Source organism: Hermetia illucens, chromosome 4, assembly GCF_905115235.1.
Source record: "Hermetia illucens chromosome 4, iHerIll2.2.curated.20191125, whole genome shotgun sequence".
Classification (NCBI taxonomy): domain Eukaryota; kingdom Metazoa; phylum Arthropoda; class Insecta; order Diptera; family Stratiomyidae; genus Hermetia; species Hermetia illucens.
In genome coordinates, this window is record NC_051852.1 from 63,361,479 (window position 1) to 63,505,657 (window position 144,179).

The window sequence follows — 144,179 nt, forward strand, 5'->3', positions numbered from 1 at the left end:
ATGGAATTTGTGTTTACACAAAACTTTAAGAGGGGCTGGGGAGAACTAGATTCTTCATGAATGGAATTTTAATATTTCATTCGAATGTTAAATATTATCGCCAATTATGACGTCAGCATCTTATTTGCATGGAATTAGAAGCAGTAAATTCGCGCGAAATTGTTAAATTTGAACTGCTGTAACTATTAGGTTAATGGCCAGATTTCCGTGAAATTTAGCATGTATATGCGGAATATGGTCCCCTATGCAGTAAATTTCTAAAAGTTGATAATATACTATTAGTAAGTTTATTTGAGCAGATATCGGAATGGGACATATTTTGAGGCCTAAATTTCATCTAAGGGTACTTTCCTGGTTTATTTCGGATTTTTGGGTTGGGTAGTTTCCGAAAATGAGTCCTGTCTCATTTTATGTGCCTACATTTCAACTCCTTAGTCGCGCATAATTCACGCCAAAACTAATATCAGATTCGGAAAGTACTAATCGAGACCTTTCATTTGATATCCTACACGACTATATCCGGTGAATTTTTTTTTAAATCCGCCCTTTGCATGTATGGAGAGCCCCTTTTAAACTCCTCCTAAATTTATATCACTCGCTGTATGCGTGGGATTTCATAGTTCCCATCTGTCCACCAAATTTCGTTCGGATCGGTTTAGCCGTTTTGGAGGAAAGTGCGCGTGACAGACAGACAGATAGTCGAAATGTGCGGAAATTGTGGAAACGATTTTTCCAATACGAAAAACTGTAATGTGTTCAGCTTGTAACAATTTATATCATACAGCGTGTTTAACCATTAAAAATATGGATAATTTACGTAAACTGGATGAAAGACGGGACCAGTGGACGTGTGATATGTGTAAAAGTGACAAAAAAACGAGTGTGGGTGATACTGAACAGACTTTCAATAGACTATTTCAACAATTCACCACCAAAATTGAAAATGTGGTTGCAGAAAAATGTGAGGTAATGAAAGAAATTGCCCATTCACTGCAGTTTATGTCAGACAAGTCAGGTGGAGGATCTAGTTAAAAAATGAGATGTTACTCCGTGAAATCATGAAAAGAAATATCCTTATAAACGGTGTTAAGGTTAGTGACTCTAATAGTATTGAACCTACCATCCAGGGGCTTTGCGAACAGCTGGGAGTCCCGTTGCAGCCATATGATTTATGCAGCGCGTGTGGTATCACTACCTTCATCCAGATCGAACAGGCGGCGCGGGATCTTGGGCGGCACATTAATGAAGGCAAGACGAAGTACATAGTGGCAACGTCAGCGCCAAAAAGAACGAACAACATCAACACAACAACACTGGTCAAACGAAAACAATGAAGATAGGAGACTACAACTTTGAGACCGTTGGAAATTTCTCCTATCTAGAGCCGAAAATCACAACCGATAACAGCTATGACGATGAAATCCACGCACAAGACTATGATCTTACCAGTCCTTATGTATTCCTTGGAGACTTGGGTTCTTAGCAAAAAAACTGCTAACTCTTGGCAGCCTTCGAGAGAAGAATCCTCCGAAGCATTTTTGGCCCCCCACATAAGGATGGACGATTCGGCAGCCTACATAACGACGAAATTTATGAGCGATATCATGACCGTCTGGTTGTGGATAAAATCCGGTTTAATAGGTTGCGGTAGGTGGATCACTTAATCCGTATGGATGAGGATGATCCAACCCGGAAAGTCTATAAGGGCAATATCTATGGTAGAAAAAAAAACGAGACAGATCCTACCTGAGATGGCGTAGGTCGGGACGCCAAACAGCTTTTAGTGTTGATGATGATGGTATAGTATCAATAAGAATAGCGCATGATCTGACTCACTCATAGTAATTTCATTTTCTCGAATTCAATTAAGGTTCGAGTGATCAAGGCTTAAAAGCATTTGAAACAACAGAATAATGGATCCGGTTTGCAAATTAAAAATTTGTTACCTGTCACTGAGTGCTCACGTTTGTTTATTGGAGACCATCTAGCGATAGCGATAGCGATTGACACTAAATTTGGTGGATAGGTAGGAACTATGAACGCTCACGTATACAGTGAGTTACATCCTTTTACGTCGGATTCAAGGGGAGGTCCCCATACAGGTAAGAGGTTGGTGTAAATTTTTTTCACCAAATATAGTCATGTGGGGTATCAAATGAAAGGTCTCGACTAGTACTTTCCGAAGCTGGTCTTTTGACATTTGTTGGAAAGGCGGCGAGTTCGAGGGGTCGAAAGTGGTAATTTATTTTACAGGGTTATTCTCAGAAGCTGCCCAACTGAAAAATGTCAAAAAATCAGCTTCACTATATGGTGGTTAGGCTCCGAAATACCTTCCATACCGATATCCCTCCAAATCAAGTTAATATGATGAAGTTAATAATAGAATAATGGAAACTCCCCCTCCTCCATAAGTTCATATTAGCACCACGAAAGCAATGCAGGCTGTAGTATAGAGCAATGTAGACTATAATATTGAGCTTGACCCTACTCAGTTTGGTGGAAATGGCACTAATACTAACAAAGTTATATTAGATCAAAGTTGTCACTTCTTTGGAAAGTGCGTATATTACGTCGTCGTCGAATAATGATCCGTGATGTAGGTTTTAAAAATGAATCGATGATTATATTGTATTTCGAAAGACATAATCAATGCAAGTATGGTAGTACAAGTAGTACAAGACAATGATCTTGCCAGTCCTCATGTATTCCTCGGAAACTTGGGTTCTTAGCAAGAAAAATTGCGAACTCTTGGCCGCGTTCGAGAGAAGAATCCTCCGAAGAATTTTTGGCCCACTACGTCAGGATGGACGATTCCGTAGCCTACACAATGACGAAATCTATGAGCGATACCATGACCGTCTGGTTGTGGATAAAATCCGGCTCAATAGGTTACGGTGGGTGGGTCACTTAATCCGTATGGATGAGGCTGATCCCACCCGGAAAGTCTATAAGGGCAATATCTATGATAGAAAAAGAAGACGAGGCAGACCCTGCCTAAGATGGAGCGATGGCGTAGATCAGGACGCCAGACAGCTTTTAGGGATATCGAATTGGTGGACCTCGGCGCAAAACCGGGATGTCTGGAGTTCTTTATTAAGGCAGGCCTAGACCGGATACCGGTTGTTGCGCCGTTGATGATGATGAAGTATGGTAGTTCTATTGTTGCCAACTCTTGTTCCCCTAATCAGATGTTCAGAGAACTTAAACTTAAACGAGTCGCTGGAAGTTACTTCTAAATCAAGAGCGATCCCGTTTTCGATTTCGAAATTTGTTAGATTTGCACTTTACTTACCCTTATTCCTGCATTGCACATTGTCTAATTTTCGATATTAAAGCGTTATGTGTCATCGGTCCAGATTTGTGTTAGAACTAATATATCAAAAGGAAAATTTAGGTCATAAGAAGTAGGAAATCATTATTTTTTTTCTTTTATATCCTGCGTACGTTCATATGAAAATATTTTGTTCAATATAACTGTTCAGTAAGAAATTTCGACAGGTCTGCTACAGACAAGACATCCATTTTCACGTTTTTATGTTCCTCAAGATTATTTACAAGATCAGTCATTAAGTGTATTACAAAACTTATATTTAATATATGAAAGGTAAACTAATTTTCTTTAATTGTATTTGAATTGTCTATGAGTTTTCTGAGATTCTATTATTTTAAAGTCTAAACCCATATAGATTTGATTTTTTTCCAATTCAGAGCAGTATCGGCTTCTTTAGTTTTCTTCGAAAGTATTCCCCCGTTCATCCTTGATTTTTTTTATAAATTTCATAAAGATCCTCAGGCATGTCAGATTATCCGTAAGAAACTTGAGCCCGGGCAATTTACACATAGCACACTACCAATTTTCCCGCTTTCCATTCCAGCCTCCTAACGACCCTCGCTACCGTTGTCGAGTAGCGTGCGCAAACCAATCATAGTTCGTTTTCAATAGCCAAAAGTCGCAGCTGTGAGCTAGCAGCAAACTTTCAAAGTTTGCTGGTTGCTAGCCTACAACTATTTCGGTCGCCTTTTAGGACAAGCATAGACTTTGAGAGTGTATTAAGCCCAACTCATAGAGCGTACAAACTCAACGGCAACGATAACCACATTACACATCCAAATCCAGCCAGATGTACAGATGTATTTAAATGGCGAACAGGTATGGAGACGAAGGAGAACTAGACCGCCAGCTCTGCTTATTAAGCCGACGGAAGGCAAGACTTTTGCGGAAGCCCTCAGTGAAATCCGTTACAAATTAAACCCGAAGATAACGCAGGACAAGTGTCTTCCATTCGTAAAACGAAGGGTGGTGGAGTCCTATTTGAACTAGGCCCGAAGACAATAAATAAAGTTACGTTCTGTGAAGCAGTCAAGGGGCTTCTGGGAGAAAAAGCTTTGGTTTCCAGCCTGGAACCCACGTGTTCTCTGGAAATCCGAGACCTTGACTACATCACAGAAAAGAAGGAGGTAGAAGATGCCATCAAACGCGAATGTCCCCAGGTAATCAATGCCGACATTGGTATCACCTCTCCGAACTCCCGGGGCCAAAAAATCGCTGTGGTGGAACTTGCCGAGCAATATGCAAGGAAGCTTCTAAACAGCGGGAAAGTAAAAATTGGTTGGGTGGTGTGTAGGATACGAAGCTGGGCCGCCTAAACCAAATGATACAGATGTTTGGATTATGGGCACATATCTGCAACTTGTCGGGGACCTGACAGAAGAGCAACATGCCGTAAATATGGTCAGGCAGGCGGTAAAGCGAACAACTGCAATGAAAAGGAAAGCGGACGAAAAGGCACAGACTCCAGAAGGAAACGAATTCTCGGAAATAGCGGCGAGAATAAGATTGGTAGTTCTAAACATCGGATCCACTCTAACGTTCTGGCGCCCTGCAGCGAGAGAAGCATTCCAGACGTAACCTTCGCGTCGGAATCACTGGTGTCGTTGGTGGATGGGTGGCGAGTTCTGGAAACCTTCTCGGCAAGCGACCATCAATACATTGCCTTCGAAGTGGTGGACACAAACTCTCGGTGTGCACTACCCCGGCACTCTTCCTGTGCATGGTACGTCGCGAAAGTAAACACCGGTTTGTCAAAATTCTTGGAACAGGTGGAACCGCATTGGAGGGTACTCCGGGGGGCGGTGGTGTTGCAGCTGATACTGTCGTAATTCAGTTATGAACCTGATAATGAGAGCCTGTGGAGCCTCCATGCGCAGGAGGGCATCGAAACGTAGCAAACCTTCTATGTATTAGTGGACAGTGGAAATCGCAGAGCTCTGAAAGGAGTGTCACAGGCTCCGCCGCTTAACACAACGTCTAAGCGACCGGGAGGAGGCATGTACCATAGTGACGGAGCACAAACCAGTCAAAAGTAAACTCCGCAGCGCAATAAACAAGAGCAAAGCTCGTTGCTGGCAGGATCTGGTCGACGAGGTGAATGGGGATCCGTGGGGACTCGGTTACAAACTGGTATCCGAAATATCGGGGCTCTGCGGAAACCCTGTTCACTGAAGGCCGAGCAGATGGACCGCATTGTAAGGGCACTATTCGCTGCGCACCTCGTTTTCTCTATAAAAGAGTTGGAACAGACAGTCCTCTCTATGAAAAGCAAGAAGACGCCAGGACCCGATAGTATTCCAGCAGAGGTATACAAACTGGTATTCCAGCATGGGCAAAACCTACTGCTCGACGCATTTCCCTGCTCGTTGGAAGGTGGCGAGGCTTGCACTGATCCACAAAGGGAAAGGCGACCCCGAGTTGCCCTCTTCATACCGCCCACTATGTATACTTGACACTGCTGGAAAAGTTCATCAAAAGTAGACTCGCTGAAGCGATACGCGCTGCCTGAGATTTATCTCCCTGGCAGTTTGGTTTTAGAGCAGGGCGATCAACAGTTGATGCTGTCATGCAAATCGTGGACGCCGTTCCACAAGCGGAGGCACATAGCCGCCGATCTGACGGGTGGTGCCCCTCGTAACGCTTGACGTCAGAAACGCCTTTAATTCCGTAAGATGGAAAGACATTCTAGGCGCACTAGACAATACTTTCCACGTCTCTTACGGATATTGAGGGACTATCTGAGGAACCACTCCCTGCTCTATGAATCCCTAGAGGGTCAGAGGAGGACGGAGGTCACTTCGGGGGTAGCAGAGCGATCTATCCTAGGTACGGACCTCTGGAACGCTACCTATGATAGTCTACTTAAACTCGAATCGCGCCTGGTCGGCTATGCAGATGATTTCGCGGCGCTTGTTGCTGAACAGGCGTAAAGCAAACTCGGCATATTGATGCAACGAGTAAGCGGATGGATGACTACTCATGGTTTCAACCTTGCACTGGAAAAAAACCGAAGTAGTCATCCTGACTAAAAAGAGAATTCCGACCGTGAGTCCCATATCGTTCGGCGATAATCGAGTCAAAACCAGCGGTAAAGTACCTCAAGCTGACTCTTGACCCAAAGATGAGCTTTTTTGAGCAGATCAAAGCAGCAGCGAACAAGGCTGGAAGTGAAGTTTCGACGTTAAGTAGGCTGATGGCAAACATTGGGGGTCTACGTCTAGCAGGCGACATCTCCTGATGAGTTCAACGCAGTTTGTCCTGCTCTACGCCGCAGAGGTATAGGCTGACGCTGTTGGCAAGGAGGTATATCGTAGACGTCTCGCGCAAGTACAGAGACGGGGAGCTTTACGGGTGGCGTCTGCGTACCGCACTGTCTTTGAACCGGCCGTGATGATGATTGCGGGAGTGATCCCCGTTGCCCTTCTTGCTAAGGAGCGTCAAGCTATATACAAGCGCAAGGGAGATGAGCCAAGGGATGTTGTTGCTGGTGAAGAATCGCAACGCACCCTAGACGAGTGGCAGCTCTCTTGGCAAAATGAAACTAGAGGTAGATGGACTGCGCGGTTCATCGGAAACTTAGGTGCGTGGCTGAATAGGAAGCATGGTGAGACTGATTATTTCCTTACCCCATTTTTGGGTTGGTGTGGAGGTTTTCAGTCTCACCTGCGCAAGATTGGAATGGCGTGATCTCCGGATTGTGTTTTGCAATTGAGTTGTGGACGACCCCATCACACTTTTTTTCTTATGGAAGGTGGGATGGGGTTCGTCAGCAGCTCTATTCAAACACAGAGGGTCTCCCCAGACAACATTGTCGAAGAGATGCTGAGGAGTGCTGACAGATGGAGCCGTGTTACCCATTTCGTTCGGGTCTTTCTCGTTGCTAATAAGATAGAGTTCGACTAGTGAGAAGCCGGATGGCAGGATGGTGAAAGGAATTCCCTGATTTGAAGGCTCCGCAAGGCGGGGTAGTTAGCCAGCCCGAAGTAATGTGGCAAACGGTTCCAGGCTAACTCTCTGACGATGGGGGAAGTGTTTAGTTGGTAGTCCGACGACGTACTGAACCGGGAAGAGCGCACTGACTAATCGGACTGAGAACCTTGTGCTGGTGTCCTTAATATTCCGCACATTAAAACGAACAGGACGAGCGCCCTTGGTTTTTTCGTATTTATCTTCAATTTGACCCTACTTGCTTCCTTCTCCAAATCCGCAGGCATTTGAATAGGGTTCATGATTCGGTGAGAAAGCAAGGAAATACCATCAGGGTAGTCACGTGGTTTCAGAAAAGATGACAGTATCCATTGAGCTCTTCAACGTTCTCCAGCTAAAGAAGCGTGAAGGACGTCACTGACAACGGCAAGAAAATATATCGGTGATAGAACGTATCCGCAGCGGACTCTATTTTGAACTTCCAAATTTCGGGGAAATACGTGCGATTTTGTAATTGGAATATTTGTTCATCATATATAATCAATATTAAAGTATCTGTCTATGCATATTATATATATTTTATTAATTGGCTCCGTTGTGATATTTCTTTTTGTAAAAAAAAAAAGAATTTTCTTTAAAAGCAAAATGCGTGCAGAATGCGGACGAAAGAAGCTACAATCCGCACGCAGCTTCAATGTTCAATGAAGATTTCAGGTCGGCAAAGTTCGCTCCACGTCGGCAAGGTTCGTTCTAATGGCAGATTACACCATTTGTGATTTGAAGGCGCTTTTCGTTATCGGCTGCTACTTTTGAATGTGTTCATTTTGAGAACAGCGGAAGGCACTATTTGCTTTGAAAGTGCTAATTATTAATCTCACTTGCATTAGTCCCGTCCATTCATAAAAATTTAATTTAAACTGAAGGTATGTGCAATCATAATGGCATTTAATTGTATGAATTTAATAAAATAAAATATGCATGTCGCTCGAAACATTTTTTTTGCGTGTGTTTAAAAATCCGAACAATTCAGAAGTCATGTTTCGATTAACAAGCCAGTGACAACTGCACTACACTCAAATTATCATCAGTGCAACCAGTCTGACAGATTTTGTTAAAAAAATTTAATTTTCAGCCCATCAATCATGATGAAATATCAACTCCGCCATGCTATTAACATAGTATGCTGGTCCCAAGCCCAGGTAAAGGAGGAGGGTTTGAGGCAACGTACTCTGTACTATCCTCAGTAAAACAAAAATAAAATGCTGAGATCAGGGAAAGAGATAAATAGAGTTTAGTTGGAGTTATTCCACTATGCTAAATCCTACCTGATCTCTCTTGGTGACAGGCCCCGCGACAGGTCGACCAAGAAAATGCATAGAATGTCGTTACAAACATGATGATCGGATTAAGTCACAGGCCTCGGAGAAATGCTAGGGCGTCCACCTCAGTCGACGCGGCAGGACGGGCCCCGGTCCTGTCGAGAAATGGGCAAGGGTTCTTGACACATGGACGGCGTCAGGACGTAAGCAAGTTAGTCCGCACACAACGAACAAAACAAATACGTGTCTGCACGCTAAATGTTGGTACCCTAACTGGAAAGACCGAGGAACTCGCAAGAGCCCTTCGGAAAAGGTGCATTGACATCTGCGCACTGCAAGAAACCCGATGGTCTGGTTCCAAAAGCTGCGACATTGAACGCGAACGCGGTAAAAATGGCTACAAACTTCTCTATTTTGGTAACCCACACACTCAATATGGTGTTGGCATTGCCATCTCAGAGGGTTTCCGTGATGCCATTAAAGAAGTCGAACGATTTGATGATCGGCTGATGAAGCTCACCATTATATCAGCTGATCGCACTATTCACTTCTTCACCGCGTATGCACCACAGACAGGCCGACCTGATGCCGAGAAAAATGCCTTCTGGCAACTTCTCGATGAAAAGACTTGTCACGTGCCTGCTGACGATTACATAATCATTGCCGGCGACCTTAACGGTCATGTGGGTGAAAAGGCAGACGGTAACAGGTGCCATGGGGGAAAGGGGTTCGGAGCGCGCAACGAAGGTGGCGAGCGTATAATCGATTTTGCGGACACCCATGACCTTGTACTTATGAATACATGGTTCATCAAACGATTGTCTCATCTTCCCACATTTTATAGTGGGAACAATAAAACGCAAATCGACTATATTCTCATAAGACGTCAACATTTTACCACTGTCACTGATTGCAAAGTCGTTCCCTATGAGACCATCGCACCTCAACATCGGCCGTTGATTGCTGTCCTGCGAATTAAGCCACCGATAAAACGGCGTGAGAAACGCACTGGCCCGCCGCGCATTAAATGGTGGCGATTTGGTGAGAAGAACGAAGAAGCGGTCTCACTCATGCGATTGCCAACCATTACGAATGTGGAAGAATCATGGAACCAAATGAAAGACACGATCCACAAAGCGGCCTCTGCAACCCTCGGGGTCACCAAGCCGGGTAAGCGGTACATCAACCGAGATACTTGGCTTTGGAATGATGATGTTGAAATGAAGGTCCGTGAAAAGAAACGCCTCTACCACAAATTTCTCGACGATAAAACGCCTGCTAATTGGCAAATTTATAAGAATGCCAACCGGGAAGCAAAGAAAGCGGTCGCTGTCACCCGAGCGAACCATTTCAAAAATCTTTACGATAAACTGGACACTCGGGATGGCGAGAGAGATCTGTACCGACTTGCTAAAAGCCGTGATAAACGCACACAGGATATCGAACACTTCTGTTGTGTTAATGACAAGAACGGTACTTTGCTTACTGATCGTCGAGCCGCGACGGATAGATGGCGAGAATACTTCGAGCAGATTTCAACTGAAGAATTTGCTCATCCTCCACTTCCACAATCATTGCCGACATTTGGAGCAGTTCCACCAGTCAGCGCAACTGAAGTCGAGGAGGCAATAAAACAAATGAAATCGGGGAAAGCAACAGGACCTGACGACATCGCATCTGAGCTCTGGAAAGCAAAGAGCTGGGACCCAACACCGTGGCTGAGTGAATTCTTTAACCGGGTTATTCAGGAAGGAAGAACACCATCTGACTGGCAAGAAAGTACCACTGTTCCAATATGGAAAAAGAAAGGTAGTCCAGCAGAATGTTCAAATTACCGTCCGATCCGGTTACTTTCCCATACCATGAAGATTTTTGAACGCATTCTTGACAACCGTATTCGCGAAATCGTTGAAATAACCGTGAATCAAGCTGGATTTGTCAAGAACTGCGGAACTACTGACGCAATACACGCTGCGCGGTTACTCATGGAGAAACACCGTGAGAAGCATCGCCCTCTTTACATTGCCTTTCTGGATCTAGAGAAAGCGTTTGACCGTGTACCACACGAACTCATCTGGTATGCTTTACGACAACACTTCGTGCCAGAAGAACTCGTGCGCTGGGTTCAATTGCTCTACCACGATCCGAAAAGTAAAGTTCGAAGTATGGCGGGTGTATCAAAACCGCTTCGTGTCTCTGTTGGAGTTCATCAAGGAAGTGCCCTCTCACCACTCCTCTTTGTCCTTGTTATGGACACCGTCACACGGGATATCCAACGTCCAGCGCCCTACACACTGCTTTATGCAGATGATGTTTTCCTAGCATCTGATAGCAAAAATGATCTCCAGCAACTTGTTCAAAAATGGAATGATCGCCTCATGCAACACGGTCTCAGATTGAATTTAAACAAAACTGAATTTTTGACGACCGATCCCCATGAAACAGGCACAATCACTGTCAGCGGCAGTGATCTGCCCAGATCTGAGCGATTTAAATACCTCGGGTCAACGCTATCAGCCAATGGAGAGCTGCGTTATGAAATTGCTTCACGCATTAACGCAACCTGGATGAAGTGGCGTTCCACAACTGGTGTCCTTTGTGATCGACGTATCAACGAACGTCTCAAATCTAAAATTTACCGCAATGTTGTCCGTCCAGTCGCTCTCTATGGTTCTGAGTGTTGGCCGACCATAAAAGACAATGAACGGCGTCTCGCGGTAATGGAGACGAAGATGCTACGTTGGACTAGTGGCGTCACACGTTTAGATCACATCCGAAACGAGGATATCCGCGATCGTTATGGGGTTGCACCGATCGTGGAAAAGTTGCGAGAGAGGCGTCTTCGATGGTATGGTCACGCAATTCGTGCAAACGAGAATTCACTTGCAAAGATTGGTCTGAACATCGAAGTCGATGGTAAACGACCAAAAGGCAGACCTAAGCAACGGTGGCTTGATACGCTGGATGGGGATTTGAAAGCCTCGAGATTACACCCAGATCAGGCATTTGATAGAGCCAAATGGCGAAGCCGATCACGACGAGCCGACCCCGCTTGTGAACGGGACAAAGGCTGAAGAAAAAGAAGAATCATGATGAAATATCGATCGTCTAAAATCAACCATACACAATGACTTTTCATGCCAGCTAGACACTTGATTTGCTGTTCCTGTCCTATTAGCCTAGCCGATTTGTAACGTCGGCGGACGGTACACATCAAAAGGTAATGCACTGTATTTGTAGCTTGTAATCGAAGTTAACGAATAAAACTCTTATTTTTAACATTTGATTCCGGCTATTTTGTGCAATCTATATATATTTAACGAAACAGTTGTAACCTCGAATGTTAAAATTATTGAAAGATAGCGCGATCTATGAATCCGCAGTGCTCAATGTTTTTTCTGGATGTGTGCGAAGTTAGATATTGATTCAACGAATTTGAACTTGGCAGATCATCCGTTTTTGATGAGGAGCGACCAGGATGCCCGACAGATGTGCTTACCAAAGAAATCATTCAAAAAGTCCACACGATTCTCGCTGATCGACGAAAGAAAGTACGCGAAGTAGCAGAGGCCGTAAGGGTGTCGACCGGAACGATTATTAATATTTTACATGATAACGTAATTTATCAACAGACCTGAATATTAAATAATAAATTCTCTTTTGTTATCTCATCAACTCTTCCTTATACTATAATAAATTTTATATCGCCATGGCAGCCAATCGGTAAGCGTTGGCGACAGAATACCGATTAATAAGCTTCCGATCGGTAAAGTGTATTAACACTATATTAATCAATGTCCGAGTTGGTTGCGATTTGTGTACAGTTAGTAGCTAATCAAAAAATTCCACGGCTACCATAATTTCCAGGGTCCAGAAAAATTAGACCGTATTCCCACCTTGCCCGGGCGATGCAACTCCCGCTAAGTAATTTTATGTTTACATCCTTGGCAGCTGTTTGTTCTACCCACTATCACAAATTCACTACACAAAATTAATTAAGATCGCCTTCAAATATTGAAAAAAAATAGTATAAATGAAAAAAAAAGAAACAAATTTTATTTTTTAATGCCAAATGGTGAGTTTTTTATATCTCATATACCGTTGTCAGACAAAAACTCACAGGAAGAGAATAACTGGTCCTCGAAATACCGGTATATGAGGAATAAACAACCCACTATTCGGCATTAAAAAATTAAATTTATTTTTTTTTCATTATAAAATAAACTCTAAAGACGACACATATAGCCGAAGAAATAACAAGAGTAAAAGCAATTTTCGTCTTCTTGACAAGGCAAATGTTCATACCCGAATAAACAAAGCTGTCTTATCAACTTTATAAACCTCAATTTCAACTTTTTTAATTACTCGATGTAAAACTGGAAAATCTTCATAAATTATTCCGGAAAATGTAATGTAAGGGGATCATCTTAGATAGATACACAACTTCTGGAAATCACTGTTATTTTACGATTTCTTGAAAAAACCGGGAATCACTCGCCCTGCATGCCTATTCTTCCAGGAAAGACAGAAAGAAGTTTGAGCCATCACAAAAGGGGCGTTCAGCTAATTCAACTTCATCCTCGGGTGATGATCAAAATAAGTGGAAAATAATTTGGGGAAGCAGAAACTTGGGATATATCGTGAATATTATATATATATTATTACAATCAATTGATCTGTTAGAACGCATAGAATTTGTTCGATGCATCGCAGGGTGCAAAAGTGTGATGTATATGTGAAGTCAAAAATCAATTTCTATGCAAAGAACTTGAATCTAGTGGTCGAAAATCCTGTGGACACCCTTGGTCTCAAAGTCGTATACCCAAATACATATGATTGCGAAACCATCCGCATGATATAGCAGTTCTTTTTATTATCCCATTCGCATATTCGTGTCAGAAAATTTTCAACGAATACCGTTTCACCACAAGTCACTTGAAATTAATTTTATTACTCTATAGCATTTTATTCTTTTAAATGGACAAGAAAAAATAATAGAATGTATTCATCATTCATATTCATAGTATTCTTAATCGCTATTACAATGCAGCAGATTGCATATTTCCAATCAGCATAGACTTTCTTGATTCCTGAATTGTGATAGGTCAATGCAGTTCTCAACAGAAGACCTATTAGCAGCGCACATCACTGAGTTTAAGTACATAATTACTTATTTCATTTTCGCTTTTTGCTGTATATTAAGTTTCTGTTTTCATGATTAGTTTTCACTTTTGACGTCACTTTTTTCGTTTGTTTTTGAATACGTATTCAGTTTGCATTGCTGAATATATTACAAAACAAAAACTATTTGCAACTTGTTTACTTTTCATCATTTTATCATTTATCATTTTAAAAGAAAAATACGTATGCAATATATACACTTTAATTATTTAAATATAAAAGAGACAACACGTCTATTTTAAATGAAAGTCGGCTATATGCGGAAACAAAACCAAATAGATATTTATGTCTACTTTCTGAAATATTGAAGGAATGCACTTAATTTGCATTTAAATGTATTTATGATCTACGATGTAAAAGCGAGTCTAACAAAATACAAGTTTCTGATTTTTATCATATTCGTCACTATATAAAAATCACAACAAAAATAAAATAATGAAATAATAGATTTACAATATTCACGACAATTGCAATGCACTTGATTCACATTAACTCAAGATATATTCATAAAAATTTCAAGAGAATAAGTGTAAGTGTATATGTGCACTGACTGGCAGTTGAAATTCGTTTCAATTTAACGTAATTTACTTTATTCTCCTCATTAAACTATTTCCGTATAATACACACTTAGGTACAATATGCAGTAAACAAATTACCATCTCCTAGCATATCTTCTTTTTGATCAGTTTTTCAATTAATATCTCTAGCAAATAACAGAAACAAAAAACAACGACAGTTTATTCTATAAAAGTATTATCCAACGAAATTTGCTCCTTCACCTGCTGTTTATAAATAATATTTCTCATTTACAATATAAAAATTCGGAATGGCAGCAAAATATTGGGAAATTTTTAAATGTATAAATCTACACCAGTGAGATTCAAAATTTCCCATCGAGTTTCAGTACGTGAGATAAATTCGAATAGCGCTTCATTACTCCGAATGTAAAAATGGACCTACAGCAGAAACAGATAACATGCAACATACATATATATTCTCACATTTCAGAATTCATAGAGGTGCCCTTTTTTCTCAATAATTTATTTAATATAAATTTTGGTTATACAATCCATAATCCCCCTCATTTCTAGGGTCCATTCCTTCAATAAGTGGATTTTGCAAATCCCAGAATAACTTCTAAAACTAAAAGAAGCAAAAAAAATATTGTCCTCCGGTGAACAAACAATAAACAGGTATACAATTCGTTATACAAAATAAAACAGAAAATAAAGACCGAACATGATGTTATTAAAAGGCAAATGAAGAATGTGTTTGATTGGATTGATTTATCACTTTTGTAATTTAAGAATTATTGTGAAGAAATTATGAATATTACGTTGATATTCGATATTCTGTTCTGGAATTGAGTGTGTGCTTAAAATTTAGTTGCAATTGTCTCTAATTTCAAATTCGAGCCCTGCTCAAGCCTTCTTGTTTTGAAGCAATTTCAATTGAGTTCACTTATCCAATATATCCATGGTTTTGGGGAGCACGTTTTTTACATCTGCTATCGGTTCATAATCTTTCCGGACTCATAGTCACATTAAATTACATTGAGATTTGCTATAGATTCTTTTCTGGCCAATGAAATACAAATAATTTATGTAATATACAACTGTTAGGGTACTGAGTGTGTTTATCTCATTTTGTTATCCTATGTATTGTTCTTTAAGTTTTTTGATGTATTTTACTTTACATGTCTGAAATTTAACCGCTCTTAAACAGTAAAATTGCCACTTGGCCTAAATAAAAATAGATAAAATGACGAGTTTCGTGTGTTACATATGAACCGAAATTTCTGCCAACGATACAGTGCCATGTTGGGTTATATTTTTTATCGAACTCCTTCTTGATGTATGCTGCAATATCCTAAAAACAAAAATAAAATGAGAAAAATTCGAATAACACTGAAATAGTAAGTTTATCTCTCAAATTTCCAAAATCTCAATAAATTTACAAGCCATGCACTGAAACATATGCTAAAATGTATATCCTCCCAGTTTTTGAAGGTTCCTTACAAGAATAACACAAATTTCTTAAAAGTATCTATTTTCTAAACAAAAACTCGGAAGATTTGGAAGACCACTATCTCTATTCTACTCAACGAAGACGTTGAACCGGCCACAACCCGGGAGGATTACGAGCACAGTTCGATGAATTAAACTTTCCGAGAATAAAGAATGTAAAAGAAGAAGACGTTAAAGCCACTCAGTTTCAAAGTGATTATCACTTCACGGCTACGAAAAACTGTATATAAAAATGTTTGCGCTCAATTCGTTGGCGATCAATTTGTCCGGTAAACGTGGTGCAAACGTTCCGAGTCCATGTCAACCCAAGGTGGTACTGCAATAAAATACCAATAACACAGCTTATTGTGTTATAATAATCGTTTGTAAGCGAAGCAGAAAATGTCCAAATAACCATGATTTCAGTTCCACCACGAAGGGTTCTGAATGCAACAATCCGGAAATTAATCAATGAATCCCATAGCAGACAAAAAACTTGTAAAATGATAACTGGGCGTTAATCCATAAACAACACACTGATTTCTGATCATAATCTTCCTCAAATAGGCTAATATCAGCATCGCTGAAAAGGAATAATTTTTTTCACTGATCCATTCTCAGAACCTATTCACCAACCGCAAAATCTGAAAAAAAAAAAGAAAAACACGAAGCTGTTCTAATAAAATTCATAGTGTATTACTATGATTTTTAGTAATTGACTGGCTATTACAACACAATTTTCCGTTATTTCGAAAAAAATATTGATTATAACGACTATTTACTGAATATGCTGATTGGCCTTAAACAGAAAGTACATTTATGCCTACATCCATACAATTGGTGAGTGCATTCTGTCAAAGTGATTCGAGTTCGTAGTATCTTGTTTTAATATAGTCCTTGTAATAGCCAGCAACAAGTAACCAGAAGATTTGGTGCGAAGAAGCCAAATTTAATAATTTGAAGGCGTGAAGCATGTGAGTCGAATTCTCAAATATTCAAAGAGTTTGGCGTTGCACATAATATAATTTCCAAGATATGGAAAAATAAAGATGCAGTCAAAGAGCAATTCCAAAAGAATAAATTAAATTTTAAGAAAAATACATGACCGAAATACCAAGATATTGAAACTGCTCTTCTAATTTGGTTTAAAAACCAAAGAGTTCATAACATTCCAATAAAAGGTCCGCTTTTAGAGTCAAAAAGGAAGAATTCGCCGTTATATTGGCAAAAAATTGATTTTGAATGCTCCCATTCGCGAGTTCAACGTTTTCGTGCGCGCAATATCATCACTCTAGGGAAGATTAGTGAAGAATCAGCAGATGTTCCAATAGTGACAAATGTGGTTTGGCCCAAGATCCGTGAAAATTACGTTGACAATGATATCTTCAACATAGATCAATTGGGATTATTTTCCAGATTTACAAATATTTTAAGATTCAAATTCAAATGTAGTGGAGATAAATTGTCAAAAGACCGGTAGGTAGTTAGGTTTTGGTAGGAGCAAATAATAGCAGGAAGGAGAAGGCAGAGATCCTAATTATGGGAGAATATAGAAAGCCACGGTGTTTTAAAAATGTTGAATTGTTTTCTGTGAAAGCAAAACAAAGATATGGATGACTACAGCCATTTTCGAGGAACATATTCGCGATTAATATAGACAGCTGGTAAATAAAAAAAGAGCAATATTGACAACAGTGCCCTGCCTACAAAAGCAATAAAAATGGTCTTTTGCCTCCCATTGACCTCATTAAAGGGTCATTACAGAAAACAGCTTATAATGAGGATCATAAAAAATATCGAAAATGATCTCGATAATATTGCAGTCAATGTCTTACCAGGTGAGCCGAAAAGTTCGTAGGCTAATACATAGATGACGTTAAAAACACCTGTACAAATTTGACATTTAACGGACTATTAGTTTGTGGGATAAACCATTTTGAGTAAAGCAACTTTTGTTATTTTGAAGAAAATCGATAAAGAGGAGTTTCGTGTATTAATAAAGCATTACTTTTTGTCGAAAAAAGTACTGTTGAAGGCAGAGCTTGATAACATTATTTGGACTTACACGAGGAAAATCAACCGTTGAGAAGTGATTTCCTAAGTTTAAACGAGGCAAAATGAGCACCGAGGATGGTGCATACAATCGGCGCCTCAAAGACGAAAACATCAAAATCTCCAAAAAATAATTCTAAATAACCGCAAAGTGATGTTGATCGAGATAGCTGAGTCTCTAAAGATATCAAAGGAACGTGTTGGACATATACTGCATGAATGTTTGGGTACGCGAAAGCTCTGTTCAAAAAGGGGACTGCGTGAGCTCATAATCGACCAAAAACAACGAGTGGATGGTTGTGAGCAGTGTTTGAAGCTCTTCCCCCATAAAAAAACCCCGTATTTATGCGTCGATAAGTGAAAACGAGTTTCGTCCATTTTCACTTATCGAAATCATCTAAGTGCACTGCACGTGGTGAACCGACTCCAAAGCGTGCAGACGCAACACTCGGCTGGCAAGGCTTGGTGGGTGGTATTTTGGGATGCGCATGGTATAATATTCATCGCCTATCTTAAGAAGGGAAAAACCTTCAACAGCGACTATTACATAGCGCTATTAGAGCGCCTGAAGGATGAAATCGTAGAAAAACTCTGTTTTAATAAAGACAATGCACCGTATCATCAATGAAAACGATGGCAAAATTGCATGGATTGGGGTTCGAATAACTTCTGCATCCACCGTATGCTCCATATCTGGCTCCAATGACTTTTACCAGTTTTCAGACCTCAAGAGAATGCTCGCTGGAAGAGAATTCAGCACCGATGAAGAGGTAATCGCTAAAACTGTATATATACTGAAGCTAAGACAAATTGTACTATAAAAAATGGTATCGAACAATTGTATGAACGCTATAATTGTTGTATGGCCCTCGAAGGAAGGTAATCATTTCAAATTCCAGTATATTCGTATTTAAAGATTTGTCGTTTGTATTTGATCGAATTTGCATTCATAACGCTTTCATTACGGGGTGCTTTGCAAGCAGTAAACACCTTAAAAGCCTTTTCAGCATTCAATGATTTGTTGGACGTCTGCTTTAAATAATATTGAACTGAGAATTGAAAAAGAATAAATTGTTAAGACAGCAAAGTATCAACAAATTTCTATCCAAATAAATTTCTTTCAATTATAATTTACATATCTATGCACTCATATATTGAAATTAATCAAATATAGTAAGTAAATATACGTCTCAAAGATCTTTTATTAAGCCAAGGACTTTCAGATGGGCAATATCGATTATAACAATGTATCGATTGTAGCGACCGAATTTGTCGGTCCGTTCAATGTCGCTATAAACGATGTTCGCTGTATATGCATATACATTACGTGCTAGGTACAGTGCAAGCCACTGTGCATTTATTGGAAAGGTGGCGAGTGCGGGGGTCGAAAGTAATTCTTTCCTTTAACGGATATCTGGAAAAAATCAAGAGGCTGCCACCATATGGTGCCTAGGCTCCGAAATACACTCCATACCGTTTTCCCTTCAAATAAAGGTAATAATAGTATATTACTATAATTCTTAGTAATCGGCTAACCCCCCTTAAGTTCATCCTAACACACAATGTTGGGTATAACATAGACCATGATCCTACCAAGTTTGGTGGAAATCGCACTATTACTAACGAAGTTATAATAGGTCAAAGTTCTCGCTTCGGTGAAAATTCAAGACTTCAAGTATCAATATCACCCGAAAGTGGATATTCTCACATAATACATGCATATATTGCATGCTACGTACTAATGGGACAAATATCTCTATAAAAAAATACACAAAACCTTTCATACCTGAAGCGTCTAGCTTCCGGTTTCCCGACTTCATTTTTCATTTTTATGGTTCAAAAGTGTGGAAAAATTAAATAAAACCTGCTTGAGTTTAATATTATAGATAGCAGTATGTCTATAGATAAACCAATACGGAGTTCAAAATTGGCAACATATCATACATACAATCGTCAAAAATGGTTGCGGGAATCGATTGACTTGGCACTTCAAACGGGCTAGGGTAAATATATTGGTATTTAGTGGCTAAAACATGAATCAATGTGCTGTGCGCTAATTTGTTACAAAACGCTGATTTGACATAGAACAACTCTTTGTCTTCCGGTGGGATAAAAAACCAAAGAACACTTCTTTATCGGGACGAGAATAGTTATTGTATGCCTCCCCAAAGCATTGTAGGAAGCTGGAAATGAAATTTCCTCCGACAAGATTCAATACATTTGCAATTTGATGCATAGTTATTTTACAGTTATTACTCTATTTTAGAAATTCTCCCGAAAACCCCCATTAAGTTGATTCTATATAAAATGGCAGAGTGACAATATTAGACCATAATTCTGAAAAGTTATAGAAAGTTAAAGGTTTGTATTTCACGTGAATTTATTGCACTGTGTGACATGTATGCCATAATCATCATATAAAGTGAACTCATGAACTTCTAGTTGTATACGAGTTGAAAAACGTGCATAAACACAAGGTGAACACAAACCCTTTATATCCGAGGCGTCCAGCTTCCGATATTCCAACTTGTTTTTATTGTGCCAATGATTTCCTTACACTGGATTGTTATTTTCTTTGATTTCCTTGTGTAATCTGTATTACGTAGGAATGTGTCGATTTCTTCATTGTATCGTCTCATATGTGTTTAATGCGCCTTCTTCAACGTACCCTTTCTTAGAACAATTTTTCGCAGTGCAACAACAATAGGTTGACACACGACCATATTTTGTGAAAAAAATTTTGCTCCCCCCTTTCATATATATAGGGAAGACCCTTAAAACCAACAGAAAATTATACGACTCGTTGCGGAAGCAGTTCACAGACCATATATATCATTAAATCTCATGACGATAGCTCCAGCCGTTTCGAAGCAAATCATGTTTAGCATATACACTTTTTATTTTGAAATGGCTGCTCCTCAATATGAAACTCAGTTTTCACTCAACGATAATAAATGGAAATGTATTTAGTACTATTGTAGGAGGCACGCCTCAAGTATGTGGAATAAGCAAGCCAAACCCAAAAATTATGAACGACTTAAACAAAATAGCTGAACTACAACTACAAATTGCAACGTTAATTTTTGAATGTGGTCTATCTGCATTTTGAATATTGCATATAAACTTCAAATTCAGAAATAGCAAGTTCAAGAGGTTGAGAAAACTTTATTGAAGAAAACGAATAGCCAACAAGCTTAAAGCAGAAAGATATGTTATTTGCTTGCGGATATTCCTAAGCCATAAATTGGAAGCAGTACTGCAAGAGATGCAGTACTACAAGATTCTTTTAGCAAGCGGGGTTAGCTTCAAATATAACTGGAATCATTGAGAGTCTAGTTTGGAAATTCAGTGCAGTTTTGAATACCATGTCATGTGTCATACTACACCATGAACTACAATTCATGTACACATGTAACGTACTTCAACTAGTGAAATTTTCCCCATGATCGCATGGGGATTTGAAAGCCTCGAGATTGCACCCAGATCAGGCATTCGATAGAGCCAAATGGCGAAGCCGATCACGACGAGCCGACCCCTCTTGTGAACGGGACAAAGACTGAAGAAAAAAGAAGAAAAAGAAGAAGATCGCATATTTCAGAAATCCGTACTCAGTGTTTTATTGCTTTTTTTATTATTTTATCAGACATTTCTTTCTATTCAAAATAGAGGTAATCTTAAGAGAACAAACATTTGAACAAAATGTTATCTTGATTTATTATATAGCATTTACAGCATTTACCGAGACTTCCAAAAAATTAGATAATTATCTCGTTTGCATTTGCAATATGAAGGAATAACGCAATAGTAGAGTTAAATGAACACAATTCACTTTTTTCTTTAACTGAGCAGAACACTTGGTGACAATAATATATATAGCACCTTTAATAATTCTGGAATTAATTTTAATGTCTTCCATAAATTATTTACTTTTTTTCCTACTGGATTTATTAAATTCATTTCGGTTAGTCCACTATCGATTCATTATCAATAGTTTGCATTTCAGTGGGTGGTTCTTTTATCAATCTAACAAAGTCGCCACGTAAACTTCCAATGTTAATTGTGTAATACAATGAATGTCAAAAAAAAAACAAAACCTTTATTAAAGTAGAACTACTATAGATTCAAAAAACTCATGTGACAAAAAAACAAAGGCTGTACAAGGGAAACTAACTTCCGTTATTCATGGATAATTTCTACATTAGATTTGCACATCGATAGAAAATATTGACATTCTCCATCATAAAAGAGTATATATTTATGTATACTTTGTAGGACGCATGGCAAACAGTCCCCCACCCCATTAAGCTGAGAGAAAAGTTGTTGTGATGCTATTTTCAGTTCTCATTTAAAATAGATGTTTACATCTTTTTTCCTGTACATGAGAAAGAATTTCCGCTTAAATCATACGCAGTCCTTCCCCAGTCCACCCAGTGAGTCAACCCAAAAGGGAAAAAGATATTCAAGGTGTCAAAAAACAATTACGTTTCATTTTTGTAAGATTACCGCGACGAAAAAACAAACTTTACATCCTTGAAATTTTTTCAGACATAAAACAAACATTTGGCCGCATATACATGTCAAAGGTTAATCTTTGTGGACCTTTAGAATTTCACAGGAACAAAAAATGATTATACCACAATGAAGTCTAACTTTTGAGAGCTACATGCGCTATAATATCTTTCCTCTCAAATGCTTCGGAAATCGAATCAGTTGCTATTATAATAATAATAAATTATGCAATGTTTTCTATTCTCGAGAACTCTCAATCCGTTTGATTTGATATTTGCTAACTACCGCCTAACTCAAACCATGGAACCTTTTTTCCATTCGCGTGACGTATCCGCCTCGAAAGCTACATCAATGCAAATGTGCTACATACTCCCCCCTCAACCAGATTCGGCGATAAGGTGGATGTTTAATTTTTTATTTTTGGTATATGTCGATAGAATAGTAACTCAATAATACCTGTTTGGAGTCAATAACTAAATTCGTTTCAATTCTACAGCGTTTAAATCCACATCCGTGTAAATTACCCCTTGCAGAAGCGGGGTAGATCCGTGTTGAGTGGTTTCGCCATTTTGCTCGGTCAAACGCCTGATCTAGATGGACTCACGAAACTTTCAAATCTACATCCAGAATATCCAATGAAAGAGTTTAATTTAATAAAACTGGTATAACTTTCAATATCAGCCGAGATTGTAAATGTAACAGGACTTACTACTTTATTTTAGAAATTTATCGAAAGGACACCTAAATTCATTCTAGAAGTACGATTTTATATGACATAATGATGAACAGTTTGAAGAGCTGTTACTAAAAATGTTATAGAAGGTCGAAGTTTTCTATTTCTTCTAAATTGACTGCCCTACCCTACATATAGTATATTCTATATGTATATCAATGCCCTAGTAAAGTCAACTGCCTGAAATGCGTTAATAGACAATGAGTTTATGGTGAGCATAATAATATATGATTGAATTTTTTAATTTCGAAATAGATGAAGGAATAGTTTGAAAATTTAGCTATGCATGATCGGGAACTAACATAAGAAAAATACAAAACCGTGCATGCCTGAAGCGATTCCCATTTATTCACAGTACGGAATACCGGAAGCTGGACGCTTCGAGTATAAAAGTCTTGTGTGAGAAATGTCCTATGTACGTTTTTCTGTTCATATATAACTAAAAATATTCCTTGATATATCCAACTCTGCCGCTCATATGAGTTCACTTTATATGATCATGTCATCCGTCTTAGATTGTGATAAATTCACGTAAAGTGTAAAATGTTGACTTTCTATAACTTTGTCAATAATATTTTCATTTCCTTCAAATTTTGCAAAATTATGTATTATATCACTAGCTATAGTCAATCCTAGAGGTGTCGCCCCATTACACCTCTAGGATCTACTAAAGGGGAATTTCTCAGGTAAATTTCTAAAAACTTAATATGCTATTATTAACTTTATTTGAGCAGATATTGGAATACGGTGTACTTAGAGGTTTAGATTTTGTATAAGTACACCATTGTGAACTTATTCAGATTTAATTTCGATAGGTTCTGAAAACGAGACCTGTTACACTTTTCGGGGCATATGTTTTAAGCTCTCACTCCCCTATATTTCACACAATATCAAAAAAAAATCCTTTCATTCGATACTCCCCATGAGCATATTCTGTGAAAACAAATTTACACTCCTTTCGAACGTATGAGGAGCCGTTCCGTTTCAGCAGTGCATCGCAGGCATTGATTCGGTCCAAGAGATTTTTTGGGCCAATTCGTTTGGGACGGAAACATTGTTTTTTTTGCAATCCAATCTTCTGCAAATGGTTCCAAACGATTTTATGGCCTATACCCAGCTCCTGGCCAATCGAGCGAATGCTTACACGCCGGTCTACTTCAATGATTTTGACGATTTTATCGGTTTCTACGACGATTGGCCTACCAGTACGGGGTGTATTTTCGACATCCACTACACCAGAACGAAATTGATTGAACCAACGCTGTGCTGTGCGAATCGTTACAGTATCGGACCCATAAACTTCACAAATTTTGTCGGCCGCCTTCGTGGCATTTTTACCTCTCAGATAGAAAAAAACATAAAATATGACGAATTTCTTACTTGCTGGACTCCATTTTTCACGCGCTATAACTTGAGACTGAAACGTACGGTCACAACACTGTCAAAGAGACACTTGTAGCACAGCTTCTCGTCTTCAAATCGCCGTACAGTATAACCGCATGCGATAAGTACAACACAAGATATGTTTAAGTGTCATTGTCTATTGACAAAATACGACATTTCTTTTTCCCCAACGCAATATTATTACCAAATTTCGTCATAATAGCCCTAGTCGCTTCAGAATAAATCAGGTGTGGAAGACAGACATTGAATCGATTCTAATAAGGTTTTTTTTCACACAAAACCTTAAACAAGTCGGAAAACCAGAAGCTGAGCGCTTAAGGTATGAATACAAACCAGAACAAGTTTTGAATGTAGACGAAACAAAATTCTTTTGAAAGCGAAAGCTGGAAAGTTTATTTTCAACTTTGAAAATCTGTATCTGGATATAAGGTCTCTAAAGAACGAGTAACTTTGCTTCTCAGTGCAAATGCTGCAGGCGATTTTAAGCTAAAACCCTTCTTAGTATCCAAAAAAATCCAAGGTATATTTTGTACACCTTAAATTTTCTACATGCCCTTTAGGGCTGAAAAAGAAACAATTGCCGGTCATCCGGAAATTCAATAAGAAAAGTTGGATAAATGGAAATGATCGTCTCATGCAAGGCGGTTTCAGATTGAATCTAAACAAAACTGAATTTTTGACGATCGACCCCCATGAAACACGCACAATCACTGTCAACGGCAATGATCTGCCTAGATCTGAGCAATTTATATAATACCCCGGGTCAACACCATCAGTGAGTGAAGAACTGCGTTATGATATTGCTCCACGCATTAACGCAACCTGGATGAACTGGCATTCCACAAATGCTTTGTGATCGACGTATCAACGAACGCCTCAAATCTAAAATTTACCGCAATGTCGTCCGTCTTGTCGCTCTCTATGGTTTTGAGTATTCGCCGATATCCGAAATGAGGATATCCTGGATCGTTATGGGGTTGCGATGGTATGGTCACGAAGTCGATGGGAAATGACCAAAAGGCAAGCCGGAGCAACGGTGGCTTGATACGCTGAATGGGGATTTAAAAGCTTGGAAATTGGACCCAGATCAGGCAATTGATAGAGCCAAATGGCGAAACCGATCACGACGAGTCGACCCTGCTTGTGAACGGGATAAAAGCTGAAGAAAAAGAAGAACTTGAGTAACAGGGCATTATTCATTTTGGATAATGCTCCAGGGCACCCTGTTAATTTAATCAGGGGACTATAGCAGCTTTTAAGGGTTATTATTTACTTAGAGCTTTTCGTAAACTTTTTCAGAAAACCAATGGTGAATTTTCGATAAAACAATTTTGGAAAAACTACACCACCAGAGATGCCGTTTATAACATTAGAGAATCATGGAAGGAGCTAAAATCAACCACAATGAACCATATTTGGAGATAAATTTGGCAAGCATGCATAAAAGAGTCTGAAGTTGCATCTCTTCCTGAAGTTCGTCAAAATATTGTTACGAATTTGCTTGTACGTAATGCTACCGCTGTCACCGATTGTCAGGTTTTTTACATACTCCTCACTAGTTACGTCACTTGCTTTACGTATCACTAGATTGCGTAGCATTGAACAAAAACCCGCTCTATAACTTTAAGCGTTTATTGAACACTAAATTATACAACCGTACTGTGTCCGGATAGCTGAGTGGTTAGAGCACAAGGCTGTCGTACGAAAGATCGCGGTTCAAATCTCACTGGTGGATACCAGTCGACTCAGCTGTGAATGAGTACCTGAGTCAAATCAGGGTAATAATCTCGGGCGAGTGCAATGCTGACCACATTGCCTCCTACAGTGTATTGTAGTGTACTGTTAAGGTCTTGAATGAAGTGCTCTAACACACTTCAAGGCTCTGATCAAATATGGATTGTTGCGCCAACGATTATTATTTTTATTACTGTATAATTAATTGTAGAACAATTCTTTTAACCGGTGCATTCGAGGCGTATTCATAACCGACGTGATCTGTTCTAATTCTATAACTAGACTGACTTTTTGGGCGGACTTCCGACCCTTTTATACCCCGCGGAACATTCCAGAAAGACATGCAAACACTTTACTAGAAAACTACTTTGCGCCATTGACAAGATCTTTTCGACATTAGAGTCATCTGTTAACAATTATCGCTGTCATACGGAAGCTCGCGGTTCAAATCTCACTGGTGGCAGTGGAATTTGCATCGTGATTTGATGTCGGATACCAGTTGACTCAGCTGCGAATGAGTACTTGAGTCAAATCAGGGTAATAATCTCGGGCGAGCGCAATGCTGACCACATTACCTCCTACAGGCTATTCTGTAGTGTGCCGTTACGATCTTGAATGAAGTGCTCTAACACACTTCAAGGCCCTGATCCAATATGGATTGTTGCGCCAACGATTATTATTATTAAATATTTGCCTTACTATTAAACAATTTTAGTGTCCTGGCTAATTATCATTACTACGATTTACATTGACGTCATATAATTTTCCAAAGTGATTTTCGTCACAATATATTGAGCTTAGCAAGTGACCTGAGTTTTGAAAATTTGGAAGAACGTGATTTGATTGGCTTATTCGATACTGACAGAGAACCACTTCCATACGAGGAGCTGATATAGGTAGCAACCGAACAAACACTTAAACAAAAACCAGAGCCAGGCAGCTAACAGCGAAAACCTTGACGGCTTCGCTTTCTTATTTCGAGGAGGGAATGAACATGCTTCTTCAAAATGATCCTGACAAAGAACCCAACCGTCAAGTATCAGTAGAGTTAAACTCACCCATTAGTTTCTATAAAACATTACTAAAAGAAGCAGATAAGAGGGCGCACAGACAAAATTCGAGGAATATGTCCATATTTTCAGTCAATCAACAAGGAAAATTGACGATAGCAACATTTTATCATATTAAAATACTTTCAAACCTTTTATAATTTTTGTACGTGTATGTGAATACGATTCCTTTTGTTTTTTAAGGTTTTGTGTGATTAGAATCGATTCGATGTCTGTCTGTCTATATTTATTCGGAAACATGTGTTCTGTTGTTTCCTTTACATATAGCAAGTGGCGCCATTTTGTGTTGAATTTAAGGGGGGCTCCCCATACATGTGAATGGAGGGTGCAAATTTTTTTTCGTAGTATGTGGCCATGTTCAGTATCAAATGAAAGGGCCCAAATAGGACTTCCCGAAACTAGTCCCATATTTGATATCTATCTGATGTACGGGAGTGAGGGTGCAACTCTACGAAATCTAGGGTTCAAAATACATCCGGTTCCGATATCTGTACAAATAAAGTCAATAATAGTATATTTCTACATTTTAAAAATTTACTCGGCAAACCCCCCTTATGTCCATTCCAGTGGCATGGGGATAAAGAATAGTTATCCTTCCGAAGCTTGTAGTTCTTCTAAATAAAAATAAAACTAGGCAGCTTTCTCCTACTACAATATATTTTAATAGTTACTTAAGCTTAAGTACTGAGAAAGAGTAAGTAGCCCTCGAAATACGTATTTACTAACTATTAAAATATATTGTAGTAGGAGAAAGCTGCCTAGTTTTATTCTTATATAAAGGATAACACAAGGCACAATTTGGTCTAGTTTAAAGAAAATCCAACTATTATTAACAAAGTTATAGGGGGTGCAACTTTGCCATTTGATGTAAATTTCGTGCATTCTACAACGCGTATGACGTCATGATAACATATCAATTCGTCAATACTACAATGAAGTGATTTCATATGAATGGGGTCGCAAAGCATTATTTTGTTTTAGTTTTTAGTCATTTGTATATAAATATCAATTACTCCAAACAGTGTGTATGTAGGTATATAATATATGCGTGCTCATGAAGTTTGCGGGTAGTGTCTAATTCAGCTAGATATATTTGTACATTAAATCAGCTGTATTCAATATACATACGTACTATATATGTACATATGTATGCTTTTGTGCACGAAGTAAATCGGAAATATGAGTACGACCAATTTTTATACGTGCATGTGTATGTACAGTATTGGGAAAAACTGTGGTGCAAACATTTAATTGACGCTCAATATATTGTAGAGAAAAACAATTACAAATATACTTCTTATATTAACTTTAACTTTCTACTAAAATGAGTAAAAAAAAATAAACATAAATCAAGTTGATTGTTGTAATTTCAATATTAGAACACTAAAATCCTCACCCACGTAATTGGAAAGTAAGGGCACAAGATGGAGAACCTTATAAACTTGGCTTTATCCAGGACGCAATTCAGTTTACACATTAAGCTTAATTGTTCGTTTGGAAGCAAATTATACATACACTATCACACTATCATTCTAAACAGAACTTTGTCATGGCAACATTTTGATTATTAGTGACGTGATTCACCTTAGAAGCCCATTTATTTTATTATCCCTGATTTTCGAATTCCTCTCATTAATAATCGTGGGTACTATTTACTTCAGGATAGTAGAAATTGATCATATTAGTTTATTTAACATTCTATCTACTCAACGAAATTTTCCTAGGAGAAATTTACAGCCACCATAGTACCACGGACAAGCAAAATATAGACATTGCACTAATCTGTAACACGATATGTATAATTCATCGTTATATCGATTAAACATCCCACCTTTACAACACTTCATAGTTGTTCATTCTTTGCATTCCTATATTTGGAAAATTTATCGTACGCAATATTATAAATATATATGACGAATGCCCTTGCTTGAGGGCGAAGGAAAATCAAATTTACCTAAATTTAATTACCTAACGATTCTAACAATATTAATACTTTAGAACTGCCCTAAAATTGGCATAATTAACTCAAAGAACGTTCCCGAAAACATATGACAGTTTGAAAACAAGAATGATTCCAATTCACTTTCTACATTATACTAAATATTTATAAGCATTTGTGAAAATGCATCACTCACCTTTTCTATATTATATTTTTCCAACGCTTGTGTCGCACAATCTACTGCGTCTTGTTGCATTTCCTCGCTCATATCGGCGTTCTTGATAACGGCCTTACGGTCTGACATCTTTTTGTGTGTTGTAGGTGATAACCTGAATTAAAAAAACAGATAAATCTGTCTAAAATATGAACGGCATGGTACACTTTTGTGAAAAATCAAAATGTCTAGAGATGTCCTCATACATTATAACTAATCTATTAATTTCTATAAATTTCATTCGAGCTGTAGCTGAGTAACGAACTACAAACGTCATGCACACTATAAACACTTAACATTTGAAGATGGAATTAAAATATAAAACCGTTCCGTCGCTAGCAGTGAATATTTTATTTAGCATATATCGATATTTCAGGAACAACTTGTTCCCTTCACCCGTGCACTGAAAAAAGGGAACAAGCTGTTCCCGGAATATCGGTATATACTGAATAAAATATTCACTACTAGCGTCGGAACGGTTTTACGTTTTAATTCCTTTAACCTTTCCGCTAGAAACATCGCAACCCCAGATTGATTTAAAGATGTCCAAATATTAAAATTTATAATAGATATTTTTATTCTTTTTCCTGCAAGGCAAGTTTAACTTTCAGTTTGGTAAATATTAAAATTAATTTCTTTCTATACGCAACTTACAAAAATAAATCGGGAGACCAAAAATTAACCCTCCCTCCAAATACTGAACTGTTTATATTTCTTTTATGTGAGAAATTTTAGGCGGATACGAATTCAATTAAACAGTGATTGATTCAACTTTAACCTATATAAGATCTAGGCAAAACCATATGGCGACAGCTTAGAAATATCCTCATTGTTGCTTGGTAGTTTCAAATCAAAGTCGAATGTCCATCTTTGAAAATGCACAAGCATATAAACGGACGGCACCGCATTTTGTTAAGGGATAATGGCAAGCTTTTTCGTTTCCTCATAAAAAAAAAAAGGCAAATAAATTATAGGATGGAACAACACATGAGGTTAACGCTCAGCAACTAGAACAAGCAAAAATAAATCAGATTTCGAATGTCATCATAGCGTGATCGCCACTGATCCGATGCATTATATCTTTATCTCCATTATCACGTGATGGCGTTCAGTGTTTTTTGATAAGCAGCCAGCACTTAGAACTATAGAGGGCGACATTTGGGAACTAGCCGATCCAAAACAAAAGTATCTTGGTAAAGATGACAATGCATAGGGCAGAATTCAGTCGAGAAATGGCTGTTCTCAGATAATCCGTACAGAGAGATATACATTTTCGAACGACATATTTTATAACGAATGTTAGGACCAATAATGGAGAGCTTAGAATGGAGTATAACGCTATGATATACAAAAAATCGCTTAATTCTACCTCTAACGCTCATTTTCACTATGTTTCGTTTGTCGTGTGGTAATGACTCATTTCCATTTCCCAGTTACAAGCAAATTATTAAAACGTGCATTTCTAGTTAGCTTTGATCCATGTGTTGTCTCTTTTCCCTTTCAATAATTACTAAAAAAAACCAGATAACTTCATTTTTACACGTTCTTTCCATTATACCTAGGATTTTATTTTTGCAAATACCGATATTTCGAGAACCACTTATTCCCTTCATCAGTGCTAACAAGTCTGCTCTCATCCCTGGGTTTATTAGCTATATTTCTATTTGAAATAAGGTAAATAACCAAATATCCTTAATTATCCTTTCTCTATCTCCCCGCTTGTTTAGGCTCATTCTAGCACCGCAATTCGTATAAAACATATCGATCAAGGATGTCTTCATTTTCGACTTGACCGTAGCGTGTTATGCGGAGTACAATACATTCGTCTCCATTACTGCAAGACGACCTTCATCGCCTTTGTTTTTTGTGCATTTTCCATATACTTCTACCGATCATTTTATTCTAGAAAAAGGACCAAAATAAGCACCAAATGAAAAACTCACTGCCTTTTCCCTCTTCCAGAAAGTATTCTTTTTTTCTTTGTATCTCCTATACATCCCCAGTGATATTTACATATATGTAAGAAGTATCTAAACAAATCGGGAAACCGTACGCTGCATGCTTCAGGTATGAATAGTTTCGTATATTACTTATGTAAGAATATTTGAGTGAGCATTTGTCCCATATATACCTAAGCACATAATATTCTTGCATTTAGTATGGCAGACTGTTCACTTTTATGATATTGACATTTAAAGTTTTAGATTGCAGTAAATTTGAACAAAAGCAACAAATTCTGACTTATCATAACTTTGTTAGAAATAGCGCGATAGAAATGTATGGACTAGCCTCCCACGCCCCTCGACTACGGTAGCGAGGGTCCTCAGAATATTCGCTTCCTCCAACTCGAGGCGGACCTCCCACAATATAAGTTGGAAATGGGTCTAAGCGAGGTAAGATAGTGAGACTCTGGAGAGCACTCATATCCTTCTTGCGGCAATGTACTTTTGTATTCTTGGAAAGCCGAGTAGTAGCAGACGCGAATGCACTTGACCTGTAAGCCGGTTTCTGACAGACTTCTAACTTCAAGGTCCAGGTTAAGGAGCATCCCAACCGCTTGTATGATCCTGCTGGAACTGAACAGTGAAGGAGTTATCTTGCTGGTAACCCGCACGAGAACATCGATGAGCATTGGGCCCCCATCAAAAATTCTTTTTTGGCGGGTGCTACGCAGTTCGTCCAAGAGGCGTCATAAGCGAATCGATAAACGGAATGTGTTGAAAGCTCTATTGACCGCTGCGAGTGATGGCGAACACAACACGCTCGAATTCAGCGTTCTGTGCGCCGTAACACAAGGAAATTTCTTATTACACTGGTCAGGGAAGTGGAAGATGCCGCAGAACGTAATGATTTCAAAAGGGTATAACGCATCACGAAAGAACTTGCTTGTAGTCGCAAATTCAATGGTCCTGTGGAGGATGTTAACGGTGGACTCTTCATCCACGATATCGAGCAGCTGAAGAGGTGAAAAGAACACATAACCACGGTTCTTCACCGTATCACATCCGATGAAATTCCTCCTCTTGTGGATGAAATGGCTAGTCACCGTAACGTGTAGATACCGCCCGTTCCTCTAATAAGGTAGAAATCATCTCAGCCATCAATGCACTCAAACGAAGAAAAGTCACTGTCCTCGACGGTCTTCCCGCAGTTATTTATCACTATACCTACTGTTTGATCGTTAAGATTGCAAAGAAGGACACCCGTTTTGAATGAGACAATTGGAGAGGTATCTTTGAGCTCAATGCCGTCGCAAAGATAGATAAAATAATCACCTCGAAAACTTTACCGACAGAGAGTAAGTGGTTGCCGCTCTAAATCCTCCTGCATTCACCACATCCAACACCCTACGGATCATTCTGGACTCATTGGTGCTTGTTTAAAATTTCGAGTCAATGCTAAATCAGTTTTGATTCTACAGCATTTAAGTCTCTATCCCCTATTACACTTTTCAGAACGTAAGCGATTTTGAAGCGATCGAAAATACGTTTTATGTAATGTATAATGTGTATAAGCACCAAGATATTGTATATATGTAAATAATATGTGCTCCACAATGTATTTCATGTAGTACTCATCCAAATTTCGACCAGAACCATCGTAAGTATCAGAAATGTTTAGTTATCATAAAAGTGTGACTAACGCTCGAAAACAAATAGAATGATGTACGGTCTCAGACGCAACCAGGACATTTTTTCTGGAAATTCAGATAGTGAGTTCTTTTGATCGAAAATTGAATACTAATTCAACATATACTTGCATTAATACAAATCGAATGATGTTAAATTGCATTGCATTCGTTCATATTTTAAGCCGTTACTCCCCTATGTTTCACGCAATATTAAAAATAGGACCAGTTTTTCATTTGATACGCCACGCCGCACATACCTTAATCGTTTCGTTCCTGACGACTCCCATGACCCATAATACGCTGAGGAAGGAGAAGAGGGAGGGTGATAAATAACAACACGAGACACAGCTCGTAACCGATCCAGAGACATTTGTATCGGGACTGGATATCGGATATCAATCAACTCAATTATGAATCATGAGTCGAATCAGGGCAATAATTACGAACAAGTGCAGTTGATGAAACTTTAATCTTATATATAACAAGTCGGAATACCGGAAGCTCGCGCTTCGGGTATAAAGGTTTTGTGTTCATCTTATGTAAGAAATTTCAACGCACATTTCTCTATCCATATATAGCTACAAATTCAACATAATCCTTTATATTTTTCCAAACTACGAGACATACGTACATATTACAGCCATAGATATTGCGCTCATCCTAAATAAACAAACTGCCTATTTCCGAATACTGTACACATATATGCACGTATATCAATTGATCGTACCCATATTTCCGATTTACTTCTTATATCTATCTGAATTAGGCACTACCCGCAAAGTCCATTAGCACGCATATACTATACCTACATACACACATGTCTCGTTGGAATAATTGATATTCATATACAAATGATTAAAAAACTAAAACAAAATAATTCTTTTCCACCCAATTCATACGAACTTACTTCGTTGTGGTATTGATGAATTGATATGTGATGATGACGTCATGCAGGTTGTAGAGTGTGCGAAATTCACAAAAAATTGTAAAGTTTCACCCCTATAACTTTGTTAATAATTGTTTGATTTTCTTCAAACTTGACCAATTGTGCATTATGTTCTTAATTGTACGCATGTCAAATTTTGTACTTCTGCGATGAACATAAGGGGGGTGCCGGGTAAATTTCTAAAATGTGGAAATATACTATTATTAACTTTATTTGTGCAGATATCGGAACCGGATATATTTTGAGGCCTAGATTTCGTTGAGTTGCACTACTGTGATTTTTTTCAGATTTTTCGGTTGGATAGGTTCTGAGAACGAGACCTGTTACACTTTTTGATGGTCATATTTGGAGCCCTCACTCCCCTATATTTCACCCAATATCAAATATTGAACCAGTTTCGAAAAGTACTAATTGAGACCTTTCATTTGATTCCCCACATGGCTACATTCTGTGAAAAAAAATTTTGCAGCCTCCTTTCACATGTATGGGGAGCCCCCCCTTAAACTTAACACAAAATGGCGTCAGTTGCTGCATGTAAAGGGAACGGCAGATCACATACTCCTACCAATTTTCGTGACAATCGGTCCAGCCATTTCCGAATAAATCGGGTGTGACAGACAGACAGACATCGAATCGATTCTAATAAGGTTTTGTTTCACACAAAACCTTAAAAATCAATTGCTGTTCGTTAGTCTCGCTAAAACTCGAGAACGGCTGAACGGATTTATGTTATCTTGGTTTTGAAATGTCCGTGGAGGTCTAGGGAAGGTTTAAAAGGTGAGAAAAATTCGAATAATTGCCGGTAAAACCCTAAAAACAGCACTTTTCTTCTTCCCATATAAACGTTTTTTTCTAAATAAAATTTAGAGTCAATTAAAACTTTATTGATATTCAATAAAGTTCAATCTTTGATATTCAATAAAGTTCAATCATTCACTATGTTCATCGGACCTCATATTCAACCAAGTGACAATCTTTTTTTTCTAAAAAGACAAAAGACATCAAATGTTTCACAGCTCAGAACATGTTGTATTTGAAAATAGAATTTCTGTTTTTAGTATTTTTGTTTCTCACCGTTTAAACCTTCTCTGAATTTCCATAAATATTTCAAGACCAAACTAGACTACCTAGACTAGATATTAAGCAGAGTGAAATTATGCGGTGTTTCAAACGATTAATTAATTGAAATAATAAAAACTTGTTGTTTCTTTTTCGTTGGTGTGGGTATTTGCAAGAATAAATATCGGTATTTGCAAGAATAAATACCCACACCAACGAAAAAGAAACAACAAGTTTTTATTATTTCAATTAGATATTAAGTTTTGTTACAAATTAAATTTCTGAATGCAACGATATTTGACATTAGATTTGACAACCAACTAATATGTCAATCCATCCTCTTGCACTTTAGAACACGGAAAGAAGTATTACGATATCTATGAGTGCGCGAGAACTTTCTTTACTTTGGCGATCCTTTGTGATAGTGACATTCCAGTAAATGTGCTCTTTTTTTGATATTTTGCGATTGTGACACTTTACTGCTAAGTGAGCGAAAAATTTTCTCACCTTAATTATTTACAATTTACGATGCCGAGGAGAAGACGACCTGACTTAGGTCGTCGCAGTCAATCAAATGTGCGAAGAGCTACCTCACGTGCTAACCGCACTGATGACCAGAGAGAGACAGATCAAGAAAATAGTCGTATTGCTGTGTCAGAATTGTGTTATTTAGTGAGTGATAATGAAGTAGATAGGCTTAGAATGCAATGAGTTCGTGCACATCAAACATAACAACAGCAATCACGACATAATGAAATTGATCGAATGCTCCTGTGATTCTTGAACGAGCTGCATTGCACTATGATCCGGCAATTGATTATAGTGCTGACAAATCGGTAACAATTGAGGAAATGAAAATAATTTGTAAATATTGTAAGGCGTTAAAATACACTCATGAATCTACTGGATTATGTTGTGCTGGAGGCAAAGTAAAATTGCCACAATTGCTCCCACCACCAGATCTTTTACGGTCTTTAGTTTCTGGGATTCTAAGCACTTCTCGGCAAACATTCAGAAATATGTCAGCTGTTTCCAGATGATATCATTTGGCGCTACACATATTATACAGGACAATTTCATGCCCACTTTCAAGGTATTATATACCAGAATATTTTTTTATAATATTCAATATGTACTAAAATGTATGTATCGGAAATAATTAATCGACAAATTTTTAAAAATTACAGATACAAGGACAAATTTATCACTTATTGGGGACACTGTTACCAGTAACTGATGCAGATTATCAATTTTTACAAATTTGCTCACAATCTAACAGTGAAGAGAACCATTGTCCATGAATTACAAATGTTTCTGCATCAGAATAACAATTTAGTGAACATGTTCAAAATAGCATTGGATCGGATGCCATCTGATAGCCATAATATTATCGTTCGAGCTGACAAATCGATTGAGGCAGTTCGAAGTCTGCCGGGTCAGCTAGTTTTTAAATAAAATCTATCAGCCTAGCTGAACTGACGACAGGCTGAGTGCAGTGCAGTTGTCATTCTGTTTTTATTCGAAGCATAACATCCCAATGATAGCATAGCTATGGTAAAACTGTACACGGCCATGAGAGAATTCGGTATCCCGACGAAATTGATAAGAATGATACGGCTGTACCTGACGAATGCGCAAGGCCAGATAAAAGCAGCAGGATCACTCTCGGGACCATTCGACATCAACAACGGTCTAAGGGGATGCCCTATCATGCGGCCTCTTTAACGCACTAGTCAAATGAGAGGACTAAAGATAGGAGACTACAACTTTGATACCAATAATAATTTATCCTATCTAGGGTCGAAAATCACAACCGATAACAACTACGACTTTGAAATCCGCGCACGGTTGTTAGCAGCCAACAGAGCCTATTCCAACTTACAAAAACTGTTCCGCTCGAAATGGCTCACCATAGGGTCAAAGCTCTTACTGTATAAGACAATGATTTTGCCAGTCCTCATGTATTCCTCGGAGACTTGGGCTCTTAGCAAGAAAAATTGAGAGCTCTTCGCTGCGTCGAGAAGAATCTATGAGCTATACCATAACCGGCAGGGTGTGGGTAAAATCCGGTTCAATAGGTTGCGGTGGGCGGTTCATTTAATCCGTATGGATGAGGAGGATCCAGCCCGAAAAGTATATAAAGGCAATATTGTAGAAAAATACCGAGGCAGACCCTGCCTGAGATGGAGTGATGGCGTAGGCCAGGAGCCAGACAGCTTTTAGGGATATCGAATTGGTGGACGTCGGCGCAAAGCCGGGATGTCTAGAGTTCCTTAAGCAGGCCTATACCGAATGCCGGTCGTTGCGCCGTTAATGTTGATGATAACATCACAATGGTTCGCATGTTTAATTGCACGCAACTCATTCCCTTCTTTATTGTCTTATTTATATTATACATTTGATTGATTGTGTGAGGTCACACGACCTTTTTGTGTGAGATCATACGTCAGTGCACCATTTTTTCATCAATCGTCTCATGGTCATCAAATTTTTCTACGGTATACGATGCGTTAAATTCGCATGGAATTGATAATTTTGTTATGCCAATAGTAAGATTTTCATCAAATTTTCCAACAGTATGCACCATATTATTCTTGACGCTGATGCACTGGTAAAAAATGAGTCGTTCGCTCCACGTCGGCAAGGTTCGTTGTGATGACAGATTACGCCATTGGCAAACTGGCGCTGCTTTTCGTTTTCACTTGTAACTTTTGATGTAACTAATTTGAATGAATTCGTTCTGAGAACTGCGGAAGGCGCTATTTGCTTTGCAAGTGTTAATTATTAATGTTAGTGCAGTGTATGTGATGCAATGCATTGGTGTGAGCCCACATGATTGCGACCACGTGGTAGCATCGGTCAACAACAGACATTGCACACCGATTTATGGCTTCTCACACCTCAGCGGGAAATAAGGCAGACTTAACTTAAACATTCATTTCCGATTAATTATAATGGATCCTAATGGAACCACTGAGAGATATTCCTTTATGGAAAGCTTGGTGGTAGTAAACATGCGCAACATTCTCGATAATAGATCCATGTATGCTCTCCTAGGAATGAGGAGAAAATAAGTAGATGCATCCAAGATCAATATTTTGGATGCATCCGCTTTCTGCTGAGATAAGAACACAATCCATCTAGGTGACATCGACACTCCAGCACCCCGCCGCTATCCGAAAGATGCACGATGAGATTCCACACTACTATCCCACTGAAATTGCTCCTCCTGTGTATATTCTTCTTGGGTCCACCCTTGCGAATACATTGGGGAAGCTTCTCTCTACACCATTGGGCACATATAGATACTGGTAGATGTGCTTAAATCCTGTGATGTGCATGGACAAGCCTCTCCAATACAATCGCAATCCAATCCCATTTAGTGTGGATTCTGCCTATAAAACCAAAGAAATGTGTCAACAGATGATCGAAGGAAAGAAAGCATTACCAGTAGAAAATATAATTGAGAATCAGATAAAAGAAGTGAAGCAAGAAGAGTATACACAGGAGGTGAAACTGCCTAAACAAGCCTTGAAGTTGCGGGACAGGGAGGAGGCTTTTCAGTCAGGATCGCAGTTGCGTTTTACGCATCATTAATATTGGTTCCCACTTGTATGGTGATGTTAGTGCGTCTGGCAGGGATTAATATAGAAATTTTCCAGCTTGATGCCAATCATAGAAGGCGACGATCCGAATAATATTGCAATGACGCTTTATCAATTTTCTATTGTATTTATTAATGCATGTAATCGTTGTTTACAGCTGGTTGCTTAGTTAAGCAGGAAACACAGCAACGGAATGAATGCGTGCGTGTGCAGTCAGAGCTGACAAATGAAGTTCATTACACGGACTTGTATGAAGCAATATACAAGTCTGATGCGCAATGCGGCACGTAAAAAAGTTTTGAAAATTGAACTTTCGCAGTGCGTGACAGATAACAGTTTGTTGAGACTTTACGTCATTTGCATTTTCGCGGCGCTTTTTGTTTTCGACATTTATTTTTAAATGAATTGCTTTTAGAACTGCGGAAGGCACTATTCGCGTTGCAAGTGCTAATTATTAATATGACTTGCATTAGTCCCGCCGTTTCCATTCATAAAAATTGAATTTAAGCCGGAGGTATGTGGACTCTTAGAGGCATTTAATTGCATAACATAAAATATAGTAAGAAGCATAAACTTGAAGATTATATGCAATGCCGTGATTTTGTGCGCGAACAATCGACCTGGATAGGATGCCTCCGGTTTAAATTCAATTTTTATTAATGGAATCGACGAGACCAATGGAGGTGACATTAATAATTTGTACTTGCAACGCAAATAGTGCTTTCCGCAGTTCTCAAAATGAATTCATTCAAATTAGTTACATTCAAAAGTAACAGCCGAAAACGAAAAGCGCCGCCAAATTGTAAACGGCGTAACCTGTCATCAGAACGAACCTTGTCGCCGTGGAGCGAACTTTGCCGATCTGAAATCCTCATTGTACATTGAAACTGCGTATCGGAGCTTGTCTTGTGCGCACTACGCACGCATCTTATCTATCTTGTGTTTACCGCTTTACATGGGTTCGCACACACAGAAGTGCTTTAGAAACACTCAGCCTTAGACCGGAAAATTCCCTTTTTGTCCTACTTTTTTGACAAGTTCCACCTATTGTTTTTTTTTGTGTTTGAAGTTAGATAAAATAGTGAAGCATAGGAACGTATTTGAAATCACCAAGTTTTTGTAACTTACTGCTACTTTTTTACGCTAACAATTACACCCATAATAAAAGATGCAGGTAATGTACTTCTAGGGGCAATAAAAACTTGGAAGCCGAAGGAAATATTTAGCCGCATAATTTGGGAATTGAAATCAAATTATGATGGAAAGACCATCAGAGCCTCGATCACGTTACGACCTTCCATACAACTTTGCCTTCAAAGATTTCGGACAATTCGGGTCCGTAAATACACCAAATCCATGTCTTGTGTCTTATGAACTTCACTTAGTTGATATAGGTGACAAAATGCAAGGAACGCAGGACCAAGTACTGCCGACTGTCCGCAAAACCGCGGTCTTTCTGGTCTGGTCTGCAATGATTCACGAGTGGCTGAACCTTTCGGCTAAATTCATTGAGTTGACATGTCACATACTGGAGTCTCCACCTTCCGGATAATGAACACTGAGACGATACAATTAAAATATTCCGGCAACTCCTGCTTTTTAGAAGAGCCGGCTTACCTGAAGAATTAATCGTCTTTGGCTTTAGCAAGAATAACTGACTGCATAACAGCAAGCAGCTGGCTACAGCTGTTTGTATACATTATTCATGACAGGATACGGCACCAATACTTACTTTAAAAAACACGAATTCTAGCCTTGCTCGCGGGCAACCTTCCACTCCTGCTCTTTTTCGCCCTTTATAGCCGGGCAAGATTGTTCTATATCCTTGAAGGCGAACCGCGGACTATATAAAAATAACTTTTATAACCTGACGACTCCTTCTCGAACGAAATACGAAACACTTGGCACCAAGCAGGCGTATTGCTTAAATTCTTTCAGAAACGAGTAATAGATTACGCCAGAATCCGCACGTTTCTTAGCTGTTTCAAATCTGTAGTTTCCTACGAACTTCAATTTTTCCGGAATTTCTCACCAACGTTCGAAGCTTCCAACAAATACAGTCACAATGCAACTGCTCTGCTGAGCGAAATTCAGCTCGTTTCGTGATTGGGTGGTTGCGGGTGTCTTCCTCCAGGAAACTTCTACCAGGCGACTTCTTTCAGGTGGTTTTTTACTATGGTTAGAATTGAAAACGTCTAGAAAAATGAATAATTGTGAATTGATGTCTAGAGCAGTCTCTTAACTCAGCCTGCTACGAGTTTTAATATTGGCAGATCATCTGTTTGAATATTGCCAGTGAATTTAATGTAAATATTTTTTTTATTTATCGTAGGAAAAAGGGATTGGAATGGGAGACTTATTTCTACTCCAATTATGTCAGACTGATTCCAATATAATAATAAATGCAATAGCTGATACCCGGTCAGTTTTTATCAGTTACCTTAAATCAATTTATCAAAAAAATACTGATGGGGAACTGATGGATAAAAAACTGATCGACTAACGTGTTTGGCATTGGACATGTAATAAGTAGAATCCACACTCAATGGATCAGACTTCCGAATGCTTCCGAATGACAACTGCACTATACTCAACTTATCATGACTCTAGCGAGACTGACATACTTTATTTAAAAAATTAAATTTTCATCAGTCCATCAGTCATTGCCGCCAAATTGATGAAATGGGGATGGTGTAAGGTCACTCTTAGGCAGTCAAGATGGCAAAATTATGGCAAACTGATTGGGTATTTTTAAGGCAAGGACTATTCAACTGACAAAAATTTAAATTTTTAAATGATATCTATCAGACTCACTGGAATGATGATAAGTTGAATTTAACGCAGTTATCTTAGCTGCGTGCCTTATGGCGTTCGCGAGCCTCGCAAAACTCACGACCATGAGCACGGCGATTGACGACTCACTTGCTTGTCAGCGATTAGTTGTTAAAATGGAATTTTGAGGAGGTAATTATTTAGGAAATATTTTATGTAATTGTATGTACTGTGCGCAATGTGGTTTAATGGAATATTCTATTTATTCCGCAGCTGATTTAACATTTCATTTCAAGGTTTTTAAGTCAACGCGAAGATGATCGTAAACTGATATAACGATCGCGGCTATACGCAAATCTCAAATGAAACATCTGCCTTAGACCTACTTCATGAATCAAACAAATAGAGATTGCGACACGCGTATGTGTGTTTCGTGACGTCGTGAAAGCCCTTCGCTACTTGTAACGGACAGAATTTTATAATAGAAATAAGCAGCGAGCAGCCGATTTTTAATCAATTTTGTGCGTTAATGAACTATTTCAAGTTTTTTTTTCAGTGATAAACATTCTACTGAATGCGGTGTGCAGTATACGGTCATGATAATTGTAGTGGGTAAAGAAATGAAAGTGATAGGGAAGTAAAAATAAGCTTCCATTCATTTCCGAAGTGCCGCGAAATTAGCGACAAATGGAAAGTGAAATGCTGTCGCAGGGATAAATTTAATACGGCTACTTCTAAGATTAGCAACAAACATTTCATGGCAGGTGACAAAAAAAAAGAAATTGCAACATGAACTTCTCGGTGAATTACTAAGCATTTTAGGGTGTTTATGTTGCGCAAAATAAAATTCATATTATGGATGTAAAGCAAAAATATTGACGCGAAAGTAATACAACTATTCTTTAGATTAAATATAGTGAAAAAAACTTTAATTATATTAAACTGATTTTCAAATATTTTCTAATTTGGATGGAAAAACTTGGCGTTCAAGGCGATGCTAGCGGCAACCGGAACCGGAACCGGTTCATGGGGACACCTGGCGAAATGCCAGTTTGATTAGCGATGGGTAGGTGAAGGGATTTTGAAACTGGAAGTGGTAGGTGAAAGTTCAAAAGAAGGGTTTGGTTCAATTGTTCGCGAGTGCATATACTTATATTTTAGTTGACGCGTTGTGAATTTATTAGAGTCAAAGCTGTAAAGGAATTTAGAATTCGCGATGAATAAACAAAGAGAGCTGAAAAGGAAAAGACGAGGGGATTTCTTCGTTCAGAGTTTCGCCAGCTGGCAAATTCCGAGAAAGTTGACGGACCATCTCCCATTAACTTCTGAGATCTCCCAAGGAATCATTCCCATATATATTTTTGTTTGTAAAGTCGTATATTTGTATATTTACGGCAATAGTGAAAAGTTTTACGGTATAAATTAAATTTTAAAAAAAAATGATTTGTAGGAACTGAACCTTGTCACGCATCATGCAAAGCTCTGGGTGTAACTGTGAGTCTATTTACCATTTTCACCTTATTATTGTTTTAATCCTATTATTGTCTTAATTAATTTCTTTTATTTACTTATCATTTTAAGGGAGTCATCCCGTGTGAAGGCCTTTTTTTTGGCTTTTTTTAGAAATTTTTTGTGAAGAACTGCAGAAAGATACGAATTTTTCACCATGGATTTATTAATATCTTGAGCATGCATAGTAATTTTTCCAGCCCGATTGCATAGTTCGTTATTGAAACACAGAGCAATTTATACACTCATCTCTAAAAAAAGATGTTTTTCTGCGCCACGCTAGAGGGCGCTGCGACCATCTTGGAGAAAAAAGTAAACGGCATTTTAACGTACAGACTTAACTACAGTCCGCAAATTAGGATGATTAAAAAATATTAAAAATTAAATTTTTGGTGCCTTGTTAAACTTTTTTTTTGAATTTTGGTGTTTTTTACGGCTTCTTCAATGAATAAAAAAACTACTGAATGAATCGCAATAAACCTAGTTTGCGCACCGTAGAAATATGTTGTGAATAAGTTGTGAAAATTTCAAAGAATTTTGTTGGATAGATTTTGGGCTATGGTGGCAGCCGATTTTCAACATGCGGTTTCGAGAAAAACGCATTTAAAAAGTAGAATGCGATTTTTAGCCATAAAACCTTAACTGACTATTAATCTGCTATAGCGATCGACATAAGCATAGCACTAGTATGTGACTTATCACGTGTTTATCACTATAATTTCCGAAATTATTCGTACCCATCTGTTAGAAGAAGTAAGAGATATGATTACAATCAATCAGCGGATTAAACTTTATGCCCAGCTGTCAATGTGCAACTAACAATGCTAAGAGATCTTTTCGGTGGTTAGAAGCAGCCTTTTGAGACTTTCACTTCTCGTTCGCACTGGAATCGTGCACCACTTAATTTATGATCACCTAAACTGATCGAATGTCGATACCAAGCACGTTTCGAGATGAATGCAAACTTAAAAATTTTATTTTAATTTTTTTTACTTATTGTTTCTATGATAACACAGACAAAACGTGTTCATTTCCCGGTGGTTGAGGTAGAAGAGTCCGGTTGATTTGTCTTGAGGTCCGTTTGTTCCCAACTAACGGAACTTTCACCGTTGGTTTTCCCCTCTCGTGCCGAGTTCGAATAAGCCACGGAGAGCGCCAGCAGCGTCATCTATCCGCTCGCATTAACAAATAAATTTCGAATGTTGTTAACCCTGCTGCGCCGCATCATTCCGCCCCCAGATGAAACCTAGAGGTTTCAGCGACTAAACCCGGAACTGCGTTCCCCATCATTCCGCGAAGCGAATGTGACGTTGTTTTGGGGCGCACACGAGCTTCAGCCTAGATAAGGAGCCCGCTTTTTCGTGTCCTCCGATCTCGAGCTGGAAAAAATGCTCTCCCCGCTCGAGAACACGGTGCGGGTCTTCATATGGAGGTTGCAGCGGCTTCCGGGCAGCATCCGTCCTGACCAGGACGTGCGTGCACGTGTCCAGCTCCTTGGGCGCGCAGGCAGATGCGGACGTGTGTCTAATTGAGCCCTTTAATTTGATACCCCTTTAATTTAATATGAAAAAAAAATGTTGCACTCTCCATTCACATGTATGGGGAGCCCCCCTAAAACTTAACACAAAATGGCGTCATTTGCTGCATGTAAAGGGAACAACAGATTGCATACTCTTACCAACTTTCGTGACAATCAGTCCAGTCGTTTCCGAATAAATCAGCTGTGAAAGACAGACAGACAGACGGGCCAAAATGAATGAGTTAACCAGGCTGGGTTTACTAATCATAGAGAATGATGGAATATGTCAGCCCAAGGAACAATGTACACCATGCCATTAAAAATCAAGTGCAGGTCATACGGACTTCTTATAACAAAGCCCGTGAGGAATTTGGTAATGGTTGCCTTACACTGCTAAAGGAGACGACGGCAGATAGAGCAACACAAACATCCCAAGTTACTCCACAGAAAAGATCTGGCCGAAACCCGGCTTCCAAAAATTGTTTCACAGCCAAGACACGAAACACAAAGCGTGTCAGGGAACCCGTTGACGATTCAACCACACACCAGCAGGTACAAAAGAAAATAAGTCAGGAAACCGGAAGCTGGGCGCTTCAGGTATTGTATTGTGAGTATATTTGAGCGTAGAACTATCCCATTTGTAGCCCATTAAGAATATGCATTTAGCATGTCAGATTTAGTACTTGGGTTGTAAATTTACACGATAAAGACAACCTTGAGCTACTGTAACTTTGTTACTAATAGTATGATTTTGATTGGAGATAATATGCTTCATATTTTATTTTATACTACTACCAACCTTTATAACTCTGAGATAAACTTAAGGGGGGTTTTACTCAATTTTCCGAAAAATATGGTAATATCCTATTATTAACTTAATTTGAACAGATATCGATATGGAGAGTATTTTGAGGCCTGGACACCATATAGAGGCAGCTTCATGATTTTTTTCAGATTTTTCGGTTAGGTAGTTTCTGAAAATGGGTCCGTTAAAAAAATCATCACTTTCCACCCCTCCCACTCCCCGCCTATTTAATAAATCTCCAAACTAGGACCGGCTTCGAAAAGTACTAATTAAGACCTTTCATTCGATACCCCACATAACTATATTTGGTGAAAACAATTTTTACACCCCCCTTTTACATGTATGGGGACCGCCCCTAAATCTCAACATAGAAGGATATCACTCACTGCATATCTGCGGGTCCACAGGCCCCACCTTCTCACCAAATTTCGTGTCAATCGGTATAGCCGTTTCTGAGAAAAGTGCCTGTGGCAGACACACATTGAACCGATTTTAATAAGGTTTTGTTTTACAAACGAAACCTTAAAAAGGAAGGATCCCCCACCAAAATATCGGACAATACTGGAGTAAAAGGAGCCAACAGCCAAAGGGATCCAAGCCCAAGTTGGACTTTGGTTAAACCAATTAAGGAACGGGGTGAAGCAGGAAAAATGATTACAAAACGTAATCATCAAGAAGCGCTGGTAATAACAACAAAACAGGGTACGTCCTATGCTGATATGAACACAAAAACGAAGATTGCTATCCGAACTATCGAAGGGAAAGAAGGATCACGCTAACCTTCAAAGGAATATAGAGGCTTCACTCGGCAAGCAAGCGACCGTCCGCGTAAGTCGGCCAATGGTAGCGATGGAATGTAAAGATCTTGACGAGGTCACTACCAAAGAGGAAATTTGTGCAGCGCTCAAACACCAACTGAAATTGGAGGACGTGCAGGAAACGAACATCAAGAGCCTAAGGAGAGCGTACGGTAGAATGCAGACAGCGGCGCTGACTATGTCTATGACCTCAGCTACAAAAGCACTGTCTGCGGGTAAAATCCGCATCAGTTGGGTCGTATGTAGGCTACGTGAACAAATTCCGCTAAAAAAAGTGTTTCAAATGCCTCGGATTCAGACATATGGCGAAGAATTGCACTAGCACCATTGATAGATCCAAACTCTGTCGAAGATGTGGAGAGGAAAATCATTTGGCGAAGGATTGCAGTAAAAACCCTCATTGCCTTTTATGCAGGGAAATCAAAAATCACGATTGTAACCACATAACGGCTAGCACCAGCTGTGCAGCCTACAGGATAGCTTTAAGTACACTACGTAAATGAGAGTCATTCAGCTGAATCTAAATCACTGCCAAGCCGCCCAGGACCTGTTAGCACAGAAAGTATATGAGGAGGAAATCGATGTTGCTATTGTCTGCGAGCAACACAAAAGCCTCCACCACGGCGTCTAGGAAACAGACATAGGTGGAAAGGTTGTGGTGTGGGCTTGCGGCAATCGAGCCTTACAGCAAGCAATGAAGCACCGCGAACACGATTTTGTAAGGGTTAAGATCGATGACCTCTACATATACAGCTGTTATGCCGCCCCAAGTATGACAATACCAGAGTATTACAACATGCTAGATAGACTCGCGACAGACGCCAAAGATCGCAACCCCAAAATTATTCCTGGCGACTTCAACGCTTGGGCAATGGAGTGAGGAAGACAGAAAACAAATTAAAGGGGAAGAATCCCACTGGAGGTTTTCTCCTGCCTGAACGTCACCCTGGCAAACATCGGAAGCGTAAACACCTTTAGGCGTGGAAAGCTTGGCTCCGTTGTAGATCTTACTTTTGTAAGTGATTCGTTGGTCAAGCACCTATACTGGCATGTTAGCGAAGAATACACACATAGCGACCAGCAGGCGATATATATTACTATTGAAAAGGGACCCTGAACAATAAATCCTCACCTGAAAAAACCAGAAACAGGTTGGTCATCAAGAGCACTTGATGAGGATACATTTCTTTAGATATTGCAGTGGAACACCGATTTTTCTGGAACAGTCATAGAAAAAGTATCGCAGCTGTACCAACAGATATAGCGAGCATGCAGTGGAGGTTATTTATCGAATAGGCAGTTTGGCTTCCGGAAGGTTCGGTCAACGGTTGATTCTACCAAACAGGTTTTTGAACTAGCCAGAAAAGCCTACGATGAAGGAAAATACTGCGCACTGGTGACTCTTGACATAAAGAACGTGTTCAATTCTGCCAGATGGAACCATATCATCGAAGCACTCATCGCGGCACAAACACCGAAATACATATTAAATATAATCTTCGATTACTTCCGATAGCGGAAGTTACTTTATGATACAGACGAAGCGTCGAAGATGTATGTAATAACGGCAGGAGTTCCGCAGGAGTCTGTTCTGGGCCCTCTGCTATGGAACTTAATGTATAATGGCGTTTTACGGCTTCCAGTAGCTAAACAAACCGTTGTCGTCGTATTCGCAGATGACGTTGGAGTGGTCATAACATCCAATCACCCCGACGAAGTACAGATATATGGGAACGAGGCTATACGGACGATCAAGTGCTGAATTAAAGACCACTGGCTGGAGTTGGCCGAACACAAGACGGAGTTCGTGCTCTTTACAAAGCGGCGGAAACAGACTACTGTTGAAATTTGCATCGGGGCGCATGTTGTTAGCTCTCAGCCATCGCTGAAATACCTGGGAGTAATATTCGACTCCAAGCTGAGCTTTAAACCCCACCTAAAGCTTACTGGCAGAAAGCGCCGGCAATCAGTTCAACACTGGCAAGACTGCTTTCAAATGTAGGCGGCCCGAAGCATAGTCGACGATTACTCTTATCGCGAGCGTGGTTGTGGGGATGATCCCGATTCTAACCGAAGAGGCAAGTCGTCTGTACGAAAATCAGGAAGGAAGCCTAAACAAGCAAAGTGAACGTTTGCGGTCACTGGCTGCATGGCAAACAGCATGAGACCAGGCGGAGAATAGCCGGTGGACACACAAGCTTATCCCAAACATAAGCATGTGGATTATGCGAAACCACGGTGAGACGAGTTACGATCTGACTCAGTTCTTAACCGGACACGGTGAATACAGGAGTTACCTTTATAGGTTCGGTCTAGATAAATCGCCCGATTGTCCTACGTGTGAAGGTACAGCCGAAAATGCAGAACGCGTTTTCTTCGCCTGCCCCAGATTTAAAAGCTCAAGGAGAAAGCTTGAAACAGAACTAAATACCCGGTTAACGGTGGAAAATCTGATAAGGTACATGGTGCAATCAAATACAAAATGGGACGCGGTAGTTGCAATTGTGAAACGGATCCACAAGCAACTAAAATCAGCAGAAGTACAGCGGAGACATAGAAGGGAAGCTACTGCAATTAACGCCACACAAAGCAGTAGCAGCTCGTTCAGAGTGAACAGCTAAGAACTGAACAGCCCCGCGAAGCAATACCGAAACGATGGTCCCGCGGGGAGAGTGTGGAGAAAATATGGGAGGTTATAATCGGTAATAGTCCGGCATCTGTGTCCTAGATTCCAGATGAGTATCCATGATGGATTTCCCCCAGCCAAAAAAAAGACAGATAGACGGACAGACATCGACTCGATTCTAATAAGGTTTTGTTTCACACAAAACCTTCAAAATCAAACAACATGTTGACAGGTATCAGCATTTGTCCAGCTATTAAACTCTTTGTAGCAGAATTACGACACGAAGTATATTCATACCTACGGTTAAATCAGGATGTTTCGGAAAACTTCTATAATATAAGAAGTAAAGACAGTCTTAACTATCATCCTGATCAGTTGCAATTCAAGTACAGACTGCAAGTCTATGTTATGGGCCATCACGAAGAAGCTGTGTCCAATTTGGTAAACACCGACATAGACGATACTCCTGACTTGGATTCTGTAGTTACGGGTAAGATCTAAATCTTCCTTATAATTTCCGACAGATATTTACTTATCTTATATATCTTTTCAGGTAACGTCCTTCGCTCTTTAACAGAGCTTCTACCGCTGGAGAAAATTTGCCATAAAATGAAGATCTTACATTCAGAGATTCCATCTTCCGAGTGAGAATTATCTAAGCCCACACACATAGAAACCATCCAAAAGTTAGAGGTAATTTTTGAAAATTATAATTCTCTTTCTGTTGACTTGTTTACACTGACACGTTAGTTCTCAGTTTCTCATCAGCCCATTTTTGATGGATTGATACATGGCAGACTTAGGAAGTATGCAAATATGTCTGTGTCATCTCTCACCAATAGGTTAATTGGAATTTAGCGGATCACTATTTTTTATGTCTATACAACTTTCCCTGTGATCAACACAACTGTAATACTAAAGTTGTAAATTCTTAAATCTACGTTCATTGATTAATATAACTAATCAGCACAAAACAGCTTTATTTACAACAAAAAATTACTACATTAATATATTACTAACATCATAATGTTGATCATTCACTTCTAATTGTTGTCTACTGAGCATGCTTATTTGTTTATGTATTGTTGGATTTGTAATGGGTTATATGACTTCTAAGCATATATTAATGTAGTAGATTTTTTTCGGTGTAAATAAAATATTGCTTTTTTTTGCGGAATTGCCCTGCAGAATAATTATATTAATCAAAGAACATTTATGTAAACTTAGGAATTCTCCACTTTAGTATAACAGATGTCTTGATCACAAAGAAAATCGCGTAGATATAAAAACATAATAAAATGTGCATTGAAGTTTCTTACATAAGATGAACACAAAACCTTTATACCCGAAGCACGAGCTTCCGGTATTCCGGCTTGTTTGACTATAGATGAGCAGTTGGTGGGCACACGGGCAATATATAATCTGATCCATATATTTAATCTGATCCGATAAATTCCAACTAACCTATTGGTGAGCAATGAGGCAGACATATTTGCACGTTTATCTATCACGGCTTATGGTTCTAATTGGTTTATAAACACCCAGTAATATATTGTCGTATGCTAAATATACTAATAATAATCGTTGGCACAATAATCCAACTGGATCAGGGCCTTGAAGTGTGTTAGAGCACTTCATTGAAGACCGTAATGGTACACTATACGCTCGCTAGAGATTATTAAAACAATGAACATAATTAGTACTTGTTAGCAGGCAATCAGATGTCCCGCCCACAAAGCATAAACATTTTTAAGGTAAGGTAAAACAAAACCTTACTAAAACCGGTATCCGCGCAACAACCAGTATCCGGTCTAGGCCTGCCTTAATAAGGAACTCCAGACATCTTGGTTTTGCGTCGAGGTCCACCAATTCGATATCGCTAAAAGCTGTCTGGCGTCCTGACCTACGCCATCGCTCCATCTCAGGCAGGGTCTGCCTCGTCTTCTTTTTCTACAATAGGCATTGCCCTTATAGACTTTGCAGGTTGGATCATCCTCATCCATACGGATTAAGACGCGCCCACCGTAACCTATTGAGCCGGATTTTATCCACAACCTGACGGTCATGGTATCGCTCATAGATTTCTATGCAGGCTACGGAATCATTACTGTCTGTCGCACGCACTTTTCTCCAAGACGGATAAACCGATCCGAAAGAAATTTGGAGGACAGATGGCAATTATGAAATCCTACGCATACAATGGGTGGGGGAATTAAAAAGGGGACTTACAAAGGGGGGGTTTACATTTTTTTCGCGGATATAGTCATATGGGGTATCAAAGGTCTCGACCAACACTTTCCGAAACTGCTATTAGTTTTACCAATTTCGCGCGAATTTACTGCATATAAGCCATGCAAATAACATACTGACTTCATAATTAACGAGAATAATTGACATTCAAGTGAAATATTAAAATTCCATTCATGAAGAATCTACTCAACAAAACCTTATTCAAATCGATTTACTATTTGCCTGTCCGTCTATCACATGCACTTTTATCCAAAATAGCTACCCCGATTCAAACGAAATTTCGTGAAATTTCGATTAGCACTTTCAAAAACAGCGTTCAGTTTTAACGTAAATTGCAAAGTATGCGAATAACGAGGCAAAATGTGCACATTTAAAGTGAGACGTGACTCATTTTCAGAAAGTATCTAACCCAAAAATCTTAAAAAATTCTGAGCCATGCGCTTGTATGAAATCTCTAGTGTGTAGCGTATGGAATTAACTATAATTAATAGAGCAATTTGCAGAGCAAATTATTTGTGTAAATGGTTGCTGAAAACTGTTACGCAATTGAATTTTAAATTATTGCAACTGCTATGCACTCAAAGTTCTTCACATAGGGAAACACAAAACCTTTTACAACTGAAGGGTCCAGCTTCCGGTTTCCCGACAGCGTCTTTGAGCGTACAAGAATCCGTTTACACTTTTTCTTTTGCTCACCTAAGAGCGTAAAACATAATTTGTAGTCAAGATTGTAGGTTTGTGGGTAGGTTGCGGTTACTAGTTTAAGTTACAGAAATGTTGCCAGAAAGTGACATCATTTGATATTTCTTAGTGCAGCCTTAGGTCTCCTCCTCGGGCACCACTTCGTCGTGGTGGGGGAGTTTTAGTGGTTTACTACTATACTAAGGGTGTCCAAACATGAATATGGAAGCTAAGGATTTCAAATTTCGAAGTGGTAAGAAGTCACAGACTCCGAAGAAGAGAAGCACCTTGGACGTCGCCGCACCACTAGGTGCGGTAATGTACAGAGAAATCGGACGCAAAGAAGCGGAATCTTCGGCGGCAGGCGGAGACAAACTGGTAATCCCGGTGTGAACCACACTGGACTCACTAGCCTTTTCTGTCAGCGATAATGCGCGCAAGAAGTATAAGACCAACATATCTGTGGTGGACTACGCTTTATTGTCCTCCTCACCAGGGCTTACAGCCACGCGCGCCGTGAGGATTAGGACCGGTGTGCTGGGAGGTGATTAAATCAGCAAGAGAGATGTCAGCGAAGCTGGTCTCTCCCAAAGGAATACGGACACGAAGACGGGAGGAAAAAGGACGTATACGCAAGCTGCAGCCTCATTTCTGACCACTGCCGTGGGAGTTTCCTCCAAGGATCGCAAAATTTCAGTGAGAGAATTTACTATCCTCCAGGAATAATAATAATAATAATCGTTGGCACAACAATTCATATTGGATCAGGGCCTTGAAGTGTGTTAGAGCACTTCATTCAAGACCGTAACGGTACACTACAGAACACTGTAGGAGGCAATGTGGTCAGCATTACGCTCGCCCGAGATTATTACCCTGATTTGACTCAGGTACTCATTCACAGCTGAGTCGACTGGTATCCGACGTCAAATCACGATACAAATCCCCTCCAGGAATGCCTGTGGAAAAAATGCTGGAGTCTGGAAAGTTTGGAGTGCAATGATGATTCTACCCTAAAGTGGCTCCAGTGGGTAATCTCGGCTTTGAGTTCTGGCGGTCAGCTCAACTTCACTATTCTGAACACTGAGCTGCGTAGGATAGAACATGTTGGATGTTGATTATCTGGCCCTCGAAGAGGTACCGGATGTTATCCGCATGTTGGGTGAACAGAACTCGAGGATGGACTTCGGATACTGGAGGGTAAGGTTCATGAATTCCAGGAAGGATAAATCTACAAAGGTGGATCGTTTCAGCTTGGTTTTCGAACTGAACCAAAAGAGTCTCAATGTGCTCAGGGACAGTCAACATATGTTGCTCCATTTTTTCCTAGATAGATTGAAATTTAATCATATCGGGAAAATGTAGAATATCATTTCCATTTTGAAAGCGAAGAACAATGATGGTTTTGGATTCACACAAGGTAGACCAAATTGCAGCATCTTTGGTGCGCTTTCCCAACATGGAGCCGCGCGTGGAGGTTAGTGCACGCATTGGCTGAACTCTCGTGTGAGGGAAACTCCGTCACACGCCGACCGTGGTATACGCCTCTAACTGTTTTCCATTATACATAAGACTAAGTTTATGTTGAAAAACATAAAGATTGGTCAAATTAACCTACACCATGTCAAAGCCTCCTTCTATATGCTGGCAACGAGGCTCACAAACCGGAAGGACTGCCGCTACATTTTTCTGGTGCAAGAGCCATGTATTCGATTTAATAGAATCTGTGGCATTGGACCAGTAAAGGGGGTTGGGATCTTTCACGATGAAAGATCCATAAGATGGAGAGCTTGTGTGCTGATGTCAAGACGGTTAGAGGCAACCATTCTGAAACAGGGTTCCTACATCCTAATTATGGTCATCGTACAATATCAGATTAATGGCGAAGGTGAAAGTGTCATAATTGCATCCGGTTATTTACCCTATGACCGACGCAAGAACTAAGGGGCCTGGTAGCGTATGCAGAATCAAGTGATCTTGAACTCTCGATAGGTTGCGGAGCGAACGCTCAACATATTTGTTGGAACAGTAGGAAATGCAATCCCAGAGGAGAGAAACTATTTGATTTCATCACTTCAATTGGTCCATGACTGCAAAGGATACGCCCCTAAATTCGCGGGACCGAGAAGAAGTGAAGATATTGACCCAACAAGCTGCTAGAGTTGATTACGAACTGGCGGGTGTTAGACGAAGCCTCACTGTCAGATCACCGAGACTTAAAATTCAATCTGACTACTGCGGACGAACAGTCTGCAATATAAAGACGGAACCCTAGGAAAACAACAACTTCAATGAAATAAATAAAAAAATGGAAATAAAGTGCAGCTCCCTAGGCGACTAAGGGCTACTTTGGCGCTTGAAGATGAATTGAAAACTCTGAACTGCAAACTTGTAGGGCGCGTCAATGCGTAATAAGTGGTAAAACTTAGTGGAACCTGGGACTGCAAAAACTCGGAAAATCAACCAGGCGACTTCTGAACCGTTCCTGTAAAAGTAATAAGAATGAAGACTGGTTAAACTTTCAGAACTCATAGCGTGAATATAAGAGGCTCGTTAAGTGTTTGAAACTTACTGTAAGGAACTGAAGGTGAAGGAGAGACTTCAAAGCTGTGGAGAGTTCTTAAAAGGGATAAATCGGCCAAGTTGGACTCTCTTAGGAAACGTGATGGTACTTTCCCGAATTCCAGACTAGAATCAGTACAGACCCTCTTGCAAGTTCAACATCCGGGAGAACTCGTGAGAAAAGTGGAATAGAGGGGTTGGCGATTCCTGCAAACTCTTCGACACGTAAGTGTTGCAAAATGAATTGGAACACTGCGAAAGGGGTTGTTACCAGTGAATAGGAAGGTATAGAGCACTTAGAGCGATTTCTAGGAAATATTTTTCTAGTCTCCAGATAGCTGAGTGGTTAGAGCACAAATTTGTCGTACCTTCAGCTAAGCGTAGATCAGACCTCAGGGAACTGGGGTAGGGGATGTGTCCCCGAGGGTATACCCGCTCCTGACTATTGCGGCCCGCTCTCTTGCACACGATGCGCTGGTAAACAACTCAAATGGAGAATAAAAACGCAAAGTGATGCGGCACCTGCAACGCAGATAGGAACCCAGACCATACCGCGCAGTGCTATAATTAGGGAAAGAGGCACAGTGGAAACTGCCGAAACTAATCAAATGGTTTCGAATATAAGCCGAGTGGGAGGACTGTCGACTACTCTGGCGCAAGCTGAAGATGAAAGGCTTATTAAGAAATGTATGGCAATTGTGAAGCACATGCGATCTGCCACGTTCCTCCAGAAAAACGTCGGCAAGGGGATGAAAAACGGGCCAATGGAACTGGAAGAGCTCCTGGACAGGATTTCATACTATAGGCGAACATGGAAAGTAAGACAAAATCCGCAGGAAGCAGAAAAAAACCGCGCTTCCCGAGGAGAACACCACGAGTACCAAACGGATCGCTGACAGCCCATTTCAGAGCGAATTTGGTAAAAACCAGAAGGAGGAAGGGATATCTGAAGGAGACTTCACTCAGGTACTCTCCAGGGCTGAAAAGAAGAAGGCGAGGAGGAACAAAAGACAACAACACGTCGCGCCACCAGAAAAACCTCTGCCTAAAACTAAGGCTGACATGAAGGACGGAGTATCAAAAGAAAAGGTGGGGAGACGAAGGAGGACTAGACCGCCAGCTTTGCTTATTAAGCCGACGGAAGGCAAGACTTTTGCGGAAATACTCAGCGAAATCCGTTACAAAATTAAACCCGAAGACAACGGAGCGGAAGTGTCTTCCATACGTAAAACGAAGGGTGGTGGAGTCTTAGTCGAACTAGGCCCGAAGACTATAAATAAAGTCACGTTCTGTGAAGCAGTCAAGGGACTTCTGGGAGAAAAAGCTTTGCGTACCAGCCTGGAACCCACGTGTGCTTTGGAAATCCGAGACCTTGACTGTCTCACGGAAAAGAACGAGGTAGGAGAGGCCATCAAACGCGAATGTCCGCAGGTAACCAATGTCCGGATTGGTATCACCTCCGCGAACTCCCGAGGCCAAAAATTCGTTGTGATGGCAGTTGCTGAGTAATACGCGGGGAAGCTTTTAAACAGCGGGAAAATAAGAATTGGTTGGGTTGCGTGTAAGATGCGAATTCGGGCCGCCCCAACCAAATGTTACAGATGTTTGGATTACGGGCACACGTCTGCAAACTGTCGGGGACCTGACAGAAGGGCAACATGCCGTAAATGCGGTCAGGCAGGCCATAAAGCGAACACCTGCAATGAAAAGGAAAGCTGCGTCCTATGCAGGGACCGTGGCGCGACTGATGAGAGCGTTGCGCACATTGCGGGATCGGGACGGTGTCCAGTTTTCAGAGCAGAACTGGAAACAGCTAGGACACGGTCAACATGATTCGCATCCTACAAACCAATATGCACCAGAGTGCAATCGCTCACGAGTTGTTAGCGCAGTTCGCTGCGGAGACCAAAACTGATTTAGTACTCATCAGTGAGCAGTACCGAAACAAGGGCCAACTTTCATGGCACCCAGACATATCAGGTACCGCTGCCATCTGGAAGCATTCCAGACGTAACCCTTGCGTCGGAATCACTGGTGTCGCTGGTGGATGGGTGCCGAGTTCTGGAAGACTTCTCGGCAAGTGACCACCAATACATTGCTTTCGAAGTGGTGGACACAAACTCTCGGTGTGCGCCACCCCAGCGATCTTTCTATACATGGAACGTCGCGAAAGTGAACACCGGGAAGTTTGTCGAAACTCTGGGTAGTGGTGGGGCCACGCTGGAGGGTACTCCTGGGGGCGGTGGCGCCGCAGCTGACACTGCCGTAAATTCAGTTACGAACTTGATAACGACGATCTGCGGAGCCTCTATGCCCAGGAAGATATCGAGGCGCGGCAAACCTTCCATGTATTGGTGGACAGTGGAAATCGCAGAGCTCCGGAAGAAGTGTCACAGGCTCCGCCGCTTAACACAACAACTAGGTGACCGGGAGGAGGCATGTACCATAATGAGCCAAAAGGAGACTCCGCAGCGCAATAAACAAGAGCAAAGCTCGCTGCTGGCAAGATCTGGTCGACGAGGTGAATGGGAATCCGTGGGGACTCGGTTACAAACTAGTAACCCGAAATATCGGGGCTCTGCGGAAACCCTGTTCACTGAAGGCCGAGCAGATGGACCGCATTGTAAGGGCACTATTCGCTGCGCACCTCGTATGGGATGATGACGTCGACGCAGAGAACTGTCCACTTTTCTCTATAAAAGAGTTGAAACAGACAGTCCTCTCTATGAAAAGCAAGAAGGCGCCAGGACCCGATAGTATTCCAGCAGAGGTATACAAACTTGACTCAAAGATGAGCAAGACCTACTGCTCGACGCATTTCCCTGCTCGTTGGAAGGTGGCGAGGCTTGCACTGATCCACAAAGGGAAAGGCGACACTGCTGGAAAAGTTCATCAAAAGTAGACTCGCTGAAGCGATACGCGCTGCCTGAGATTTATCTCCCTGGCAGTTTGGTTATAGAGCAGGGCGATCAACAGTTGATGCTGCCATGCAAATCGTGGACGCCGTTCCACAAGCGGAGGCACATAGCCGCCGATCTGACGGGTGGTGCCCCTCGTAACGCTTGACGTCAGAAACGCCTTTAATTCCGTAAGATGGAAAGACATTCTAGGCGCACTAGACAATACTTTCCACGTCTCTTACGGATATTGAGGGACTATCTGAGGAACCACTCCCTGCTCTATGAATCCCTAGAGGTTCAGAGGAGGACGGAGGTCACTTCGGGGGTAGCACAGCGATCTATCCTAGGTACGGACCTCTGGAACGCTACCTATGATAGTCTACTTAAACTCGAATCGCGCCTGGTCGGCTATGCAGATGATTTCGCGGCGCTTGTTGCTGGACAGGCGTAAAGCAAACTCCGCATATTGATGCAACGAGTAAGCGGATGGATGACTATTCATGGTTTCAACTTTGCACTGGAAAAAAACCGAAGTAGTCATCCTGACTAAAAAGAGAATTCCGACCCTGCGTCCCATATCGTTCGGCGATAATCGAGTCAAAACCAGCGGTAAAGTATCTCGAGTTGACTCTTGACTCAAAGATGAGCTTTTTTGAGCAGATCAAAGCAGCAGCGAACAAGGCTGCAAGTGAAGTTTCAGCGTTAAGTAGGCTGATGGCAAACATTGGGGGTCCTACGTCTAGTAGGCGACGTCTCCTGATGAGTTCAACGCAGTCTGTCCTGCTCTACGGCGCAGAGGTATGAGCTGGCGCTCTTACCAAGGAGGTATATCGTAAACGCCTCGCGCAAGTACAAAGGCGGGGAGCATTACGGGTGGCGTCTGCGTATCGCACTGTCTGTGAACCGGCCGTGATGGTGATAGCGGGAGTGATCCCCGTTGCCCTTCTTGCTAAGGAGCGTCAGGCCATATACAAGCGCAAGGGAGATGAGCCAAAGGAGGTGGTTGCTCGCGAAGAACGGTAACACACTCTAGACGAGTGGCAGCTCTCTTAGCAAAATGAAACTAGAGGCAGATGGACTGCGCGGTTCATCGCCAACTTAGGTGCGTGGCTGAATCGGAAGCATGGTGAGACTGACTATTTCCTTACCCAATTTTTAAGTGGGCATGGAGGCTTTCAGTCTTACCTGCACAAGATTGGAAAGGCGCGTTCTCCAGATTGTGTGTTTTGCAATGGAGTTGTGGACGACGCCCAACACACTTTTTTTTCTTGTGGAAGGTGGGATGGGGTTCGTCAGCAGCTCTATTTAAACACAGGGGATCTCTCTCCAGATAATATTGTCGAAAAGATGCTGAGGACTGCTGACAGGTGGAACCGTGTTGTCTATTACGTTCGGGCCCTTCTCGTTGCTAAGAAGATAGAACTCGACCGGTGGAGGAGCCGGATGGCAGGGGGCTCCTTGAACTGACAGTTCCCTTCCTCCTCTCCCCTCCCGTTGGTGAAAGCAATTCTCTGATTTGAAGGCTCCGCAAGGCGGGAGAGTTCGGGGACTAGCCCGAAGTAATGTGACAAACGGTTCCAGGCTAACTCTCTGACGATGGGGAGGTGTTTAGTTAGGTAGTCCGACGACGTACCGAATCGGGAGTCCAACACTGTGTGCGCAACACTGTGTGCGCAAATGCATTCACCTACCCTATTAAAAAAAAAGAAAAAAAAAATACCAAAAGCTTTGTGATGCCGCCAGAGGGCATGACATTTATGATACTTTAATTAAGTAGATCTATGCTATGCTAACGCATAGATTGCTGTTTGCTGAAGTGGGTGTCTATCGCAACCTAACAACAGAAGCAACGAAACGCTGCTCCCAAGGAGGTGTACTATCGCCACTTCTTCTGGTATTATTTACAAGAAGGAGAAAACTCCCCCTCCTACTCCTCACCTTTGGAAGGCAAACCAAAGATGAGGAATACAACACTTCAACTCCCCGAAGAAGTGGGGAGTCACTCCAGACAAAAAGCTTTTTTAGAAAAAACCTGTAGAGGTAAAGTTGAAACGAGCTCTCACAGCCTGTGGACTGTGCCCTCGACATGGAGACTCAGGCCTCAGATAGTAATATAGATATACGTTGCTATCATTAGGTCGATGTTCGCTTATGCATCTGTAGTGTGGTGGGTTAAGGTGAGAAAAAAAGTTTTCAGTGTAAACTAGATATACTGCAAAGAACTGTGTGGGTTTTACCGGTGCCATAAGCAAGACATCAGGCGCAGCCCTAAATGCATTACTCAATTTGCAGCCACTGGATATATTAATTCAAAGCACTCCTATGAGAGCAGCTCATAGCCTAATTCGATTAGATCTATGGGGAAACGACTGGACGGAATCCAGTTCTTAAAATGCCATCTGATTCTCGCTCCCCACACATCTGTTTGGTAGAAGATATGAAGCTACTCTGAAACGTAGAGAGGCCTGGGAAGTTCCAGAGGGATACGTGGCGGGATGTACGGAAGCCTTCTACACCGATAGCTCAAAAACAAAACAGGGTTCTGGAGCGGGAGTCTACCTTTCGAATAAAAACGAGTAGTGGGCTTTTCCTTGGGGACAATATGCAACGGGTTTTCAAGCTGAAATGTATGCGATTGTAAGGGCAGCAAACTGCAAGCGGTTGAAGGGCGGGCGCTTCGTAATCTGGAGTGATAGCCAGGCTGCTTTAAGATCGTTGAGTAGTCCTTTGATCACCGCAAAAATCGTTCAGGAATACAGAAACCATTTGAAATCTATGTTTAGATCCAATACAGGTAAACTTCTCTGGATACCTGGTCTTGTGATGTAGAGGGAAATGAAATTTCGAATGCCTTAGAAAAAGAGCGTTCAATCTCTTCTATGCCAGGACCGGAACCAGCAATTGGATTATCAGTAGCATTGGTCAAGGCTGTCTTCATAAACTTGGAGAAACTTCTCATAATAATAGCTGGCAGAGCCTGTCAGAACCAAACATGTACACCGCAAACTTTATCCTGTCGAAAAGCAAGAAGACTTGCAGAAGTGTTGTAGGCATTCAAAATACAAATTATTCAAGGTGCAACGTGTCCCACCTGTAATGAGGAAGCGGAATCCACGAAGTATTTTCAATGTGAATGCCCGCCTATGGATGCATCAGACATCAGATCTTTGGTGTCGATGTGCTCCATCCTGTAAGATAACGTAAGAATTTAGCATATGATACCTTTTATGATATATCATAGTAGGATGCACATAGAATAACGCCAACCTTGCAAAATTCTAACCAAGAAGATTATATAGAGTAAGAAGACAACATCCACGAGGCGCCAATCGATATTCTAGCCGGCACGGAATGTAATCACACACCTAACTGTCTAGTTGGCTGCAAATGTTTTTGATGTGTCGATGTTTTCTTGTGTATGCGATTCTTCTACGGTACAAATTCAACCAATGCGCCGAAAGACGAACTTCTCGTATGTAATGTTCTTTTTATAGAGATATCACAACGTATACCGGGCTGGTTTGCCCGCCTGTGCAGATGCTTTCCGGGTATCTTCGTTTGCGTGGATGCCATGATATTCGGCCGTTGATTTCTTCGTAACTAAGACGAATACATCCATGTTGTGGATAATGAAAACATAATGTCCAATTACTCGTCTATTATGATGCTGGTTAATAAAAATGTGTGGAGAAAAGACTATCCTCCTAGCCTGACTAATAAAGAAACAATGTGGGCAATAATCAAAAAGTACATCCAGGAAAAAGTTGCATGAATTACCAAATCAACACCGCTTATCAATTCGTGGAGGAAATCAATCTACTAACGATAAAACCCAAGTGGCGGCTTGTAAAAGCATTCCTGCTCATCATGAACTGAATAAGCAATGTACTGACTATCCTGCTGAGGTTACCAAACTAGTTGCAACGCAGAGCACGGCATTTATGGCAAAGAAACAGTACAACGGAAAGAAAAAAAACCTGAATCGAGTCAATGTCTGTCTGTCTGTCCGTCACACCCGATTTATTTGGAAACGGCTAGACTGATTGTCACCAAAATTGGCAAGAGCATGTAGTCTATGGATCCCTTACCATACAGCATGTGGCGCTATTTTGTGTTATGTTTAAGGGGACTCCCTCTACATACGAAAGATGGGTGCAAAATGTTTTTTCACAGAACGTGACCATATGGGGTATCAAATGACCGGGCTCAATTAGTACTTTTCGAAACTGGCCCCATATTTGATCTCGGGAGAAACGGAGGAGAGTGAGGGTTCAAAATATTAACAAACTTATAGAAGGTGAAACTTTTACATTTTATGTCAATTTTATTCAATCTAAAAAGTGTGTGAGGTCATCATAACATATCAATTCGTCAATACCACAACAAAGTGAACTCACATGAATGGGTGGACGCAGGGAAACATTTCATTTTAGTTGTTTAATCATTTATATATCAATTTCAATTACTGGAGACAGACGTATGTATGTATTCATATGTATATGCTAATGAAGCTTTGGGATAGTGCCTAATTCAGATAGACATATTTGTACATTGAACAACCGGTATTCAATATACGTTCTTGATATGTACATATGTATACTTTTATGTACGAAGAAATATATGTGCGATCAACGATATATGCATACATATATGCAATTTTTGACAGCGGAAATTGTTTTTCGGTGTCTGTTTGAGTTCGAGCAGAGATACGAGGAGAAAAAGGACACCTCTTAACTTAAATTTAAATTTAAATAATTTAATAATAAACCTCAATTTAATAATAAGATTTATTAACATCATAAAGAGTAATCTTATTTATCCCATAATTGGTGACCCCCTGCCAACGCACAGTTAAATGTTGTTCAGAAGTTTCTGTGGCAACAAAGCAAAAATCATCCAAATTGGAAGCAAGCCAGTGGAAAACAGAATTTTCGGATCGATCGCTCGTGCCGTGAAGTGGAGAAAAGTAAATTTCCGCGAGTATTTTCCAAAGTTCGCCTCCCAAAAAGTCAAATACCAGAAAGAAGGGTGGAAGAAAATCAATTTAATTTTAAGTATGCTGATGAGTTTTGTGATTGGAATTTTCCGAGGAAAATTTGCCCGTAAATAGTTGAAGTTTTGAAGAAAGGTGCAGTTCTCAAGCCTATATCAATTATCACAGTCGCATTTAGTTGAGCCAATGCCAACAGCTGCTAAGAATTCGCCCAATTGCACAACTGCATCACCATTTCCATTAATAAAATCACAGTCGCAAACACAATCACCCGGTAAGCAGCTGCAACAGCCGTAGGTCCAGCAACAACAACAGCCTTCATTTCAACAGCCACCACATCATCATTCACGGTCTTACAGGCAGTTAAAAGAGCAGCTCATAAAACGCCTGTCAGTAAGTCAGACGGCTACCTTAACCACTTGCTGACCGACCTAATGCTAGGTGACTGTGCGCCAAGCCAGATTTCAGACCGTTACTCTATTGCAAACTGCCATATTTTCTCGACTTTCAGCACACGACAAACCTTTCAAAGATTTATCTACGCTGCCCTGCGAAACCTTAACTTGTGTTTCATATATTTTGATGATACTCTAGTCGCGTCTTCCTCTGAGTCCGAGTCTCCTTAAGGGCGATCTAGTACTTAATGTTTAAAAGTGCAAATTCCTACAATCGCAGGTGAGATTCCTCGGGCACCTGATTAAATTTAAAGGCAGCCAACCGGACCCAGAAAAGATGCAAGCGATTTCGAGCTTCATGCTTCCAAAAACTGTTAAATATCTGAGAAAATTCTTCGGTATGCCCAAGGCCACCCACCTTCAATCGATACTTAATGCTTTCTTGTCCGGGCCGAAAACCAAAGACTCTCGTCTGATTGTGGTTCCCCAGAAGCTGTCCAGGCGTTTAAAATCACCAAGCAACCAGATGGTGGATGCCATACTTCTGGCATTCTCTCAGCAAAATGCACCCCTAGGCGTATTAGTCGATGCCTCAGACATTGTCGTAGGTGTTGCTTTTCACCAAAAAGTGGATCAAATCTGGCAATCGTTGAGCTTCATCTTCAAATAACTCAATCCCGCTCAACGGAACTACAGTACCTATTATGGTGAGTTATTAGCCGCGTTCCTCGCAATTAAATACTTCCGGTGTTTTTTTTTGAAAGCAGGCCGCTCACATTGTCCACGAACCATAAGCCACACGTTTTTGCTTCTAATTCTAATTGAACCTACAGCAAAGGATATTTAATCCCTGAAGTGCTTTTGGTTAGGTAGAGGAGTAATCGAAGCAGGACGAAGTAGTTTGTCTCTATTCTGTATTCAGCTTTCTCGCTGAATTTGATGCTTAGATTGGTTATAGTGAGTGATCCTGGAAAGTGCAACCACCACCTGTACTACACTACACTGTATATACTTGTATACTTTAGTGGGACGATTACCTTACTGGCAACGCTTCTGCCAGAGGAACCATGTAACAGGGATTCGATTCTCAGTCGATACAAAAAAGCGTTTTTTACATACCTATAATATTATTCACGAGGAGGATCTGAGTTCGTTCCCCCGTATTATGGGATGCCATAGAAGAAATAACACTATGTGTGTTTTCGGTATCGAAGGACTAAAGATACAAGATGCGAGAGTGGGAAAAACCCTGGCTTCTGGATGGACAGAATGTTAGGGAGAAGACCTACAGAAGTACCAACAGGCACAAATTCTATTGTCATGAATACTTCTCAAGGTTGTCTACAGGGCGGCGTATTATCACCGCTTATGTGAAGTATGGTAGCGGATGAACTTCTAGGAGAGCTAACAAAGGCTGAAATACAAGTCCAGGGCTACGCTGACATTGTTTTAATCTGTAGAGGCAAATATGAGGATAGCCTATGTGATTGAATCCAAGCTGGACTAAGAGTTATTGGTGCAAGGTACAAGAAGGCTGGTTTCGGGGCCATTAGTCCAAGGAAAACGTACTTTGAACCAATGAATAAGCGGAAATATACGCCACAAGAAGTATGCCTCCTACAAGCTCTAAGCGGCGATCAAGACACTTAAGTCCAACCAGGTGAACTCCAAACTTTTATGAGAAGGTCTTGAGAGACTGAACACGCTCTTCTCACAGAATAAGGTCTGGATACTCTGAGTTCCAGGTTATGTCGGGTTGGAAGGTAATGAGGCAGCGAACGAACTGGCCAGGAAGGGGGCAAAAACGTCTCTACACGGACCAGAACCCTTCTGTGGAATCACAAACGTGTTCGTGACTATGACATCAAAAAATGAAGAGGAACGACTGAGGGAACTTACTAGGAATGGAGTAGGGTGCTTATTGGGGGATACAAACACAAGCGCACAAAGGAATGCTTAAACCTCACCAAGAACAGCCTGCGGATTATAGTGGGAATACATACTGGTCACTGATGACTAAACTATCACTAATGATATCTACGGACGCTTAATGCAAATTCTGTGCGTAGAGTGATAAAACCTTCATACACGTCCTGGGACAGTGTGCGGCAGTTACGAAAAGTAAGTCGAGGCTCCTGGGGGAATACTTATTACCAGAAGTTAAGTTGGAATACTTGGAAGTAGAGAATATATTAAAATTCATGACGTTTATATGCTTGCTCGGCATACGATATTATAGTTAATTGGTACAATATAACCATTGAAGGGGTTCTTTTAGGACACAGTCTAACTTCCCTCAACAAAATAATAATAATAATTTTTAATAGTATTTTCCGTGCCCCTTTGGCGCTGGATTGCTCTTCCTACTACAATCTTCTTGACCAAAACATACTGCTCTTTACGGTGAGACTAGTGTGCGAGACTTATAGTAAAAGCACTTTTGTCTCTTCTTTACCCACCACACTACGGATCCTGTTTAAGAGCCCATTTTTTATCTGTACGGTACGGATATGTATATCCGACACTAGAGCCACTATATCTTATGCGGGCAAGATATAGAAGAAATATATACGGCACTGACTAGTTTGTAGTGCATTGCTCTATATGTTCCCTTGCAGAAAGAATTTCAATTTGACTTTGAAATGATGCTTCATACGGATTATAAACATTTCAAATCTTCCGGTAATAGTCAGTCGTGAAATAGCGGTGGTCCGGTTCCTACCTTGTATGTTGAATGTTATGATTATCTGTTGACTCGAACTCATCCCATGCTTCTTATAATATTCCAGAGTTTTTCGATGATCGCCATCTTTCTGGAAATTCGCCATGATTTGTTGGATGTCCTTTCCGTTGCCCTCTTGGTTTAACAAATTGTTTCATATAAGGAAAAGATGGTCAGAAATGAATGGTTGAAAATGAAGACTACAAGTTCTATGACGGTCACCAAATGTTTAAAAGCAGGTTATTCACAACCTGATGGTCATGGTGCCTCATCGATTTCGTCGTTATGTAGGCTACGGAATCATCCATTCTCATGTAGGGAGCTAAAAATTCTTCGGAGGATTCTTCTCTCGAACGCGGCCAAGAGTTCGCAATTTTTTTTTTTGCTGAGAATTCAGATCTCAGACGAATACATAAGAACTGCCAAGATTACAGTCTAGTACAGTAAGAACTTTGACCCTATGGTAAGACGTTTCGAGCGAAATAGTTTTTGCAAGCTGAAATAGGCTTTGTTGGCTGCCAACGACCGTGAGCGGATTTCATCGTTATAGCTGTTATCGGTTCTGATTTTCGATCCTAGATAGGAGAAATTTTCAATGGTCTCAAAGTTGTATTCTCCTATCTTTATTGTTTTCGTTTGACCCGTACGATTCGATGTTGTTGGTTTGCTCTTTGGCGCTGACGTCACCACCATGTACTTCGTCTTGCCTTCATTAATGTGCAGCCCGAGTTGCTTGATCTGGATGAAGGTAGATTGTACATCACAGCTTGTTCTTCCCATAATGTCAATATCGTCAGCGCAGGCTAGTAGTTGGATGGACTTGTAGAGGATGGTGGCTCTTGCATTGACATCTGCATCGCGAATCACTTTCCCCAGGGCCAAGTTAAAGAGGACGCATGATAGAGCATCCCCCTGTCTTAGACCGCTGTTCATGTTGAATCCGGCTGCTTTATCTGGCCTCGCATGTTGGTCAGGGTCAGCCTAGTTAGTCTTATTAATTTCGTCGGGATACCAAATCGTCTCATGGACGTGTACAGGCGGCTTTTAAGTCGATAAAAAGGTGGTGCAACTGATGGCTATGTTCCAACAGTTTTTCCGTCACTTACCGCACAGAGAAAATCTGATCTGTTGCTGGTTTGCCTGGAGTGAAACCTCTTTGGTGTAGGCCAATGATGTCCTAGGCCTATGGGACTATCCGACCTAGCAGGATAGCGGAGAATATTTTATAGATGGCACTCAGCAACGTGATATTTCTATGATTGCTGCACTGCGTGATGTCTCCCTTTTTATGTATGGGACAGATACAGTTGCCAGTCGTCAAGCATTGATTCGCTGTCCCACACATTGAGCATAAGTTTATTTATTTATTTATTTAATGAGGACAATGCAAAGAAAACAAATTCTTTATTACATGTTGTCTTCAGAGGGAGGAGCAAGTAAATGGCTAATTTTACGTTTAAAACTAGAGAAGGAAATAGCTGTAGGGCATTGTAGGACCGGCATAGCCTCGGGATCGGAGAGTGGAAGTAAATCTCGAGCTCCGCGAAGGGTACATCAAAAATGTCCGCACTACATGTATTATAAGACGAGGCGATACCGAAAGTAATATCTGAGCTAGCGGAGCAGTGCATCAGACAATTGCAAAGTTTGAAAAGAGTACACATATCAAGGGAGATATGGCGTTGCTGTAGGGAGGGGAGATTGAGGGTGCGGAGTCGTAACGGATAATCAACCCGTGGAAGGTTCTTTTTGTAAAAGAGGGTCCGGGTGAATTTGCGTTGTACAACTTCAAGAGCGCGGCAGTCGAAGGGGGACCAGACTACACACCAATATTCAAGGATGTTTCTGACAAGGGAATTGAAGAGTGTTAAGGAGGGTTGGATTGAGGTAAAGTCGGAGGAGAGACGTAGGATAAAACCAGATATTTTGGAAGCTCTATCGATGATGTCAACGAAGTGGGTATTGAAACGAAGTTTGTCGTCGAATATTACACCCAGGTGTTTGATGGAGGTCAATAGTGAAAGAGGTTGTCCACTGAGAGAATAGGAAAAGGATGTTGGGAAGGTTTAAGCGAATAGCACATCCAGTGGCATTTGCTGACATTCAGTGTTAGCTTGTTCACCGAATACCAACAGACTTATCAAGGTTGGACTGTAAGAGAGCACATTCCAACGGAGACGAAACAGAGGCAAAGAATTTATGATCATCTGCGTAATGTGAATACGGGCAGTTGAGAATAGAGGCGAGGTGATTGATAAAACACAGAAAGAGTAGCGGGCCAAGAATAGAGCCTTGGGGAACACCAGAGGAGGGAGAGAAGGAACGAGATGAGTAACCATGAAAAGAAACTTTGTCGGAACGGTATGAGAGATAGGAGGAAAGCCAGGAGATGACTGAAGGAGAGAAGTCTAGTAATGAAAGTTTAGAGAGGAGAATGTTATGGTCAACAGTACCAAAGACTTTGGTGAAATCGGTATAAATAGCATATACCTCCTGTCGTGAATTAAAGCATTTAGCAACAAAGTTGGTAAAGGCGAGAAGGTTTGAAGCCGTAGATCTATGTTTCACGAAACCATATTGCTCTTTGACAATAAGGTAATCGAAGTGCGCGGTCAACCAGTCGTTGATGTATCTTTCCAGGATTTGGGACCAAGAGGAGAGTAAAGAAATGGCGCGGTAGGAAGAGAAGGATCTCCGCTCTTGAGCATAGGGATGATAAGAGCCTCTTTCCAGAGATGGGGAAACTAGCGTTCATCTAGACTTTTGTTATAGATTATACTCAGAGGGAGGGAAATGTGTTTTCTACAGTTAAGGAGATAGAGGTTAGGAAGCGCATCGGGGCCAGGTCCGACATTGGAGCCATGATTACCAATGAGGAACTCAACCAAGGAAGGCGTAAGGAGAGGAATGGCTAGAGATTCGGAGCAGTCTGCAGTTATGAGAGGTGTAGAGGGTGAAAGGCTCGAGGGGGGAAACACTGAAGAGGAGTAGGCGCAGGAATAGGATTCTTGTGGGGAGTTGGCGTGGAGTCAGCGAAACTGATAGAAAAAGGAAAAGATTGAGTGGGATTGCGAGAATTGTGAGCGTGAGACCAAAAAGGTTTTAAGTTACCACAAGCAAAGGCGACTTCGACGCTTAATAAGTACCTTTTAGGCGCTTTTCTGACCATTAACTTCACAGTAGAGCGTATAGCCTTAAAGTGAGCAAGGTCGGCGTCATTCTTAGAAGCCCGAAATTCCTTCCGCAGTGTATGTTTCAAGCGAATGTTAATAAGAATTTCCGTTGTGAACCAAGTTTGGTACGAACGTAATCAGGGAGGGGAAGAAGGGACATAACAGGAGAGGAGATCGGACAGGATATTGTAAAAGGTACTTAGCGCTTGATCACACGATGAGTTGCTTAATATATGTACCCAGTTGAAAGAGGCTAAAGCTGAGTTCAGACCGTCAAAATTGGCTTTGCGGAAGTTGAACTTAGTGGATTTACGCTTTCGAGGGAGCTCCGCTTCAAATTCAACCGCGGGGTGGTGAGCGTCAGTTTAAATAATGAATAAAGAGAGGTGGCGCTCGGAGAGATTGGAAAGGAAAAGATCGAGAGTCCGGCCCAAGGAGTTTTTGGTGGTATTGAAATTCAGAGCAGAGCTAGTGTTCATAAAAGAATAAAGTGGAAGGGGACAATGGGAGAGGTTGTTGGAACGAATTGGAAGGCTAGGATGGTTATGCCAGTGGAACATGGGGAGGTTAAAATCTCCGGAAAGGAAGAAAGGGAGGGAAGGGAATCTGACAGTAAGGAGTTCAGATAAACTATCAAATAATTCTTCATACAGGTGAGAAGGGCAAGTACATGGGACATATACACAAGATGAAATGAAAGGGAGGAAGTTGGGCGGGGAGTATATCTTTTATTGCAATTAGGACCCCACCGCCGGTGGACTCACGAGATGCACCCCGATCCCTGTCATAGCGGAAAGTGAAATCCCCTTCGGGGAGCTCGGAGTTTAGTGTGGCATCGTCCAGCCAGGTTTCGGAGATACAGATGGCATGATGTTGCTGAGCCAGCGCGGATAAATTGAAGGCCCCCAGCTTGGTTCTTAAACGCCTAACGTTCTGATAAAACAGACTGACACTAAACATGGATCCAATTATATAGCTCGGCGAGGCAGGCGGGTTGCCCTGAAATTTACCCGCGAATTGGGGCGCTTGTATGGCGCTTCAGGCCAGAAAGAAAGGTTTCCGAGGACGTCAAATTCATATGGATAAGTCACCTTGAAAATGCAATCACCCGGTCGGTGTAGTAAACAAACTTTTCTCTTTATATACTCCAGAAGATCGTCCGTAGAAGTTGCGAACGTTAGCCTGGAGATGAAGAACTGTTTAGGGGGGACCCCACCTTTAACTTGAGGCCACTGGTATGAGTGGATGAAGTGCCAGGATATATGGCAGCGGCGGGAAGTGGAGCTTCGTTGGCTGCGGATATTGTCCTGATGTAGGCGCGATGGAGCGAGACAGGATCGGTGGCTCGGGGGACCGTAACTCGTCGCATAGGGACCGCTGGATCAGGGGTGTAGAGCCAGTGGAAGCAACCCAGATGTAGGAAGGCATTGCAGACGAAATCAACTCAGATTGAGAGGCCTGGTGCATAGACTATGATAGATGATGTTGAGGCTGTACTGTTAGGCACAGCAGGAAGCGCCTTTTCGGAAGTCAAAGTCTCGTCTAACGAATTTCTAAGCTGCCGCGAACACGTAGATAGCGACGACTTAGTAGATCGCTGCATTTTTGGCACTGCACCAGTGTTGTGGTTCACGTGTTTGGCGGAATTCAGTGATTATGCTGAATCGGTGAGCTTGGTATGGTCATCGTTGGCAGAAAGAGAAGTAGACACAGCTGAAGATACAGTAAATACAGTAGAGGTAGAAGCAGAAGCCTCAACGGCGCGCTGAATGCCTGCCAAGATCGAGGACCTTTTATTAAGCAGCTGTATTGCATCTGACTGGTGAAGCCATGGTAAGTGTTGCAGCGATAAGATATGTTTTTGGCGAACTTTGCCCGAATCTTTAAAAATACTGCAGGAATACCTAGGCATTTGATGTCGTAAGATTTCGCCCAGAAACAGGCGAAATAGAGGAACTTAGAGCGCTCGGATTCAGGTTCGTTGCACTGCGATTTTTTTTCAATTTTTTTGGTTGAGTATATAGTTTCTGAAATGAGCTATTTCAATTTAAGTTTGTACTTGTTGATCCCTTACTCGCACATTATGAAAGGATGTCAAAACTAAGACCTGCTCATGAAAGTTCTAGTTATTTGACAGTTTCCTTATGCTCCTCAAATTTCGTTTTAATTGATATATACCATACAGCAATTTTTGGGAGAAGTGAATGGCAGACGGATAGACAAACAAAGTTTTAAGAAAAGTTCATTGCGCGTCTACTCTTCTACCTGTCTATCAGATGCAATATATTGTATTTGAAAGCTAAACCAAATAACATGAAATCTGGCACGTGGAAGTACGGAAATTGCAAAATCCCATACAAGCAGGTGTGATCATATTTAGGAATTCAAATGGGGAGTGGGAATAAAAATCATTTTTAACAATGCCGGCGTAACTAAGTAAGCCAATATTAAGAGTTCAAGTGGATGATGGGAATAGGAGGCATTTCGGAATATTCGGCGAAAAATATAAGTAAAACAAGTCGACCTTGCGGAGCGGATATATATATGACGAAGAAAATGCATTTAATTAGAGTTGAACATCATACGAAAGAGATTTTTTTTACGGATCTATTGCGCATCTTGTTTATACGAACTACCTTTGGCCGCCTTTTGGCGCACTCTAAACTAGTGTTACTCCACTCTATGCAGTTCTAAATAACATTCTCGTACATAAACGCGGTCAAACTATAAATCGAGCTTCAGCAGAACTATGGCATTACAAGTAAATCTCCTGGAACTAATGTCATTGCTGAAATTATAATTGTGGTTACTTCTGCAGTTTCCACTTCCGCTTCATATTGGCCGTAATAGTATCGCTAATCGATTATGAAACATGTTTGTTCTTTCTTGGAAAAAAGAACTAAATCGGGTCCATTGGGATATTGTGTGTAGTTGGGGTAATAGTGTGGTTGCGAAGCAGTGTGACTAAATCATTTTTAAGGTTTTGTGTAAAACGTAGATTGCTTCCGGTTTCCCGACTTATTTAAGGTTCTTTAGGAAGTATTGGCCATGTGCAACTCTTCTTGTGGCGTTGCATGGTGGCGGGAGTCGAAACTATTGGCGACGGTTCCTAGCAAATGCACGGCCCATAGATTTTTGCTAAATTGTCGAAATATACCAAATGGGGTTATTTCGGAAAAACTAGTTCTCAAGACTGATAGAATCATAGCGTTTTATTATAGCATCAGAAATCACAAAAACTTACCAAATCGATGGGTCGGATCGCCACGCCATGCACAGGAAAAAAGTTAATCAGTTATAGCGCCCACAAACGGCGAACCAATTTGGTGACCAAGTTAGCGGTTCGTTTGCCACAGACGCAGCAACCGACCGGCAACTTCATTTCGTTGCGAAATTTCGAGGAGTGCACATCATCGCGCCCACAGTTAGATACTAAACAGCTACCTCACTCCCCCTTGCCCCTCAAGGGGGGAAATCAGTGCAAGTACGCACGATTTCAAATTGTTCTGCCCTTGAGCGTGAGCGAGATGTAACGAAAATCCGATCAGCTGTGTTTGACATACCGCCCGGACTTGCCAATGTATTGGTGAGATCGGCAAGTTTTTGCTTATGTATAAGTGAATACGTGAAACAACTTTTTGCTATATGGGTGAGCACGCCGTAGTACCAGAATAGCAAAAGCTCACCGATCTCTCTCTTACCAATACGATTTGACGAAGATTATGCCTTTTCCTTGTTTAGCGTCTCTGATGTGTAGAGATAAGCTTCTTAGCACATTCGCAAGTGGGGTCATTTCAGTGTGGGTACTGCCTATAGTAGATCTACTGTGATCGCGCCATAAGGGTCATTACGATGCGAGATGTCGAACAGTGCGCTCTCTTTTAGTGTGGCGTTAAATTGCATACGTGCATAGTCCTCTGGCAGGGTTTTAGAAAGTAGCAATGATTAGGAATAACCGGATTTATGTTCAGTTTGAAAGCCATTAATTGACTAGTTAGTTTCAATTGCAACGAAAAAGTAACAAATCTAATGTGGGCTGAGTCTAATATTATATAGGCAGACTAATATTATGTAAATCTTACCAAAAACGATCCTTGTTTGTTGTTCTTTAGTTCCGATAAGCCATGCATTCTTATTGGAACAGCATTAGTTTATTGGAACTGATATGTTACATTATTTGTGGATTCCAACATCTTATTTACTAAATCTGTCGTCTGGCGTCGTGACCATGTAAATGCCAATATTGTAAATAAACTTAACATTATATACTCGTATTTCCTATTTGGAAGTTAATTTCACTTTTCAATATCTTGCTTTAGGCTACATTTTTACAAATTACCGCACTTAATGCATTTTCTAGCTTAAGTGTAAATATGCCTCCGGTTTTAAAGGTTTCCTGTAAAACAATTCCAACATACCTCGGACTATCATTAGCAATTGTTGGCACCCTTGTTTTTGATTCCAAATGCTTGTAATGCAATAAAACGATCTTTATGAAAGGATTCATGCGACTTAGGAAGGTAATAATGCTGATATAGGAAGTGCAGATATAAATATATCTGTGTCGGCCTATGATCCACTTGCTAATTATTTTAAATGATGTTTGTTTGATTTCATGTTGCATCTTAATTAACTTAAGAATAAACCAAGTTGGTAACGAGGTTTCAGTTCGTTCGCCACACAGGCAGCAATTGGTCCTGCAACTTTATTTCCTTGCGAGATCTCGAGGAGTGCACATCCGCGCATCGTGACAGTAATTTTGTTTACATTGTTGTGAACTGAAAGTGGGTGATTGAATTGGATTGCGTGGGAAGAGTGTATATATAGAGATTTAAGAGTGAATTGGACGTATTTGTAGTAGTTTTTATAAATGGTCCAGTTAATAAAATAAATATGAGTGTGAATTTGAAAAAGGCCTTGTTATATGTCATAATAGACGAACTATGTAATGATGACATACAAGAACCAACCCAAATAAAGAGGAGAAGGGTTTGGTCGAAAAGTTGGTATTTAAATAGGCCTGAATTATCACATTCGAACTTGTTGAAAGAGTTGGAAATTAGTGCCCCCAGTGACTTCAAGAACTTTTTAAGAATGGGCAGTGAAACGTCGGTTTTTAGCTAGTGGACAGACTTTTCCAGATTTGAAATTCCTTACTGCAATTTCACCACAATCTTTAGGAGTGTTAATAATGGAGACGTGTTCGGCAATAATTAAAGTATTAAAGGCATATATTAAGGTAAATCCTCTTCTTATTTACAAAATTTAACGCCTTCATTAGCTGTGCTAAGTTGAAAAAGTAAATACACCATTTTTAAGGTTTTGTGTAAACACAAAACCTTACTAAAATCGGTTTACTGTCTGTCTGTCTGTCCGTCTGTCTGTCTGTCTGTCTGTCCGTCACACGCATTTTTCTGGGAAGCGGTTATAATGATTGACACCAAATTTGGTAGAAAGGTGGGAACTGTGAACGCTCACGCATATAGTGACTTACATCCTTTTACGATGAATACATGCAAAACGGGGGGTGTCAATTTTTTTTTCATCAAATATAGTCATGTGGGGTATCAAATTAAAGGTCTCGGTTAGTACTTTTCGAAGCCTGTCTTAGTTTTGACATTTGTTAGAAAGGTGGGGGAGTACGGGGGGTTGAAAGTGGTCATTTTTTAACGAACCCATTTTCAGGAACTACACAACCGAAAAATCTGAAAAAAATCAGAGGGCTGCCACTATATGGTGCCTAGGCTCCGAAATACCCTCCATACCGATACCTGTTCAAATAAAGCTAATAATAGTATATTACTATAATTTTTAGTAATTGACAGGAAAACCCCCTTAAGTTCACCCTAGAGACACAAAATTTTGCAGCAATATAGGCTAAAGCATAGAGCATAATCTTGTCAAATTTGGTGAAAATCGCACTATTACTAACAAAGTTATACCAGGTCAAAACTGTCGCTCCTCTGCAAATTCAAGACTATGAATGTCAACATCACTTGAAAGTGGCTATTTTCACATAATATATGCATATTTTACGTGCTGCATGCTAATGGGACAAATGCACACTCAAATCTTTTTATATAAGAAATACACAAAACCTTTCATACCTGAAGCGTCTAGCTTCCGGTTTCCCGACTTGTTTTTATTTACAGCTGCCGGCAACCGAAGACGAATGGAAAGTCGTTGGTACCGAGTTTGGGGATAGGTGGAACTTCCCAAATTGCATTGGCGCTCTGGACGGGAAACATGTGCAAATAAAAAACCTAATTGGTCAGGGTCGTATTATTTCAATTACAAAAAAACTTTTAGCATTGTATTACTAGCGTTAGTTAGTGCGAACTATGAATTTTTAATGGTTGAAGCCGGCGCAAATGGGCGTGTTTCTGATGCTGGTGTGTTTCAGAATAGCAAATTTTTTGCAAAATTGAATGATGGATTACTTAACATTCCACACTCACAAGCTATACCTGAATTTTCTGAAGTAGATATGCCCTTTGTTTTTGTGGGGGATGATGCCTTTCCATTATTGAGGAATTTGACGAAACCGTGCAGCCGCAATAATCTATCAATAGAGGAGAGGGTATACAATTACAGGGTTTCAAGGGCTAGAAGGATTGTGGAAAATGCATTTGGAATTGTGGCAACGCGATTCCGCATACTTATAAACTACATTAATTTGAACCCTAAGAAAGCTAGCATAAAAGCGAGGGGTTGGTTCTCCTTAAAAAACAACATTTTAAGGAGAACCAACCCCTCGGTCTACTTAAGAGGAAGTGTTGATGTTGAACACATAAATAATGGTGATATTCAATTGGGTGCTTGGAGACAAGATAGCCAGCAGCTTTCTGAACTTCAGCTAACTGCATCGAGAAATGCAACTTCAATAGCAAAAGAAACAAGAATGAAATGCACAAGGTATTTTAATGGAGTTGGAGCAGTGCCTTGGCAAAGTTTGTTTATAAATGAAAACAACAATTAGGATTTTTCATCTTATAAGTATGTATTTATATGTAACTATATGATTAAATAATAACAGGAAGGAAGGAAGGTTATTCACCGCTATGCTCACTTGAAGTTGCTAAGGCTTCAGCAATATTGACTATAGTCAAGCGTAGGGCTCCCAATTGCCCCAGCGTGAAAATATCTTGTATCGTATTCGGTATGGCGACGTCACCATCTATTAAAGGGCCATTTTTTAATCATTACCAAGGGCCAGGTATATATAATATTAAAAATATGTTTCAGCTTTGAACATGTATTAAGAATTTTCCTTTCATTTCATTAAATTAGACTTACTTTTTATTGCCTATCATAATCCTCATATTTGGGATTAGCCAGCTCACCCCGCCGGAAAATACTTAAGCCATAAATATTACTACTGATCCTGCACAAGGCAAATGCTTGCAAAACAATAAAACAATGGAAACTTTCGTTCAGCTATCTATTCCTCAATTGAAGCTGTCCTTCCTGAAATGCAAGCAATAATTCTCAAAGGCGCCGTGCATATTTAAACAAGTCGGGAAACCGGAAGCTGGGCGCTTCAGGTATGAAAGGTTTTGTTTGCTTCTTGTGTGAGTATATTTGAGTGTAGAACTATCCCATTTGTACGTAGCCCGTTAAGAATATGCATTTAGCATATCAGATTTAGTATTTCGCGGTGTAAATTTACACGGTAAGGCAACTTTGAGCTACTGTAACTTTGTTACTAATAGTATGATTTTGATCAAACTTGGAGATAATATGCTTTATATTATATTTTATACTAGTACCAACTTTTATAACATACATAACATACATAAACTTAAGGCAGCTTTATGATTTTTTTCTGATTTTTCGGTTGCGTAGTTTCTGAGAATGGCTCCGTTAAAGAAATCATCACTTTGCACCTCTCCCACTCCTCGCCTTTTTAACAAATTTCAAAACTGAGACCGGCTTCGAAAAGCACTACTCGAGACCTTTCATTTGATACCCCACATGACTATATTTGGTGAAAAAAATGTTTACACCCCCCTTTTACATGTATGGGAAACCCACCCTTAATCTCAGCGTAGGAGGATATTACTCACTGCATGACTGGGGGTCAACAGTTCCCGCCTTCTCACCAATTTTCGTGTCAATCGGTATAGCCGTCTCTGAGAAAAATGCCTTCGACGGACAGACAGACAGACACACAGCGGACAGCAGAGTACGTTAATCAACGCAATAATGTACACCAGGCGATTAAAGATCAGGTGCGTTCTATCAGGGCAACATACTTCAAGGCCAAAAGGACGTGAAAGCACGGGCAGAAGGAACAGTGCCGATAAGCCAACAAAAACCGATGGTTGCCATAGCAATCCAAACCACGCAGAAGACATCTCTTCCCAAAAAGCTCTTTGGCAAAGAACTCTTCCAAAGTGAAAAGGATATCTCGGAAATTCGGAACAAACGATTAAGAGACCCAAATGAAGAAGTCTCTCCAACGAACAGCAAAAAGGAAAAAAGAGAAACAGATGCCGGCGCAACCTAGGAACGACGGAAGATTATCTGGACATACGGAAAAGGCCAGAACAGCGCCGAAGACACTTGGACTAAGGTAGGACCTAAGAAGAAGCTGCAAAAAAGAGCCAGGCCGGACGCGGAAATCTTACCCAAGGTTAAAGCAGATGCCTCCTTGACGGATCTGAGTGCAAATGTCACGCGGATAAGACGAACATAGAAAGGCGACCTGTTGTTCAAACTTAAAACTGGTGACGACGGAGGAGAAAACCTACGGAAGAAAATGGAAGCATCACTAGGTGAGGCTGCGGCGGTTAAAATGAGTAAGGATGCGGTGGTGATCGAATGCAAAGATTTGGATGAAGTCACCACAAAATCTGAGATCTGCGAGGCCTTGCAAACCCAATTGGGATTACAATCAGTGAGCGAGTCTAATGTGCTACGACTTAGAAAAGCGTACGGCGACACGCAGATAGCGTCGATAAGTCTTCCTATTGAAGCAGCGAAAAAGGCGATTGCAGTGCGCAAAGTACGTATTGGATGGGTGGTCTGTCGGTTACGGGAACAGAATCCAGTGCATAAATGCAAGTGCAAGTGCTGGCAGGTTGGTCATATAGCGAAAGCTTGCACTAGCTCGCAAGACAGATCAAATCTGTGCCGCAAATGTGGAGAACAAGGCGTTTTGGCAAAGGACTGCAACGGAAGGCCCAAGTGCGTATTCTGCGTGGAAGCAAAAAGTAGTGACAGCGCCCACATTTCAGGAAGCAGTAAATGCCCAGTATTCAGCAGTTGTATGCAACTAAATCTGAACCACTGTCGAGCGGCCCAAGACTTGCTCTCCCAGAGCGTGTTTGAAAATAATGTCGACGTAGCTATTGTATGCGAACAATATGAAAATCTTGATAGCGGAGTATGGGTAGCTGACAAAAACAGCAAAGCCGCGATATGGAGCTGCGGAAGTCGTGCTATAGAAGATGTAAAAAAACATCCAGAGAACGGATTTACACGTACCAAAATAGAAGGTATATACATCTATAGTTGTTACGCAACCTCGAGCCTCACGCTGGAGGAATTCACCTTGTTGCTTGAGAAACTATCCTTTGATGCCAGGCGCTATAATCCCAAAATAATTGCCGGTGATTTCAACTCATGGGCAGAAGAATGGGGAAGCAGAAAAACAAATGCAAGGGGGCAAATACTGCTAGAGACATTCTCGCGTCTAAATGTCGTACTTGCGAACTCTGGGGGAGCCAACGCATACCGGAGGGGAGAATTGCAATCGGTAGTAGACCTCACTTTCGTCAGTGACATCCTTATCAAAGACTTCCAGTGGCATGTTAGCGAAGAGTACACACACAGCGATCATCAGGCTATTGTCTTCCAAACCTCACGTAGGAATTATATGAAGCCATCAAAAAGAATAACGATGAGCTGGGTAACTAACAAATTCGATGAAGAAATGTTCAAGGAGGTACTCCTAGATGACACATTATTATCGGGAAGCGCACAAGAAAAAGCTTTACAGGTCGCGGAAAAATTGCCTCGGGCTTGCGATGCCTCTATGCCACGGCGTAGTGCTTTCCGAAAACGAAATCCCAATTTCTGGTGGAAATCAGAAATTGAGGAATGTTGGAAAAACTGCCTCAGAGCTAGGAGATGCTCCCAGCGCAGGAGAAATCAACCTGAATTCGTTGAGCTACACATGCAATACAAGAACGCGAGCAAAAAATTGCAAGTAGCTATCACGAAGAGCAAATCCGAACATTTCAAGCGGATGTGTACCGAAGCTGATTCTGATCCATGGGGTGGCGCCTACAGGTCTGTAATGTCATCACTGAAAGGCAAGCGCTCCCCAACGGTTACCTGTCCAAAATTACTACAAAACATAGTGGACACTCTCTTCCCAGAGGATGTGAACTATACAAATCTGCCTAAAGTTCATGTAAACCCCGACGAAATTCCTGAAGTGGTAGAAGAGAAAATTTTTGATGCAGCAAGGAAGTTCGCTGAAAATAAGACCCCAGGGCCAGATGGAATCCCGAATATCGCCCTGAAAGTGGCAGCGAGGTCAGTATCAGGTATGTTTAGCAAAGTTTTTACGGCATGCCTTAGAGAAGGAGAATTCCCCGAGAAATGGAAGCTGCAAAAGTTGATACTTATTCCGAAGCCAGGTAAACCATTGGGAGACCCCTCCTCATATCGACCGATATGTTTGGTCAATACCATTGGTAAACTATTTGAACGAGTATTATACAACAGGCTGCTCGCTGTTGCGGAAAAGGAAGGAGGCCTATCCGATAAGCAATTCGGGCTTCGTAAGGGGAGATCAACCATCGATGCAATCAACATGGTGACTGGCCTGGCACGCGCTGCAATACAAGATGACAAATGCTGCGCAGTGGTGACACTCGATGTAAAAAATGTATTCCGCACTGCAAAGTGGACGAAAATCGTAGAGACTAACCAAACTACAGGCTCCAAAGTACATTGTACGCATCGTTGTTGCATTTCTTCTTGGAAGTAGATTATATTGCGACTCGGACGATGGAGAGAAATTATTCCCAATGATGTGCGTCGTAACACAGGGGTCTGTCTTAGGTCCCTTACTGTGGTTAATTATGTACAATGGAGTGCTGACGCTACGCCTTCCTAACGGCGTGACAACTATTGGCTTTGCGGACGATATCGGGGTAATAATAGTGGCAAAACGCTTAGACGAAATCGAAATCTATGCAAATGAAGCAATATGGGAGATCAATTCCTGGTTGAAAAAGTCCGGTCTATTACTTGCTAAACATAAAACGGAACTAGTGCTAATCAGCAAAAGAAGGAAAGACACGACCGTGAAAATTAAAGTTGGTGAAAAAACAATTTACTCCAAAGAGTCACTTAAATATTTGGGAGTAATGATTGACAAAAGCCTGAATTTTAAAAAACACATTGAGTGCGCTGCAACTAAAGCATCTTCCATCGCTGTAACGATCTCGAGGATACTACCGAACATTGGTGGACCAAGACAAAGTCGACGTCGTCTTATTTCAAGGGTAGTTAGTTCCGTGCTACTCTACGCAGCTCCAATTTGGGCAACCGTTCTGGAAAACAAATCAAACTGCGGAAAACTAGGAATGGCGTATCGACTAAGTGCACTCCGGGTATGCAGTGTTTATCGAACGACATCAGGAGAAGCAGCATATGTACTGGCAGGGACAATCCCCATAGACATCTTGGCGGATGAAACTGGCAAAAGAGATAGCACGAGGCACAAACTGGCCGTTGGACCTACCGTATCATTCCACACATTCGAAGATGGATGGAAAGGAATCACGGGGAACTAAGCTACGAGCTAACACAGTTTTTAAGTGGACATGGAGGTTATCGGGCTTATCTTTATCGATTTGGACACGACGAGTCACCATGGTGCCCAAGATGTGGTAACGTGGCTTGGAATGCGGAGCATGTTGTATTTGAGTGCCCAAGGTTTAGAGCACACCGAACTAGGGTGGAGGCGATCGCAGACAGGCGCTTAACACCTGGAAATGTAGCGGAGTTTATGTTGGAATCAACGGAGGCTTGGAATCAAGTGGTAATTGAGCTGAAAAAATGACGCAGATATACATTTTCATATGTTTATATTTGTACTTAATCTATAGGTAAAATGACCTTCTATAAGCGGAATAGCTACTTCTATACATATAATTTAATTGTTTGGAACCATTTATTAATTTTTCAGGAGAAATATAAATGTATATCACAAGAAAAACAAAGTATTAAATGCAATGTTCAAAGGTGGCACAGACATTTCCTCATTTTGCTTTTGTAAATAAGCACATTCTTTACCATAGTTTTCCCATTTTTTGATGTTTAGCAATCATTGCCCTTGAAACGGATCGTCGGGTAGCTTAATTAGTTTGCCTGCAAATTGGAAAGTAATCATGGTAATTAGGTTGGAGACAAAATTTCAAATGTCTGTAAAAAAGGAGAGGAACGCAATTAGTCAATGTTCACAGGTACCATATATCCATTTTCAGGTTTACCTCTTTATCATGTTCAATTTGTGTGATGTTTTGTAAAATATTGTTGGCTGAGTGAGATAGGAAATGCCGACAAAGAAAATAATGATGGCCAATAAAAATTGAAGTCAAATAAATGTTGGTTGGTTGTTGATGGGACGCATATATATTTTTTAGGCACCTTTTTTCAGGAAGGACAGCTTCAATTGAGGAATAGGTAGCTGAACGAAAGTTTCCATTGTTTTATTGTTTTGCAAGCATTTGCCTTGTGTAGGATCAGTAGTAATATTTATGGATTAAGTATTTTCCGGCGGGGTGAGCTGGCTAATCCCAAATATGAGGATTATGATAGGCAATAAAAAGTAAGTCTAGTTTAATGAAATGAAAGGAAAATTCTTAATACATGTTCAAAGGTGAAACATATTGTTAACATTCATGTCGCCCTTGGTAATGATTAATTAGGAGATTACCTGATACAATACAAATAGGAACATTATATTCGTAGATAGTCAGTAAGTTATAAGCCGCTTACACCATACATTGTATTTTTTTCAGCTAAATTTATAAAATTAATTAAGAAAAACCTTATACTACTTACATTTGCCATTGTTTGCTGTATATTTTAAATTATTATTGAAAGAAGTTATTTACATTTGCAGTAAGTAGTATGACAGGGATTGTAGATACTGAGGCGTGGAGGGAGTTTTTCTCCGTGCTACAAACCTCGCCGGAGCTTTGGAAGATCAAAGCGGATGTCTTTAAAGGCAAACATAAGAAAAAAATTGCACTTTCGAAACTATTGGAAGTGTACAAGTCCATAGACGGCAACGCAAATGAAGACACCGTGAAAAAAAGACTTCAAAATATAAGAAGCTGCTTCCGCAGAGAGTGTAAAAAAGTTGAGAGGAGCCGAAAATCTGGAGCTGACGTCGAGGAGGAATATGTACCAACGTTATGGTACTTTGATCTAGTTGAGTTCTTGAGGGATCAAGAAATCCAGCTGAGTGGTACGTCTACCGTCGACTTGCATGATGGAGATCTTGAGCTACCAACGGTAAGTAACTATTAATCTAAGATTCTATACTTACATTTCAAATTATTCGTTAATTTATGTTACAATTAACGTTATTTAATTATTTCAGGAAACATTAAGTCAAACAAACATGATTTGAGAAAGGATAATTAGCAAGTGGATCATAGGCCGTTAATTTCTTTGTCTTTCTTTACATTGTATTAAATTAAAATATGAACACATAAAAATAAGAAGTTGGTAAACCACATTCTAACTAACCTCTTGGTGAAAGCTGACACAGATATATTTATATCTGCACTTCCTATATCAGCATTATTACCTTCCTAAGCCGCATGAATCCTTTCATAAAGATCGTTGTATTGCATTACAAGCATTTGGAATCAAAAACAAGGGTGCCAACAATTGCTAATGATAGTCCGAGGTATATTGGCAATTAGAAATAAGGTGTTTTTTTACAGGAAACATTAAAAACCGGAGGCATATTTACACTTAAGCTAGAAAATGCATTAAGTGCGGTAATTTGCAGAAATTTGCAAGATATTGAAAAGTGAAATAAACTTCCAAATAGGAAATACGAGTATATAATATTAAGTTTATTTACAATATTGGCATTTACATGGTCACGACGCCAAAGTGTTACATCGGACTATACAAACCAACACAAACACTCAATAAGATTTAATAAATAAGATGTTGGAATGCGCAAATAATGTAGTATATCAGTTCCAATAAACTAATGCCGAATTTCAATAAGAATGCATGGCTTATCGGAACTAAAGAACAACAAACAAGGATCGTTTTTGGTAAGATTTACATAATATTAGCCTGCTTACATAATATTAGACTCAGCTAACATTAGATTTGTTACTTTTTCGTTGCAATTGAAACTAACTAGTCAATTAATGGCTTTCAAACTGAACATAAAGCTCATCGTTTTGGTTAAAACCTGGTTGTTCTCAATCATTGCTACTCCCTAAAATCATCCCGAAAGACTACGCACGTATGTAATTTAACGCCAGTCATAAACCAGACCACTCCAGATAAGCAAAATGAAACGACAACGACAAATAAAGATAAATTTGAGACGCGAGAATCAATTTTCTGATTAGGCTTAGAATGCGTATGAGCAGAAAGATGCATTTTAATGAGTCGACGCGATAATGTATTTCAGATAATCCTAATGAGCGTTTCATTTTTTTTTATTTAGTCAATAGTTCAAAGGTTGATTTTAAGATAATGTTGTCCACATATAAGGACGCGAAAAAAACATGTAACGAGCAGTTGAGTTTGACGATTGGAAATAAAATCATATTAATAAATAAATCGTGCGTTTTCACTTTCAAGAAAATATATCTCACCACACTAAAAGAGAGCGCGCAACATAGCGAAGCTCACGACCCAACGTGCGCACAGTTCGACATCTCGCATCGTAATGACTACAGTTAGATACTAGACAGCTACCACACTCCCCTTTGCCCCGCAAAGGGGGAAATCAGTGCGAGTACGCACGATTTCAAATTGTTTTGAACTTGAGCATGAGCGAGATGTAACGAAAATCCGATCAGCTGTGTTTTGACATACTGCCCGGACTTGCCAATGTATTGGTGAGATCGGCAAGTTTTTGTATATTTCTAAGTGAATACGTGAAACAACTTTTTGCTATATGGGCGAGCACGGCAGTACACCAGAATAGCAAAAGCTCATCGATCTCTCTCTTACTAATACGATTTGAAGAAAGGTTATGTCTTTTCCTTGTTTAGCGTCTCTGATGTGTAGAGATAAGCTTCTTAGCACATTCGCAAGTGGGGTCATTTTAGTGTGGGTACTGCCTATAGTAGATCTACTGTGGTAATGACCATTACGGCGCGATGATATGCACCCGTCGAGATCTCGCAACGAAATGAAGTTGCCGGTCGGTTGCTGCGTCTGTGGCACAGTAGATCTACTATAGGCAGTACCCTTACTAAAATGACCCCACTTGCGAATGTGTTGCAGAAGCTTATCTGTACACATCAGAGACGCTAAACAAGGAAAAGGCATAATCTCCGTCAAATCGTATTGGTAAGAGAGAGATCGGTGAGTTTTTGCTATTCTGGTACTACTGCCGTGCTCACCCATATAGCAAAAAGTTGTTTCACGTATTCACTTATCCATAACCAAAAACTTGCCAATCTCACCAATACATTGGTAAGTCCGGGCGATATGTCAAACACAGCTGATCGGATTTTCGTTACATCTCGCTCACGCTCAAGGGCAAAACAATTTGAAATCGTGTGTACTCGCACTGATTTCCCCCCTTGAGGGGCAAGGGGAAGTGTGGTAGCTGTCTAGTATCTAACTGTGGTCTGTGGCAAACGAACCGCAAACTTGGTCACCAATTTGGTCTGCCGTTTCAGCATTGATGCAGGATTCTCAAAGTATTTATGGTCAATATGGCAAATGAAATAAACATTATTTTTAGAGAAATACGGTAAATTGAATGAAACCTTGGCTACATGGATTAGTTTTCGGTGCTGTCGAAGACGTCGATATTCTCTTCAAATTAGTTGAAATAAAATGTCCCGTCAAATACATCACATCGTACATTCTACACCAGTAGTATCACGGATGGCGCCCTTTCCTGCTAAGTCCAGAATCATGCAAGTGGATCGATGAATGAAACGGGTTGAAAGCTCTATTGACCGCTGCGAGCTCGAACTCCGATACCGAGCAAGATTCTGAAAAGTTTAGCATAGTATACACCGTGGCGAAGGAGAATAAGCTATTGCACTGGCCAGGGAAGCAATGGTTTCAGAAGTGTATACCGCATCACGAAATAGCTTGCATGTGGTCGAAAATCTTCCAATGGTTCTTGGTTCTGTAAAGAACGTCAACGTGATGGGGGGGAAAGAACACTTTACTATAGTTTTTAACCGTATCACATTCGGCGAGGTTCCGCTCCTTGTGGATGAAATGGTCACCGTAACATGTGGATACGGAATATACCCCCGAGTCGAAAAGAAATCACTTCGACCATCAATGAACTCAAACGAAGTAAACCCGTTGAGATTGAATGCAATTACTCGTACAGAAATCTTGGGAATGCGAGATCTTTCATAGAGCGTAGAAGAATGGGCTAATTGTTAAAATTGCAAAGAAGGGCGCCCGTCTTAAGTGTGCCGATTGGAGGGATATCAGCGTTGCAAAGATAATGGCTAAAGTAATCCTCGAATTCATCAAAGATTATCTGGAAAGCTTGATCGACAGAGAGCAAGCTGGTTTCCGCTTCGGATCTTCCTCTCTACGAATCATTTTGGAACAATGCGCGGACGTTAGATATTCGCTGCACCTGCTCTTCTTCGATTTTGAGAAAGCTTTCGATAGCGTGAACAGAGAATGTATGTGGAGTGCTCTACCGAGGAGGGGCATTCCGGAGAAATGAATAGCTATTTTCAGAACGACATATGATGACTCAAAATGTTAAGTGCAGCACCAAGGTAAAATCTCAGAGGGTTATTAGGTTCAAAGCCAAATCCGCTAGAATTGCATGCTGTCACCAATATAATTGCTTCTTGTTATCGGTGACGTTCTTCATGCTGCTTTGTCCGGAGGACGTGGAGGAATTCACCGCACTATCTGTTTGCTTTCTTACCGGGTCATGGACCTTAGCTAAATGGCTCTGGATTTGGAAAGAAAGGAAATAGAATTGTACTGAAAAGAAACACCAGCAAAGTCAAGCTTCTCAGTTTGACAGATCATCGAACTCTCTCTATCTGTTTAAGGGGCAGAGTAGTAGATTAGTTTAGTTTAGTTTAGTTTACTGAGGAGAGTCGCAGTTCCGACCACTCAGGCCTTTGTTAGGCCCATTGTATTATCCCCGTAAATCATCTATTCACATGGTTTCCTGCCTACGGCGTTCGCAGGCGTTAGCGAATCTGACAACATTCGCTAGAAGCAGAGAGTGTTCAGATTTTTCATTGAAGAAAACCTTGCCACGGTGTATTTGTCTGAAATCCGAGGAGGCCGGCCAGTTGCATATAAGGTGCAGGGCCGTCTCTTCCTCCTTCCCACATTGGCTGCATATGGCAGAGGTATCCACTGCGATATGGTAGTTTAAGGAGCAGTGTCCCGTTAAAAGCCCTGCTAGGGTTTTCATGTCCCAGTTCTTGAGGGACAACAAAAATTCACTCTAGTGGCCCCGGATTCCTTCACAAAGATTTTCATCTGCCGGCAAAAGTTCAAATTTCCCAATTCGACTGCGTGAATACTTGCAATTTCATCGTTCAGAGTAGACTTGATAGTGAATGGCCGGACACCAAAATCTGGTTATGGCGCCACCATTGTGGACGAAGACCCTTGGCAAGCCAGTCGGCCAACTTTCAGCAGCATCCGACAACTCCACAAAAACCGGCTTGATATGTTGTTACTGTTTAGTGCTGATAATCCTGCCCGACTAGAACAGATTTGAATTTTTGTCCCAGATATTCTTCTGCTGCCAATAAAATGGCATATATCTCCGCCTGGAATATGATTTCCGAGGGATCGGTTATTAAGTCTGTAATCTGAAGAGACTCATGGCCATTTATCGACCGTTCTTCTCTTTTAGTGATTACGACAGTGTATGTTTTTGCAAAGACGAATCTGATCGGCCTGTTTGTCAAGGAATTTCCAGATGGACGCATGACCGAATGATTGGCCGCCTTTCCACGCTCCAATGAATGGGGGCTAGATTTAAGATAGCTTCCAGTGCCGCATACATAGGCGATCGGGCTTCTGAATCTGCGTGAGCAGCTTCCTGCTGTTAGCAAAGTTCAGTCTCGGCCACCAGACGATGCATGCATACATCAAAATGGGTATTATTGTGGATGTATACATCCAATGAACCCGTTGTGGTTAAAGTCCCCAGGTCTTACCTATCGCAGTCCTACAGCACCGCAGCAATCTACCGGATTTCTGATATTGTTCCTAGATATGGTGGAGTCGAAATGAACTCGTAAATATTTGACTGTTTGAATCACCTGGATTTCCGTCCTTGCAGGGATGGGTAGCGTATAGCGTCCCCACCTGACGTTCTTATTGAACATAACTAATTCACTCTTCCTAGCGTTCACTGTGAGTCTATTATAGATGCACCAACTGTGAATTTTATGCAGAGTTGCATTCAAGCAGTCACATATTGTGTCCGCCAATTGTCGGTAATTATTACGGCCAGGTCGTCCGCAAATGCTTGTGCGAAGACTTTTTGTCCTCTAGGCCATAGTAAGGTGTCCATTACCAGAGCCATAGCAGAAGGGAGAAAACTTTGTGAGCTCATGGAGTGCTGTGTCCATGGATTTGCCCTGCCATTGTACTCGATTCCCTTGTCTAACGGAATATCCCGGATTCGTTTATGTATCGCAGGATTTCCGTTAGTAGATATGATGCTATCCGCTGCAGTTGGAGCACATCATCACCAAAAATCTAACTTCTGATGCGTCCGTAAGCGAGGCACTCACATAGAAAATGTTCCGTGGATTCCGCTTCCTCATTACAGGATAGACACGTATCATCTTGGATAATTCCTATTCTGAACATATGCCCAGCTAGTGAATTATGCCCAGTCAGAATGCCCACAATACTTCTGCAAGTCCTCCTGTTTTTCGACAGGATAAACTTTACAGTATGCTTGTTTGGTTCTGACAGGAAGAGTTTGGTCTGTCTAGCAGCATTAAAGCTTCGCCACCTGTCATTATGGGAAGTTTGTTCCCAGTTTTTGATTGCAGCATCAGCCAATGCTACGGACACCCCAATTGCTGGTTCCGGTCCGAGCATGGAGAGTTGAAGCCTCTTTTGCTAACGCATCCGGGATTTCATTTCCCTCTAGACCACAATGACTAGGTAGAGTAAATCCACCATATTGAATCTGGAAACAGAATTCAACCGGTTTCTACATTCCTGAACGATTTTTGAAGTGATCAAAGTACTACTCAACGCCCTCAATGCAGCTTGACTATCGCTACAGATTGCGATGCGCCTGCCTGTCAACTTCATTGCTTTCTGTGTATCTCTCGCTTAGTAAACCTAAATAACCCAGCTTTTAGCAATGTTCTTTAACAAGGATCCGCTTCAGCTTTGAGGTTGCCTCAAGAGAGTTAGTCTCTTCGCAAAAGCGCCTCCATGATAATCCTTTAGCCGATCTTATGCTCTTCTACAGAGCTTTCTGTGACTCTTTATACTGATTTCAGCCAGAAACTAATTCAGAATTCAGAGAACGATTGAGGAGCACCCTTGTTGGTCTCCTCTGTTTTGCTAAATCCGAGTTCCACTATGGTGTTTTACCCTTCTTTGGCGTCATGACTGGACAGCTTTCTTGGAAAGCTTGTTACATGCTAGTTGTGATCATCTGGGTTGTCTTCTCAATTCCAGCAATGGGTGCCTCCCAGGGATCGTGACTCGGGCGCTCAGTTCTATCTTATACGTCGCTCAATTTGTCAATTTGCGGATTCCGAAATAGAGTCGCCGCAGGTGGATCCATGTCCATTACGAAATCATGATACGAGAGCGTGATATCGTTTGATATTCTTCAACCTCCGGCCAGAGTCGCGATGTCAGGAGATGCTACCGTGATGTTAATGATCTCTCTCCTAGCCACGTTGAAGAAATTGGGTTCATAACCCAAATTGAGGATCTACGGATCGGTTTCTACTAGATATTTTAATAATCTCGATCATCTTGCGTTGCTGTTGGAACTCCCTGAGCGTATGGGGTGAGCGTTGACATCATATGCTACTATTACCTCCCTGCCTTCACTTTTGGCATATTAGATAGCTCTGATGAATGTTTCACTATGTCGGGATAGCTGAGTGGTTAGAGCACAAGGCTATCGTACGGAAGGTCGCGGTTCAAATCTCACTGGTGGCAGTGGGATTTGTATCGTGATTTGAAGTCGGATACCAGTCGACTCATCTGTGAATGAGTTCCTGAGTCGAATCAGGGTAATAGTCTCGAGCGAGCACAATGCTGACCACATTGCCTCCTACAATGTTACTGTAGTGAACTGTTATGGTCTTGAATGAAGTGCTCTAATACACTTCAAGGTCCGGCTCCATTTGGATTGTTGTGCCAATGATTATTATTATTATTATTCACTGGGAACTTCTTCTGCGTCATAATAGAAATATGCAGAGCACCATAGAATCTCTTTATCTCCCTGTTGGTTTTTATGGTTAGTTTGACCGTTGTGATGAGGCCATCACATAGGTCGCTAACTAAATTAGCCTGGACGTCGTGTGAGACCACCACGCAGGAGCAGCGTCGACCACTTCCATACAACAGGTCAGCTAGTCGATAGTATAGGCCCCTGACTACCTTACCAACAACCCATGGTTCTTGTATGAAGAATATAAGTGTCTTGCAGCTATTGATCCGACGATTGATCAATGCACAGAGCCTTGTATAGGCTATGAAGTCGTCAATCCTCCTCTAAAGGGGCAAAAATTCTTCGAAGGTTCTTCTTTCAAACGCTAGGACGATTAGGAGTTCGTAATTTTTCTTGCTAACAATTCAAGTCTCCGAGGGAAGAAGGACTGGTAAGATCATTGTTTGTACAGTGAAAGCTTTGAAAAGAATAGTTTTTGTAATCTGAGATAGGGTCTGTTGACTACCAACAAATGTGCGCAGATGTCGTCATCATAGCTTTTATCGGTTGTGACTTCTGACCCTCGATAGGAGAAATTATCAACGGTTTCAAAATTGTATTCTTCCATCCTTATTGTTCTCAGTTCACCAGTGTTCTTTTTTGTCGTTTTTCATGCTGGCGTTGCCCCCATATATTTCGTCTTGCCTTCAGAGTGCAACCCAAAATCTCGCGCTATCTCCTGCAATTAGTCCCCACTCATTTTGACTCTGTGTGCATATAGCCAATACTTGTAATAAAGCTGGTAATTTGCCGCTAAGTCAATTCTCAGGCGGAGTTATGACGGCTTGTGTTTGAAGCACTACTCAAAATCTTTTACACTGCTGCTAGATAGTTCCCTCTTCACAATTACATAACTTGCAACTGAAGTTTTTAATCGAGGACCCGCCAGACGGTCCTTTTATTCGAAACGAAGAAGGACTAGACCTTCGGCTCTGCTCATTAAGCCGACGGAAGCCAAGACATTTGCCAAAGTCCTTAGTGAAATCCGCTACAGGACGAAACCCGAAGACAACGGAGCAGGGGTGTCTTCCATATGGAAAACAAGAGCTGGCGGAGTCCTCGTCGAACTGGCCTGAAGACGATTAGCAAGAGTACGTTCTGCGAAGCGGTCAAGGGGTTATAGGGGGAGGAAGCTCTTGTTTCTTGCCTAGAGCCTAAGCGCTCTCTAGAAATCAGAGATCTTGACTGCCTCATAGAAAAGGTCGAAGTGAAGGAGGCGATAAAGCAATGTCCAGAGGTAACCAATACCCGGATAAGTATGATCTCTGTAAATGCTCGAGGCTAAAAACTCGCCATGGTGGAAATCTCGAGCAATATGCGAGGAAACTTCTTAGCAGCGGGAAAATTTAAATTGGATGGGAAGTATGCAGGGTACAAATGCGGATAGTCTCCACCAAGTGCTACAGTTGTCTGGACTATGGATACACGTCAGCAACTTGCAAGGTCCGGACAGGATGCTCTCCTCCCCCCGGAGGTGCGGCCAGGTAGGTCACCAAGCGAAGATATGCAATGAAAGCGAAAGTTGCGTTCTCTGCAGGGATCGTGGCGCGTCTGGTGAGAGCATCGCACACACTACAGGCTCGGGACGGTGTCCAATGTTCAGGGCAGAACTCGAAAGGGCTAGGGCGCGAATGCATGATCCGCATTTTACAAATTAACAAGCATCAGTGCAACCGCTCACCAGTTGCTAGCATAGTTCGCTGCGGAGGTAAATGCTGATCTAGTGCTAATCAGCGAGCAATACCGAAACGAGGACTCGCTTCATGGCATCTCGACTTATCGGCCACCGCTGCCATCTAAGTTCGGAATGATGTTCGACTTCGTGTTCTTGCCGAATGCCGAAGATGAGTTTGTCTGGATTTGATGTTTAGGGATGAGAGATGCCGGACTTTCGGCGCCGGCTTGATGCCCTGAAGAACGCCGTTTCGGGCACGGAGGAGCAAATCCTGTTAGGAGGTGATTTTAATGCTAGGGCCCTTGAATGGGGCATGTTTCAGCCAGACTTCAGAGGGAAACGGATTCTGGGAATGACGGAAGCATTCCTGATATCACTTTTGCGTCGGAAACTCATCGGATCATCGGTGGATGGGTGGCGATTTCTGGAAGACTTTTGTCGGCGAGCATCAACCCGACACTCTCCCTGCCTGTGGACTGCCGCGAGGGTGAACATCGGGAAGTTCGTCGCAGCTCTTGGAGCAGGCAGAGTGGCGCTGGAGGGCGCTCCGACGGGTGGTAGCGTTGCAGCTGACACCGTCGTAAATTCAGTTATGAACCTGACCTCAGCCGCGATAAGCCTTCCATGTACTCGTGAACGGCAGAAATTGCCGACCTACGGAGGGAGTGTCATAAGCTCCGCCGTTTGGCACAACGTTTGCACGCCAACGAGGAGACATGCGCCATAAAGGCACAGTATAGATCAGCAAAAAGGAGACTCCGCAGCCGGATAATAAAAGCAAAGCTAGCAGCTGGCAGAACCTTGTCTACAAGGTGAATGAGAATCCGTGGGGACTTGGCTATAAGCTTGTCAACCGGAAAATCGGGGCTCTGCGGAAGCCCTGCATACTAAGTATCGGGCAGATGGACCGCATTGTAAGCGCACTATTCCCCAGATACGCTGTACGGGTTGATGTCAATAGCGCGGAAAGAATCGAGGATTGCCCCCTTTTCTCAATAAGAGGGCTCGAAGAAGCGGTTCTCACTAAAAAAAACAAGAAGATGTCAGATCATCATGGCACATCGGCGGAATTTTCAGAATAGGGAGATCCACAGTGGATGCTATTATGGAGGTCGTAGATGCGGTTCATCGAGTCGAGGTACACAACCGCCGATCTCGACGAATAGTGCTTCTCGTAACGTTTGATATCAGGAATGCCTGCAATTCCGTAAAATGGGCAGATATCCTGGGCACATTAGAAAACTTAGCTGGAGTTGCGACCTTGAGTCGGCTAATAGCGAATGTGGGGGGCCCTACATCTACTAGAAGACGCCCCCTTATGGGTGCAATGCAGTCGGTTCTGCTCTATCGCGCGGAGGTATTGGCTAATGCCCTTGACAAGGAGATGCATCGTAAGCGCCTTGCTCAAGTGCCGAGACAGGGAGCTTTGTAAGTGGCGTCTGTTTACCGCGCTGTCTCCAAAACGGCCGTGATGGTGATCGCGAAAGTTATCTCCGTTGCTCTCCTTTCCAAGGAGCGCAAAGCTATCTACCGCCATAAGGCGAGAACTTAAGAGATGTGGTTGTCCGTGAAGAACGTCAACGTACCCTTACCGAGTGGCAACTCTCTTGCCAAAATGAGTTAAGGGCCAGATGGAGTGTACGGCCCATCGAAAATTTAGAACCGTGGCTGAACCGAACGCATTGTGAGATTGATTAATTCCTCACCAACTTGTAAGCGGACATGGAGGTTCTCAGCCTTACCTGCACAAGATTGGAAAGGCGCGATTTCCTGATTGTGTGTTCTGCAATGGAGTGGCGGACGACGCTGAACACACCTTTTTCTCTTGCGAAAGGTGGAACGGCTTTCATCAGCAGCTTCATGCAGACACAGGGGAGCTCTCTCCAGACAACATTGTTAGAGAGATGCTGAAGAGCGCTGACACCTGGAGCCGTGATGCGCATTATGATTGAGCTCTTCTTATTGCGAAGAAGATTGAAATTGACTGGCGGAGGGGCCGCATGGCAAGGTATTCCCTGAAATAACAGCTCCCTTCCTTCCCTCCCGGCCCGTTGGTGAAAGGGATTCCCTGACTTGAAGGTTCCCCAAGCTGGGACAGCGGGAGGGCTACCCCGAAGTAATGTGTCAAACGGTTCCAGGCTAGATCTCTGATGACAGGGAGGTGCTTAGTTGGTAGTCCGATAGCGTACTGTTGCGGGAGTTCAACACTCTGTGCGTAATCGCATTCTCCTTCCCCACTTCCTCCCCTCCCCCAAAAATAAAAAAACACCTGGCAACAACAAATTTTTGACGTGGTCTCTTTGATAGGTTTTTCTTTTCAAATATGATGGACTGAATTTACAATCGACATAGATCCCATTCTGTTCTTTCAGCTTAAAGGAGGCAAACCTCCGCGTGGGGTAGAAATCTTCAATTTTTGAGAGCTATATTTGCTGTTAGCAGGAATAACCGTTATACGCCTATGACAGACTCTAAATCAATGTTACTCTACCAAATTACACCGATATTGTATAGGAGGATAGAAGTGGACAAGGGATTGCGCGATTACATTTTTTCAGAACGAGATACAAAGTATTGAAGTACGACTTAGTGACAAAATACCATGCCTATTACAAATATTCCCCGTAGAAAAACTTAAAGAATGATTGAGTCAATCCGCTGCGTCAGATTATTTTCCCGACCCACATATAATACCACAATTGACCCTATCTGGCTGTTTTTTAAGAAAAGAAATTATGCTTCATAATCAATGTATTCGTACTTTTAGACCAAAACATTATTAGAAAACATCGAGAAAATATCCGGAATTATGGCCGGTTGATAGAGCGGTATAAAGTAGACAGGGAAATTGGCGAAGATGCGTGTATTCTCCATTATTATTTGAGCACCGGCTTAGCCTCGCAAAATTTATGTAAAGCAGTGAAGATATATTGATGCGCAAAAAACGTTGTTCTGTTTTCCATTTCAATTTGGCTAAGGTACATAACTAGGTGAACGTCAGCGACATAGACGAGGTGTTTGAAAGTTCCATAGTACATTGAGATGACTGGCAACAATGGAAACTATGGAATCGATTTTTTGGTGAGTTTAAGATGAGACCTCCTTACATGTAAGCGGGTGGGTGCGAAATTGGTTTCTCAGAATAAACAATCATACGCTACCCTATCGAAACTTCACTTGATTAACCATATATTTTGAAAGTTAGAAAGATTATCAAATTTCCAAGCAAAAAATGGTGGTAATAGAATTTAAAATAATATTTGAAGAAACAGTTGGTAGTGGCAGAATGAGTTCCACTTCTGATCTAAAGAAATAAAATTGTCTGTAGTGTATTGTATTGTCTGTCGAATAATATCAAAGAATATGCGGAAAAACTTAATAGACTTTTAATTGAAAAATTAAGCAAAATGAGATGAAATCGTTATACTGAATATTGGGGATGTATAGTATAGTGAAATCAGTTGTAATTGCAGTACTACAATTAGTAATTTACTTCAGAAAGCTACATTCTAAATATTTCCAACAAACACGTAGCTCAGGTAACATAACGTCGCAGTAGTTTCAATTGAACAGCGGAGTTTTATGTGGAAATAAAAACATGTGGAAAAAAACGATAACTTAATTTAATCACAAGAACAACTTTTCTATTGTATTCGAACAGTTTCAAGCTGCGAAAAGGAACGGATAAAGGGACAATAATTTCAAATATCTTCAAGCAACCAACCTCTCTCTTCCATTGAAAGAAGTTCTTTGCAAAATATTTTCTACAAAATTATAGAATATTGTATGGTAAAATGAATAATTTACCAACGAATTTTCAATTTAATGTTATCAGAAAACGTTGCCTTTACAGTCTTGCTCATGAAGTCATATCACCGGCCTGAGGAAAAGAAAAGACAGAAGTAAACTGAGGAAAACTCAAGAAAACTAAAACTTCACGTAATTTATTGTAACATTCGTATATATATATCTCATGAAAACAAATATGTACAGCAAAATTTAGAAATAGGTTTATGTGATTATAAGCGCAAGGTAGCACTGCATGCATGAGAGAAGTAAACATTTGGAATCACAGATGAACTTAGAAGATTAAGGGCATGAACTATTATTAATTTCTGGTTACCTATTTTACTGCCGACAGATTTGGCACTACTTAATTGTCAGTTGAATTGTAGTTTTAAATTACACTTGGCTGATGAAATTTAGTTAAATATTATCATTACAGCTGTTTCTACGGTATATAGCAATTGGAATAAAATTATCACTGCATTTTTGTTAACCTTTATGTGAATAAAATTGCTGATGATAACAGGTGATTAATCGATGAGCTTATGCTGCAGAATAAGTTTGCTCAAATCTACTGCTGTCTGCCGAATATAAACATTCACAACCCAAATTCTTGCAAATGCGCATTCTCCTCTAAGTAAGGACCCAAACCATGCATGTTTAACTACTTCCACAGGCAGAGGTCAATTACTTCAATATTTTTCAAGACTGCAAATCGATCCGAACGCAGTCTGGTAGTCGATTAAAGGAATCTGTGGCTCCGTCGGTTAAACTCATAGCGACAAAATGTATTTCGACTCCTTAATAAAGTATCAATTTTCGGCTTTTATAAATATTTCATACTTTGAATTTTTGTAAGCATTCACTAATTCAATAAACGTAATTATTTTAACCGTTTATTAACGCATTTCAAATTCAAACGCTGTAAATTGGTGACCCCGACATAATCGGGAGCGGAGTGAGTCAAATTAAACAGATTATTGGCCGCGGGCGGTTTTGGGCAACTAAAAGGCAGTGAATTTGATGGTGCAGAACAAATACCCAAAGCAAATCCGGAACTTTGACAGAGACTAGAACAATTATTGCCTCTGCCTAGGTAAAACTAAACGAATTGAATCTGGGCGTGATGTAAAACTGCCGCCATTTTGGACGCGTCGTCCGACTTTATGGTTTTTGAAAATGAAACAAAATTGAATGCCATCATCATCATCAACGGCGCAACAAACGGTATTCACTCTAGGCCCGCCTTAATAAGGAACTCCAAACATCTCGGTTTTGCCCCGAAGTCCACAAATTCAATATCCCTAAAAGTTGTCTGGCGTCCTGACTTAAGGGGGTCATCCCGTGTGTCGGATTCGCGGAATCGAATTTTTTTTTTGCATCAATTACATCTAGATATAGTGTACAATATATAGGCAAAGTGATTTTTTGATATTCGGAGTCGTTCGGAAATTATAGTGTTAAACACGTAATAAGTCACATGCCATATTTATGACGATCGCCGTAATAAACCGCGTATTTATCGGTCTGAATAACGTTCGAATGACTTGCTAAAAGTACAAAAATTGGAGCCAAGGCTGTACATGTGTTTCTTCAAGAAACGGAAGGTTTATGGATTAGGTATAGCAGATTAAGGGTCAGTTAAGGTTTTATAGTTAAAAATGGCATTCTACTTTTTAAATGCGTTTTTCTCGAAACTGCATGTTAAAAATCGGCTGCCACCATAGCCCAAAATCTATCCAACGAAATTCTTTGAAATTTTCACGACTTATTCAAAACATATTTCTACGGTCTGCAAACTAGGATAATTGCGATTCGTTCAGCAGTTTTTTTTTCATTCATTGAAGAAGCCATGAACGAACACCAAAATTCACAATCAAAAGTTTTACACGACCCCAAAAATTTAGTTTTTAATATTTTTTAATAATCCTAGTTTGCGGACTGTAGTTACATCTCTACGTCTACTTTTTTCTTTAACATGATCACAGCGCCCCCTAGCGTGGCAGCAGGAAAACACCTTTTTTGGAGATGGGTGTATAAATTGTCCTGTATTTCAATAACCAACTATGCGATCGTGGTGTAAAAATTCCAATGCACACTCAAGATATCAGGCCAAAAAAGCGGCCTTCACACGGGATGACCCCCTTAAAGCATCGCTCCATTCCAGGCATATTTTTTTCTATATAGACTTTGCCCCTATATACTTTCCGGGCTGGATCATTCTCATCCATACGGATTAAATGACCCGCCCACCGTAAACTATTGAGCCGGATTTTATCCACAACCTGACGGTCATGGTATTGGTCATAGATTTTGTCGTTATGTAGACTACGGAATCATTCATTCATTCATGTAGGTGGCCAAAAATTCTGCGGAGTATTGTTCTCTCGAATACGACCAAGAGTTCGCAATTTTCCTTGTTAAGAACCCAAGTCTCCGAGGAATACATGAGGACTGGTAAGATCATTGTCTTGTACAGTAAGAACTTTGACCCTATGGTGAGACGCTTCGAGCGAAACCGTTTTTGTAAGCTGAAATAAGCTCTGTTGGCAGCCAACAACGGTGCGCGGATTTCGTCATCGAAGCTTTTATCGGTTGTAATTTTCAATTCTAGATAGGAGAAATTATCAACGGTCTCAAAGTTGTAGTCCCATATAGCGTTCACAGACGACGAACCAGGTTGGTAACCTAGTTACGGTTCGTTTGCCACGCAGCAACTGACCCTGAAATTTCATTTCGTTGCAGGATCGCGAGGAGTGCACATCGTCGTGCCGTAACGGTGATTACGATGCTAGATGTCGAATAGTGCACATCGTTTCGTCGTGAGCTTCACTATGTTGTGCGCTCCCTCCGGGAGGGTTTTAGGGAGTAGCAATGATTGGGAACAACCGGATTTAAACCTGAATGATTATTTGTATGTCCAGTTTAAAAGCCATTAATTGACTATTCTTTTTAAATTCCAACGAAAAAGGCACAAGCTTAATGTGAGAGATTTAACTAGTCTAAGCTAATCTTATGTAAGTCTTATCAACAAGGATCCTTGTTTGGCATTACTTTATTGGAGCTAATATGTTACATTATTTGCGCATTCCAGCTTCTTATTTAGTCTTGTAAATCTTGTTAAATGTTTGTGTTGAGTTGCATAGTCCGATGTAACACTATGGCGTCGTGAGCAGTAAATGCTAGTTTTGTAAATAAACTTAATATTATATATTTTCTATTTGGAAGTTACTTACCAATTAACTACGAATTTCACTTTCAATATTCTGCATTAGGTTACATTTTCACAAATTACCGCACTTATTACATTTTCTAGCTTAAGTGCAAATATGCCTTTGATTTTTAAGGTTTCGTGTAAAACAAAACCTTATTTTTAATTCCCAACATACCTCAGGCTATTATTAGCAATTGTTGTGGCACCCTCGTTTTTGATGCCAAATGCGTGTAATGCAATAAAACGATCTTTATGAAAGGATTCATGCGGCTTAGGAAGGTAATAATGCAGATATAGGAAGTGCAGATATAAACATATGTCATCTTTAACCAATTAATTAGGTTATTAGGTTAATTAGAATTTGGTGGATCAACTTTTATGTTTATGTGTACATAATTTAATTTAATTCAATAAACGCAAAGAAATTAAGGGCATATTGATGCACTTGGTAAGATAGGAATCTTAAATTATGTTTGTTTGATTTCGTGTTGCATCTTAATTAACTTCTTAATTTCAAAATGAAGCAATAATTTATTACTTTCAAAAAATGCACCAAGTTGGTAAGGGTATACAATTACAGTGTGTCAAGGGCTAGAGGATTGTGAAAAATACATTTGGAATTGTGGGAATGCGATTCCGCATTCTTAGAAACCGCATGAATTTGAACCCTCAAAAAGCTAGCATAATAGTTCTAGCATGTTGTTATCTCCACAATTTTTTAAGGAGTACTTAAGAGGAAGTGTTGATGTTGAACACAATAATAAATGGTGATATTCAATTGGGTGCTTGGAAACAAGACAGCAAGCAGCCAACTTCAACTGTAGTTATCAAGAAATGCAACTTCAATAGCAAAAGAAATAAGGATGAAATACACTAGGTATTTTAATGGTGTTGAATGGAAATGAATGAAAACAACTATTAGGTTTTCGTCTTATAAGTATGCATTTTGTACGATGGTATAATTTATAAATTTGTGTAGAGACTAATTATTAATATAATAAGTGCATGTATTAGGTTTTAAAAAAAAGGAAAATGTAGATGATGTGTAACTATATGTAATTATATGAAGAAATAATAACAGTTTATAATTATGAAAAAAGTCGGATCCCTCAATAGCTCGTATAAGCTAGAAGGTTCATTACCGTCAAGATCATTTTCAATTTGGGGTTGAAGTTGCTAATGTGAAGGCTTCAGCGATATTGACTGTAGTCAAACATAGGGCTCCCAATTGCCTCAGCGTGAAAATATCTTCTATTGCCTTTTTTTGCGTATATTTGTTGGAGCGGGGAAAGCTTCTTAATTGAAGCTCCACAACTTTCTGAATGCGTGCTGACATCGTCTTCCGGCTTCTCTAAGAACGCCAACTGGGTCAGCGCATCTTTAAGTAGCGCATACCGCTCCTCTAACTGTTCATCATACGTTCCTCCCCTTTTGACGCTGGGACCCGGCTCATGAGTTTCCTGAAATAATTAAATAAAGTTAATTGTAACATAAATTAATGAATAATTTGAAATGTAAGTATAGAATCTTCAATTAATAGTTTCTTACCGTTGGTAGCTCAAGGTCTTCATCATTCAAGTCGACGGTAGACGTACCACTCAATTGGATTTCTTGATCCCTCAAGAACTCAACGAGATCAAAGTACCATACCTTTTTTTCACGGTGTCTTCATTTGCGCTGCCGTGTATGGACTTGTACACTTCCAATAGTTTTGAAAATGCAACTTTTTTTTCTGTTTGTCTTTAAAGACATCCGATTTGATCTTCCAAAGCTCCGGCAAGGTTTGTAGCACGGAGAAAAACTCCTTCCACTCGTCGGTATCCACAATCTCTGCCATACTACTTACTACAAATGTACTACGAATGTAAATAAGATCTTACAATAATAATTTAAAATATACAGCAAACAATTGCAAATCTAAGTCCTATCAGGTTTTTGTTAATTAATTTAATAAATCTAGCTGAAAAATATCAAAATCTCTCTGAAAGAAAATTATTAGTAAACATTAATGTTACAAGAATATTCGATTATAATGTATGGTGTAAGCGGCTTATAACTTGCTATCTACGAATATAATGTTCCTATTTATACTGTGTCAGGTAATTTCCTAATTTCTTCGTCAATACAAATTTATCGTACCTCGTTTACTGCCTTGCTACAGGAGTAATCCCTGTCGATCATGTACGAAGGAAATTCCATTAAAACTATACCTATTTCGGTGTGGCGACATCACCACCTTTCCTTTTTAAACTGGACTTACTTTTTATTGCCTATCATAATTCACATATTAAGCCAGCACAGCTACCTATTCATCAATTGAAGCTGTCCTTCCTGAAATGCAAGCAATAATTCGCAAAGGCGCCGTGCATATTTGAAAATGGTTCCTAAAAAAATATATGCGTGCCATCCCCACATTCCTTACACTTTAATTTTTATTGGCCATCATTATTTTCATTGTCGGCATTGCCCACCTCACTCACGCAACAATTTTTTACAAAACAAAAACATCACACAAATTAAATATGGTAAAGAGGTAAACCTGAAAATGGATATATGGTACCTATGAACATTCGTTAATTGCGTTCCTCTCCTTTTTACAGACATTTGAATTTTTGTCTCCAACCTAATTAGCATGATTGCCAGCAAGCAAACTAATTAAGTTAACCAACGATCCGTTGCAAGGGAAATGGTTGCTAAATAGCAAAATATGGGAAAACTATGGAAAGTAATGTGCATATTTACAAAAGCAACATGAAGGAATGTATGTGCCACCTTTGAACATCGCATTTAATTAATAATACTAATAAATAATTAATAAACAATTAAATTATCTCTGGGGAAGTATCTATTCGGCTTACAGACGGTCATTTCGTCTAAAGATTGAGTAAAAATATAAACATCTCAAAATGTATATCTGTGTCGTCTTTCACCAATATGTTAATTAGAATTTGTTAGATCAACTTCTTGTTTTTCAGTGGGCATAATTTAATTTAATTCCATGTTTGTTTATAAATACAAAGAATTTGAGAAAATATTGAGCGAATTGCTGATTATCGTATCTTAGATGTGTTGCATCTTAATTAACTACTTAATTTCAAGATAAAGCAAAGGGTCCAGGTATATCGTAATCCCATTTTTTAAATAAAGGAAATTCGGTAATTAGCTTTCTTTAATCCAGAACAAAAGTTTTAATTACGAGGCATGTGCTGCACGGGAATTCCACCTACACAGACATGCCTACTTGCTATGAAACAACCTAATAAAAGGATGAAGGTAGACCAGAGGGATCAGGGTTCTTTCAAGTAATCAACCCCTGACGACTGGCAACGAAGCATTATCCGTCCCATATCACGCAGTGCAACAATTATAGAGGTATCACGTTGCTGAGTACCATCTATATGATATTCTCCGCTATCTTGTTAGGTCGGCCCAGAACATCATTAACCCATTCCAAAGAGGCTTCACTCCAGGTAAATCAGCAACAGATCAGATTTTCTCTGCGGCAAGCGATGATAAAACTGTTGGATATGGACATCAGTTTCACCATCTCTTCATCAGCCCGGAAAGTCCATAAGGGCAATATCTATTTAGAAAAAGAAGACGAAGCAGACCCTGCCTGAGATGGACCGTAAACGTAAGTCAGGACGCCAGACAGTTTTTAGGGATATCGAACTGGTGGTCCTGACCTACGCCATCGTTCTATCTCATGCCTTGATGATATTGCCCTTATAGACTTTCCGGGCTGGATCATCCTCATCCATACGGATTAAGTGACCAGCTCGTCGTAATCTATAGAGCCGGATTTTACCCACAACCAGACGATCGTGGTATCGTTCATAGATTCCGTCGTTGTGTAGACTACGGAATCGTTCATCCTCATGAAGGGGGCCAAAAATTCTTCGGAGGACTCTTCTCTCGAACGCGGCCAAGAGTTCACAATTTTTCTTCTTAAGAACCCAAGTCTCCAAGGAATACACGAGGACTGGCAAGATTATTGTCTTGTACAGTAAGAGGTTTGACCCTATGGTGTTACGTTTCACGCGGAACTGTTTTTGTAAGCTAAAATAGACTCTGTTTGCAGCCAACAACCGTGCGCGGATTTCATCATCGTAGCTGTTATCGGTTGTGATTTTCGACCCTAGATAGGAGAAACTATCAACGGTCTCAAAGTTGTAGTCCGCTATCTTTATTCTTTCTTCCCGTTTGACCAGTGCGGGTTGATGTTGATGGTTGGTTGGTTTTTGCTGCTGACGTTACCACCATATACTTTGTCTTGCCTTCATTAATGTGCAGTCCAAGATCTCGCGCCGCCTGCTCGATCTGAATGAAGACAGTTTGTATGTCTCGGGTCGTTCTTCCCATGATGTCGATATTGTCAACATAGATCAGTAGTTGGGTGGACGTAAAGAGGATCGTACTGCTCGCATTTACCTCAGCATCACGGGTCACTTTCTCGAGGATCAGGTTAAAGAGGACGTCGTAGACCGTTGTTGATGTCGAATAGTCTTGAAAGTGATCCTGCTGTTTTTTTCTCTGACCTCGCACATTGGTCAGGGTCAGCCTAGTCAGCCTTATCAACTTCATCGAAATACCGAATTCTCTCATTGCCGTGTACAGTTTTACCCTGGCTATGCTATAATAATAATAATAATATAACTCCGCCGAAGCTGGTCCCAAGCCCGGTTGTGAAAGGAGGAGGGGTGGATAGCTTCAGTCTGAATGGCTGTACGCCACCATAGCGTCTCAGGGGGTAGGTGAGGAAAGTGCAGGAACTTTGCAGTCTTGCAGATTACTCACTGAGAAAGCTATGCCAACACCTGGCAGCTAGGAATAAAATGCACCACCAATAATGAGAAGAAGAAGAAATTTGAGGTCCGATACGGATAACCGGCGGAAGTTGTCTGACTTGGTGACTGGGTCGGGCTCTCGTAATGGGCAGCACGGTGTCGAAACCGCTAGTCGTGTGGCGGTTCGACGTCTAGGCGCCACGACGACCAGGAGCACAGCTCCGCCTGCTGCAGCTGTTTCGCCACAATCTGTGGCGACCACTTCAGCAGGTTCGCATAGGAAACGGATGAAATGGACTGAAGAAATGAACCTCTTCATCATCCGCTCCTACTACGAAATAACGGCGGGGGCAGGTACAACATCTTACCGCCCCTTGTTGCACCAGAGATTCGTCGAGCGTTTCCCGCAATTCACGCACGTGACTGTGCAGCGAGTCGCAGACCAATACCGCTTTATTACTCGCAGCGACACAATCCCGGCCAACAGGGAACGTGTTCGACTTGAGGTCATCGGGGAAAATGGTGATCGAGAGTCGATGGGGGCAGAGGCGGCGGCATCAACAACAGCACGCCGCACTGCAAGCAACAGGTTCAGTAGTCGCGAAAGCACTCTTTTCCACCGTCCAGCTGAGGTTCGGGACGAATTCCAAAGAGCATGTATAGAATTCTTGAATATGGATCCTTTGAGAAAGAGTATTGGGGTGGACTTTGGGGGTTCCTCCGCCCAGCATGCTGAGTGGATCACCACCGAAGGCGCCCGCCATGCCAATACGCCTGGCATGAATTTTGCGGATGTTACCGAAGAGGAAGTTCGACGAGCCATAAACAGCTCGAAGAATTGGAGGGGCCCAGGTCTGGATCGGGTGCAGAATTTCTGGTATAAGAAATTTGCCAACATACACAGCCGGTTGGCATACAGTATAAATGAGGTCATGAGTCGGCCGGAGGAATTTCCACCTTTCCTCACTGCGGGGATTACCTACCTTATCCCTAAGAAGGACACGGTGCATGACCCCCCAGACACAAGACCAATCACTTGCTTACCAACCCTCAAAAATTCGTCAAGTCCATTATTAGTGGACGGATCAATGCGTACCTCGAGACCAACAACATTTTGTCCGAGGAGCAGAAGGGCTGCCGAGTTGGGTCAAGGGGTTGCAAAAGGCAACTCATTATCGACTCGGTAGTTGTAGGACAAGCAACTAGAGGCCAAAGAAACCTCTTCAGTTGCTATATCGATTATGCCAAAGCTTTTGATAGCGTACCGCATACCTGGCTAATCGACATCCTACATCTGTATCGCATTGATCCAAAGCTAATAAAGTTTTTGGTGACAGTCATGGAAGGGTGGCATACCACCTTATCAGTCCGTACATCTGAGGGTGCTAATACCTCAGAGACCATCCGTATACGGAGGGGCATCTTCCAGTGGGATTCGTTGAGTCCTCTTTGGTTTTGTATGGCACTGAACCCCCTTTCATGGCTACTGAATGATGCTAGCGGGCATGGTTTTGCAATAAAATATGGCCTACGTGCTAAGTGCGAACTGACACACTTGATGTACTTAGATGACATCAAGCTGTATGTTGGTACTGACAACCATCTTAGAAGTCTGTTGTGAATAATAGACATGTTCAGCCGTGACATTCGGATGGAGTTTGGATTAGACAAGTGTCGAATCCAAGCCATCCGCAAAGATCATCACGAGCCGCATGGCGGACATAGCATTGGGGACCTCCACACCGAAGCTATGACCGAGACAGACTTCTACAAGTACCTAGGAATTCTGCAAGGAACCCATGCTCGAGTTGGTGATCTGAAGGATGCCCTGCTGTCCGAATTTCTGGGATGTGTAAAGCTGGTGCTGAAATCGCATCTCTCGGCGAAGAATAAAATAAGCGTGTTGAATGTATTCGCTATCCCTTCCGCTATCCGAATGCTTATGCATTCAGAATATTGCCGTGGACGAAGACCGATTTGGAAAACGTCCAGCGGCGGATACGGACAACTATATTCAAATTCCGAATGCATCATCCAAAGTCTGCCGTGGAGCGGATGAACCTGCCTCGTGACATCGGAGGTAGGGGCGTGGTTGACGTGGCGGCACAACATCATCGCCAAGTCGACTCGCTGCGCGCTTATTTTTACAGCAAAGAGCAGGCGAGTCCCTTGCATGCGGCTGTCTGTAAGGCAGACTGTGGGCTGACTCCACTTAACTTGAAGGATCAATCTTTCAATCCTCTGAGTGGGGTGAAGTCGGACCAAAAGCGGATCGATGAATGGAAGTCGAAGGCAATGCACGGTAAACACGTGAATTGTCTTTGGCAGCCATTTGTCGATTTGCATTTGTCGAACAGATGGCTGTGTACTGGGGAGCTCTTTGCTGAGACGGAGGGGTTCATGTGTGCCATTCAGGAGGGCATGGTCGCCACCCGAGCTTATAAAAAACTCATCATGAAAGAACGGGTGGAGAACGACCAGTGCAGAATGTGTGGTTTGGCGTTAGAGACGTTGGACCATCTCATTCTGGCTGTACTGTTATGGCACCGGTGCAATACATCGCCAGGCATAATGCTGTATGTAAGGTTATCCATCAAAACCTTGTATACAAGCATGGGCTGATCACGGGAACATGTCCGGTTTACCGATATGAGCCGCAAGCAGTACTTGATAGTTCTGCTTACAGCATGTATTGGGACCGGCAAGTTCTGACTGATCGCTACATTCCACACAGCAAGCCTGACGTACTGCTAGTTGACAAGACGGGTCGCTCCGCATATATTGTTGATGTTGCTATCCCCCATAATAGCTACATTGAACGGAAATACGTGGAGAAGAAGGTGAACTATGAACCATTGACTCAGGAAATCAAAGAAATTTGGCGTCTCGAGCGGGTTGGTTCCCATAATATTGTCAGCTACAGGTATTGTACCTAAATCCCTGGCGGCTTCGCTTGATGTCCTGGGACTTTCGCACAGTCTGGTTCAAACCATGCAGAAGTACACCATTCTGCATACGTGCTCGATGTTGCGGGGAGTACTCGACGGATTCTCCCATTGACCTACCACCGGCCACCACCACCAGCGCCCTTTTAGTTTTTAAGTAGGTAGGATCGTCCCAGCCCAAATGCTTGGCACTTAGTGCTAGTATTAGGTAAAATCCGGCATCTGCCGAGATTTTGATAACTCGAAAATAATAATAATCGTTGGCGCACTTCATACAAGGCCGTAACGGTACACTAGGAGGCAATGTGGTCAGCTGTGCTCGCCCGAGATTATTACCCTGATTTGACTCAGCTGAGTCGACTGATATCCGACGTCAAATCACGATACAAACTCCACTGCCACCAGTGAGATTTGAACCGCGACCTTCCGTACGACAGCCTTGCGCTCTAACCACTCAGCTATCCGGGCACTATGCCTATGCTATCATAGGCGGCTTTAAAGTCGATGGAGAAATGGTGAAACTGATGTCCAAATTACAACAGTTTTCCCATTGCTTGCCACAGAGAGAAAATCTGATCTGTTGCTGATTTGCCTGGAGTCGCACGTACATATGTGGCGCGGATTCGCGGCATTCGAAATTTATTTCGAATGTCGCGAATACCAACGGACAGATGACGTCACCGGCGCTCTACTCAGTTCAGAACTCGCTACAAGAGTGAAGAACAGAGTAGGTGACGAAAAACGTCAGATAGGAAAAATAATAATTAAAAAAAACAGTTGGTTGGCTGTCACGGTGAAAGAAAAGATTTTCGTGCAGAAAGAAAACAGTTACATACGGAAATCAGTATTATTTCTAATATCTCGGAGTTATCAGATTTTCGTGCAGAAAGAAAACAGTTACATACGGAAATCAGTATTATTTCTAATATCTCGGAGTTATCAGATTTTCGTGCAGAAAGAAAACAGTTACATACGGAAATCAGTATTATTTCTAATATCTCGAAGTTATAATAAGAGTAATTTATAACAAGAGTAATTTCTTGAAATTGTGTATTGAACTTTGCAACATATGAACAAAATGTCAAAAACCTATTTCGAATAATAGAAGAATAAAAGGTTAAATACAAGCTCCTAAATTTGAATGAGAACTCTTATATTGGTGACCCCGGAGCGAACATCGCCACATTAAAATACGTTTAGAAACAGACTGTCATAGAAACAGACATAGAAACAAGTCAGCAGGGTGAAGCCTTATATACCTCGATGCTCATCCTGCCGAGACAAAGAGGGAAATCTGATTTTCGACAGAATGGGCATATTGGAGCGATGGGTTGAGTACTTTGATGAGCTACTGAACAACCAGAACATCGGCGAGTTGGAGGTCCTGCCAACTGAAGACGACGGACAAATACTGCCACCACCAACTTTAGGAGAAACAGTCCGTGCAATTCATCGGCTAAAAAATCATAAGTCGCCAGGAGCCGATGGAATTACAGCTGAATTGGTTGAATATGGAGGCGACCAGTTACACCAAGTGGTTCATCAACATGTACTCAAGGTATGGGACAGCGAATCAATGCCTGACGATTGGCAACGAGGTATTATCTGTCTCATACATAAAATGGGAGATATCACACAGTGCAGCAATTATAGAGGTATCACGTTGCTGAGTACCATCTATAAGATATTCTCCACTATCTTGCTAGGCCGAATAGCCCCATACACCCAGAACATCATTGGCCCATACCAAAGAGGCTTTACTCCAGGAAAATCAGCAACAGATCAGATTTTCTCTCTGCGGCAAGCGATGGAAAAACTGTTGGAATATGGACAACAGTTGGACCATCTGTTCATCGACTTTAAAGCCGCCTATGATAGCATAGCCAGGGTAAAACTGTACCCGGCCATGAGAGAATTCGGTATCCCCACGAAATTAATAAAACTGACTAGGCTGACCCTGACCAATGTGCAAGGCCAGATAAAAGCAACAGGATCACTCTCAAGACCATTCGACATCAACAACGGTCTACGACAAGGGGATGCGCTATCATGCGTCCTCTTTAACCTGGCCCTCGAGAAAGTGATCCGTGATGCTGAGGTAAATGCAAGAGGTACGATCCTCTTCAAGTCCACCCAACTACTGGCCTATGCTGACGATATCGACATCATGGGAAGAACCACCCGAGACGTACAAACTGCCTTCATCCAGATCGAGCAGGCGGCGCGAGATCTTGGGCTGCACATCAATGAAGGCAAGACAAAATATATGGTGGCCATGTCAGCACCGAAGACGAATCAACCAACAACATCAAACCGCACTGGTCAAGCACGAAGAAGAATAAGAATAGGAGAATACAACTTTGAGACCGTTGACAATTTCTCCTATTTAGGGTCGAAAATCACAACCGATAACAGCTACGATGATGAAATCCGCGCACGGTTGTTGTCAGCCAACAGAGCCTATTTCAGCTTACAAAGACTGTTCCGCTCGAAACGTCTCACCATAGGGTCAAAGCTCTTACTGTACAAGACTATGATCTTGCCAGTCCTCATGTATTCCTCGGACACTTGGGTTCTTAGCAAGAAAAATTGCGAACTCTTGGCCGCGTTCGAGAGAAGAATCCTCCGAAGAATTTTTGGCCCCTTACATGAGGATGGACGATTCCGTAGCCTACACAATGACGAAATCTATGAGCGATACCATGACCGTCCGGTTGTGGATAAAATCCGGCTCAATAGGTTACGGTGGGCGGGTCCCTTAATCCGTATGGATGAGGATGATTCCACCCGGAAAGTCTATAAGGGCAATATCTATGGTAGAAAAAGAAGACGAGGCAGACCCTGCCTAAGATGGAGCGATGGCGTACGTCAGGTCGCCAGACAGCTTTTGGGGATATCGAATTGGTAGACCTCGGCGCAAAACCGGGATGTCTGGAGTTCCTTATTAAGGCAGGCCTAGACCGGATACCGGTTGTTGCGCCGTTGATGATGATGATGAAGAGTCGTTACTTCTCTAAAGAATTTGTTTACACACCATAGATACATTAACCTTTAGGTATACCATTTTTAGATTACAGACACTAATGAAAATATTCAATATATTATTGACAATAGCGCAAGTCCAAGGACGACTTAATATGTATGAGATTTCCAAATTAACGGGATTTACGGAACTTGAACTGTATAAAGTAGACATAGTTCACAAAACCAAGACAGTAGAACAACAAATCAGGAAACCGGAAGCTGGGCGCTTCAGGTATGAAGGGTTTTGTTTGCTTCTTTTGTGAGTATATTTAAGTGTAGAACTATTCCATTTGTACGTAGCTCGTTATGTATTTGCATATAGCATGTCTGTCACTTTAATGTCATATAGATATTTAGCTGCAGTAAATTTATAGGGGAGAGTCAACTTTGAGCTACTGTAACTTTGTTAGTAATAGTATGATTTTAATCAAACTTGGGGATAATATGCTTCATATTATATTTTATGCTACTACCAACTTTTATAACTCTGGGAGAAACTTAAGAGGGGTTTTACCCAATTTCCCCAAAAATATGGTAATATACTATTATTAACTAAATTTGAACAGATATCGACATGGAGAGCATTTTGAGACCTGTGCACCATATAGAGGCAGCTCCGTGAATTTTTTCAGATTTTTCGGCTGGATAGTTTCTGAGAATGAGCCCGTTAAAGAAAGCATCACTTTCCACCCCTCCCACTCCCTGCCTTTTCTACAAATCTCAAAACTAAGACCGGCTTCGAAAAGTACTAATCGAGACCTTTTATTTGATACCGCACATGACTACATTCGGTAAAAAAAAATTTTACACCCCCCTTTTACATGTATGCCCCCCCCCCCTAAATTCTACCTAGAAGGATATCACTCACTGCATGTCTGGGCGTCCACAGTTCCCACCTTCTCACCAAATTTCGTGTCAATCGGTATAGCCGTTTCTGAGGAAAGTGCTTGTAACAGACAGACAGAGAGACAGACACACGGACGGACAGACAGACACTAAACCGATTTTTATAAGGTTTTGTTTTGCAAACAAAACCTTGAAAAGGGGATTATTCAACATAATTAGGAGCGCAAATAAATGGCTACGAACAACTATTTAAGACTCACATCAAAGTGAACATATTCATGACAACATTGTTTTGGATAAATATGGTCTTTTACATCCAAACATATTAACGGATGAGGAAATTAAAAAAAAATCAATATATGATAGATACATCTTTAGATTTTAATGCAATACATAAAACTGGGACTTTCTAAATTTGGAAACAATTTGCTAATCTTTGCTATTGAAACCCCAAATAATTACATTCAAGTCCAATTGAAAATGATAATTCCGATGACTAATAATATGCAAAAGGAAATTGATGCAGAAAAAGTTATTATAGCCATTACATACAGATATGAATAATTGAAGACATTAAATAAAATGGCTGCAAGTAAACATAGTATATACACACATTGTGAATTAGTAAAAAATAATGAAACAAGTAGCCGTAGCTGGTCGCAAGCCCGATTGTGAAAGGAGGAGGGATGAATAGCTTCAGTCTGAATGGCTGTACCCCACCGCAGCGTCTCAGGGGGTTGGTGAGGAAAGCGCAGGAACTTTCAGCTCTGGCAGATTACCCGCTGGAGAAGCTATCACCAGACCTGGCAGTTAGGTATAAAATGCAAATCCATCTAATGAAAAGAAGGAGAAACTTGACGTGCCGTACGGATAACCGGCTGGAGTCGTCTGACTTGGTGACGGGGTTGGGCAACCGTAATTGACAGGACGGTATCGAAACTGCTAATTGTGGGGCAGTTCGACGTCTAGGCGCCACGACGACCAGGAGGATTGCCCCGCCTGCTGCAGCTGTTTCGAAACAATCTGACAATCTGACTCCAGCAGGTTCGCGTAGGCAGCGGATCAAGTAGACTGAGGGAATGAACCTCTTCATTATGTTCTCCTACTACGAAATAAGGGCGAATCAGGTACAACATCTTACCGCCCCTTGTTGCACCAGAGATTCGTGGAGCATTTGCCGCAATTCGCGCACGTGACTGTGCAGCGAGTCGCAGACCAGTACCGCTTTATTACTCGCAGCGACACAATTTCGGCCACTATAATTGGTGACCGATAGTCCATGGTAACAGAGACGGCAGCATCAACAACTCCGCGTCGTACTGCAGGCAAGAGTTTCAGTACATGCCGAAGCACTCTTCTCCACCGTCCAACTGAGGTTTCTGCTGAAGTTCGGGACGAATTGCAAAGAGTGTGTATAGAATTCCCAGAAATGGATCCTTTGCTTAGACCAGATATTACCAGGCTCCATGCATCTCCAGCAACTCCGAGAGTTCTATCTCAAATCAATGATGCAACTACAATCACTTGTATACTGTGATACAGTTACGGCACGGTCCGAAGATTCACTTTCGCGTGTTCGGGTATTGGTTTAAGTGACCAAAGAGGTCCACCATGGAAAATTCTTTTGGAACGTCGATCGAATTCTCTAAGGCAGGACATTCAGATCAGCAGTGGCAATGTGAGCAGACGGGTGACAAATAAAGTGCAGACGATTTACAGAAGCTATGCCATCCCCAGTGAGACACCCGTAGTTGAAATTCTGGACACGGTAAAGCAGAAAATTTCTGTCGTATGCGGTCGACTGTATGGCGAAAGTCATTCCAGACATGTCCAGAATCTAATCAGAACCAGATCTGTCAACGAATCCCAACAGGACGTCCAGACAGCACAGTTTTCGATAGCGAAAGCGAAAGAATATTGGGATGGACTTTGAGGGTTGCCCGCCTAGCACGCTGAGTAGATCATCGGCGAAGGCACCCACCCTGCCAATATGCGTGGCACGAATTTCGCGGATGTTGCCTAAGAGGAAGTTCGACGAGCCATAAACAGCTCGAAGAACTGGAGGGGTCCAGATCTGAATTGGGTGCAGAACTTTTGATATAAAAAGTTGACCAGTATACATGGTCGGTTGGTGCACAGCATAAATCAGGTCATGAGTCGGCCGAAGGAATTTCCACCCTTCCTCACTGCGGGGATTACCTACCTTATCCCCAAGAAGGACACGGTGCAGAACCCCGTAGACACAACACCGATTACTTGCTTACCAACTCTCTACAAATTCATAACGTCCATTATTCGGGGAAGGGTCAATGCGCACCTCGAGACCGATAATATTTTGTCCGAGGAGCAGAAGGGCTGCCGAGTTAAGTCGAGGGCTTATAAAGAGCAACTCATTATCGACTGGGTAGTTATAGGACATGAAATTAGAGGCCAGAAAAGCCTCTTTAGTTGCTATATAGATTATGTCAAGACTTTTGATAGCAAACCGCATACCCGGCTAATCGATGTCTTAAATCTGTATCGTATTGATCCGAAACTAATAATGCTTTTGGCGACAGTCATTGAACCCATGCTTGAGCTGCTTAGAAGGATGCTCAGCTGTAAGAATTCCTGCAACTTGTAAACCTGATGACCACCTTAGAAGTTTGTTGAGAATAGTAGACATGTTCAGCCGTGATATCACGAGCCGCATACCGGATAAGGTATTGGTGACCTCCACATCGGAACTATGACCGAGACAGACTTCTACAATTACCTAGGAATTCTACAAGGAACCAACGCACGAATTGATGATCTGAAGGATGCTCTGCTGTCCGAATTCTTGCGACGTGTAAACCTCGTACTTAAATCGCATCACTCTGGAAGAATAAACAAGTCGAAAAACCGGATGCTGGGCGCTTCAGGTATGAAAGGTTTTGTTTGCTTCTTGTGTGGTATATTTGTGTGTAGAACTATCCCATTTGTTAGTAGCCTGTTAAGAATATGCATTTAGCACCTCCGATTTAGTACTTCGGGTTGTAAATTTACACGGTAAAGACAACTTTGAGCTACTATACTTTGTCACTAATAGTACGATTTTGATCAAACTTGGGGATAATATGCTTCATATTATATTTTATACTACTACCAACTTTTATAACTCTGCGATAAACTTAAGGGGGGTTTTACTCAATTTTTGCCAAAAATGTGGTAATTTACTATTATTAACTTAATTTGAACAGATATTGATATGGAGAGTATTTTGAGGCCTAGGCACCATATAGAGGCAGCTTCGAGATTTTTTTCTGATTTTTCGGTTGGGTAGTTTCTAGGAATGGCTCCGTTAAAGAAATCATCACTTTCCACCCCTCCCACGCCCCGCCTTTTTAACAAATCTCAAAACTAAAATCGGCTTCGAAAAGTACTAATCGAGACCTTTCATTTGATACCCCACATGACTATGTTTGGTGAAAAAAAACTTTTACACCCCCCTTTTACATATATGGGAACCCCCTAAATCCCAACGTAGTAGGATATCACTCACTGCATGTCTGGGGGTCCACAGTTCCCACCTTCTCACCAAATTTCGTGTCGATCGGTATAGCCGTTTCTGAGAAAAGTGCCTGTGACAGACAGACAAACAGACAGGCAGACAGACAGACAAACATTGAACCGATTTTAATAAGGTTTCGTTTGTAAAACAAAAAAGGCACATTAAATATATTCTCCATTCCTTCACTGGCTTATGCATTCGGAATATTGCCGCGAATGAAGACCGATCTGGAAAATGTCCATTGGTGGATACGGACTATTACGTCCAAATTCCGAATGCATCATCCAAACTCTGCCGTGAAGATCAACCTACCTCGTGACTTTGGCAGCCATTTTTTCATTTACATTTGTCGAACAGATGGCTGTGTGCTGGGGAGCTCTTTGCTGAGACGGAGGGGTTCATGCGTGCCATTCAGAACGGCGTGGTCGCCACCCGAGCTTATAAAAAGGTCATCATGAAAGAACGGATGGAGAACGACCAGTGCAGAATGTGTGGTTCGGCGTTAGAGACGTTGGACCATCTCATTTCTGGCTGTACTGTTATGGCACCGGTGCAATACATCGCCAGGCATAATGCTGTATGTAAGGTTATCCATCAAAACCTTGCATACAAGCATAGGCTGATCACGGGAACATGTCCGGTTTACCGATATGAGCCGTAAGCACTACTAGATAGTTCTGCTTGCAGCATGTATTGGGACCGGCAAGTTCTAACTGGTCGGTACATTCCACACAAGTCTGACGTGCTGTTAGTTGACAAGATGAGTTGCTATCCCCCAGAAAAACAACATTGAACGGAAATACGTGGAGAAGAAGGTGAACTATGAGCCATTGGTTCGGGAGATCAGAGAAATTTGCGGATGGTTGTAGTTCCCATAATATTGTCAGCTACAGGCATTGTATCTAAATGTCTTACGGCTTCCCTTGATGTCTTGAGACTTTCACACAGCGCCCCTTAGGCTTTTAAGTAGGTAGGATCGTCCGAGGCTAAATGCTTGGCATTTCTTGTTAGTATTAGCTAAAATCCGGAACCTGCCGAGATTCTGACAACTTGGAAAATAATACGCCTTCAGTACAAAGTAAATGTATAAACAATAAAACGATCCGTATTTCCGTTCTCACGTCAACAGCTAGTACAGCGGCATTCACCTTTGGGGCCAAGACGGTCGAGCCTGCACCGCCATGGTTTTATTCGTGATGCTTTGAAAAACCTCACCATTCAAGAAGTCTAGAACTTCTCCGAGATTCCCTTAACACTGTTTGAATAGGTTGAGCCAGAATATTCAGCTTTAATGTCGACAAACTATTTAAGGAAGGTAGAGCAGAAGGCAAGCATGTAATAAAAAAATCTCCCAAATTACCTTGGACTTCTACTTCACATCCGCAAAGCTAAAGAAAAAAGAGGAAGCTAGAGAAGAACGTAAGCAAGTGGCTGAAGAAAAGTTCAGCGAATGGTTGGCATGTAAAGCCAAAACTAAAGCCACTGAACAGGCAAAATACCGAACACAACAAACGGTGCCTGAGAAAAAATCGCTTACCGATATCAAATTTACACTTATATTGGAAAAATCTAAATCCAAGTCGAACGTTAAAGCGTGGCCTGAACAAAAGGTGTAGAATTAACTTAAGCAATGTTAAAAAAGTTATATAATAGATATATTGTAGTAGGAGCAAGCTACCTAGTTTTATTTTTATTAAGCAATGTTTCAATCAAGATTTCATTGTTTCTCAGGTAGTATTGAAGTAAAACGCGTCAGGCCGCAAAAGTCGGCATTGACTCTTTCTCTTCCAAATATTATAAAAAGGAATGCCACAAGGAACGAGGCAGGACCCTTTTTCTTTCTCCTTTTTTTTATTCTCCACTCGTTCGGCTTGCTCGTTTCTGATCCCTTGTGGGTTGTTCGCTTCCGCTAAGGATGCCTTCCAGAATAGAGACAAGTCCCTCAGTAAATACCGTGGCCGTACGGGTACACCATTTGGGCGTAGGAGCCCGGCAACAGGTACCTCTAGCTCGAGACCCAATTCGCTTTGGCCGGTACCACAGCGCATGCCCGTCGCTTCAATCACGCACTGGTCAGGCTGTAGGAGCAGACAGTTAAGCTTGTCTTCAACGTTCTCGAGAACTGTTCATATAAGCGACTAAAAGAGACGGCTAAACTTAACCACTTACTGGCAGAGCTAATGGGTGGAGCAGTCGGAGGGTGCCACATTCGGCACCGAACTGCTAGAATCTTTACGGCTGCAGAGGCTTCCGGAGAGAACACAGACCATCCTGGCATGTGCGGATCCGGGGTCTCTGGATACGTTAGCCGTCGTCGTGGACAAAGTTCTTGAAGTTCAAGTGCAACCCATGGTTGGTGAAGTGTCTCGCGGCAACTCAAGCCAGGCGGCTCAGCTGCAGCAGATGGTAGCAGCATTAACAGCCACCGTCTCTGAATAGGCAGGGGTCGTCGGTGATTTGGATTCGGGAAGTAGGACTAGAGCAAGGTCTAGATCAGCCTCCCGAAATGAATGATTGGTTAGTAGGTCGTCGGGACCTTGGGCAAGTACCAAGGCATGCTGGTATCATCGTAGCTTCGCCGAAATATTTAAGAAATTTACCACCCCCTGCAGTTTCTCACCAAAAAAACAGACTTGCCGGAAGTTCTGGCGACTGTTACCCGAAATGAGGCATCACGTCGCCTCATAATCTACGAATACTTGAAACGCCGTAACTACCTGGTTGATACAGGCGCTGAGGTCTCGGTTCTTCCCGTATGCCGGCATCATAATTTAATACCGCAATCGTTAAAACACGCGGCAGCAAATTCGTCGCCGATCCGCACGGCTTCACAACTTCCCTTAGGTCATCAGGAAGAATCTCACTCTTGTCACCCCGCACGCTTTCCATCGTTTTTGAAGACGTTGCCGACACACATATTCGCGCATTTCTTCGAAAATACCACAACATCACTACCGCCCGTAATCTTTTCGATATTCATCCACTCTGTGCTGGGAAACCTCCACTTCTGTTTCGTATATTTCGATGATGTTCTGGTCGCAACTTTATCTGAGTCCGAGCATTAAGAACACCTTGAGTGCTTTTTTCAACGTCTCCTTGAGGCCCGTCTAGTACTCAACGTTGAAAAGTGCAAATTCCTACAATCGCAAGTGAGATTTCTCGGCCACCTGATTACCCTTGGAGGGATTCAACCGGACCCATCCAAGAGGCAGGCGATTTCGAGCTTCCCTCTTCCAAAAACTGTAAGGGATCTGAGAAGGTTCTTGGGTATGTTAAACGTCTATCGTCGTTTCTTATGCAAGGCCGCCCACCATCAATCGGTTCTTAACACCTTTTTGTCTGCCCTGAAGACCAAAGACTCCCGTCTGATTGTGTGGTTTCCAGAGGCTATCCAGGCGTTTCAGACCACCAAGGAACGGCGTCCGGATGGCTCAAATGATTAGAGCGCTGGGCTGTCGTAGCAGAAGGCCACGGTTCAAATCTCTCTGGTAGCAGAGAGATTTGTTATCGTGACTGGATGTTGGACACCAGTCGACTCAGCTGTGAATGCGTACCTGAGCCAAATCAGGGTAATAATCTGGGGCGAGCACAATGCTGACCACATTGCCTCCTACAGTGTACTGTAGTGTACCGTTGCGGTCTTGAATGAAGTGCTCTAACACACTTCAAGGCCCTGATCCAATATGGATTGTTGCGCCAACGATTATTATTATTAAGCAACGGCTGGTGGATGCTAGACTTCTAGCATTCCTTTAGCAAGATGCGCCCCTAGCCGTATTTGTCGATTCCTTAGACATTGTCTTAGGTGCTGCTCTTCACCAAAACGTGGTGCTCAGAGGTGGCAGGGAGGAAGACGGGGCGGCAACCCTGTCGGCCGAACCAAAACCAAGTGACCGAGGAGAACCTCCACAGTGATGGCACCGGAAGACGCTGCATCCCATTGCTTGCCGGCCGTGACGCAGTAGGCGAATGCTCCAAAGGCCTAAACGAGGACTCATCTGAATGGCAATAGGTCACGAAACCTTACCAGGGGTATACTGGTTCCATGGGAACCGGGATAACCCCTGAATTCACATACTTCCTGTTGTATGTGAGTTCAATTCGGTCGTCACATGAGGCATCCATCGTCCAGCGCGCTATACACTGCTTTGCAGATGATGTTTTCCTAACATCTAACAGCAAAAATGATCTCGAGCAACTTGTGCAAAAATGGAATGATCTTCTCATGCAACACGGTCTCCGACTGAATCTGAATCTGAACGACCGATTCACATGAAACAGGCACAATCACTGACAGCGGCAGTGATTTCCCCAGAACTGAGAGATTTAAATATCTCGGGTCAATGCTATCAGCCAATGGTGAACTGCGTTACGGAATTGCTTCATGCAGTAACGCCACCTGGATGACGTGGCGTTCCACAATTGGTGTTCTTTGTGATCAATGTATCAACGAACGTCTTAAATCTAAAATTTACCGGAATGTCGTCCGTCCTGTCGCTTTCTATGGTTTTGAATGTTGGCCGACTATAAAAGACAATGAACGGCGTCTTGCGGTAATGGAAACGAAGATGTTACGTTGGACTAGTGGCGTGACATGTTTTGATCACATCCGAAATGAGGATATCCGCGATCGATATGGGCTTGCACCGATCGTGGAAAAACTGCGAGAGGTCTGAACATCGAAGTCGATGCTAAACAACCAAAAGGCCGTCCGAAACAACGATGGCTTGATACACGGGATGAGGATTGCATCCAGATCAGGCATTGGATAGAATAAAATGACAAAGGCTAAAGAAAAAAAGATTTTGTTTTTGTTTTTTCTTTGTAATAATGGAGTTGGAGTGTCCGGATAGCTGAGTGATTAGAGCACAAGACTGTCAACTCAGCTGGGAATGAATAACTGAGTCAAATCGGGGTAATAATCTCGGGCGAGCTCAATGCTGACCTCATTGCCTCCTATAGGGTACTGTAATCCTGTAGTGTGCCGTTACGGTCTTGAATGAAGTGCTCTAAGGCACTTCAAGGTCCTGATCCAATTATTATCAAATATGGAGTGAAATGCTTATTTTCCACTTTATTTCTAAAGAATAGATAATAAAGAAAAATTGAGAATATAAACATTGTTTTGTTTTCATTTAATTATGAAAATTCTAATCTAATCAGGAAGTAGGTAAGCAAATGAATACTCTTGTGACTGTACGTATTTTGTTAGAAATGAAAAGTGAATCTGAAAGATTTATGAAGTGTAGCGAATTGCGCCTTGTGAAGTTGAGATGGTATTTAGGAACTTGAAAAGGGGACGAAAGGTGATTGATAGGAAGAAAAAGATAACGTTGTATGCACCAATTGAATCATTCATCAGCTCGGTGTAAGTGCTGAGAGTAGAAAATAGGTAAACATTTGGCATTTGGAGTTACTCTATTATACCGAACCCAGCTAATCTCTCTAGGTGGCAAGTACCGCGACAGGTTGACCAAAAAAAGCATTAAATATCTTTACAAAAAAATTATAAGGCAACTTGTTAAAATATTGGGACGTCCACCTCAGTCGATGTGGTAAAGGTTCTGGTCCTGTGGAGAAATGAGCAAGCATTTCTGGCGCATGGACGCCGTTAAGATGTAAGTAAATTACCACGAGCCACATAAATCCGTGTCTATACGTAGTGACCCATGGATATTAGAGATTGATACACAAAGTTATCACAAAGATTATAATACCATCCCCGAACGTGATCCAAACATCACCGGTAATCATCTTTTGATAAGTGATGTTTTGTAATGCGAATATAGTACAAGTGGCAGCGGCAGTTGTCAAGCGGCGAGCCGATGTCGAGTATCGCTTGTCGACTGCTGATTGATGTGCGTATAGTACTGATATACGTAATATTATAGTGGATCCTTCACATCACACTGTTCTTTCTAATATAAGTGGCGATGGTGACAGTCGATGCTAACTAACCAATTATGCCGGGCAAGGCATACTTCTAAGTGAAGTAATGCACATTCAAATCATAATTCCCTGCTATTTGTGTGTGAAAATATCTTACTGTACATATATAGGATCTTTTGCTTTCGTCCAAAGTAACCGAAAGACAGACAGACAGGATCTCCCATTAGACGCGACTCCAGGTGGCGCGATAGGGGCATACCTATTGATGTGTAAATATATGTTCATGTACTTTTCTTTTCTGACTGTGCATAGGCTAGTATTTGGTGCGTAGACCAAAATGACTATGGGTAGGAAACCAAAAAATAAAACCAACATAGAAGAAGTGAAAAGGAATAAAGTTGCAGTGCAGCTGCTCGGAACCCCAGTACCGCTTCTCGGACATCGATATCCCTCGACCGCAGTGGTGATGAACAGCTTGGCTATCGTGGCATCATCTATAAGTGATTTAGATTTGGACCAGGAACTGTTCAAATGAAGCAAGACCTTACCAAGAGCATAAATAACAAAGGCGGAAAATGATGGGCTGAAAGGAAACTGCTGGTTCACGAAGGCTGTTTCGGCTCCCTTCGCATGTGTCCAAAAAGGGAGGAACTCTTCAATTCTCTACCAATGTCAAAGACGGCAAAAGGTCTGGAACGTACATTAAATACAAAGGTCGTGACCTTTGTGTAAAAAGGATGATCCAGTTAGTATTAACATGAAACAGAGGCCTGATATGGAGGAAGTACCCTTTATGCAACTTTGGCAAAAAAAAGTTGAGCTGTCCAAGTGCATCAAGGACACGCACAACACATACCAAGCTATGAAAAACATGATGAAAGCCATTAGGATCCTTTGTAATAGGTTGCAAGAAGAGGAATGAGCTGAAATCGGCAGTCCAAACAATGTCACAGGCGATCCAAGTGACATCTAACCTTAGTACCATCGACCTGCCACCCAATAAAAGAGTGGAGGGAAACATGTTGATCCTCTGGGGAATCCGCAGGTTCCTAATAGCGAAAAAGGCACACTAGCACTTCCGAAGAACGGAGCTAAAAGTACGGAAAAGTGGAAGCCTGAGCCCTTGGTGCGATCGTCGGGAACCAAAGCGAAACCTAAGGGAACCAAAAATGGACCCAGGTCATTCACAAAAAGGCTAGGAAGAAGCGAAGTTGCGTATTCGCCCAAAGGCAACTCCTGTCTCTAGCAAAGGGCAATCTGTCATATGCCGAGATACTAAAAAAGTCAAAGCTGACTCTACCTAAAAAATCTAGGCTTAAATGTCAGCAGAATCCGAAGGGCCCAGAAAAGTCCAGCTTGGGCAAAATTGATGGCTTTCATAAACAAATTAAGAACTCACGTGGGGAAGATGTCAAAGTATGCTCCAAGAAACATAATAACTCACTTGGGTAAAATGTCAGAGTACGGGCCAAAAAACATGAGATCTATGTACAGTGCAGAGAGCAATATAAGTTGGATAACTGGGTGAAGAATTCATTATGCGTCTGAGGAAAGCCTATAGCAGTAGTCAAACAGTCACAATGCGACCACCAGTGGAGGAACCGCAGAAGCTATTAGCGGCGGGAAAAGTTCAGTTCGGATGGGTTGCCATCTGAGAGAGCAAATTTCATGAAAGAGGTGTTTCAAGCGCATCATGTTTGGGTATCCGATCCGATGCACAAGGTGGTGGAGAAAGGCGCTGACTGCAATGAAAAAATTAAATTCATTCAAATAATAATCATTATTATTGAGGAGAACGCGGAACGCAACTGCGATCCTAACTGAAAAGCCCCTGCCACTGGACGCTATATTTTCTGCCCCGCAAAATTTCAAGGCTTGCCTAAGCAGTTTTACATCCATCCTTCTTGGCGTAAGTATAACTTTGTGTTCATTAACTGCGGTAATGCCTAAAACAGTGCAATTCCAGCATCTTCACACGAAATGTGTCATTTGGCTTTGAAATACCTTGCCTGCAGTAATCATTTCAAGCACCGATTTCTCAGGAAGTTGATACATAATTGTGATTTGCGTATACAGGCTTTTCTCAAGTAAAAAATTCAAAACAGGTACTCAAGTTGATGAAAATTTCTTGTCCGACCCCATCAGTCAGAGATGATGTTTAGGGGGAAAGATATAAGTCGCAATGTTACTTGAGATTGTATCTTACAAGGTAAACTAGGAAAATGAATTTTCCAGGAGTATCTGATGGTGTTTTTTCAATAATTAATTTTACACTGGGTGAGCAAAACTGAGATCCGGATACCATCGCACAAAATACATGAGTGTTCAGGAAGGGGGTAAGAGGAGTTGTATGTTTATTGCTTTTCGTAATAATGACATGAACAACTCAAAAAAATGACTAGTTAATTCTCCGTATGAAGACGTTCGCATCATATACCGCCTTCACTGGGCAGTGGCATGGATTCCACCAGAAGATTTTACGGTTTACGTTTAGGGTCACTGTTTGGGCACATATTAAATGCTTGACAATTTCTCTGCGTTGGCATGCCGATTTTTTTTTTACAACATCGATGTACACATTCGCATCCATATTCTCCTCCACGAGTACAATATTACCCATGCCAATTATGAATTTCGTACGACGGTGTCCAGATTTCAACTTTGCTCACAATGTATTAAAATCACCAATCTTTTAATCAGTAAATTTGGTCAATGTACTTAAAAGTGTATATTCAGCTAAATGTCAATTGGCACGTACAGATACTTTCGGTTATTATATGTAAAATCGTACATTCAGCTAATGGTAATAACCGAAATACTTATGGTCAGTACATTTTATTTATGGTCAATATACAGTATACATCATTTTGTAATTTAGCTATTAGGTGTGGATGGGATATATGCGAACAGGGCATATAAGTGAATTTTTATGATGATCATTGTAAACAATGAGATGTGGGGTAGATTTTTTTAAACAAAATTCATGCGGTAATGTATTTGTGTTAAATAAGACTGAAGACAATTTTAATTGCATAGTGGAGTAGTATCAGGAAGAAACAAAAGGAAACGGAATGATATTTTACCAGAAATTGAAAGTATTTCACGAAGAAAAACTGTTTTCATTGCAATAAGGATTTTTTTCGAGGAGTGTACTTTACGGCTAGGGTTCTCAGATTATCAGCACAAATTATCGATCATGTGATATACCTGATAAGATGCGCCTAATATGTATGTATTTTGATTCAGCTGGCAGCCGATAGCTAGTTAATTAAAACAAAACTGAGTGTTAACCGAAAATCAGGAAATAAATGTACAAACCCACTTATAATTTCATATTAAACTCATCTGAGGAATTCTAGCGGTGCCAAGTGACACATATGTAACAACTATGTGCTTAGCTAGAAAGGGCAGAAGCTCTGCACTATAGCTGCGGGTGGATAGCACTCGCGAGTCTCGCGATGTGCACGGACGCCAAGCGTGATCAAAGTCGTTCCCTTCGGCTTGTGAGCGTTTACCTGTCAAAACGGAATTTTGAGGAGGTAATTATTTAGAAAATACTTTATGTAATTGTTTGTATCGTATGCAATGTGATTTAATGGAATATTCTGTTTGCTCCTCAGTTGATTTGCCATTTCCTCGCTACGTTTTTAAGTCACAACGCGAAAGCGATCAGAAACTGACATAACGCTCGCAATTAGACGCAAACCCCAAACGGCCCGCCTTGTGAGGCTCGTGAGCGTTCAGAACTTGAAACGGCACCCAACTATGTTGTTAAGTTCCACCAAATTCATACAGATGCCTTCTCTGCTCGCCTCATAAACAGTGTATACATATATACACGTATGTATACAAGTTTTCGCCTGTGGGAGGGGAAATCAGCCCAACGAGAGCGATTGTTTTTGTATGTGTACAATGAGAGAATTGGCTTGGGCGAATATTGAAGTGAACGCTATTTTTCTGTATTCGTTATACTGAGTCAGCCGCATGATTATTACCGTCGGTTTGAATGGGAAATTCAATAAGTAATCGCGAAGAGGTGAAGAATCGGTGCAACTTTTTCGTTCAGCCTCAATTTAGTTCCGTTCATATAGTGTAGTTTTCGAAGTTGTACGTAAATGAAATCGCTGTGTGGTTGCCTTTTTTGTCGAAGTGTACACATCTAAGGCTGACGCGATATACATACTTCAAGGGAGTAAATATTCATCACATTTGTTAAGGATTATCAGAGGACGCTAGCGCCGTGACACTGTTCTATATCGCTCGAATAACTTGCCTAGCGAATAATTGGCATTGTTCACGGGCATAGAAAGTACTACATAAACCAAATGGCGATTCACGCAACCAGAATTTGCTGTTGAGTATCGTGTACTATTTACATCGCCAAACGACGAATACAGTGAGCGGAATTAGCATACGGACAGGTCGTATGGTGGGAACAGGCGGCCCATATTTTGCTGTGGCAGTGTACGGTATCTTTGCGTGTAGTTGATCGAGGCAGAACGGGTTTTTTCCTAAGTCAACTCACATCGGCTAGAGTGTGACGGCTGTCGTACTTGTGTTCTGTGTAATATTTAGCTGGAGTTAGGGCTACGGATTTCTAGTGGACAAATAACGCAAACCAGCAGTTGCGAATAAATGCGAAAATACGGGTAGTGTTTGTGTGGAGGCAATTCAGTGTAAATCGCGATGCCTTCATCAATCGGAATAAACCTTCGAGTGACAGGACATTGTAGCCAAGGCGGCAGGAAGTACATGGAGGATTTCTTCTCCGTCGCTTACCAGCAGTCAGAAGATGAAAAAGACCTCGAATATGCATTTTTCGGCATCTACGATGGACACGGCGGTAGTGAGGCTGCGACTTTCGCCAAAGAGAACTTGATGAACGAGATTGTCAGTCAGAAACTGTTTTGGTCTGATTTGGACCAAGATGTACTTAGAGCAATTCGGGAAGGCTATATTGCCACACATTACGCTATGTGGAAGGAACAAGGTGAGTGAAAGAGAAGCGATTATACCATATATTGTGTTTGAAAGTGGGACGGTAGATATTATCATCGATTCTGGAAGCGTTAATAGCTGCCTTCCGTTTGTGTTGTCGATGGGGCTCGCGAAGTGTTTTGTTTGACATTTGCGTCGATTGTTATTCTTTACGTCAGTTTTCGGTGGCACTTCGTATTGTTACTTCAAAACGTTAAGAAGAAATGTCAAATTGGCAACAGAGAATTTTGCACCAAATCACATTACATACAATTACATAAAGAATTTCCTAAATAATTACCTCCTTAAATTTTTGTTTTGGTGGTTAAACGCCCACGAGCAGACGTAACAACATTCACAGCATCCCTCGCCGTAGGCTAATCCGAGGCTCACGAACGCCTAAGTTAACGCAGCTGTTTTATTATCATTTTGGATGAATGTGACCGTGCTTTAGAGCTGTCATTTCGCAGGAGATGTATACTTCTGACACTTAATATTTTTTAAGAGGGCATGCAAAATGAGTTATCCGCAGGAATTAAACCAGTTTCTTGAAGCTCATGCTGAAATGCATTCATGGGAGAACTTTTATGTGTATCGGAATTTCGAAAATTACCTTAATTTTTAAAGGTTTAAACGTTCCAATTGAAAGAGCTTTGAACCTGTCATATCGTAAATAAGTTCAGCGTTTTTGATTGATACATAGTTTAGTTTTATAGTGTGAGGTCCCAATGGATTCTTTTATGGTGAAAATTTGTTGTATGTTTCAAACAATACTAAGTTTTTTTGTGCAATTCCTTCACTGTGCCACCTCGTGGTAACCTGCGGGAATTTTTTCCTTTTCTCGAAGATTTTTGTAACACGCTTTTACTTTGGAAAACCGGCTACCACCTGGTTAATGTCAAGTCATACATTATCCAATATGTATGCAATTTGCTTTTACTTCGAACCGGAGTAAATAATATCCGTAAATGAATTAAGTTTTATTTCTACCCTACCGAATCCCTACCGAAATTTTTAGTAAATCACGTGAAACTTCAGTTTTCTCTGGTTTTCCCAAGTAACCTACACTCCTTCATTGTGCTGCACGTTTTTCTAGAGCGAAGTACTCATCGGTCACACTGGGATAATGGATTCCACTATATAGCATCATCATCATCCACGGCGCAACAACCGGTATCCTGTCTAGGCCTGCTTTAATAAGGAACTCCAGACATTCCGGTTTTGCGCCGAGGTCTACCAATTCGATATTTTTAAAAGCTGTCAAGCTTCTTGGGCTACGCCATAACTTCATCTCAGGCAGGTTCTGTCTCGTCTGTTTTTCTAGCATAGATATTGCCCTTATAGATTTTCCCGGCTGGATCGTCCTCGTCCATACGGATTAAGTGACCAACTCACCGCAACCTAGAGAGCCAGATTTTATCCTCAACCGGACTGTCATGGAATCGCTTATAGATTTCGTCGTTATGTAGGCTACGGAATCGTCCATCCTCATATAGGGGCCAAAAATTCTTCAGATGATTCTTCTCGAAGGAGGTCAAAAGTTCGTTATTTTTCTTTCTAAGAACCCAGGTCTCTGAGGAATACATAAGGACTGGCAAGGTCATAGTCTTGCACAGTAAGAGCTTTGACCCTATAATAATAATAATCGTTGTCACAATAATCCAACCGGATCAGGGCCTTGAAGTGTGTTAGAGCACTTCATTCAAGACCGCAACGGCACACTACAGGATTAAAGTGCCCTATAGGGCAGGTGAGACGTTTCGAGTGGAACAGTTTTTGTAAGCTAAAATAGGCTCTCTTGACTGCCAACGATCGTGTGGATTCCATTATTGTAGCTTTTATCGGTTGTGATTTTCGACCCGAGATAGAAGTTATCAACGGTCTGAAAGTTGTAGTCTCCTATCTTTATTATTTGACCAGTGCGATTTGATGTTGTTGGTTTTTGGTGCTGACGTTGCTACCATATCCTTCGTTTCATTAATGTGCAGCCCAAGATCTCGCGGCGCCTGCTCGATCTGAATGAAGTCAGTTTGTACGTCGCGGGTCATTCTCATTATGTCGATATTGTTAACCTAGGCCAGTAGTTGGGTGGACTTAAAGAGCATGATGCCTCTCGCATTTACCTCAACACGAATCACTTTCCAGTGCCAGTTTAAAGAGACCATTATTGATTGGTCTTGAGGGTGACCCTGCTGCTTTTATCTGGCCCCGCACATTGGGCAAGGACAACCTGTTCAGTCTTAACAGTTTCCTCCGAGTTCAGTCATGGCCTTGTACACTATTAACCTGGCTATGGTATCATAAGCAGCCTTAAAGTCGATGAAAAGAACAGTTTTTCCATTGCTTGCCGCAAAGAGAAAATCTGATCTGTTGCTGATTTCCCTCGAGTGAAGCCTCTTTGGTATGAACGTATGATTGCTGCACTGTGTAATATCACCTTTTTTGTGTATAGGATATATGGGCAAATAATGGCTCGTTGCCAGTCGTCAGGCGTTGAATCGCTATCGCCCATGTTGAGCATAAGTCGATGAACCTCGGCTGTTCGGCTGTAATTCCATCAAGTCAGCAATTTTGTTGAAAGATACTTTCCTCTTCGAAAAACTTTTTGAATTTTCTGTTTTAGACTTGCCAATTCTAAGATTATCTATGCGCCATGTGGCGATGCAATTTCCGAGGGCTACACTTCAACGCCATCTGCAGAATTATATAAAGAATGAAAAAATAAAAAATTTTTAATATGATCACTTACAGCTGTATATATCAATGTTTATTTAGGGATTAGGGAGTCCTATGTTCGCGTTCATTTGATATCGGATCAGATCAATCCCTAAATAAAAATTGTCTAGCTCCGACTATGCTTTGGTCCGAACTGTGGATAGGTTTATGTTGGATATAATTCGCGCCCTTGTTGTGTTTTGCGAATTATAAAAGAGAGCGTACAACTCCTGCTCCAAACTGCCCCACCTCTTCCCTGATGCGAAACCGTAGCTGCCTTCGTCCATCTTTTAATTTTTGAACTTTGGGTGTTAAACTCAAAAAGGGGAGTCCGTGGACCATAAACAGTGGGAGCAAGTTGCTTTCCATTTGGTCCGGTCCAACATCAAGTGGACGCGGACTTAAGACTGCCGAATCCCTAAACAAAAATTGTATAAGAACATACTCTTCAATTTTGGTGATAATCAGTTCGCTCGTTCTTGAGTTATAAAATTACAATGAAACAATATTTTATATGCAGTGGTCAGAAAAAGTTTGTCAACAACGCCCAATAAAATAAACACGAGTGGAAATGTATGAAATCAATTCGTTTATTATGCCAGAATAGGTTGTAACATACAAAAGAAACATTATTCAATACACATGTACAAAACTAAATGGAAAATCCAACTTTACAGTCAAAAAAAGTATGTCAACACTAAAAATAATGAGATCAATCGCGCTCAAAACACAGAATCAAAAAAGTTTTTAATACTTCGTGTATCTACAGTTGGTTTTAATTACGGCTAACAACCGACAAGGCGTCGATTCCACCAGGGTTTGAAGGTAATGTGTGGGAAGATTATTCCATTCTTCGAGGAGTCGCGTTCTCATTTCTGCTTTATTTGTCGTACAATTGGTCCGATGAGTTTTCAATCTTATTGAGATCCGGTGATTTGGTAGGCGTGGCTAATACTTGAGGACAATTGTAAAGGGGCCATGTCCAGGTTGCATACGCTTTATGTTTCGGATCGTTATCCTGGTAAAACTGGAAAGAGTCTAAAATGCCAGAGTTTACTTTAAAATTTTGATGTAGCCTTTGGCTGTCATCGTTCCTTTAATAAATTGCAGTGCGCCTACCCCCGACGCCGCGAAACAAGCCCCCAAAACATGACATTTCCGTCACCACATTTTTTCTCATTAAATTCAGGATTTGATTTTCGCCAGGCTTTTGCCTTCCCCTCGCTACCGTCACAAAATAATCGCTCTCCAAAAAAAATTTGTCCTTCGAGATATACTTTTCTGCAAACTCGAGACGCTTTTTCTTATTCACTGAGGAGATGTACGGTTTATTGCGAGCGGTTTGAGAATTAAAATCGGTACTTTTGAACAGATTTCTAATTGTTTGACCCGAAATTTGTTTACAGTACGTTCCAGTGAACTCGCGACTAACGTGTTCAGCACTTTCTGTAGAGTTACACTGGACTTTCCGAAGGATAATTCGCTTGTCCTGCAACTACAATTTTTCAAGTCGACCAGAGCACGGTTTCCTGCCAATCCTATCCTCGTTTTTATAAGTAAAATAATTGTGCAATTTTGTAACCCGATAAATCTTTTTCCTAATTAAAAATCACTAACTGACGCTTTCCAAATGTCAAATATCACGGCATTTACGCGGCCACTTGGATGAGGATTTCACATAAACTGCATCAATTATCCCACGCAACGATACTTTGTTGTGTTATACCTGTGTGAAACCTCACAACATAACGTACTAACAGTTCTCTTATGTTGACATATTTTTCTTGATTGTGAATTTGGACTTTGTTTTCATATTCCTATTACTGTGTCATTTGCTTTTCATTTTTTTCTATGCCCGTGTATTCAGTTTTGGGCAAACTCAACTTATTTTTCTCATACTTTTGCCCCCGTTTTCATTTTTTTTCACCATTGTTGACAACATTTTTTTGACCACTATATATAGAACTACTATTATGACCACTTTGGTGGTTATAATAGTATAATACCTAACAAAAAATAATTTTTTAATGAAAAGGAACAGGAAGCTCCGCAAAATGTTGCAAGGCGTTGCACAAAAATGGATGAAGAGTTTTAAGAAAAAAAATATTCACGAATACCATCAGTTTCTTAGGAAATAATCCATCAATCGAAAATCTGCAGACTGTAAAGTATTGTGTTATGATTTGAAAGGCTTGAGTAATCAACAGGCTTTTTCGTTTTGCTTTTATTGGAGGTATATTACACCGTGAATATAAGTCCTGTTGGAACAAAATTAAAATCTTTATGTGGAGAGTTTTGGCACTGTAGAACATTAGTTTCTCCCACAAGACAATGAACCGAAGCGTACTACATATATTTTGAAGGGCTGGCTACTTTATTATGTGCCAAGCCAGCTTTACAACACCTCAATGGATTGATCTTTTATTCCCATTGATCGTTGCTAGGAACTTTTGAAGCAAAAAAGTGGGAAACGGATATACAGTGAATCACAAAAGTATTTCAAACCTAAAAGATTTTCTTTTAATGACTACTGTAAAGGTAAAAATGAAGGAAAACAGTGGGAAAGTAGCTATACATATGTTATATATATATTATCTTCGAAACTATAAATTGAAACTACATAACTTCACGACTAGACAACAAAAAATAAATACACTATGAGCGTGTTGGAAATAAATTCATTGAATCATTGGCTATTACTGGCATGCTTCATACAGGTTGGGTTTTGCTATATTTTGCATTGTCGAATTAGTCGCGAATGTGTCCGAAAAGTGAAAACACGATGAACGCACACAATGAGGAAGGAAATATCCTTAGACAAAAGTCAACTGAAAGGTTTTCACGCTGCAAAAGTATGTCCTATTCGCACATCGGTAGGTAATTTCCTGTAAATAGAAGCACAGTTGCAAAAGTTGTGTAGCGTTTTAATGTAGAGGAAAGGCTCGAGAATAAAAACGAAGTGGCCATGCAAAAATTGTAATTGAGCGAGAAGAAAAAGTGAAGCTGAATGCGAGAATTAATGCTCCTAAATTCACAGGCGAGAATCGTGGCGAGACCGAAAAGAAATGCAGTATCGAAACTATAAGACGTGTAATCAGAAATTATGGATATAATGGTTGTGCGAAAAAAGCCGTAAAATACGATTGGAATTTGCTCGGGAGTATAGATTTAAGGGTGACACTTTCTGGAAAAACCTCATTTCTTGTGATGGGCCAAAAGTTAATATTTGCGGCTCCGACGGATGGGTGATGGTGTGGCCAAAGCCGAATCAAGAGCTGAAACAAGGAAACGTTAAATCGACCGTAAAGCACGGCGGCGGAAGCGTCACGGTTTGGGGTTTGGGGAATTAGTACCTATTGATAGTACTATGAATTCTACCTTATATATAAATATACTAAAAGCGAATTTGACCATGAGTGCGGAAAAAGTGGGAATTCGGCGGACTCTCCATTTTTACCAGGATAATGACCTCAACCGTGATTAGTTCAAGAAAGACTTTTGTACAAATATCAGAAAGTTGTGAAAACGCCTGTCTGTCTTTTGCTTAATACTCTCTCTTCCTTCCTTAAATCATGGAAATAATAGCTGAAAACGTCGGGTCCGACGAGGTTAAATTTTTTCTGGTCTGTAAAAATTACATGGCGCCATTTTTTCTTCCAACGCAAATGATTTTTTTCAAAAGCCATTCTGTCCAATTTGTGCTTTTCTGTGAGAGGCGGCTTTTTCTGTAATTTGCGACGCTTAAGATGTTTTGATCATGCGATAATGTTTCGGACATTTCTAATGGCAGTGTTAATGCCTGCATTGCCCGCGATTTGCTGTGCGTTAGCGTAGAATCCTCCGTTCAGACCGAGGACTTATCCGCCCTGTAGGCCTTTTCTTCCCCTAATTTTCGGGATCCCGAATAATATTACGGACGGCACATCTGCTGCGCTTCGTAATCAGAGCAATTTCCGCTATGTAATGTTTGTATAATCTTTGATTCCGCCGTAGTCAATCGCTTTCCTCTACCTATTATCACGTATTCACTAAAGAAAATTTACTAAAAATCACCTTGAAATGATGAAAGCCAATTCTATTAATACCTTACGTCTTTTTCACTGGTCAAATGTTCACACTCGAATGACCAGAGAATGATTTTTCTTTGGTGTCTTATCTTTTTTACCTACCTGAAATTCGAATTGCTTCAATCACTCGATATGTTTTCGGGGAATCCCTCAGTTAATTACTCAGGAGAATGTAATTCGGCATCGTTATCTGGGATATATACACACCTTGGAATTGCTTTATTATTTTAAGATTTTATGGAAAACATGGGGTGTCTTCCCATTTTTACCTGCACTGTACAAGAAGGAATATTTTGAGCTTTTAACTATATATGCTTATCTACTTTTTTATCTGTTTTGGCTATTAGTTGTCTTATATTTACAAAACAAATGCATTGCTGGAGACTATTCGTATTAACGAACAATGTATGCTGATTTGTAAACGACCGTTATCCATTTTAGAAAAATGGCCTCGGACGTCAACTGGACTACCTAGTACAGCCGGAACAACAGCTAGTGTGGCTTTCATTCGTCGTGGAAAAATTTATATCGGTCACGTGGGGGACTCAGGCATTGTTCTGGGCTACCAAGAGGACGGCGAAAAATACTGGCGTGCGAAAGCACTCACACACGACCACAAACCTGAATGTAATGTGGAAAAAACACGGATACTAAATTCTGGTGGAAAAGTTGTGACGAAATCAGGAGTTCCCAGAGTAGTTTGGAATCGACCGCGAATAGGTAAATACTTCAAAAAAAATTTCTTATGACAAAATATTGAAATGATACTTTTGCGATTAATGTAGGCCATAGAGGACCAGTTCGACGCAGTACACCAATCGATGAAATACCGTTTTTAGCAGTAGCTCGCAGCTTAGGCGATTTGTGGAGTTATAACTCTGCTCTTAATGAATTCGTCGTTAGTCCTGATCCTGATGTGAAAGTAATAAAAATTGATCCAAAGAATTTTAGGTAAACAAATTATGCATAAAAGAAATAGATTGAACCTTTAAGCCCAAAGTTATTTCCACAGATGCCTTATTTTTGGAACAGATGGTTTATGGAACGTGTTGTCACCTAGTGAAGCAGTTGAACATGCGTTCGAGGCAGAGCTCGTTAACGAACATATCGCATTGGGGGATAGCCATGTAGAGTGGACTAACCCAAGCAAGGTGCTAGTTGATAAAGCGCTAGAACAATGGAGTATAAGAAGAATGCGCGCAGATAATACTTCTGTAGTTACAATTATGTTAGATCCGCCAGGACCTCCAAAGAAAGATGTGATACGGAACTGTTCTTCAGCATCTTATGGATTAGAGTACACTCACACTAGCACATATAATAGCATGCAAGTGGATAGCTTGGTAAATTCGTATGGGATTGATGATAGTGAAAGTGAGACTTTGTATGAATCAAGTCACGATCGTGGTTCTGATAGTGATCAATTAATTGTCGATAGTTTCCCAACTAATGGATATGCAGTTATGACAAGATTTGATGACTATGAAAGTGATAGTAATGGAAGTGATAGGATATCATCTTGTAGTGCATCCTCTTCGTCTTCTGATGTCAACTCCATCGTGAATTCACCTTCATTTAACAATCAATATATGAATAGTTTTGCTGAATCATATAATTCGCTCCTAATTTCCAACTTTGAGAAAGGCAGTGAGACAGATGAAGCAGATGTTGAATGCTACAAAGATATGGGTAACAATATGTTAGTGGAAACAGACAACTCAGAACACAGCAATCAGTATCAGCTACATCAATATCAACAACAATGTATGGCAGCAGGAGAAGGTTACAGTCTCACTAAGTTGGAGACACGAGGAGAACAACAATTTAACTCAATGCGAAATTGCAATCATCGTGAAAATTTATCTTTTCAAGACTTCGGCGAAGCTGCGGATTACAACCAATATAATAATATATCTAGTAGTTACCAACAACTTCTTATGCCATCAGAAAATGTGACCGTGGAAATGAAAGAAGTGAATGAATTATATTGTGAAGGAAAAAAGTTTTTAGAATGCAAAGACAAGGATTACTGCGAGGTTAGTTCGATAATAGATAACGATAGAGGGAAGTCGGAAATGAACAGATATAGTCATTCAAGTTTAGATTTTGATGAAAGTATTCAAATCAACGAAATTTCTTCAAGCATGGCTGAGTCCAATGCACAACATCTTGCCGCCCTTCTAAGTGATAGAAACGATGAAACCTTACCAAAAAAAGTGAAAAATACGCATATATTAAATAATATAGTACCAGCGGTGGAACAAAATGAGAATGAATTGATATATGAACCTAGGCGTCTACGCAGTAGTATTTTACCAACTGTTGGTTATAACAAACGAATGTTACGGTCAAGAAATACGCTAAGGAAAAATCTAAAAAATAAAACCCGCGTTGCTAGGAGTCAGCAGAAACGTTCTACCATATCAAAGGTGTTGAAAACATCAAATAATACGCCAATATTGACTCATCCAAGTACAAATCACAGTTCTCTAGTTTGGTCCCAGCGGCAGCGGAAGAAATCATCAAAAGCTCTCTCATTATCTCCCACAGTACAAAGTGCAATGAAAAATAACACCCTTAATGGCGAAGTCCTTAAAAATACCATTGAAGTGAAACAATCGCTAGCATGTAGACATTGTAGTAAAGGTAAACCAAAGGCCAATAGTAAATTGTCAAAACGAATGGACAACACATCGCGAACGGCGGTATCTACGATCATCAATAATTATTCCCATTTTGTAGAGTCGTCGCAACCTACTGCTGCAAACCCGCCGTCATCCTCACGTAACAGTGCCTGGTGTTATTCTGCAGTTCAAACTAGAAATCGAGTACAAAAACGCAGTAATCAATAGGCCAATTTCTTAAAAGTTTCTGATGAAAAACTTCATTATTTAATACTTCAGCCTGGCCAGAGTGCCGGGCTATTCTTTGGCTTGAAGTTATTTAATTTCACTAGCTTCTAATCTTGTGTAGGTGAGATGAAAATATAAGAATTCGATTTTAAGAAATTTAATAGAACAAAATAAATATATTTTGTAACAAATTATTTTAAAATTACGGCTAAGACACAATTGTTAATAGGAAGTTCAATGAATTTTGCAAATACATCATTGATTTTACAGAAAATAGGCGCTAATAATTTATATATTTTATATTTGAAATACAAATGATTGACAATGATAACATGTGGTTTCATAGGGTATCGTAGCCTTTGAACACATTCTCTTCACCGGAAGGAAAAGGTACATCATCATAGAATTCCACGCGAAAGAATAAGCAGGTGCACTATGTTAGAGGCGAACATAATCTCATGAGCCGGCCTGTGTCCCTCTGGCGCGTCATATTAGCACTACCGTTTTCTGGGACCTTATCTATCGGCAGGCGGTGCCCCCGGTTGTCTCGAGCCATTGGTCGCATCTATGAAACTATGGCAGCGATGCGCACTGTTCACTAACAGAATCACACTGGTCTTCGTTCTTCATTTTTTTATTCAACAAAGCCTTTTTATTCGATCTTCGTCGGGAAGCCCGCCACGCTTTATAATCGTAGCGAAGCGGCTCAGCGAATTGTTCGTACAGCTTATTTTTTGCTTCCTTCAATATTAAGCCCTGTGATTTGAAGCTTAAGAATACACCCAAAATCTTCCCTGCTTGTCATAAGAGGCGACTAAAAGCGATAGAAATTTGTGAGCTTGCAACCTGCAAATTTTAAAACTTTAATGCTACCGAAACGTAAACGCATCGGACCCCTTTGACTACTGAAAACGGACTATGATTGGTTTCTGGAATGTGCGCACGCTTCTTGACAACGGTTGCGAGGTTCCTCAGAATGCTCGCTTTCTCCAGCTTCATCGGGAATTCAGACGATATAAGGTGGACATTCTGGGCCTAAGCGAAGGAAGATGACTCTGGAGAGTAGTCCTCTCCGCAGTTCAGGGGAGGCTTCGTAAAGATGACATTGTGATCGTGATGGGTTATCTGATTGCCAAGGTGGGCTCTGATAACTTCCTGCTCGGACATGTGACGCGGAAACACGGTCTTGGCGACCGTCATAATGGTGGGAGGTTCGCAAATTTCTGCAACTTCCACAGCCTCGTTATTGGTGGCACATTGTTCGAGCACACGGTCTGCTATAAGGTCAGTTGAGTTTCAACTGACAGACACCGTACCAGCAATTCAACCGCTTGTATAATCCAGCTGTCGACAGTGGGAGAGCTATCTCGGTAATTAAACGGTAGATATACTGAGCAACTCGTCTGAAAATATCAATGAGCATTGGGCCGCCATCAAAAATGGTCTTTTCTTCGATGCTACACAGATCGTCGACTCCGTCCTGAAGGGGCGTTATAAAATCTGGCTAACTACGGAATACGGATGAACAGAAGGCTCTATCGACCGCTGCGGGTGATGGTGGGCGTGACGCGCACGAGTGTAGTGTACGCCGTGACAAGAGAGAATTTGCTATTGCACTGGCCAGGGAAGCGGAAGATGTCTCAGAACGCAATGATTTCAGAAGTGTGATCGTAAATTTTTCGATGGGCCTCGACTCTTCATCCACCATGACGAGAAACTGAAGAGGTGTAAAGAACACTTCACCACGGTTTGTAGTGTCCGCGAATTTTGCGACATACGCAATATTTCCTTTGCCTTGTCAAGGAAGGACAGGAGAACGCGTTTAATAATATGCAATATTCCTTCATTTGCTCATGTTTTAACACCCCGTCCAAAATTTAAAATGGTTAATTTTATTTATTTTACAAAAAAGCTAGCGATTGGTCCCTTTCCCCCAAACTCACGAAACCATTTACATTTGAACAATTCCTAATGTTATTTATTAATAATTTTTGAATAGTGCAAGCATATATTGAACGGGCGAAATGTACTTTGCTTACCTAAGCTTGGAACGTTGTTGTTGGTTCTGCAACGCAATGTTAAAACATAGCGAATCATGGCACTATTGTATGCATGATGTTAACCATCGTTTATTTCTGGGCGGACATGGTTAGTGTTTGTTAAAATTGGGAAATTGCTTCAATTCTGCTTATGTGACACCAATTTCTAGGTCGAGGTCAGCAAGAGTAGGGGCTAGCGGGACCGTGAAAGACTGGAGCAGCAAAAGGGTTAGTTTTCATCTTTCGAAGAGCTCGTTTTTCGTTGCTGGACTAGAAGCTTACTTCCTTCTTATTAGTAGTTTGTTGCTGGAGCAGTGTTTTTCTTTAAGAATTGTCGCGACTTGAGGAAAAAAATGTGGTGAATCAAAAAGGAGTGAATTTTCATTTTTACAGCTATCAACCCGAAAAAAAGTGTCCGTTGAGCCCATTATTGACATACTGTTGCTGTAGTGTTGGCCGATCGTATCAGTGCTAACAGTAAATATAGGAGATATATAACTGAATGAACAGTCCAACATTCATGACCAGCACTAGACATAACTCTGGGAAATACTCTGATGAACGGGCTGGTCGGAATTTGGAGGGTATCAGATGAGCCCTCTATGTCGGATCACAGAATAATCAACTAGAAACTGTGATGGAAAACCTCAACGAAGTCATCATTGACAAATATGGACCAAGCTGTCCGCCTAAGGCGGATAAGTTATCAAGGGATGTACCCCGGTGGAATAGAAATCTAGCCAGAACGAGAACCGGGCAAAATAAACCGGCAACTGGCCGAGGTACAAAAATGCACTAACTACATATAGCAACGCGATCAGGGAAGCAAAACGAAACCAGGAACAAGGAATTCTGTGAAGGGATCGAACAAACTAAAGAAACAATCAGACTATACAAAGCTATAGCCAAAAATGGGGTAATATCTTCTGTCTGTCTGAAGGAGGAAGATGGGACATTTGCCGAGAATGAGGAGGACAGAGTACACTTGCTTCTCAGAACTCATTTCCTGGTGTCCTACCCCACGTCGGAAGGCGACAACATTCTGCCTGACATCCTAATAAGGAACAAAGGGAGAAGACAGGGGATCTGGGAACTAGCAAAAAAGGTGTGCTCAGAAGCTAGGGCAAGGTGGGCAGTGGGAACTTTTCAACAACTGTAATCACCCGGAGTAGACGGCCTCTTCCCAGCACTATCCAGAGAGGCCTAGAAATCATCTTAGAGTATCTTCTAAGGGTGGTAAATGGCAGCATAGTCCTGGGATATATACTAAGGACATGGAGGCGGGCCAAAGTGGTCTTTATTCCGAGAAAGAATCCTTTTCACCCTGGAGGCGGGCCAAAGTGGTCTTTATTCCGAGAAAGAATCCTTTTCACCTTAAATCTTTCGGACAGGCACATTGTGCCTAACATCGTTCATACTCAAAACTGCAGAGAGGTCATAGACAACTATACTAGAATCAACGCTCTAATGAGTAATCCCTAAGATCAGTGTCAACACGCTTACCGGGCGAGACGGTCAACCGAAACTGCTCTGTATCACAAAAAAGTCAAGCTACGACGGCTTTACGGTTTCTTACCAGGGCATTCTCAAAACGAATATTTCAGCTCTGGCCAAGCTCTGGTCAATAAGGCGGATTTGCGCTCAATATAATTCGTAGGCATGTCGTGTTCTACGAATTATATAAAGGAGCACTGAACACCTGCGAGCCGCTACGGTCACGCTGCTCCCAGGGCAGAGGTGAGGCAGCGTCTGACGATTTGCCTCTGCCCTGGTAAGAAACCGTAAAGCCGCCATCGCTTCACTTTATGGGGCTCTGTTGCAGGGTTGACTGCCTCCCCAACAAACAACAACAAAATTGGGGAAAATATTTCAAATTCTTTTGATGGCACCCCAGGGACACGAACACAGTACCCAACATAGGTATGAGTCGCTCAACAACATCAGAGCGGTTCTTCGACTGTAGATGTTTTGGCGGTTATGTCGTCAACCACCAGGGACGGGAGACCAAGGCGTCGAATGGATTGGAAGAACCAACTTAACGAATTTATCGTTCGCGCCTATTACGTGTCATAGATTTGTAACGGAATCCATTAGGGTACAGACATCGACTACATGATGCGTTCATAACCAGATCTCCGCAACTAAATCATGTTCCGGAACAGAACGTCTTCAACCAGTACCGGGTGATAGTGAATAACAATCGAGTTGCGCTACCAACCAGGCAACAAATCTTCCAATTGGTTTCACTTAAACTCGGTCTGGAGTCACCAAATTACCGGACTAGTCAAAGGAGCAACACAAGTACTCCACCTGTAAGGCATTCCATGAACCTAGTAGTCAGGAGAAGCTTAGTAACTGGGGATGTCGACCCAATTTATAAGGAAGCTTTGACCGCATTCACAGAATATGCTAAGATTCTCCTAGACGCTAGGCCAAAAATCCCAAAACTGCAGTTTACTTAGGCAACTGCTGACATCATTGCTGCCGTTGATAGAATTTTGGCTGATCGTTTGGTTAGCGAGAATACTGCTACAGAGGTTCACAGCCTGATCTACGTTGCAGTTGCCACGGTTATTCGCCTCCATAGTCAACATCTTGGAGCGAATAACAGAGGTATGCGCTGGAATACTTTACCGTTCTGGGTATTTCGAATTAACAAACGACTCGAAAAGTTGAGAAAGGAGATTGGTCGTGTCACGCAAGTACTTCTTGCAAATCCATCACCAAGAGTGCACGGATGCGTTGCGAACATCATTGGAAACTACCATCTCTACAATGATATGCCAATCGAAGAAATCCTCGAGGTGCTGAAGCAGAAACTTGCGGTATGCTCCAATCGCATCCGTAGGTATCAAAAGAGCTTTCAGCGAAGAACAGACAACACCTTGTTCTTCCAGACTAACGGGGATTTTATAAAAATTTCACTAACTCAGATAGGGGAAGTAACCTCGATCTGGATCAGGCGGAAAACTTCTGGAGAAGTGTTTGTAGCGAACCTAGCCGTTGCAATTTAGAAGGAACGTGGCTCCCACACCATATGCGTTCATATGAAGCCCTCCCCGAAATGACCATGCCTGACATAACTGAAGCTGACGTAGAATAATAATAATAATCGTTGGCGCAACAATCCATATTGGATCTAGGCCTTGAAGTGTGTTAGAGCACTTCATTCAAGACCGTAACGGTACACCACAGTACACTGTGGGAGGCAATGTGGTCAGCATTGCGCTCGCCCGAGATTATTACCCTGATTTGACTCAGGTACTCATTCACAGCTGAGTCGACTGGTGTCCGACATCCAATCACGATAACAAATTCCTCTGCCCCCAGCGAGATTTGAACCGCGACCTTCCGCTACGACAGCCCAGCGCTCTAACCACTTGAGCCATCCGGACACGTAGAAGCAGCCTTGAAAAGACAGGTAATTGGAAAGCGCCAGGAGTTGGTAAGATTCACAACTTCTGGCTGAAGCGGTTCAAGGGCATTCAACGAGTATTGGCAAATCATTTTAATCAGATGATTCTCGATCCGAAATTAGTTCCACCATTTTTCACCAAGGGGATAACTTTTCTCATCCCCAAGGAACAGGGTGGCTCTTGCCCTCCAAAACGTCCACCAATTACTTGTCTTCCTACCATCTACAAGGTCTACACTCCAGTTTTGTGCATCTCAAAACATAGTGATGTGCATAAATTGATATCTGAGGAACAAAAAGGATGGGCAAAAGGCTCCCGAGGCTGTAAAGAGCAGTTGTAACCGATACGGTCGCTGTAAAGCAGGCTGTCCATCAAAACGCAATATTTCGACCGCCTACATCGATTATAAATCAGCCTTTGACTCCATGTCAAATTCGTGGTTACTACAAGTGTTACGCTAGAACAAAATCAACCCGAAAGTCGTTCTTCTTCTGAGAACAGTGATGAAGAATTGGAGCACGAAGCTATCGGTATCCTCACAACCATCAAGAGAGATACCAAGCAGGCATAGCATTTTCCAAGGCAAGTCTCTAAGCCCACTGGGGTTTTGTTTGGCTTTGAATCCACTATCCCATCTTTTGCATGAAAGCGAATATGGGTTCCAAGTCAAACATGGCATATCAAATTGTATGCCAAAGACGAGAACCAACTTCGCTCCTTGCTGGACATCACCATCCAGTTCAACAGGGATATCGGCATGCAGTTGGGTTTGGAAAAATGTCCCTTAAAAACAATTGTTCGGGGAAAGCACACCGACAACGAAGGATACAGCCAAAATAACATCCGAACTGAGGGCATGGATTCGGACGACATGTATACAAATACCTTGGCATATTGCCAGCAACAATACCTGCTGTGGCAATAATCAAATCTAAGTTGCTGGGGGAATTTGAACGGCGTTAAGATCTTGTCCTTAAAACTGAACTGTACGGGAAAAATAAAATCATGGCAATCAACACCTTCGCGATTCCCGCCCTTCTTTATACTTTCGGTGTGATACAGTGGAGTAATACTGATTTAGAATCTGTCAATAGACGGATAAGGGTAGTTCTTGCCAACAACAACATGCACAAGAGAGCTGCCGAAAAATTGAGGATCACTACCTCACGTCATCAGGGAGGAAGGGGGGTACTTGATTTAAAAACGTTGCACTACAATCAAGGGCATTCTCTTCGTGAGTTTTTCTATGAGAAACAATCCTTTAGCCAAATACATCAGGCTACCGTCATGGCAGATAATAAATTATCTCCTTTGAACTTGAGAAGCAAAGAATGGAATCCCATATCGAATGTTACTTCAGTCCAACAGAAGATCGACATGTAGAAAGAGAAACCCATTCACGGAGGTCATATAAAAAATTTGTTGTTGTCAGGCATTGACATCGAAGCCTCTAACAAATGGTTTACAAATGTTGTACTTGTCTATGAGACCGAAGCATTCCTAACTTCAATTCAGGATGCTTCGCTCCCAACAAAAAATTATAAACGGTACATTCTTCACGACTCCTCAATCACCAACTCCAGTTGTAGGTTATGCAACTGTTAAGAGGAGACCATCCAGCACATAACATCTGCGGGCAGGATGTTGAGCAGTACCGAGTACACCAATCGTCATAACTCCGTCTGCAAGATTCTCCATCAAAACCTTGCGTTGAAGTATAACTTGGTGGTAACCTACCATCCTTACTAAAGTATACTCCGCAGAGAATCTTGGAAAATGAGCGGGTCAGACGACTGTGGGATCACACTATTGCCACCGATCACAGTGTTAATCATAACAGACCCGATCTAGTTCTGCTTCTGAAGGAAGAACGAGCGTGCTTTATAATCGATGTAGCTGTACCGTTGGACCGGAACACTGTTGAAAAACAGCACGAAAAAATCCGGAACTACGGCCCCTTGGCAGACGATATGAAGCAGACTTGGAGACTACAAAAGATCGAAGTAGTACCAGTGGTAATTTCAGCGACGGGATTAGTCCCGCAGAACTTACGTAAAGCGCTGAGTTTGGTAATGGGATTAAGTTTAAATGAAAAAGTTCGTTGATAAAGTTCAAATATTTATTTTATTATACTTATTTACACATACATCATTCAATATTCTTTAGAATTAAAATATGTGTACACTTATTTATATATATTTTCTACTGTGCATCTAAAATGTGTGCAATTCGCAATGTTTGATGAAGCCATTACAATTTTGGTGTATATAATAGGCATAACCTAGGGCGATAACTACTGCCGCTATAGGCTTCATTATGGTTGTGACTCTTCGAAGACGATGATTTAACACTCGGTCGATTAAAAGGTCCGCACACATCTTCTCCTTTAACATAAACACATGTTGGTGAAAGACGCTGATGTTCAGCTTGAATGTTTGAGAGAGAGTTGAATGCGTTGACTTCTAACGCGCAGAAATAGCACTTAACATAGTCTTTTAAATTTGTGTAAAAAATCCACTTTTTGCAAATTTTTGCGCTTTTCTATCCTCAATTTTCAAATTGCTGAAAATTTTCAGACGATCGTATTCACGTTTTAAGTTTAACATTTTGACTGCGAGTTTCCACTTTAAATTACGTCTTTTATATTAATCCAGGAGTTGTGATCGGATGTGAAACCCAGCCACTTGACAAGAACACGGTCGCCCCTCCTTTTTAAGATCTTTTCTACGAGATATACATCTGGTTGCTTTGTTTGTAGTAATTCCAGTTCATAGAGCCCTCCTTTTATTAAATTTCCTTGGTAATCTTTATAAGTATAAAGTACGCGTATAAGTACGCGGCTCCGTATTTTTTATCTGATCTACCCTGAATATTTCTGTTGACCAATTTGAAGTGTAGCCCTTTTGAAAGACACGTTTGTGCTTGCTAATTCTTACATAATCGCCTTTTTTTAATTTCGGTTTCGAAGTTACGTTAACCTTTCTTTCTATACACGGTTGATAGTAACTTGATTTCGTTTGATGGGCCAACATCTACCGGCTTCATTTTAATGGCGCGATGTTTGGTCATATTGTATTTCTTTATTAATCTGCCGAGCAAATTGATCTAATGGTAGTTCCCGTTCATACTGAATTCTTTCCACATAAAATGTTTTAGCGTACAGTTAAATCTTTCAACAATTGACGCTTTCAAGGAACTGTAGGTAGAGTAGTGGTTGATCTCGAATTTCTTCATCAATTGTTTAAACGCTCTATTAAAAAATTCTTTGCCATCATCTGTCTGCAAACTTCTTGGTACATGTTTTTGGTTTAGAATTGTCTGCATCGCTCTTGCCACTTGGCCCCCGCTTTTATTTTTGAGAGAAATTTGAATCCTTGGTTATCACTCAAAAATACACTCATATCAACCAAATCTGCATGCCATAAGTCATCTATACCTTTGATAAAGACACCTCGACGTCTAAAATTTCTGCGAGCCGGTTTATGTAACTCGTTGATAACCTGTCTCCTACTCATTTTCATAATAAATGCGGTAAATATCGGTTCGGATTTCATTTTTATATTGATTGTACGTACCAGTAGCTTTGTACACGAGGTAACTATGTTAAAGTTTATTCATCGGTTTACAATGATGCTTGCCGGTCCTTCAGGATGCGGGAAGACAACATTTATAGAAAGTCTTCTAAACAACACATCTCTAATACAACCACAAATTAAGAAAATTATTTGATGTAATGCGGAGAAACATGCCCTACCTTCAAACTTATTTGCAAACATTGAATACTTGGATTCTATTCCAGATGAATTTACCAACATCCAAAATGAGCCGACACTAATTGCATTAGACGACATGATGTTATGCTTTTTCAAGGCAGGTGTGTGAGCTTTTCACAATAGGATCCCATCATCGTAGTTTTAGTCACAGAAAATGTGTTTCACCAATGCAAATTCTGTCGTGACATATCGCTTAATTGCAAATACCTAGTAGTTTTTAAAAACACGCAGGACAAAAGTTAGATTCTCCATCTTGCTAAACAGATTTATCCAGAGAATAGTAGATAGCTAGTCAAAATATATAAAGATATCACACAGAGCCCGTATGGTTATTTACTGGTGGATTTAACCCAAGGTATAAACGAAATCCTTAGATTTCGGACCGATATTTTTAAAAAAAGTTTCCTTACATGCTATTGTTCACCAGACGGTATAAGGAATAATCATGGTGTCAAAAGTGAGACGATTAAAGGACAACAAGCATATATTGTGCGTTCTCAAGAATGCTAAATCCTGTTTAAGAAATGCAATAATCAAGACGGCTGATCCGGAAGTGATAAAAGCGATATGTGAAATAACACTAAACACACTCAATAGTAACTACCTTCCAAGCAGAAAAGTATTGAACCAACTCTGCAATTCTGCACCCGAGGTATACGAAAACCTCAAAGACGTTATTGAAGAATCAAACAATCAGACTTTGGTTGATAAGGCAAATGAGTAAAATACTGAAGAATAAAAACCTTCCTGATATGAATAAGTGGTATAGCTATAGAAATGAGCTAATAAAATTTGTAAATACCAAGCGACGAGGTAGACATGTTCCAGAACTAAAAGTCGATTTTACAGCAGCTAGTAGAGGTTTGAGCAAAAAGGAAGTCTTCGAGACAATCAAATCCAGACAAGATTGATTTTCAAAGAAGATTTATCGACCCACACATCACCAGAAAGGGAACCGTTCTTGACGGGAGAGAAATACAGGGTGCGGCAGCATAACTTCCTTTTTTCAAAACCCAATAAAAACTATTGTATGCATCGGAACATATTTATTTATTTTTTATAATGTAGGTACATGTCTAAAGTTTTTATTTACATTGTTTTGAAGATCAAATCTGTTAGGTGACGTCCCCCATTCTCCATACATTGCGTAAACCGATTTCTGGCGTTTGTCATGACTCTTGTTAGCATAGCAGGTGTTATGTTGGCAATTTCTTCTTGGATGTTGGTCTTCAAATCTTGTAGGGTTCTTGGACGGTTCACATAAACACGGGATTTCAAAAAACCCCATAGAAAAAAATCACAAGGGGACAGATCGGGAGAGCGTGCCGGCCATTCGAAATCGCCTCTAATTGAGATAAGGCGCTCTGGAAAGTGTTCCCTCAAAACAGCCATCGATGCTCTTGAAGTGTGTGCTGTTGCACCGTCTTGTTGGAACCAAGTGTCCCCCAAATCCAAATTTTCTAGCCGTGGGAAAAAAAATTCTGTAGCATGTTTACATACCGGTCCGAATTCACTGTCACTGTAACCTCATTTTCCTCAAAAAACCAGGGACCAATAATTCCAGTTGAGGAAATTGCACACCA

General features: G+C 41.1%; 3 protein-coding genes and 1 long non-coding RNA gene across 7 annotated transcripts; 3 read left to right on the plus strand and 1 right to left on the minus strand.

Moving 5' to 3' along the window:
* Positions 1–13,518: 13,518 nt before the first annotated feature.
* LOC119656119 (dynein light chain 1, cytoplasmic) lies at positions 13,519–95,085 on the minus strand. Of its 3 annotated transcripts, XM_038062444.1 has the most exons (4): positions 94,858–95,085; positions 94,542–94,614; positions 29,402–29,534; positions 13,519–15,627 (listed from the first exon to the last, which is right to left on the minus strand). In XM_038062444.1, exons 2-4 carry the CDS (start codon positions 94,595–94,597, stop codon positions 15,466–15,468), a joined length of 351 nt encoding a protein of 116 aa, XP_037918372.1. In that variant the 5' UTR covers positions 94,598–94,614; positions 94,858–95,085; the 3' UTR covers positions 13,519–15,465. The 3 variants fall into 3 exon arrangements, with proteins under 3 accessions (XP_037918372.1, XP_037918374.1, XP_037918373.1); XM_038062446.1 differs by lacking the exon at positions 94,542–94,614; XM_038062445.1 differs by lacking the exons at positions 94,542–94,614; positions 94,858–95,085 and adding an exon at positions 40,393–40,714.
* LOC119656120 lies at positions 41,340–43,028 on the plus strand. Its single transcript, XR_005249997.1, has 3 exons — positions 41,340–41,624; positions 41,706–42,926; positions 43,014–43,028. It is a non-coding gene; the product is annotated as an uncharacterized LOC119656120 (long non-coding RNA).
* Positions 80,807–82,226, plus strand: LOC119656118. Its single transcript, XM_038062443.1, has one exon. The coding sequence runs from the start codon at positions 81,538–81,540 to the stop codon at positions 81,937–81,939; it is 402 nt and encodes a 133-aa protein (XP_037918371.1). The 5' UTR covers positions 80,807–81,537; the 3' UTR covers positions 81,940–82,226.
* A 26,547-nt stretch (positions 95,086–121,632) lies between the features above and the next one.
* Positions 121,633–133,699, plus strand: LOC119654193. Of its 2 annotated transcripts, XM_038059389.1 has the most exons (5): positions 121,633–122,296; positions 122,378–123,747; positions 130,958–131,236; positions 131,302–131,467; positions 131,529–133,699. In XM_038059389.1, the coding sequence occupies exons 2-5, from the start codon at positions 123,444–123,446 to the stop codon at positions 133,366–133,368; spliced, it is 2,589 nt and encodes an 862-aa protein (XP_037915317.1). In that variant the 5' UTR covers positions 121,633–122,296; positions 122,378–123,443; the 3' UTR covers positions 133,369–133,699. The 2 variants fall into 2 exon arrangements, with proteins under 2 accessions (XP_037915317.1, XP_037915316.1); XM_038059388.1 differs by having other exon boundaries at positions 121,633–123,747.
* Positions 133,700–144,179: the final 10,480 nt, after the last annotated feature.

Excerpts from the sequence above, each read along its gene's own strand:
- LOC119656118 (XM_038062443.1), top strand. The coding sequence starts at position 81,538 with ATGACAGGGATTGTAGATACTGAGGCGTGGAGGGAGTTTTTCTCCGTG.
- LOC119656119 (XM_038062444.1), bottom strand. The coding sequence starts at position 94,597 with ATGAGCAAGACTGTAAAGGCAACGTTTTCTGATAACATTAAATTGAAA. Across the intron at positions 29,535-94,541 it reads ATTAAATTGAAAATTCGTTG|GTTATCACCTACAACACACA; the intron begins GTAAATTATTCA and ends TTTTTAATTCAG. Across the intron at positions 15,628-29,401 it reads AAAAATATAATATAGAAAAG|GATATTGCAGCATACATCAA; the intron begins GTGAGTGATGCA and ends TTTTGTTTTTAG.
- LOC119654193 (XM_038059388.1), top strand. The coding sequence starts at position 123,444 with ATGCCTTCATCAATCGGAATAAACCTTCGAGTGACAGGACATTGTAGC. Across the intron at positions 123,748-130,957 it reads CGCTATGTGGAAGGAACAAG|AAAAATGGCCTCGGACGTCA; the intron begins GTGAGTGAAAGA and ends TATCCATTTTAG. Across the intron at positions 131,468-131,528 it reads ATTGATCCAAAGAATTTTAG|ATGCCTTATTTTTGGAACAG; the intron begins GTAAACAAATTA and ends TTATTTCCACAG.